Consider the following 112,398-nt stretch of genomic DNA (forward strand, 5'->3'; position numbering starts at 1 on the left):
GGAAAATCAGTTTTTAATGCCAAAACAGAATGGTGAGCTATAAGCACTGCAAGCATTTATAGCTTGCTAGGACCTGGCAGACCTGCCCTTGCTGGTGTTCTTGCTTGAATAACGGCAGGCAGATTTTGTTCTTTTGGCTGATGCTTGAAGCCAGAGTGTCCTTTCCTACGGCACTCCCAGGGCAATAACAGGGAACTGGAGCTGGGTGTTCTTTCTGGCAGAAGCAAGCTCTGATGGAAGCCAGGTTGGTCTCCCTCTTGCCTTGATGTTATTGTCGGGAGTCTGGATAAGTGGTGTGAAGTCCCCTGTTCCAACAGCAGAAACCAGAGTTCGCTTCTTTTCTGCTCCCCAGTTTCAAGGCAGTTTCTTCGGCCTGCTGCGAGTAGTTAAGAGATGCCTGTTTCCTTCAGAGAGCTACACTTCCCAGAGCTCCCCAGTGGAGCCAGTTGGGGATTATAGGAATTTTAGGCTGCTTCCAGACGGTTGGTTTTTTCCATGTAGGATTCAATCACATACAGTGGTACCTCGGGTTACATACGCTTCAGGTTACAGACTCCGCTAACCCAGAAATAGTGCTTCAGGTTAAGAACTTTGCTTCAGGATGAGAACAGAAATTGTGCTCCGGCGGTGCAGCAGCAGCAGGCGGCCCCATTAGCTAAAGTGGTGCTTCAGGTTAAGAACAGTTTCAGGTTAAGAACGGACCTCCAGAACGAATTAAGTACTTAACCCGAGGTACCACTGTACCAGCAAACTCAGGCTGTGCAACGAAAGGGGTTTTTTTTGTGCTCTTGTGCAACAAACCTGCTTCCAGGGCAAACGGGCCTTTTTGCAGCAAGGAAAGTGACAGGGAAATCGGACTCAAAGTTGTGAGGTAGCAATTGCTTGGCTCTCCCTGAAAGCAAATCAGAATGAATGCTCAGTAAACAGGTTGTCTGGAGGTAGCCATCGTTCAAAACGCCTAGAGGGGAACAGGTGTAGGGAGAGCGCCTTAAGAGTGTTGGGCTCACAGAAATAGAGGCTGGAGTTCAAATCCTCACTTAGTGTTTCTCCAAAACAGACTCTGCTCCAGGAATGCAGGATGGAATAACAGAATCCTGGAACTGTAGAGTTGGAAGGGATCCTGAGGATCATCTAGTCCAACCCCCTGCAATGCAGGAATATGAAGTTGTCCCATACGGGGATCAAACCTGCAAACTTAGCATTATCAGAACCATGCTCTAACCAACTGAGGAAAGCCTCCCTGTGGCTGCTACTGCTTTCCTGCTTATATTACACTACGTGCATTCCACTAACATTAATAAAATCATAATTCCCCATGGGAAATAATTCATTAATCCCACGATACACAGCAGTAAGCCTGAGTTTGACATTCAATGTGTGCTCACTGAGCAGGGAGATGAAGTCCATCCTGGCTCTCTGGCACAGGTCACTTGCAGGTCACTGGCACAGGTCAGTGGCGTAGCGTGGGGGGTGCAGGGGGGTCGGCCGCACCGGGCGCAACATCTGGGGGTTAGGGTTAGGGGGCGCAAATCCACGGGTTAGGGGGCACAAATTACTTGCCTTGCCCCGGGTGCTGACAACCCACGCTACGCCACTGTGCAGGATACACACGCCAGTGTGGTGTAGTGGTTAAGAGTGGTAGTCTCGTAATCTGGGGAACCGGGTTCGCATCTCCGCTCCTCCACATGCAGCTGCTGGGTGACTTTGGGCCAATCACACTTCTTTGAAGTCTCTCAGCCCCACTCACCTCACAGAGTGTTTGTTGTGGGGGAGGAAGGGAAAGGAGAATGTTAGCCGCTTTGAGACTCCTTAAAGGGAGTGAAAGGCGGGATATCAAATCCAAACTCCTCTTCTTCTTCTTCTTCTTCTTCTTCTTCTTCTTCTTCTTCTTCTTCTTCTTCTTCTTCAAACACCTGTTTTTCAAAGCCACACTGTTATGTACTGAGTTGAATAGGATCCAAACTGCAGCAGTCTGATTGGTCCTAGAACAATAGGATTCAGAATGCAGCAGTCTGATTGGTCCTAGAACAATGCAGCAGTATGATTGGTTGGCAGGAACCACCCAATCATGCTCCAGATAGAAGTGAATCCACAACTTGATTGGCTTACAGTAGAATTCCGGAATTAGCCAATCATGTGCAGCCCATTGTGTAAATAATGTATATAAAGTAGATACTTTGAGGGGACTTTCATTCATTCATTCCTCCTCACCACTATGAGCTGAATAAAGAGCATGAAATCACTTTGCGACTCTGAGTATATTTCACACACCTACCACTTTTGTGGTATACACTTTAACAATCTAAGGTGTACTCTTAAGGCTGCCAACTTTTTTTATGGGCCCCCTGCTCTTCCTCCTTCTGTGCCTTTGACAGAAGCTTGGTTTGCTTACCTCTGCTTATCTCTGTACAGTATCTTGAAAAGTACTACTGGCTGATTTATGCAGGTCATGTTGCTGTTAAAGAGATAAGAGAAGGCCAGACGGTTGCTGACAACAGCTAACAACTCTATTCACATTACGGATGTGAAAAATACAAAAAAAGCAGCTTTAAATACATTCAGTTCAGGAGAAAGACTGCCGTTCCTGGACCGGGACAGGGCATAGCTTATTGCAAGGCACCTAATGTAGGGCTACCCTCAAGGATAGTTCAGAACCTGCAGTTGGTTCAGAAGTACAGTCATAACTCGGGTTGAAGTAGCTTCAGGATGAATATTTTCGAGTTGTGCTCCACGGCGACCCAGAAGTAACGGAGCGTGTTACTTCCGGGTTTCGCCGCTCGCGCATGCGCAGAGTGTCAAAATGACATCACGCGCATGTGCGGAAGCGACGAATTGCGACCCATGCAAGCGCAGGCGTGGGTTGCGTTCGCTTCAGGATGCAAACGGGGCTCCGGAACAGATCCCGTTCACACCAGAGGTACCACTGTACCCTCTCCAGGGTACAAGCCTGGGCAGTGTGTGTGGAGATCCTGGGCTGCAAAACCCTCCTCTTGGCCTCGCTGATGTGCTCCAAAGGAAAGCACAGCAAGGCATCTGACACCAGCTGGACTGCAGGAGTTTCCAAAAGGAGGCGTATAGGGTGCTGTCTCTTGGGGAATCCGCTCCGGATTTGTGTAGGATTTTCTCCCTGGCCTTTTCTTCTCCCGAAGATAACCCTGCAAGGCAAGAGAGGTTTAGGACCGGTTTTCTTTTTCCTAAATGGGCTGCCTTCCCAGTTTGAGGAGCCCCTTCTGCCCTGCACTTACCTCCGCAGCATGTGCAAGAAACCACCTTTGCCTAAGGCAGCTGCTCTCTCTGCTCCGCACATCATTCGCCACTGCTGCCAGGAAGAGGCAAGAGCTGCAGACTATCCAGCTGCCCTAGAGGACGGGGTTGCTCCAAGGACAAGATCATGTGCATTTGGTGACGGTCACCACTGCATTATAATTTTTCTTTCAGAAAGTTTAGTAAGTGTTCGTTTTCATTTACAGCCAGTCAGCTTAGAAGCCAGTGGAATATAATTGATGTTGCTGACTGCTTGGTGTGTGTATAAAACTTTTTTGGCCTGTTGTTGTTTCCTTTTTCTTTCTTTCTTTTTTGAATAAACATCCACAAATTTATTGGTTGAATATAGGATAGACAAGGCAAGGATATGTACAATTTTATAACGTGCAGAGAACAATATGTGTAGAGAAATCAGAGAGGGGAGCTGAGGGAAGTCCTTGGGGGGGGAGAGGGAGGGATGGAGGGGGGAAGGGAAAAAATAATGTATTTGATTACTTGGATTGATAATTGTTATGTTGAAACTGTTTAATAAAAAATACTTTTTTAAAAAAAAGAGCAGCAAGCCTCTGTCTCGGTGGTGGTGTTGTTTCTTAAGAGGAGCGTGACCTTCAGAAATCAGCAGCCGGAGCGTTTCAGGATATTGTGCGTAACATATCTGTGTTTGTGCTCCATTAAAGTGCACAGCCTAAACAGAAAGGACAGGTGCAGAGGAACAGAAAGGCTGAATAACTGCATCAAACCAGAAGGAAGTTTCCCTCACATTTTAAAACTGTGTGTGTATGTGTGTGTTTAGCTTTTCAGCAAGAGATATGCCAGTGTAAACAACACATGAATTCAAAAACTTATGTCATGTAGTATGGCTTAATTTCTAAATAAGAGGTATGGAGTAAATATTGCCTGAAAATAATACTGGCCTCCCTTTTCCATGAAAGCTCTTCTCCTGTCTGTGGAAGTACAAGGATGCACTGTATGCATGTAGTGAGGAGACAGTGGCACTCTGTATATATATAATGGTGTATTTTCCTAAACTAGTGCTGTACAAGTCCTATTGTGACTAAAACAGCGTGGTTAAAAACTGCAGCCCTACCAAAGTCAACACGTTCCAGTCACCACAAGCAAGAGCTGTGCGATGAGACTCCAGTCCCTGTTTAGATTTTGGAAAGCTGCCTTCCACCAGTGTTATGTACTGAAGTTCTCACCCTGGGCCAGCAGGGGGATACTGTAGATAGTTCAGGTCCACATATGCAAATAAGGGATCGAAAGTGATGTTCAGTGATTGGATAGTTACAGAAAGTTGTTACAGTTACGTTGTACTGGAGCTCTATATAAGCAGGCTGGCTGAACCCTTCAGTTCAGTTCTGTTCTGACCTGTGAATAAACAAGAGCTGCTTGGAGAATCGCTGTGTCGTCTGATATGTTCACCCACAACTTAACAACCAGTAACTTTCTAACTGAAAATTATGTGGCTTCAGCACTTCCTAGATTGCGAAGAACTGTATGGCCATGGCAGGAAGGCAGACCGCCATTCCAAGACTGATAATAAATAGCTTGGAAAACAAAAAGCAACAATTCCTAGCAGCGCTTGATTTAAAACATAGAACGCAACTGATTTATAATACAATCATGGGACATCCAGAAACAGAAAACGTAAGAGCTACATAAGAACATGAATAATTCCCAAAATATAAACAAGCCTCTTACATATGTAATAGTAATAGTAATTTATTATTTGTACCCCACCCATCTGGCTGGGTTTCCCCAGCCACTCTGGGCGGCTTCCAACAAAGATTAAAAATACATTAAAATGTCACACATTAAAAACTTCCCTGAATATATGTACCTTAGGTATGTATACAAGCTCAATGAGAAGTGTGAGTTTGCTTCTGCTGGATAATCTCAGTTATACTCAGCCTAATTTGAGACAAACAGACTCTCCTCATCAACAAAAATAAGCCTTTCTCTTTTCTTGTTTTTCATTTTTGTCGGAGCTGAAAATCCCTGTTCTCAACAATATGTCATGGAAAACCATAGAAGAATAGCCAATGCTCTTGAAGAGAGGCATGGATACTGGTTCTGGTTGTATATCCTAAAAAAATATTTCAATCCTATCCTATACTACGCTAAAATGTTCAAATGTTTCTTTGATTGTCCTTAACAACCACGGAGCATATTTCACCAGAAGGGTCCGTGAAAACCCAATTGAAATGAACAGGAATTACTCTGTCATTCATGTTACTGCTTAATTTCTGTTCATTTTAATAGGGCTGGTGGATAATTCCCCAGTAGACAGAATGTGTTCCACCACATTAATTAGTGTAAACCGGGAACACCGTTTCCATTTCCCACCTCAGGCACTAAAACTTCAGTTTCAGATTTGTTAAGTACGCTGCTGCATTCCTTAAACGCTTATTGCTGCTAACAGTACAGTTCTCCGTATCTTCAAAGCCACAATTAAATCATTAACAATTACTCTTCGAGGCCACAGTTAAATCATTACCTAATTAATTAATCAGCTTTCCGGGATCAGCCTGGTACCAACTAGTGATAATGATCCGGCAAGGCATTGAAAATTCTAGCAGTGCGTCTGTTTGTATTTCAGTTGTTGGGAAGTCTGGCTTATTTCAAACCTGTTTATCTGAGGGTTCCTTGAACTATAAAATGTTAGACTGGTACCTGATTGGGGCTTTTTCCTTCCCAAATACAGAGTTCTGGTTTTCAACTGCAAATCTTGCAGACATTCTGTGAGAGCTTTGGACACTGAGGGCTGTGCCTGAGCTTCCAAAACCTAGCAGACACAATCATAGCTAGAGGAAGCAATAATAATATGGATGTAGATAGAGGTGGAGAAGATTTAAGATAGCCAGATGAGAAGGAAGATGGGGATACTGCACTATTAAACAGTTGTGTAGGTGGCACTCAGAGATCTTGGATGCTTGCCATGCAAACTACATCTGCTGAAATCCCCTCTGCTTCACAACTATGGAATGTGTTATGTACTGAAGTTCTCACCCTGGGCCAGTAGGGGGATACTGTAGATAGTTTTCACTCAGGTCCACATATGCAAATAAGGGAGTGAAAGTGACGTTCAGTGATTGGATAGTTACAGAAAGTTGTTACAGTTGCGTTGTAGTGGAGCTCTATATAAGCAGGCTGGCTGAACCCTCCAGTTCAGTTCTGTCCTGGCCTGTGAATAAACAAGAGCTGTTTGAAGAATCGCTGTGTTGTCTGATATGTTCACCCACAACTTAACAGAATGTGGAGGAGTCCTTTACAAATGAGTGGTGCTGTCTCCCTGCAACTGGAAAAGAAGAAATATGACTCTACAGTCATGAGCAAAAAAGAACCTGCAGTTCCCTCTTGCTCTAAGACAGTCTGAAATCTGAATGCCGTTGCATTCCTTGTATTTCTTAGGTATTTATTACACTGTCGTCCCGCCTTTCCTGCAAGGAACTTGAAGGTGGTGCACATGGTTCACCTCCTCCCCCTCTCACAACAACCCTGTGAGGTAGGTTGTGCTGAAAGGCAGTAATTGGCCCAAGGTCACCCAGTGAACTTCATGGCCAAGAACAAGGATTTGAACCCTGGTCTCCCAGGTCCTAGTCCGACACTCGAACCTCTGACTGCATTGGTTCGCGTGTATTTTTTTCATGTATTTTAATGTACTGAGATGTTTACATGTCAACAGTGCTGTACAAAAACAAACTACAGTGGTACCTCGCAAGACGAATGCCTGGGAAGACGAAAAACTCGCAAGACGAAAGAGTTTTTCGTTTTTTGAGTTGCTTTGCAAGACGATTTTCCCTATGGGCTTGCTTCGCAAGACAAAAACGTCTTGCGAGTTTGTTTCCTTTTTCTTAAAACTGCTTGAAGAGGTGCAGTTGCGACTGACCGTGCCTCGCAAGACGAAAAACATCGCAAGACGAAAAGACTCACGGAACGAATTAATTTCGTCTTGCGAGGCACCACTGTATTAGTGCCGATTAGCTTTCATATCTATGTAGAAGGCTGAATACTTCAGAATGCTAGACGCTGAGAAGGGATCCACTTGGAATCTGCTTGGAAATTTTTCAGAAACATTTGGCTGGCTACTGTCCTAAACAGAACATGGGAGTTTGTGGCTCTTGGGCTGATTCAGCAACACAGTTTTTACATTCTGACTCATCAAACTGAACAAAAAGTATTTTTTTGCTGTAACATGACATTGTTTGTTTTTGCCCGGATGATTGTTTGAAGAGAGGATATGTTCACCCTTTCCAACTTTGATCAGATGGATTAGGAAAACAGGTTTTACATCCCAGAAAATGAGCAGTGAAAACAAACAAGACGCTGCTGTAAGATCAGGTGGCTGCTTTTTGTCTCTGCCCAAAGAATTGCAGAAACGTAAAACTTTTGCTCTGTGTCATTCCCTACAAGCTAGAAATTTTCAATGTACTACAGCTCATTTCTGCATTCTATATATTTAACAGAGCTTTTTGTTCTGGTACCACATCAGGAAAGTTAGTATTCCAACAGGCAAACAGGTGTATTTGGTTTCATCCAACTTAATTGGTCAATTAAATCATGAAGCTGATTAATAGGCTTATTTTAATTGAGTTTCAGTTCCACTTTCAACACCAAAACTGCCTTGGTTGCCTTGATGGCCTGGGCTTAGAGAGGGACAAGGGGAGGGCAACACTATTTATTCTCATGGCTCTTTTGGCAGTTTTCCATGCCATCACCAATGATATTCTCCTGAGCTGTTTATGTGAACTTGGAAACAGGGGCATAGCAATATGATGGTTACTCTGCCATCTGCATAGCTGGGACACAGAGGGTAGTTTGGAGGTTTAATTGTTTAAATCCCTCATACTTGCACACCCTCCAAGATTTCTCTGATAAAAATAGGGATGTCCTATTCCATTACTATTATTATTATTATTATTATTATTATTATTATTATTATTATTATCATCCCTCCTATCTGACTGGGTTGCCCCAGCCATTCTGGGTGGCTTCCAACATATATAAAAACATCATTAAACATTAAAGAACTTCATTATACAGGGCTGCCTTCAGGTGGCTTCTAAAGGTTGCATAGTTACTTATCTCCTTAGCTCAGGGGTTGGATAACTGGCTATAAGTAAAATAAGTAAAATACTTCTTTTTAAAATGGCCTTTAATATATGTTGCTTATATCAATTTCATGCCAGATGGTTAACCACTCCTCTTCCTCCAAACAGGTGTGGATATTTTTCTTGTTTTTATATTACTGTATGGTCTGTGAATTATCTCAAGATTAGGAAGGGACAGACTGGAAGGAAAGAATATCATATTTTATTTATTTAAAAGCATTTATAAGTGGGCTTAATATGTTAATATGCTTTTAAATAAATAAAATGTGATATTCTTTCCTTCCAGTCTGTCCCTTCCTAATCTTGAGATAATTCACACACCAAAAACAACTCCTAGAGGTACAAAGCATAAAAACAAAACCATATCATTCAAACCAAAATACAACCTGAAATCAGTAAAACAACAGTATGTAAGAGCAAATGAAAATGGAAGAGATTCAAGCAGAAAAGAACTAGGTCCAATCTTATGGGTCAGGGAAAGGTAAAGTCTTTACAAGCTGTGCACAAAAACTGATGTTATTCCATAGCATGGGGGAACAGCAGAAAATGCCCATGTTTTGGTGATTGCCTTATGATACTCTCGTTAGAGCGTAGTGCCATTAGTAGAATTTCCCCAGATGATGTGTTAACATGTTCTGAAATACATTCAGAATATGAGTCATGTTAGATACCCAGCGGCATTCCAGTAACAGCAGTACAGGACCTGCTTACTCTGTCTAGTCTGCCGTCTCATTATCTGATTGGAATTTGCTGACAGCTGATACTGCAGTGGCAATAGAATTCCAGTTCCAACCTAACATATATCATATACTGGACTATTATCTTCCAACAGAGCTTGCAGGCACAGTTATATTTTAAGGGCACAGCCAGCCATAAAGTTCTCTTGCGCCTCACTGAAAGGAATGGCGTGTGTGCAAGGAAACTACTGTGCTCTTCCCCAACTCTGTCAGTGGAGAAATCTATGAGACACAACAAAATGTGGGTGGAACTTTGGTCCTATTCACACTATACATTTAAAGCACATGGCTTCCCCCAGAGAATTCTGGGAACTGTAGTTTGTTAAAGGCGCTAAGCATTGTAGCTCTGTGAGGGGTCAACTATAGTTCCTACGATTCTGGGTGTGTGTGGGGGGGGACCGTGTGTTTTAAATGTGCTTCGCATCTATGGTGTGGCTGTGACCTTTCACACATGCTTGATTTTCTGAGAAAGCTGTAGAACAACAAACAGAGAGGTTTATGAGTATTGATGTAGATTTATGGTGAACACGGTGGTTTGTAGAATCATGTATAACTTTACAAGCTGGTCTCTGCCCAAGCCAGAGCACGTCTGTGGCATGTAACCAGGCCCAGAACATTGGTACCAAACGAGTGTCACATTTAGTGCCACATGCACTTCATTCTAATTCAGTAATTTTGGAACTTTCTCAAAGAGGGGAATTACACGCACTAAAATAAATATTGGAAGAGGAAGTGCGAGTCATTAGTGCTCCCATTCCCCAGTACTGTATATATAATATATGTACATTTTGGGGGATGGGAGCACCAGTGACTCACACTTCCTCTTCCAGTTTACTGTACAATGTTTCCCCAGAAAACTACCAGAAATGTGCATGTTTCAGATAAGTGTGGAATTTGACAATCTCACTGCAGGGAAAGGTGTGTCGTTCCCTTCAGCAATATACCGCCCCAAAGTAAGTAAGAAATTTCCACAAGCTAATGTGGAAAATGTTTCACAATGCAGTTCTGGCCCTCCTGAAGATCTGGGCGGATAGTTCTTCTAATGTCTGGGTATCGCCGACTTGCAGTGGCTCTGTAAGGATCTTTCCTAGCAGCCTTATCTGGAAATGCCTGGGACCCCACCTCCTGCATACAACACATGCTATAGCCCTGCCCCAAAGTGCACTTACTAGGGAGTAAGTCTTTGGAAGCACACAGACTTCTTCTATGTAAACTTACTTAGGGTCAAACTGCATTCCTCAGGATCAGGAGAAAGCAAAAGGGCCTGACTGAACATGCAATATCGCATCCCTAGATATTCCCAATTACAGAAATGGGACATGTCTGTGCTTAGAGTAGCCATTGACACTTGGCCAAATGAATGGACACCAATTTGCATACGCTGTGTGTAGATGTGCATTTAAAAATATTAGTAGTTTATATCCTATTAAGTCAGAGTCACTAGACCCATTGATTTCAGTGATTCCGAGTATGACTTAGTTGGGTATATGATATTACCTTAAGTATGACTGATGTGTTATGTCACCCTATAATTCTACATAGGCGTACTATACATCTCACTTTAGTGGGGAATACTGTGGCCTGTGTGTTTGTGCTTAGTCTCCTGCCAATGTTGATGGGCAACTTCAGTGCCCCTACTCTTCCTTGTATATCTTTAGACCAGACCTGGAATGCACGGCCGTTCAAATAGAGGACACCTTCATACAGAGAACTGCCACCTGTCCTCATCACAAGCCTCTGAAAGCCCTGAAAAATGACAACTGTCTTCTGTAAAATAGGACACCTGAGCATCTGATATTTGCTGTTCTTCTTCTTCTAATGAGTAAATGTCATGCCATTTCCTCTTTCATCCCAGCCTTTTCCACATTCTGAATAATCTAAATAGGATGCGTTTGTTTGTATATTTAGGTTACTTCCTAAACAAACAATGCAAAATTAATAGACAGTCTTTTCTATATATATATAAAAGAAGTAAGTATTTTGTTCCCTATGACAAGGAGTGCTGGGATGGGAAGCATCCATGTAATCCACCTTGTCTTAGACACACACCAGTGATGCATCAGAGGAGCACTTTGCTTCATTTAGTTCTTAAGGGGGAGAGATAGATAGATAGATAGATAGAGAGAGAGAGAGAGAGAGAGATTGCATTGGAAGTAAGCAGGGACACCGCAGGGATTTGAACCCCGTCCTGGAAATCAGGAGCGCCGACCACCAGCGTCTTTTGCTTTTTTTTTGGCAATGCAACAAGGTGAAAAGCAAAACCTGAGAGAACACTCTGAATACAGAATGTTCTCTCAGGAAAAAAGAAAACCCTTAAGAGCTATGAAGTTGCAGACAGAACACAATCGAGGTTTTATCCCTTGCCAAGCAAGGGATATTCACCTAGATGTGTTTAAGTCACAGAGTGCCATTTTCACTGGCATTAATTTGCAGTGCAGAGCAGAAAGACTGGTTCCAGTCTTAAAACTCTGCCTTTATGCTCACCTTTTTGTTCATCCCTCTGAAGTGTGAATTCATGGGCCTGGAAGTTCCTTCTGCTGGTCTGTGAAAAGCAATCTGGACTCATTAGTTTGTCCCCGGCTCTTTCCCACCAATTCCAGAGAAATGTTTTTTGAACACCACTGTTCTTACTAACCTGACTTCTGCAGGAAGAGCTGGCTTCACCTGAGTGAGTGTGGTGGGCTCTTCGACAGAACTGTGAAGAGATCAAGCGGGGGGGGGGGGAATGGAGAGGCCAGCACAAAAGGATTCTACTAAAAAAGATCACTGAATTATAGAGTGTGAAGTTCACTTGCCGTTAAGTTTCCTGAAGGCTTGCAAAATTCTATTTCTTGTGTCCCTGAGATGCACCTGGAAGAGACTAGGGTTTTCAGCAGCCCTCCCCTCCAGACACAGGAGCTAAAGCAGCAGTCAAGATGCAGGTGTCTCTCAATCCTACACTGCACATGTTCACTTGATGTATCAAGAGCTCTGACATTGCCTTTTGTCAATGGAGCAGATCTGCTTCCGGCACAGGTAGCTCTGTGAGGTCTGTAAAAAAAAGAGCTGGAACAAAACAAGGATGGCTGTCCCACCAAAAGATGTACCTTATTGTGTGGTGGTGGCACAGGAAAGGGCCTCCCCTGCAGTGGTGTCCCGACAAGAGAAGTCCCTCCAGGTAGAAGCACGGAGAGCGACTGCATTCGGCTTTCGAGTTCGCAGCTCTTCTGAAAAAGGGATTGAATAACCAACATTGCTTAATACATGCTCTTTGGAATATTTAGTTTGCATATTTGACGTATTATTCCATTTAGAGCCTACCTTTTCTCCAACAGGCTCAGGGTGCTTGAATGGTCCCCCTCACTGCGACCTGAAAGAATCTTTGTACAAAGAGTTGCAGGCAGAACACAACAGAGATTTTCTCCTCAGCCAAGCACAAGATACTCACCTAGTTGACCTTCAGCCAGAAGACACACAACTGTATTGCTGCTATAATTACGGTAGAGCATTTAGAGATTACTTGTTAGTTATTAGTCCCTATCGCCACCTCTGATAATTCAATTGCAGTTGAAGGTAACCAAGTGAAAGGTTACAGGCAAAGGAAGCAGTTTGCTACACCAGGTTTTTAAAGATATTACCTTAGGAACAGAAGTACTGGCGAGGATCCAAATTTTAGTATTTGTCGTAAACCCAGCAACTATCAACCCTATCATGCAAGTTTTCACCAAAAAGCCAGCAATACAATTTGGGTCAAATTAAATTTCTACGAAAGTCTCAGCATTTATGGATCATGTTTCCTGCACTAAACATATATACCTGTACCCCAGGCAAAGAAAATTGGGAGCTACATGCCTCCTTTATCTACAGGATTTAAGGGTACAGACCTCTATTCCAAAATGTTTCACAAATGTGGGTTATTATTATTTTGTGTGGCCCTGCTCTGGTCATTAGTGGAACAATCAGCCACCCCCTTATGTATGAGTAAAAATGGCCAGAGAGTCAGGATTCATAAGGTTTCAAACATTTTCTCAGTCATTTCAGCCTTACCATTAGCAGACAAAATTTTCTGTCCTTTATGTACAGGAAAAAATGGTCAAGGCTCATCCTCCCTAACTATGAATATGTATGTGCTTAAACGTTTGCTGGACTTTTTTTGCTTAAAAATGGCTGGCAAAATGGTGAAAACCTCTACTCGCTCCAGTGCCTCTACCAGGCTGCCTCTACCATTGCCATCAGTAGATTCGCCTTCAAAATGCCTTACCGTATTTTTCGCTCCATAAGACACACTTTTTTCCTCCTAAAAAGTAAGGGGAAATGTGAGTGCGTCTTATGGAGCGAATGGCGCTGCCCAGAGAGGGAGAGCTGTGCAGCGCCCCTTCAGCAAAGCGGGAGGAGGAACGGAGCCCTTCTGTTCCTCCTCCCGCTTTGCTGAAGGGGTGCTGCGTTGCTCTCCCTCTCTGCGCAGTGCCTTCCCTGCGAAGAGAGGGAGAACTGCACAGCGCCCCTTAAGCGACGTGCCTGTCCTGTGAAGCCAGAGGAGGAACAGAAGGGGCTTCTTCTGTTCCTCCTCCCACAGGGCTGAAGGGGCACTGCACAGTTCTGTCTCTCTGCGCAGCACCCCTTCAGCTAAGCGCCTCTCTTGGCTTCTGCCTTAGCCGCACGCAGCCTCTTCGGGCAAGGGGAGCCTTCATCCCGCTGCCCTGGAGAGGCTGTGCACGGCTATCCCATAAGCCAGGACAGCAAGCGGGATCACTGTGCAGCGATCCCGCTTGCTGTTCTGGCTTCTGGGATTCAGAATATTTTTGTTGTTGTTTTCCTCCTCCCAAAATTAGGTGTGCCTTATGGTCTGGTGCGTCTTATGGAGCGAAAAATACGGCATTTGCTTTTTCACACTGAAATCAGCAAGGCAACTGTTACAGACAAAGGAAGCAGTTTGATGCATCAGCTTTGTAAAATGGGTATTCTAAATGTATTACCTTAGGCGAGGATCCAAAATGCTGGCATGTTTGGAACCTTCTAGATTTATACACATCTGAATGAACGAAAACTCAACAATATTTTGGTGACCCTCTTCTGCAGTTGCCCAGTAACTACAATTAGGTATAATACTCTCACCCTTGGTTGGTTGCTTTTTGCTGCTGCTCCTTGTGGCTTTCTCAGTTATTTCCCCCTTTTTTGCTTACCCCAGAAACAATTCTTGATCCTAGTTGCTTCCAAACCTTTTCTGGTTCAATATTTATGTCTCTTTTCGTGCCTTCATTCTTTTCTAACTTCACCAATCTGAAGTGGCTCCCGGAATGCTTGTCGGTTGCCTTGATTCCCATCAGGAAAAAGGGTGGGGTATTATTAAAATATAATAATAATAATGATAATGATAATGATAATAATGCCTCTTCCTAGCTTTATATGCCAAATGCCACCAGTTTTAAGCCTGCTGCTCAAGAGGGTTTGTTATTCTACTCCTTGGAAGCAACATTATAAATAAAATGAAGTTCTGCCCATTAGCAAAGGAGCTTATCTATAGTCCCAAAGAAGCTATCACAAAATGGCTGCAAACCATTTTTGTCAACAAGGCAACCCGTGCTAACATGAAATTAAATGGAACTATGTTGTCTTCTCCCCCTCTGCTTTGCTCTTTATCACATGCACAGCTTTCTTTCCCCCTGGATCCCCCTACCCTTCTCACTTCTAAGTCTTACCTGTGTTAAAATCTTCCCAATCTTGGTTTTTCTAACTTCTGGAGCGAGGTTCTGCAGAGAGTGGTTCTGGAGCGAGTGGTCGCAGACTAGATCCAGGTGCTTTTGGAAGAGGCTGGTTTTCTGGATCCATTTCAATAGGGGTTTGACCTGGTTTTGGCACAGAAACTGGTTTTGGCATTGGTCACCCTGTACGATGACCTCTGTCGAGAGAGACAAGGGAAACATGTCCCTGTTAATTCTTCTCGACCTCTCAGCGGCTTTCGATACCATCGACAGTGGTATCCTTCTGGAGTGACTCTCCGAATTAGGAGTGGGTGGCACCGCTTTGCGGTGGTTCCAGTCCTACTTGGATGGTCGCTCCCAGAGGGTGTTACTTTTCAGCCCCGTGGAACCTCCAATGTGGGGTTCCGCAGGGCTCAATTCCTTCCCCCATGTTGTTTAACCCTGGGAGGTCGCCTGTTCTGGATGGGCTTACACTGCCCCTGAAGGAGCAGGTTCGTAGCTTGGGGAAACTCCTGGATCCTTTGCTGTCTCTTGAGACTCAGGTCGCCTCAGTGGCCCAGAGTGCCTTCCATCAGCTTCGGCTGGTGGCCCAGCTATGCCCCTATCTGGACCGGGATAGCCTAACTACTATTGTCTATGCTCTGATAACCTCAAGGTTAGATTACTGCAATGCGTTATACGTAGGGCTGCCTTTAAAGATGGTTCGGAAACTTCAACCGGTGCAAAATTCAGCAGCCAGGTTGCTCACTGGAGCAAGACGGTTTGAGCATATTACACCAATCCTGGCCCAACTGCACTGGCTACCAGTTATTTTCCAGGCCCAATTCAAAGTGCTGGTTTTGACCTATAAAGCCTTAAATGTCTCAGGACTGCAATACCTCAAGGGCCGCCTCTTTCCATATGAACCTACCCGGATCCTGAGTTCATCTTCGGAGGCCCTTTCATGTGCCTTCTCCTCGAGAGATCCAGAGGGTGGCAACACAAAAAGGGGCCTTCTCTGCAGTGGCTCCCCGCCTGTGGAATGCTTTCCCCAGGGAAGTTCGCCTGACGCCTTCATTATACACCTTTAGGCAGCAGGCAAAAATGTTCCTTTTTAACCAGGCCTTTGCTTGACATGATCTACATCCTATACCCTTTTTAAAATGCTGAATCTTTTTTTGGGGAGGGGGGTGTTATTGGGTTGTTATTGTTTTCATTTTGTGTATTTGATATGTTATGTGAACTGCCCTGAGACCTTCGGGTATAGGGCGGTATATAAATTAAATAAATAATGACAACAACAACAACTTTGGTAACAGAAACCCCAAGCCTTCTTTTTATGAAATGGCTTCTCCAGTTGCCTTTTTAAAAGAAAAGCCTTCTATTTTCTGTATTTATTCTTCACTCTGCTTGAAGCAGACTTCCTATCCACCTACCCTTTCCTCTGCTCCTTTTCACATCCAAAGACTTGATGGCTGAAAGGCAAATAAACTTGATTTCGCCCTTCAGGTTCTTTCATTTGTCTTCATTTCCCCTTGTATCTCTTTTTAAAGTTGTAAATAATATTTCCGTGCTGTACAATTCCTTTGTTTACTTCCCCCCCCGCCCATTAGCTCCTCCAGCTCTGGCCAGTGAGAGGGCTAAAACCAGTAATATAGCCAGGGACAGTCTCACTCACTAGAATCTGGGTCGCTCCTTCCACTGCCTGCTGGTCATAAGGACACATAAAAAAGTCCCTCAGCCCATTAATACAGTGGATGCAAATGTGTTCGTTTTCAACATGCGATCATTGCGCCTGGGTGAAATATTAGTGCCCGCCCCACTTCCTAATAACAAGGTTGCTGGGGGGCAGAGGCAGTGGCGTAGCGTGGGTTGTCAGCATCCGGGGCAAGGCAAGTAATTTGCGCCCCCTAACCCGTGGATTTGCGCCCCCTAACCCGTGGATTTGCCCTAACCCCAGATGTTGCGCCCGGTGCGGCCGGCCCCCCCTGCACCCCCCACGCTACGCCACTGGGCAGAGGTGCCAACTTAAATAAAATATGGGTGGGCCAGTATTATCAATCACATGACCCAGCACACACAAAATTTGAATGGCAATACCCATCAACTTTTTTGGGGGGGGGAGGCCCAGCCCCTTCAAATATTTTATTGGGGAGCGGGCTTAAGAGGAGTGTGATAGGAATTTTATGGTCTTAGATATATGGTAATGTTCATAAGCATACCAATCAAGCACGTACATAGATCAGCACAGGAAGACCAACCGGAACCGTTTTGATTCCTAAACAGAGCAAATGTTTTCTCTGCAAGGTCAAAGTGGGAAAGCCTCCCATTGTCTCTTTCCTCACAAATCCTGTCTTAAGGGCACATTTAAGATATGAATAGGATGTGAGCCTGTGACCTGGCCCAGGAACCAAGTATTTATCATTACAAAAGACTGGCCAGGCTCCCCAGGCAATCCAGTCAAGTAACCTGCCAGACAGGAGATAAACAACGACAGGAGAAAAACAACATTCAAATTTCTGTTTTAGACCGCCTTTTTTGTGATGTAGGTATGATATATCTGAGGGGTGGTCTTAGGTTACACCCCTTCTGTGATGTATGTATGATGTTTCTGGAGGTGGTCTTGATCTACAGGGTGGCAATTTCAAAAGTCTTTATAAGGCCTTGCGCACCATTTTTCTGGGTTCCTCCTCCTTTCCTGCAGGTGAGAGGAGCACCCTGTTGCAACAGATCAATAAAGATCAAGCTTACTAGCTGCTTTGCTTCTCAATATTCTCTAGTCGGCCTCTGTTATTCTCTGCTACCAATAGGGAACCTATGTAAGGACTCTATATGGGCTCTTGGATACCCCATAAGGGAAAAGGGCAATTTTTGTTTACAACAGCTCCTAAACTGGGGTATGTGTTGTTCCTGGATCAATGTCTTTGCTTGCTTGGCTATGTGTTGCACCTGCTGTGCCTTTGAATGGCATTTTGCCCATGTATCACACTGATCTGGGCATTAAAGATTTTGGTAGATGCTGCATCCTCTAGTTCAAATTCTTCACTGAGTGGGAGGAGATGGGAAACTCTCCTCCCCAGTGTGCTTTTCTAGAGATTCTCCTGACCCTCCCAGAGCCAATTTTTTTTGGGGGGGGCATGTGGGTGTCTATGCTCCTCCCTTTCCCTATAACAAGATGTTCTTGTTCCTCCAATAATTTCTATCCAGTTGTAATTGAAAGTGGCACCATGGACAAACATCTCCTAAGGCAGGGGTCAGCAACCTTTTTCAGCCGTAGGCCGGTCCACCGTCCTTCAGACCTTGTGGGGGGCCGGACTATATTTTTTTGGGGGGGGGGATGAACAAATTCCTATGCCCCACAAATAACCCAGAGATGCATTTTAAATAAAAGGACACATTTTGACGTTTTCATCCCCCAAAAGTTTTTGATTTGAGTTTCTACTGAAATGAGGCTGCATTTTTAAAGTTGTATTTTAATCTTGTTTTTAAGTTGTATTTTAATCAATTGTTTTTATACCCAGTGTTAGCCACCCTGAGCCTGGTCTTGGCTGGGGAGGGCGGGGTATAAATAAAATTTATTATTATTATTATTACTCATGTAAAAACACGCTGATTCCCAGACCGTCCACAGACCAGATTGAGAAGGCGAATGGGCCGCATCCAGCCCATGGGCCTTTGGTTGCCTACCCCTGTCCTAAGGGATCGCAGGTAGAAAATGGTCTTTCTAGCTTTTATTTAATAAAAAAAAACCAAAAACTTTTCAATTCTGAAATTGGAAATATTATTTAACACAATATGAAGAGGTGTTGATGTGCCAGGTACAGAGAAACATTTTTGTATTGGATTAATTCCCAAACCCAGATAAAAAAATAATGATATTAATTCCTTTTGCGTTCTTAATCTTCTGAATCAAGATCAAAAAATATTCACAGCAGTCTGGTCAATAGTTTGAGTAGTAGTGCTCCAGCTGTAGGAACATCTGCCCACTTCCAGTCTTGTGGTTCTTTTAGAATTTCCGAAAAGTGTAATTAACCACTGACATAATATCTGCAAGTTCCTTTAGTACCCCAGGGTGCAATTCACCAGGCCCTGAAGACTTGAATTAGTTTCAATGGGCTAAGGGCTCCTGTATCATCTCTTCACCTATCTGGGGATGCAACTCTGTCCATTTATCTCTTAATCTGTTTTTATGAGGTCAAGCACATTTTCCATTGTGTGAGAAGACTGAAGCAATCCTGTCTGCTCCCTGTCACCTGCTAATACTTTTCCGTCCTTCACACCGTGAACCTACCATTTCCTGAACACAGCAAAACACCCACCCACCCTCCTTTTGGTTATTTTGAACACCTCTAATAAGCCTTACACGCATTGTGAGCTTTAGCCCTGCTGATAATCTGTACAAGCTTTGGCTATTTATCTGAAATTGCCCTCAGTGATTTTCCCTTTCAGAACTCTTTGTTTTCAGAGCTCAAGAGAATACCGTATTTTTTGCTCTATAAGACTCACTTTTTCCCTCCTAAAAAGTAAGGGGAAATGTGTGTCCGTCTTATAGAGCGAATGCAGGCTGCACAGCTATCCCAGAAGCCAGAACAGCAAGAGGGATTGCTGCTTTCACTGCGTAGCAATCCCTCTTGCTGTTCTGGCTTCTGAGATTCAAAATATTTTTTTTTCTTGTTTTCCTCCTCCAAAAACTAGGTGCGTCTTGTGGTCTGGTACGTCTTATAGAGTGAAAAATACAGTACATATGTTTGGACTGAACATACTTGGGGTGTTTCTAAAGTGGTCTCCCAGCTCTAAAAATGTCCTAGAAAAATATAATTGTCCCTCACTAGGTTATCATACTTGACAGTTCAGAATGAATCCCAGACTGTTTATGTGGTTGTATTTACATAGATCCTCAACTTTAGCCAAGATGCGTCTGTTCCACTCTAGAGATTAAACCTCTTGAGATCTTCCTCTGCTTCTAGATGTTAATCTGAAGGTTTAACAAAATTTATTAAGACTCCTTCAAAGGGGAAATAGGGGCATATCAATTATTGCTCAGGTTGTGCTCTGGGACAGGGAGAGGCAGTTCTGCAAGTTTGCAGCCCAACTGGTTGTGAATGTGGGTACCAATTATCCAGTCTATGATTCCCACCCACAGACCATCCTCAGGGCACTTTTGCTTCTATTCTAAACACTTCCTTTAAAATAAAAAAGGCAAAGCATGAATGCTTAAATTAATCTATCTATACTTTTAAAAGGAGGATTCAATGTGCCAAAATAATGTACAGTGGTACCTCGGGTTAAGAACTCAATTCGTTCCAGAGGTCCGTTCTTAACCCGAAACCGTTCTTAACCTGAGGTACCACTTTAGCTAATGGGGCCTCCTGCTGCCGCCTCGCCGCTGAAGCACGATTTCTGTTCTCATCCTGAAGCAAAGTTCTTAACCCGAGGTACTATTTCTGGGTTAGCGGAGTCTGTAACCTGAAGCGTCTGTAACCCGAGGTACCACTGTACTTCTATCCGATGAATTGCAAAGCCAGAAGCTGTATTTCGAACACGAGTGAAGAACCTGCCATGACTAGTCTTTAAATATTGGGTTGATTTAGATGTAATCTCAGGCGCACACAGTCCCCATCCCACTGCCGTGGCTGTGAGAAAGAAGTTAGAAGCTTTTGCCTCTGTTTCAGATTAAGCACAGCTTGCCATGTTGTTCAAACCAGACAACCTAGGCTATCTGAAACAGGCCAACGTCAAGCCAGAGTTCACCAAATTAGCTAGTTTCAACTAACCACAGGGTTGATTATGTTGTGTTCACACGACAGACGAAACTGGAGGTAATCTGAAATGGGTGTTTCTGATCTCTTATTTGTGGCTGCCCTGGAGAGGGGCATGGAAGAGGCCAAGGCTCAATGGGGCTTATTCTTGTTCTGTTAAGTCGTCTGTAGCCCATGAAGTGGGTGGAGTGGTCGTGGCATCCTTTTGTTATTGGTGATGCACTCACTGGGGCAGGGATGAAGTGCAGCAAGGTGATGGCAAGGCTCTGGGTGGGTGGCATGTATGCTTTCAGGAGACCAAGACTCCCAAGCTGCAGCTCCCAAATCTCTCTGCCTCTGTCCCAGTAATCTCAGGGTTGCCACCAGGAGAGCCCCCACCCTGTTCACATGCCACTGCTTTGCTAAACCATGGTTAATGCTTTATCTGAACACACTTGTGGAAATCTACTCGGAGTCCTGTAGTGATTTCATGCTCTTTATTGCAGCCTGTAAAACAGTGATCTAATGGACCCCCAAACCTCAGGCTTTTATATACATTATTTACACAATGAGTCCCGTCTGATTGGCTGATTCTGCTTCCCTCCTGGAGCCTGATTGGTCTTTTCCTGCGGGCCAATCAGTTGCTGCATTCTACAATCCTACTAGCCTAATAGGTTGATTAACTTCCTCCTGGAGCCTGATTGGTCTTTTCCTGCAAGCCAATCAGTTGTTGCATTCTAGGATCTGTTAAGTTGTGGGTTGACATAGCAGACGAGCTCAGACTGAGGAGCTCAGTCAGCCTGCTTATATAGAGCTCCAGAACAATGTAACTGTTGCCATTTTCTAAAACTATCCAATCACTGAACGTCACTTTTTGATCCTTCATTTGCATACAAAACTATCCAATCACTGAACGTCACTTTTCGATCCTTCATTTGCATAACTATCTACAGTATCCCCCTGCTGGCCCAGGGTGAGAACTTCAGTACATAACAGGATCCTACTTGCCTATTGTTCTAGGATCCAAGCTTAGTACATAACACTTGTTATGCCTATCTTTGCCCTATATCTAAAATCTACTAAGTGCTGAGGGACGTATGTGCAGCAAATAAACATGAATCCATGTCTGGATTCTGTCCTGGAACCAATATGATTGGCAATAAATAGCATGTCTTTTATGGAGAGCTGAAAGCAGTTTGAAAGAGGATCACTGCTTATGTTGTACACTATCATAAGAATATACCCTCCAACATTTCTCTGATGAAAATAGGGATATCCTATTCAATAACAATAATAATACTTTTATTATTTATATGCACACTCCATGGGAAATGTTATCTCTCTCAAGCTACTTTCAGTACTCATTAAAATGATTGTCTGTCTCCAAGTAGCTGAAAAACAAAGTCCATTTCCATCAGCATGACTCAGCACACCATTTAAGAAAAGAAACAACCTGTGAAAGGGAAAAAGAAGAATTTGTGTTTTTAGACCACAGAACCAAGAGAATTAAAATCAGATGTGAGGTGGTAAGTCTGGAGCTGCTTGGCTGTATAAATTCAGGCTACAGGTGGGACTCCATTGCTGAGTTTTCCTACAGATTAAAAAAAAAACACACCTTAACTTTAATTTCACTATATGTAGAAAACTGGTGTGCCGTGGAGGAGGTGAGGCTTCTATGTGTAAATGATTTTGTTTGAATAGAATAAAATGCAACTATGCAAGCCCTTTGTGTTCTGAAATAGTACGAGTCAGACACAATTTGACCACCTGAACAGGTCCACACAGGCAACTTAAAACACAGTGAAGTAATTTCCCCACACACATTTGCACTAGCTGCACACACTAAACAGGGGTCAGGGGTCATTACCTGATTTGTTGCCATGTGAACTGGCTGCTTAAACTGTGCACACTTCAGCCACGGCATGTGTTTTCAAATCGGATGGAAGCTGGTTTGAGGGAAAACACATCAAATGGGAGCATTTTTAGAGGAACTACAGGATGCATATGGATTGTAGCTAATATGCTATGTGCTTGGTTTCCAACACTTGTGAAATATACTCGGAGTCCTGTAATGATTTCATGCTCTTTATTGCAGCTTGTAAAACAGTGATTAAACTGCCCCCCCAAACCTCAGGCTTTTATATACATTATTTACACAATGAGCGCCATCTGATTGGCTGATTCTGCTTCCCCCTCCTGGAGCCTGATTGGTCTTTTCCTGCAGGCCAATCAATTGTTGCATTTTAATAATAGTAGTAGTAATAATAATAATAATAATAATAATAATAATAATTCTTTATACCCCACCCTCCCCAGCCAGAGCCGGGCTCAGGGCTGCTAACATCAGTAAAAATTACAGTAAAAACATAATAGGGGAAAGGAAAAAAAATTAAAATACAGGTTAAAATGCAATTTAAAATGCAGCCTCGTTTTAAAAGTGGCCTATAGGATCCTACTTGCCTATTGTTCTAGAATCCAAGTTTAGTACATAACAACCTGTGTTTGTAGCGCCCTGGCTCTGGAGTAAATAAATCGCAGTGTGTACAAATGCCTAGGGCAGAAAGAACAAATGCAGGCATTCCTGCATGTGGTGCCTGTTTCTTAAGAACGGAAACAGCAGCCTTGAAATTGGTCACTGACTAAAAACGTAATGGAATTTATGGGCTGGGCTAAGGACCCTCCCATTGAGAGCCAGGTAAATGCCTCAGGATACCCAAATGATAAGATAAGGCAAATCAATGGCAGCCTAGGAAAGTGGTGATCTGGAGAATTAATGGGTGACTGGAAAGAGAGGGAAAGTTAGGGGCTGCTTAGGGGCAGAGCAGTGTGCAGCTGACCTACTTCACAGATAGTACGGCACACTTGTATATTTTGTATGTTTTTAAAAGCTGACGCAGCCTACGTACTTGTATTACAAGACAGTAGGCCTGGTATAATAATATTTATCATTGATACAGTGTGGTTTATGTCTGCTTTATATACATGGTCAACAACCCTTCAAGATAAGCCAGAATTATTATCCCCACAAGGAAGGAAAGGGGGGCTGAGACAAAAAACAGTCTTTCCCAAGCCTCACAGTTCTAGTGAGTTCTTGGCTAAAGTCAGAATTGAACAATGGGCTCCCCAGCTGACATCCTTACTTATGACACTAAGACAACTCTATTCCATGTGCCATAAAGGTAAAGGTAAAGGATCCCTGGTCGGTTAAGTCCAGTCAAAGGCAACGGTGGGGTTGTGCTGCTCATCTCGCTTTCAGGCCAAGGGAGCCGGCGTTTGTCCATAGACAGCTTTCCGGGTCATGTGGCCAGCATGACTAAACCACTTCTGGTGCAACGGGACACTGTGATGGAAACCAGAGCACACGGAAATGCCGATTACCTTCCCGCTACTTGCACTGGTGTACTTTTGAACTGCTAGGTTGGCAGGAGCTGGGACACAGCAACGGGAGCTCACCCCGTCACGGGGATTCGAACCGCCAACCTTCCGAGTGGAAAGCCCAAGAGGCTCAGTGGTTCAGACCACAGCGCCACCCGTGTCCCTCCCTTCATGTGTCATATAGTGAATATGAATTGTAAAGTGGGCAGTCATTCATGGGAGTGTTTTCAACACATTCACATGATGAAAAACCATAATAATATTAGCTTTGGTCACCCACATACAGAGCCTCAACTGGCATATGAATGGCCTTGCCTCTTCTTTTACCTGGGTGGCATTCGGTTTTCATTCAGTTGCCCTTGTAATCCACACTTGTCAGGAAATGGTGCACAGCCATGATAGCTAAAAAGAACTCCTCAGCTGAACTTTTTGTCCTAGGAGCGAATGAGTATGATCTCATTTCCCCTGTTGTGTGTATCATTTGAAGAGTTTTTAACAAAATCGCCATTAGATTTGTCTCTTTTTGGAGGTGTTCCCTGCGGGTGTACATCTAGTTTAAGCTAAGAACACATAATGGCTGTGTATCATTCCCACATTCTGTTGGGTAAGTTTTGCTTTCGTGTCCATGCTTTCCATCCAAAAGGTGTTTTTGAAGAACAACAGGCTCACTTGTCCTGTTAATGTAACATCAGGTTGCACACAAATCCATTTGGTGCCTTTGAGACAGGATACAGCCAGGCAGAATTGCCACTGAAGTTATCCCAAAGGGAAACATTGAGGTGAACTTCAGTGGCACAGCCTCTCTTCAAATATTAGATAAGCCACCTTGAATCAGAATTGTAGAATTGGAAGGGACCGCAAAAGTAATCTAATCCAACCCCTCAATGCAGGAATCTTCACACCAATGTGGGGCTCATAAACCTGAGATTAAGTCTCATTCTCTACCTACGGAGCTATCCCTCAGGGCTTGCTATTGTTTGGACTTTCCACAGCAACAGCAATACCTTTGCATGCATAGTATTGTGGCCATGTGATGTTTTGACGCCTGAAGCAAACCACCAAATGGTGCCTCCCCCACCAGGAATGAAGGGGTAAGTGAATATCTAAATCAGGAACAAGGGAGAAATAAAAGATCTACATTGGGATCTGCTGCCCCTGTGGACTCTGCCACCTGAGGCAGTCAGCTCATCAGTGGGCCGAGAGATAACAGGAAGGACTGAGGGATTAAGAAAAACAGAAACAATTTCGAAAGAGGGATTAGATTTAAATCGAAAATTATGTCAGCCAGTTGCCAGCTGATGCCAAACTCCACTCTTGAGTCAGCTGCTGTTTGGTGACTGGTTCTTCCATTGCATCATTAACTTGTGACTGATGGGCCTCCATAATTTTCTACTTTCTCAAGTGGGCCCTGTGGTTTGAGAACCCCCTGCTCTGGATTGTAGTGCTCGTCTGCTAGCAGGGACCAGGATAGCAGGCTGTGAAGTGTGCACGGCTTCGTGGAAATGTGTGCATGATTGCTCCACAAGGAAGAGTGTCTGGCTTTTTCCTGGTACTCATCTCATAGTGTTCCTGATGTGCAGATATAGTACCAGGCAGGGAATGTGGGGCTTTCCCATTAGCTGGGTCAAAACATAATAATCTACACTGGCCTTCCTCAACTGGTGCCTTCAGATGGTTTGAAATACAATTCCCAGGCCAGAAAGGCTAACCATCTCAGATAATAGTTTTCAAACTGTTCTGGGGAACTCCAAGCTCAGGAATTGAGCATGTGCCATGTAGCTCAGTTCTGTGAAGAGAAAAGGCTTGTTTGCTGGCCAGTAAGAAGCCAAAAAGTTTCAAAGCCACTGATCTACAGTGTTGAATCACTTCCCTAATGCCTAGTTCTTTTTGCAAGTTTAGATCCTGGGTTGGGGTAATATTTCAGTGATCCTTCACCCAGTTGTCAAGATTTCAACAACACAGCTGTAATTTCACAAGAACTTTCTCTGCTTTTATTCTGTGCTCCTAATCCCCAGGTGTTTTCCTTAAATCACACAGAGACACTCTGCCTCGGCTGTCATCTGGGAAGGTGACTGACCTGACGGCAGCTCCCTTCCCTCTTTGTCCATATAGCACAGAAGTCAAGGGTGTAAACTAAAACCAGTACCTGCCAGGCAACCTGAGTAGTAGGAAGAACACATAGTTTATATCTTTACAGAGCTCATAAATAGTTATGTACATGCCATGTGATTTAGGGATGGGCCTAACGCCCCACCCTGCTGAGGGAGGTGTCACTGAAGGCTTTCTACAAGATAAAAGAGAGAGACAGAGAGATCTTCGCCCCAGTAAGAAAAAGAAGCTGGAGAAGCAGATTGACACACACCCCTTACTCACTCTTTGCAATACGCCACCCATTTCCTCAGCTGCCTTCCTGCTCTTTTAAAGAGGCCCAGCTGGGAGGGCAAAAGAGGAAAGAAAAACGTTCTCACGTGAAGAAAGGAGACAATACTATTTGGGGGAAAAGATTGTGGAATCTAAGAAGGGGTAGCTCTCTGTTTCTACACTCGCAACTTCCTCCTTGGATGTTTGGATGTGCCCTTAAAGGGTGAAGACGAGAAGCTGCTGGCGTTTCTTCTCTTGCTGGGAGCCCTGGCAAAGGAGCTTGCAATCAGTTACCTGGGGATGACCACAGGAGGGAAGACCTCATGGCTGAGGCTGGTCCAAAGCATCCAAGTTTGGTGAGTGACCAGGGCTGGTGAGGGGCTGCTGCTGTCAGAGACTTGTGTGAGTGTTGCTTGCGAAAGTAGCCGAGGTGCGTACATGCATGCGACAAAGTAAAATGAAAAATACTGAGAGCATCGGTCACATGTGTGTTTCTGTTTAGCAGCAGAATCCTTTTACAAAGCTTTCAATGACCTGAGTGTAGTTCCTTCTGTCCTGTGCAAGAAGTCAGCTGGTGCTCAGACATTGCAATCACATTTATATTTACTCAGGAGTAAGCTGTGCTTAGTGTGGTTTACTCTCTACTAAGCCTGTTTAGGTTTGCAGCCTGAATTATGAACAAGCTTGATTGGTAGATAGGGAGGAAAAAAAGCACAAACCCACTAAACTAACTACTCCTGTAAAGTTGAGTCAGCATTTCCAAACTACTGTTGCCACTTTTTTCTTCCGTCATCATTATTACAATACTTCTTAAGCTTCTTTTTTTTAATATACAGATTTAGCAGCATCTCAAAGCACGAGGCTGTGAGCTGTCATTGATAATATATGCATGTTTCATCGTTACATTGCAGCAATAACCATGAATCATAAATGCAATGTATCTTAAAGGTTAATCAAGAAATTGGTGTTAAGTTTTGAATAAGATTTAAAACAGTTTTCCGTGATTTAAGAGTAAAGACGAGCTATATTTTTAATTAGTGAAGATTTGGCTCTCTGTGTGTAAATAGATTCATTTATAATATATACATATTTACAATTTAATGTGCCTTTCTTTAAGGCACACGGGTGGCACTGTGGTCTAAACCACAGAGCTTAGGGCTTGCTGATCAGAAGGTTGGCGGTTCGAATCCCCACGACGGGGTGAGCGCCCGTTGCTCGGTCCCTACTCCTGCTAACCTAGCAGTTCGAAAGCACGTCAAAGTGCAAGTAGATAAATAGGTACCGCTCTGGCGGGAAGGTAAACAGCATTTCCGTGCGCTGCTCTGGTTCGCCAGAAGCGGCTTAGTCATGCTGGCCACATGACCCGGAAGCTGCACGCCGGCTCCCTCGGCCAATAAAGCGAGATGAGCGCCGCAACCCTAGAGTCGTCCGCGACTAGACGTAATGGTCAGGGGTCCTTTTACCTTTACCTTCTTTAAGGAACGTGGTGTTTAGCAACCTCCCCTCCCCATTTTATCTTCACAATAGTTTAGGCTGAGCGATGGTGACTGGTCTAAGGTAACCTGGTGACTTTCATGGCTGAGAAGAGTTCCCTCCCTCCCTGGTCTTCGTTGGAAGCTAACCACTACACCACATTAATTATCATAATTATGTTAATTATAGGTATGCTTGGATTCACTTGGGTTTTCTTTTGCTCAAGTGTTTGTTTCATACCATGTATGATGCTTACATGACCATTTCTAGGCCATCTTGGATAGCCTAAACGCAATTGGAAGATACACAGTTAGAGACACTCTGAAAGTGGGGTTTTTTGTGTTTTTTTAAAAAAACAGAACTATAGCTGTTAATCCTACTGAGCATGTGAGCTAGTTTAACGTCAAAAAGCTGCTTGTCTGTTCAATCAGATGATTGACTATAGTAAAAATCTCCAGAAGTTCCAGCTGTATGTACATATGGGTCAATGTTTCTGGCTGTTGGTGGTTCGAGCCTACCCTGGGACGGCATTACAGGGGGCTGGACAAGGTGACCCTCCCCTGGGATACCTTCCAACTCTGCAATTCTATGATTCTATCTCCCCTCCATCCTTCATAATCTAGGGTTGTATCCATGTTCATTGTCTATGGAAGTGTGTTGTTGGAACACATGTGATTATATATATATATAAATATATATATATATATGCTAGATAAATGTATCTAGTAAATGGCACCTGTGCTGTGGAACGCCCTCCCACCAGATGTCAAAGAGAAAAACAACTCTTTAGGGAAGCTTTTAATGTTTAATAGGTTATTGTATTTTAATATTCTGTTGGAAGCCGCCCAGAGTGGCTGGGGAAACCCAGGCATATGGGCAGGATATAAATAATAAATTATATTATTATTATTATTATTATTATTATTATTATTATTATTATTATTATCATTATTATCATTATTTTATATTATTATTATTATTATATTATAGTATTATTATCATTATTATTATTACGCTGGTTCGTGAAGGTGAGATACCAGGAAAGGTGCTGCAGCTGAGAGACAAATAATTTTTTCAGACAACTCCTGCCACCCCTCCCCACCCTTTCTTCCTTTTTCTTATTCACTTCCTTTTCTTCCTCTGTCCTTTGTTTGGGTTTTTGCAAGCACCTTCCGTCTCTGACTCTGCAGAGTGGAATTTTCCTGCACTGCTGCTAGGCTCAGGCACACACAGAACTTCGTTGGTTGTTGTTTTTAAAGGCATGGGAAACGAGAGTCCAGTAAGAAAGCTATTATTAGTGCAAAACACAGGCCAATAGCAGAACTTCGTCCATCTGGGATTTCCCTGTAGCCTGAAAGGAGCAATGTCCATGAGTGGCACAGCCTGCCTCATGATGACCATGCATGCTTGCACGAAAGCAGCTGTTTAAAAGGGCTTGTGTTGCTGTCAGACATCAAAGGGAACAACATGACTGTGCTGTGAACATGCAAGTGAAGCCAAAGTTAGAGAGCCATTTATTTCACCTGGGGAGCAAAGGATGCAGTTAAATCAGACTGGGTGAGCCTCTCTGCTTTTTTATCAGCAGTGGGTATAAGTAAACTATTATGATTATTATTTAAAAGGTAAAGGGACCCCCGACCATTAGGTCCAGTCGTGACTGAGTCTGGGGTTGTGGCGCTCATCTCGCTTTATTGGCCAAGGGAGCCGGCTCCGGGTCATGTGGCCAGTATGACTAAACTGCATCTGGCGAACCAGAGCAGCGCACGGAAATGCCGTTTACCTTCCCGCCGGAGCAGTACCTATTTATCTACTTGCACTTTGACGTGCTTTCGAACTGCTAGGTTGGCAGGAGCAGGGACCGAGCAACGGGAGCTCACCCCGTCGCAGGGATTCGAACCGCCGATCTTCTGATTGGCAAGTCCTAGGCTCTGTGGTTTAACTCACAGTGCCACCTCTATGATTATTATTTATTGCACTGGAATTTTTTCCACCTGTTTACCTTTTTTTTTTGCCTGGTTCACAGACCCCCTGAAGCCCATTCACGGACCCCTTAGGGTCTCCTGGTTTCATTTCTCTTGGGTAAAGCAGCATAGGAGACTTACAACGTCTCCTTCATGTCTTTTATTTACAATTTAAATGTACAGACAGAACATATGGGAAGCAAGGGGATTCCTGCGGTGTGCAGCAGAACCACTGATCTTGTGCCAGATTCCCAGAGCGAAAACTGCACCCCACTGTGATTTCATCTTTAGTCAACCCACAGCTGTGTCAGCTTTCTACCTGGCTCTGCCTGCATTGGCTTTCAAACTTGCCCATCCCGCTAGCCCGAACGTGCTGCTTTTCAAAGGAGCAGAGAGATTCCAGGCTGTGAAGAAAGAGCTTCCCCAGCCATTGAGAAAACATAAACTTATCTTCCCCATTGGCAAGTCCAATTAGCTATTTTGGATGGATGGATAGAAAAGAGGGACAAATGATGTTGGGAAGTCTCACACAATGTGATCGTTGTGTGGGATTTGTTCTGAAATGTGTGGGTGGAATTCAACTAAGAGCCATTGAAATTAATGAACATACTGAGATAGGTCCATTAATTTCAATGATTCTACTCCAAGTAAAGCTTAGTTGAATACCACCCTATGTTTTTCTGTGTAGTTGCTTGATTCCCTTGGAATTTGTCCTGGCAGCACATTCCTTTTGTGCGATGCATATTGCATATTGGGTATGTTTTCGTGGCTACGTCTGATATTATACCTTTTGAGAGACTATGTTGAGATGCTATTGTTGCCCATTGCTTATTTCTTGTGTCTGCCTAGGGTCAGTTTAGCGTGCCTTTGTTGCACTTCAGGTTCCACAAGGAAAGCTGGAATTAGTTCTCTAAAGTGCTGCATTTGGTCTTTTGTCTGCATCTTAGCATGACTATCACGGATATGTACTAGGATCAGTAGTTTTCAGCCTTATCAGACCACTTTTAACTCAATCATGCATGCAGGGGCTAATTTCTTAATTTAAAAAAAATTGCTTAAACAATAAAAAAATTGCCCCAACAATCTATTTGTGTGGTGGTAGTGCTGTTTTTGCAACCCACCTTAGATTAGGCCAGGGGTTGGCAAGGTTTACCTCGCCTGGGCCGGTTCAGTCCAGCGGAGATCCCTCTGTGGGCCAGATTGTGTGCACGCATGAGCGTGCGCATGAGCACGCACGCCCACGATTTCCGGCATCTGTGTCTGTGCAGATGTGATTTCCACCGCCATGGAAGCGAGTCCCTGTGCACCGGTTTAGCGCAGCACAGGGGGACTTGCGGCTCGGTTCAGGGGCGGCTTGTGGGCCGGTTAAACGACCCCCGTGGGCCACTTGTGGCCCATGGGCCTTAGGTTGCCTACCCCTGGATTAGGCCATGCCCTGGCTTGGGTTGCCAACCTACCAGTTGAAGTCCAGATGGCACTTCCAATTCCTAGTGTTCGCAGCAATTTTGGACCAGTTTTTAACTTTAAAATTATATATTAGAATATATTTGCTTATCTAGATATCTGCAGGAGCATTCATGTAGCCCTTTAAAGGAACAGCACAATTTTATTCAAGGGTATCTATTTTCACTCAACTGTGACCTAACATTTTTCATCTTATCTGTCTGTCTGTCTGTCTATCTATCTATCATCTATCTATCTATCTATCTATCTATCTCTATCTCCATGTTTTCCTTTGAGAATCCACTAGGGCAGGAGGGGCGGGGGGAACCTTTGGCCCTTCAGATGTTGCTAAACTACAACTCCCATCAGCCCTAGCAAGTATGGCCAATGGCCAAGGATTATGGTAGTTGGAGTTTGGCATCATCTGGCAAGCCAAAGCTTCTCCACAATTGCTCAAGAGCGAAGTCTAAGGAAGAGCAAGCTCTCCGCTCATACTCCTTATTCCAGGAATGAGGGATGTCTTTCAGCTCAAGGGCGGAAGCCACATACTAGTGGCAGGTGGAGCAACAGAGACCACATTCCAGCCATGAAAAAGTCTGCTGTTTCCACAACCAGAGGCCCACACACATTTCTCCATCCATCCAGCAAGAGGAATTATCTCAGTCCCAGTAGGCAAAAGCAGGCGAGGAGGATTGGTATGGCTTGGGGTGGGAAGGTATAGCTTGGGGAGTCCCAGGGGCCAGATACAGAGGGCCACATTTGAGCCCCAGGCCAAAGGTTCCCTACCCCTGCCCTAATCCTTCATTATGTTGTATATTTACCCTGGATGAGGGCTAGTGCTTCAATAGCTCTAAGTGGTTACTTCATTGGAATGATTGCCTGTATATATTTGCACTCATGTCATCAGGTACTTGGCTTGCACATGGCGTGTCATTTGAGACCCTTGCTTGCCGTGTGCTTGAGTCGCATGTGCCCGTGTCTCTTCATCAGCATCACTGCCTTTCATCTCTTTGACAGATGCCCATTCTTGCCGCTGCCCAGCTTTCTCGCATTGACTGCCACGCTTACCATTCCCTCTGCCATGTTATCCGCGTCACACTGGAAGAGCCTCCGTCAAACGTTAATGGTGCTGTTCACCGCCACGCTTCTCATTGGAATAACCATGCTGGCCCTCTCCACTGACATCAACCCTGTTGGGTTTTTCTTCATTGCAGTGGGGGGTCTGTGTTTGCTTGGCTACCTCATTAGTTTGGCAGCGGAGTTCTACCTGAAGCAACGCAATCCAGCGGAAGAAAATAATCCAGGCTCGCGGAGACAAAGTCAGGCTGGGTAAGCAGCTGTGCCTACTTTCCTCTCGTTTGCATATGCTGACCCTTTAGAGGTAGTCTATACAAAGAGCAGGTTGTGCTAGATCAGGCTTTGTCACCCTCGGCCCTCCAGATGTTTTGAGACTACAATTCCCATCTTCCCTGACCACTGGTCCTGCTAGCTAGGGATCATGGGAGTTGTAGGGCCAAGGTTGAAGAAGCCTGTGGTAGATCATGAAAAGAGCATGGCCAGATAAGTCCATGGATCTGTTTGTCCTGCATGGTGATGATAATATCGTTTATACCCCACCCATCTGGCTGGGTTTCACCAGCCACTCTGGGCAGCTTCCAGCAAAATATAAAAACACAATAAAACGTCAAACATTAAAAACTTCCTGATACAGGGCTGCCTTCAGATGTCTTCTAAAAGTTGTGTAGTTCTTTATATCCTTGACATCTGATGGGAGGACATTCCACAGGGAGGGTGCCACGGCTGAGAAGGCCCTCTGCCTGGTTCCCTGTAACTTCACTACTCGCTGTGAGGTAAACGGCAGAAGATCCTTGGAGCTGGACCTCTGTGTCTGGGCTGAACAATGGGGGTTTAGGGCTTTAAAAGTCAGAACCAACACTCCAAGTGGCCAACCAATAATTCTGGGAAGCTTACAAAGCTGATCATGAAGGCTGTCAGCTCTCAGCTGTTTAGCTACAATGGCTCGAGATTCTACTTAACTGTAATGACAAATAGCTTGTAACTGATATATTCTCCATTGACTTAGGCCTAAAGTCTTAAAAACTCCCCTGAGCTACCAGTTACCACCTCCTCTTGGGTCAGTGAAACAAATAATGCATTGTATGAAATATTCCCAGTGGAGGACTGCAGGATCATATTAACAAAACTGCTTGTGGCTGGTTGTTAAAAGCAATGAAAACCATGAGTTGGCATTGCATCTGAACCAGCCTCAAGAAAGCCAGGGGCAAGAGTGAAAGGATTTGTTATTTGGGGGTGGGATTCTACCTGGAAGCACCCTAAAAGTCTATCAAATTCTACAGTAGGTTTAATAGTCACTCCTTCTCTGCAGCAAACTTTGGGAACTATAGCGCCAGTGAAAGGGGTAGGAGTCCCCTAACAATTCTCAGCTCTCTTGGCAAGCTACAGTTCCCAGAATTCTTTTGGGGGAAGCCCTCACTGTTTAATAATGATACTAATTTTATTATTTATACCACACACATCTGGTATCATAGTGTTTTAAATGCACGGTGTAGGTGAGGCCTGTGATTGTGGGGGCCAGAATGCACTTGATGATCCCATTGCTTGAATATGGTAGATATTATTGTTTGTTGAGAGCACAGAGAACCCTCCTTTGTGGAAAGTATGGAGCTATTATAATGATTTGTGTTTTTAACTACTTCCCCTCTCTTTTACCAGCATAGACAATGAGGCCTATGAGGCCCCGGCATATGAGGAGGTGGTGACTACTGGCTACTTATCGGGACCAACCATCTGGACCATCACCTCCAGTCCAGGGGCAACCCCAGTGGAGCCCCCTCCGTACAGCGTGGTCATAGAGCCTCCTGCCCACGGAGAGACTGTGGTCGAAGCGTTCAGTGTTTCGGTGGCACCAGGCACACGGCGTGCCTCGGAGGCAGACCTACAGTCCCGGTTCCGCCTCAGGTTGCTCATGCCGCCAAAACTGCAGCGATTTGTCTCGGATACCCATGAACTCAAAGGTGTTGAAGAGCGGGCAGAACGTCCGGAGCCCCTCACACCCCCTCCTGCTTATGAGAACGCGACTGTGGAGGAGGTCCTTGAAGAAGAATTTCAGCCCTCCAGGCTATGAGAACGGTGCACTGTGGACATTTTTCGTCAGACTTTCTTCGGTGGTCGTCCTGTTGCAATCCATGCGATATGAGAAACATGGCCTGTATGCAAGATGTTAGCTGCTGTACCCGCTTTTTAAGAACTCTCCTGAGAAATGTGCACATACAGGTCTGAATTTCTCATGGGAAATACAAATATACAGTATATAAAAAAACGAACTTGTGTTTTCTGACGTTTCCAGAATGTTCTTGGACTTACAGTGTAGACTGCTTGGAAGCTGGCTTTAAAGAAGGCTGCACTGATTCGTGTAATGATTGCTGCTCCTTTTTTTTTTTAAATAACCACATCTGAAACCAAATAAACTGAGAGGGCAAATCTGGGATCAAAATTACAAACCACATCTTAATGATTTCCAAAACCTGTTTAAAAGCTTTGAGTCTGAGGGTTAGCAAACTGAGATTAATAAGGAATTCAGCTTCTGAAAATAGCATTTACTCAATCCATATTTCTTTATTGTGGAACAAACTGCATATTATGTGCAAAACAGTGAATTTGTAAATATGTAAAATCATAAACATTGATTGTGTACAATTGGATAATGTTACGGAGAAATGCAATTGCTTCCTGCCCTTTTAAGAAACATACTAGCTGATTATCAAGGAATGCTGTAATGAAAGAATTTATGAAATAATGTGATCACAGAAAATCTGTCTGTAAATCTATTGCAGCCAGGATACCAACTGATGGAAGTGATCTGTTGACCAAGTCTTTTCCTCAACATTGCAAGCAGTATAACTTTAAGAAACTTGAAAAGAGGACAATCTGTTTAACAACTGTGTTTATTGTCCAACATATCATGTACGCTACTGGGTGTCAAAAACAGATGACAGGCCAAGGGACAGGAGAGTATGGAAGCCTGGAGATGGAATGGAAAATGGGTAAAGATGAGTGTGTTGCTGTATTTAGTCATCTGAAACTGGGTCCAGAATGGACAGACATAGGGCTGACCCAGTCCAAAGGCAAACTGAGACTATTCTCCCAGGTTACAGGGTGTGGGTGAATCCACTTCCAGATGTGGAAGCAAATTCCATTGATATCCAAGGGATTTACTGTTGATTTTAATCATCTTTTAAATGTTTTTAACTATCTGTTTTTATCAATAATTTCAATATTTTATATTATATTTTTGTACACTGCTTAGAGATTTTCTTACGATAAGTGGTATGTAAATTTTATTAAATAAAGGATATTTTGTTCTACCAGCTTCACTCTGGCACCTTTAACAGCTGATTGACATGCAGAAATTAAACAGATGATGTTTCGCCCAGTAACAGATGGTAGCACCTATCTTTAGAATTAGGCAGCAATCCTCTGCACAATTTCACACATTAAAATCAGTTGACTGCAGCCCTCTGTCTACTTAATCTGAGAGCAAGCCTCGCTGAACTCAAATCAGATTTACTGCTGAACAGGCAAGTATGGGTTTGCACTGCAAATTTATCTATGGCTATAAGAAGAAAGAGGAGAATTGCTGGTAACTGAGAAACAGACAGGCAAGTCTCTTTAAACTAAAGAGAAATCTCCAAATGTGTGAAATCTAATGAATATGCACATGTGAAACATGAGGAGACACTGGGTGCACTGGGCTTTGGTTATTCTTTGAAGGGTTCTACCACCCTATTTGCCCAATCTGATCTCCATCCCACTCCACCATTGCATCAGGCAACCATAGAATGAGCACCATATAGGAGTTCCATCCCAATTGCAATATCCAGCTTTGTTGAAAGGTGCCCCTTCAGTTAAAGGGTCTCACGCTGCTCTAGGAGTCTTTTACTGCAACAAAGCAAGGGAAATTCTGGTTGTATTGGAGCTTCCACAGTGGAGTCCCATCTCTTCTCAGTCTCCTCTATTCCAGACTAAACACATCCAGCTCCCTCACCTTTTCCTCGTAAGGCTTGGTTTCCAGACCCTTGATCATCTTGGTTGCCCTCCTCTGTACACATTTCAGCTTGTCAATATCCTTCTTAAATTGAGGCACCCAGAACTGCACACAGTTTTCTAGGTGTGGTATGACCAAGGCAGAATAGAGTACAGTGGTACCTCTGGTTGCGAACAGGATCCGTTCCGGAGGCCCATTCGCAACCTGAAAAGAGCGCAACCAGAAGCGCTGTATCTGCGCAGGTGTGCGGCATGATTTGGCGCTTCTGCGCTTCGTGAGTTAGCACTTCTGCGCAAGCGGCAAAACCTGGAAGTAACCCTTTCCGGTACTTCCCAGTCCCCGCAGGACGCAAACTGAAAAGACGTAACCTGAAGCGTCCGTAACATGAGGTATGACTGTAGTACTATGGCTTCGCTTGATCTGGACACTATACTTCTGTTGATGCAGCCTAGATTAGCATTCACTTTCTTTTGCTGCTGCATCGCACATCATCACACTGTTGACTCATGTTAAGCAGAAGTCTTATGCTAGCAGGATCTTATCAGAGGAAGTCAAATAAGTGTAGGGAGGGGAGGAAGCAAATCCTTGAAAGATTCTCCTGTTCCCCCCAAGGCTTGCTCATCCCTCCTAATTGGTCTGGGGTCCCAATGATTCTGCTAAGGCTATAGGTTTGGCTATAGTGCTCCTATACCTAAGGCTATGCATAGATGCCCAGTTTAGCAGCTTCAGCTACTGTGCCAGTTTATTGTTTATTTCTTTCTTTAAAAATATGCTTTGCCTTTTTAAAAAAGAAAAAAAGCATACTCAAGGAAGCTTGCCATCAACTGTCTCGACAACATTTGTTGATGCAGCCTAGAATAGCATTCGCCTTTTTTGCTGCTGCAACACACTGTTGACGCATATTAAGCTTGCAGTCGACTAAGACCCCTAGCTCCTTTTCACATGTACTACTGGCAGTCCAGGTGTGCCCCATCTTATATTTGTGCAGCTGGTTCTTCCTGACTAAGTGTAGAACCTTGCATTTGTCCCTATTGAAATTCATTTTCTTAGTTTTGGGCCAGTTTTCCAAGGCAGTCATCTCGCATCTCAAGGCAGCTCTCACTTGTTGCTTAAAGGTAAAAGTAAAGGGACAGGTTCTGTACTTAGGGGTCTTAGTTGATCACAAGCTTAATATGCATCAACAGTGTGTTGCAGCAGCAAAAAAGGCTAATGCAAACATCCCCTATATAGCCGTAGGAATCATAGAATCATAGCTCTGAAGGGTTGGAAGGGACCACGAGTCACCTAATCCAAGCCCCTGCAATGCAGGAAGCTTTTGCCCAAAGCGGGACTCGAACTCACAACTCTGAGATTAACAGTTTCATGTTCTCTGGACTGAGCTGCCCCAGCTGTAAAGGGGCGAAAGAACCAGCAAAGGGGGAACGCACCTGTCCAAACACCGAGGAGGCGGGTCTTATAGCGTCAGGCTTAAGAGAGTCTCTCAATGAGGGTTTTTACCCCAGACGTTCGGTTCCCAATTATCAGAACTTAACGTCCTCCATATGCGGGGCAGGAGGTCTGGAAGCACCTTTAACCTAGTGAATAAACAATGGGGTCCTTTAGCTGCCCATTGTGTCGCGAGGTTTTTAAATGCACAAGGCTAGCTTTCCCTGCCCTTTGTTTGCATGTGTGAGTGGAAATTTGTCATGACCCTCACGGTTCCCTTCCACCTCCGCAATACTATGAATCAGCATAATTTCAAAGCCCAAAAGGGAACTTCATTCCGCAGGAGCTTCTTCTCCTTTCCCCTCATGCAATGGTGTCCAGGAGCAAAAAGAAGGCAGGGCTCCTGAGCGTGAATTCCTGTCACCCTCATTCCCGGGTGTGGAAAATGCTTGTCGCTATTCTATTCAATATGTTGTTGTTGTTTAGTCGTTTAGTCGTGTCCGACTCTTCGTGACCCCCTAGACCAGAGCACTCCTGGCACTCCTGTCTTCCACTGCCTCCCGCAGTTTGGTCAAACTCATGTTTGTAGCTTCGAGAACACTATCCAACCATCTCGTCCTCTGTCGTCCCCTTCTCCTTGTGCCCTCAGTCTTTCCCAACATCAAGGTCTTTTCCAGGAAGTCTTCTCTTCTCATGAGGTGGCCAAAGTCTTGGAGCCTCAGCTTCAGGATCTGTCCTTCCAGTGAGCACTCAGGGCTGATTTTCTTCAGCATGGATAGGTTTGATCTTCTTGCAGTCCATGGGACTCTCCAGAGTCTCCTCCAGCACCATAATTCAAAAGCATCAATTCTTCGGCAGTCAGCCTTCTTTATGGTCCAGCTCTCACTTCCATACATCACTACTGGGAAAACCAGAGCTTTTACTATACGGACCTTTGTTGGCAAGGTGATGTCTCTACTTTTTAAGATGCTGTCTAGGTTTGTCATTGCTTTTCTCCCAAGAAGCAGGCGTCTTTTAATTGCATGACTGCTGTCACCATCTGCAGTGATCATGGAGCCCAAGAAAGTAAAATCTCTCACTGCCTCCATTTCCTCCCCTTCTATTTGCCAGGAGGCGATGGGACCAGTGGCCATGATCTTCGTTTTTTTGATGTTGAACTTCAATATACAGTACTGTAAAACACTTGGAAACAACAACGACTGGACCTGGGGAGCCGGAATTCTGTAGCGCACATGACTGGTTTCTGCCTGTACCTCTACGTCGGCTTTCCGTTTCCTCATAGGAGCGCGTGAGAGAGAATCTCTGTCTCCGAAGGGTCGGCCGGCGCGCACGCGCAGTGGCCGCCCTCCCTCCCATGCTCTGTGTTTACATTCGAGGGCTGCCCGGGCGGGCGAGAGGGCGATACTTCCGGCCTTCAGGTGGCCGCGTGCCTTTCCGTTGACGTCTGAGGGTGAGTGGGTCCGTTTCACCTGTGGGTGCGGTGGGGTTGCGGGTGGGTGGGTCTCCTCCCAGTCCCGCGGCGGCGGCGGCGGCGGGTTCTTCAGGCTGCTGTGCCGAAATAGTACCGCCGGTGCGCAGGGTTGGATCCTGCTCGCGGGGGTTCCCATGGCTACCTGGCTGGATGCTGAGAGGGCAGGATGGTGCGCTTGTTCAGTCTCCTTGCGCTCGTTTCCAAGAGCAGGGAAGATTTCCAGGTGCACCGAACATGGGTGTAGGCAAGGGGGGCAGGGAGGGGAGCTGCCCCCCTAAAAATAAATGAAAATCAATAAAAATACTTAACTAACCGAGGTTCTGCCCCCCTCCCCAACAATAATCCTGGCTACGCCCATGGCACCGAAGGCTACTGGATTGGAGGTTGGAAATTTTGGGGGCTTACCAGACACCCCCAAACTCGGCCCTCCAGCTATTTTAGGACTGCAGTTCCCATCATCCCTGACCACTGGTGCTGTTAGCTAGGGGTGATGGGCGTTGTAGTCCCCAAACAGCTGGAGGGCCAAGTTTGGGGATGCCTGGCTTAGCCATCATAGCTCGTCTTGCTCAAAAGAAGGCTTTGCAGCTTAATTCCTATGCTTTTGATTCTGCGGCGAGGTGCTGTTGCTGCAGGGCACGATCCATCTACGAGCAGCCATCAAGTTATGAACATGATGGAACGCAATCCAAAAGAGAGCAATCTCCCAGAAACAAGAGCTTCACAGACACTGCGCCTCAGTGTCTGCAGCTTTCAGATACTGCTTGCCCAACGCTGCGCCTAAATCGGACACAGCCTCTCCCGCCTCAGATGTTTTGCTCCTGATTGCATAATAACCAGTTCTGTGTGGGTCAGGGGTTCAAATCTATAACTCTGCCCGAATGTACATGGCAATTTAGATTTAGATTTTCCCATCGTAACATTATTGAAAATTGATCACGCGTCTGAAAGTGCAAAGTTGAAATAATTTTGATCGTCACAATTGATAATGAAAACTTGTTAAGCAGAATTGAAATAATTATTTCTCGGCAGCCTTGACAAAAATCCCATTGTGTGCAGCATTTGAAATCCGTCAGGTACCAGGCGCATTTTGCGCCTGGCAATTGGCCGCTTGCGACCAAGTGAAGATGACTGGCTGCCAGGATGGCATCTGATGTCTCCACCATCTGGAGGTGCATGCCTAGGGATCCTTGGATCTGTACCCTTTTTCACACACTAGTAACACATCCTGTAGAATTCTATCCACTATATTTTATCAGCACAATCAGAATTAAGTTCAGGAACCAAAAAGTCGTATTGAAAAATACGACTTTCAAGTCCTCTGGCCCCAAAATGGCAACTGGGCATTCCATTTGGTGCCTAGCTTATCTATCTGAGTTTGTAACACTGCTGTGTGTAATGCATATGCTATATTATCCTACATATGTCATTTATTTTTATTAACCTCTTAGCTGAAATTATTTTTTTCCTTTTTTGTGTTCAGATCAGTTGTGTATACAGATACCGAGACTCCTGTTTCAAGTTTTCCAGTATGTTTATATTATGGCTGTAGTCAGATCAGTCTTGTTTCTGAGAAGTAAATTCAGCTGACATTAGTTGAAGTTGCTCTCAGGTTGACTAAATGTGTTGAGACAGTCATATGCTGTTGTTTATAGTCATGTGATTGCTTGCAGTGTAGGTCAAAATCAATGCGAAATATGTTGAAAACATGGAACTTGCATTTCATTACGGAACTTCCTCACTATTGCATGACTTCCTTCTTGGCTTTCAACACAAAGTCCACTGGAACTGCTTTGCTTGCGTGAGAATATGACTTTGAAAAGCACTGACATTGATTTCCTTCTGCTTCCCTCAATGCTTCATGCATTTGTTGGTGTTATAATGTGGAAACATTATTTAAAGTAGCATTTTCTTTTTCTGTTATGCTTTTTATTTATTGGCTGATGTTGCTATTATAAATTGATGATTCTCATCCTACCACCAATTTCATGTACAGTCATACCTCATGTTACGGCTGCTTCAGGTTTCGGGTTGCCGACCACGGAAAACCCGGAAGTACCAGAACGGGTTACTTCCGGGTTTCGCCGCATGCGCAGAAGTGCTGAATCATGCTTAGCGCTAACGCAGAAGCGCCAAATCGCACCAGCGCAGATGCGGCGCTTCAGGATGCGAACGCTGCGGGTTGCGGACGTGCCTCCATCACGGATTATGTCCGCAACCCGAGGTTCCATTGTATGAGCAGAAGCATTGCATGGTTTGTCTCAGAGTTATTCTGCTAGCTGTGCAATCATCTCTCTGACTTCAATGAGGCTTACTCCAAGTAAGTGAGTAAGTGTGGATTCTTGGCCCTTATAAAAATGTTGAAATGTTACTTACTACATAAGGAGTTATAGTGGAGAGCAACTCTTCTTTTGTATTACCACAATCCTAAGCATGTTTACTTGGATGCACTTCCTACTGTTTCTGAAGTTCCTTAATTACTAAAAGTACAATCAAAACATATTTAATCTCCTATTCTGATACTGGTATGTGATGATATAGCATCAGTTTCACTAGTGCTAAATATGGGATGCGGGTGGCGCTGTGGGTTAAACCACAGAGCCTAGGACTTGCCGATCAGAAGGTCGGCGGTTCGAACCCCAGCAACGGGGTGAGCTCCCGTTGCTCAGTCCCTGCTCCTGCCAACCTAGCAGTTCAAAAGCACGTCAAAGTGCAAGTAGATAAATAGGTACTGCTCCGGCGGGAAGGTAAACAGCATTTCCTTGCGCTGCTCTGGTTCGCCAGAAGCGGCTTAGTCATGCTGGCCACATGACCCGGAAGCTGCACACCGGTTCCCTCGGCCAATAAAGCAAGATGAGCACCGCAACCCCAAAGTCGGCCACGACTGGACCTAATGGTCAGGGGTCCCTTTACCTTTAAATATGGTACCTCTGTTGTATATATTACTGACGGATGTTTTATATGAATCCTGCTATGCTCACTCTCTGCTTTGTTCAAACTCTAGGTTTTCGGTATCGGTCATGTGACAGTCGGGGTCGCCATGTCTGCTTTGTGCCCTCCTCCTTCTCCTGCTGTTGCCAAGACGGAGATTGCCTTGAGTGGAGAGTCCCCATTGCTGGCTGCTACTTTTGCCTACTGGGACAATATTCTTGGTCCCAGGGTCAGGCACATCTGGGCCCCCAAAACAGACCAGCGGCTTCTCAGTGATGGAGAAATAACATTTCTTGCAAACCATACTCTGAATGGGGAAATACTTCGTAATGCAGAAAGTGGCGCAATAGATGTGAAGTTTTTTGTTTTGGCTGAGAAAGGAGTCATTATCGTGTCCTTAATTTTTGATGGGAATTGGAACGGGGACAGAAGTACGTATGGATTATCGATAATCCTTCCGCAAAGTGAGCTTGGCTTCTACCTTCCCCTTCACAGAGTATGTGTCGACAGGCTGACACATATTATAAGAAAAGGACGGATATGGATGCATAAGGTAGGATACTTCTTCATGGTAACCACTTTTAAGTCTGGAGCCTTGTGATTGGCTAAGCATAATACTTGCCAGCAGATGGTGATCTAGCCAAATAAATTCAAAATCTTCCTTCTCCTGCTCTTGACTTTGGGAGCCCTGACACTCTCATCCATGCCTACACAAGAATAAACCTTTTCCTTGCACACACAAAGCCACTTTGCTCTATCTGCGAGGTGCAAGTCCCACAGAACTTTAACATGACCTACAGCAACACAAGAACAATCTTCGTTCTTTGTAGTGTGTGTTATTTTTACTTAGTAAAATACACATACGGCTTTTTCATACGCTGCTCAAGACTTTGATGGCCATGTGTATTTATTTCAGTTATTTAAATAGTTATCAACCACACTTTCATGGAAAAATAACAAGGCAGTCTACTCTCATGCACCCTGTCTTGATCATTGCCTGCAAAAGAAATACACAGTGCACAAGGCTTTACTTTGAAAAATATCCAGGGCATTGGTCTTTCCAAGAAGTATAATCTTTCCAGTTCATTTTAGAATGGGACACTTGGGCTTCTTATTGGAAGAATCTTATGATCTGAAGTGCAGCTGTGTGGAAGTAAGTCACTCAAATCAGACGTTTTTCTCTTTTTTGTTTGTTGGACCCTACTCAACTACAGAGCTGCTCAAGGCAGCATACATATATGGTGGTATTATCCCATTTTACCTCACAAGAACTCAATGGACTAGGTTAGGCTGAAATCACATAGGGAGACTGAGGCTGCTCACTGAGATCATGGCTGAACACAGATCTTCTTTTAGCCTGTTTAGAATTGAATGTGATTTTGTTTTGACTAAGATACTGCAGCTTAGTTGTGTCGTTGTGAATCTGATGTCTTGTTATAGATCGCTGGCTGTACGGTGTATGGGTTAAAACATGTACACATATGTACTAGAACCTTTCTTTTAAAAATAACAATTTCCCCCATGCCTAGGAAAGGCAAGAACACATTCAGAAGGCTGTCCTGGAGGGCACAGAGAGAATGGAAGACCAGGTAAGAATGGTGAAAGCAGAGAGACTCTGCACACATTTCAATATTGACACTTCATATCCCATCAGTTTCAAGTGGAAGGATTACAAGTGTTCTTGGTTCCTTTCCAATTCAGCCACATCCATCTGTAGAAGCTGCTACTGCGGGTTCCTCTGGGTATCGGGAATGTTTTCTATCTGTAAGAGAATGATTTCCATGAAGATGGAATAGAAACACTGAGCAAACTGGGGGGAAAAAACATATGCCAACTCCATGCCATTGTGGAGCGAAGTAGAATTCTGAGTGGTATTTTATTCTCTTTGTACACAGGCCATCTAAATGAAGAGTGGTGTTTTTTTTAAAAGTGGTGGCTTCGGTTTATTTTTACCATCAACCTCCTGTCAAAACAGAAGATCTTACTAGATCATTGGTTTATCAGGCAGAAGAACTGGCAGTGCATGTGTTTTGGGCTGCAGCCGGCTGGGAGAGGGTTTATTATAGAGCAGGGTTGGGGAACATCAAGCCCAGAGACCAAATGTGCTCCTCCAGGCATCTTTGTCTAGCCCTTGGGACTTTCTCCAAACCACCCCCCAACTCACACTTCTCATTGGCTGTGCTTCACACCCTCCTAAAATGCTTTTGCCCGGCTGGAATATTTCCTTGAATTCTGATGGCACCTTACCATTGCCTGCATGGAGGATAGAAGGGTATGTGTGAATGTGTACAGAAACAAGCTTGTGCAAAGGTTACATTTACTGTCACTGTTCCACCCACTTTTGCCTCTGGCCGCACCCACCCCTGGGAAATGGCCCCCAAAAAGTTGCCCAGTAGGCAATGTGGCCCTTGGGTCGAAAAAGGTTCCCCATCCCTGTTGTAGATGACCTTAGGGAAACGGTACTTAACAAGGAATGAAACCACAAGTATTTTGTCTTTATCAACTGTAAACTCTAGCAATACATTAACTTATTCATTTTTCTCTGTTTGTCTTATATATGCCCAGGCTCTTGAATTTTATTTAACCTAGCAGTCTAACACAACAGCTTAGAAACTCAGTTTTAAGATTGCATTCAGTTCAAAAATTATATTCATGGTTTACTAAGTAATTTTTCTGTTAGGTTGGAACAAATCTGGAAAATAAAGCATTGAATCAAACTTAAGTTATATTCTAAGCAGACTCATTAAAATCAATGGGTTCAACTAACTGACTTGACCCACTGGAGCAGATTTTGGGGACGTGGGAAGATATTGGGTTGGGTGGAAGGTGAAGTCCTGTCACATAAGTCCTGTCATGGAAGTTACATAACATTGGATTGTTTTACTAGTTTATTGTTATTCTTTCCTCTCCAAAAAATGTTCACCCTATTCAAGTTCTGTTCTTTAAGTACACACTCTGCTTTTTATTTCACAAAACATTATTTATTGCACAGGGCCAGAGCATCATTCCAATGCTGACAGGGGAAGTTATTCCTGTAATGGAGCTCCTTTCATCTATGAAATCACACAGCGTGCCAGAAGAAATAGATGTAAGTCTTACTGTTAGCTGCTTCATGAAAGGAAGCAGCTCTTCCATCTTTCTTTGAAGTGCCTTTAATAAAAAGAATTTCAGCTCATTAGTCAATGGATTTCTAGCTGTGGGGGCTTTTTTGGCCAGTACAGTACAGAATTTATACCAGGGTACATTTATTTGTATGCCAACCTTTCAAGAGTTAAAACCTTGCTTAAGGCTACTTACAACATGAAAAAATACATAATTAACAAAAGTAGTCTTAAACAAAAACATTGAGAAGCGCACAACCAAATTGAGCAATATAAATCATAGTAAGATCTATAATAAAGATACCAAAAATTAAAATCATAACAGCAACCCCCCGCCCCCGCAAACCTCTAAACAACACCCCAGCCCAAGAATCTGTTCAGCATTCTCAGCTTCTGTAACTGGAGTCAGTCCAGGCCCTGCAAGGCAAACAGCAGATCTTCCAGGACCTGCAGCCAAGGGCACATCTCACAGACATCACAGCACTTTTTAAACTCTACTGGACTAAATTTCATGTGGTCTGGTCTGTACGTAGCTCTTTAAAGTGCAAAAAATTATCAAAATTGTGATTCATTCCACAGGTGTTTTTTAAAAAATCTAGGGAGAGTTCAAAGGTAGGATCTTTTTAGATCCTAGGCATTCTTTTACTGGATCATTAATGCATCAGCAAAACAAATATACTGATACAGCGGTGGGTGTGGAGCTTGTAAAGCTGGCGGTGGGGGATTGTACAGGCAAAACAATGAACATTTAGTTCCCTTGCTTGAATTGTGAGAAAGAATTGGCGCTTGTGTCCACGCAGGACCCTGGATGATAAAGGTCCTTTGGAATAAGATGTAGGATAGAAAATAAATGAATAAATGAAATGTATTAAAATTCTGACTTCGTCTACGTCCTTATTTTGTATAAATCTCAGTATTTTTTTTGCATTAAAATAGGATCGGTTCCTGGGCTGTTTGTGATTTGTAGCGTATACACCATGACTAATCTTCCTCCTTGTGCTTTTATCACATTCCAGATAAGTGACACGGTGCTTAGCGATGATGACATTGGAGACAGCTGTCACGAAGGTTTCCTTCTTAAGTATGATCATTTGCTTTTGGGAAAGTACTTACTTCTAAAGCAGAGATTTTGGGAAAGAGGGAGGCGATTGGTGACTGGATGAGTGGGGAAGAAAAAATCATTTTTATTTTTTGGTAGGTTTTTTGCCTATAAGTAAGCCTCTTTTCAGGGACGCATGTGGCACTGTGGTCTAAACCACGGAGCCTAAGGCTTGCCGATCAGAAGGTCGGCGGTTCGAATCCCCGCGATGGGGTCAGCTCCCGTTGTTCGGTCCCTGCTCCTGCCAACCTAGCAGTTCGAAAGCATGTCAAAGTGCAAGTAGATAAATAGGTACCGCTCCGGCGGGAAGGTAAACGGCATTTCCGTGCGCTGCTCTGGTTCACCAGAAGTGGCTTAGTCATGCTGGCCACATGACCTGGAAGCTGTCTGCGGACAAACGCCGGCTCCCTCGGCCTATAGAGCGAGATGAGCACACAACCCCAGAGTCAGTCACGACTCCTGTCCTATACTGATTACTGCAGAGTAAAACAAGATGTTCACATAGGAGTTTAAGGCAATTCATACACTTACACAAAAATGTGAGTAGCTATTAAATGGTATCCTTTAATTTTGTTTCGTTTTGCAAATTTTGTCTGAAGTCTAGATTTGTAGTAATTTAATTTCAGGTGGCTGAAATAGTTCTGGCCCTTGGTGTTTGATTTTAGTACAGTGGTACCTCGCAAGACGAATGCCTCGCAAGACGAAAAAACCGCAAGACGAAGAGACTCGCGGAACGGATTAATTTAGTCTTGCGAGGCAATACTGTACAGAATACACACCACATTTGGAAACGTTAGTATTGTTGACAAGAAAACCCTTCGCAAAGTCTTTTTAGCTGCTGCATGTAAACTTCTTGTGAAGTATTTCATATTATTTTGTATGCCTCTCTTTTCAATTTGCAGAGCCATCAGTTCACACTTGCAGACCTGTGGCTGCTCGGTAGTTATAGGAAGCAGTGCAGAAAAAGTTAATAAAGTAAGCATCTCCTATCTTATAAAGATTAGATTACCAAGCAAAACAATATGCTGCCAGAAATCATAGGTGTTAGTCCTTTGATTTCATATACAGTATTACCTGTAAAGGGCAGGGGGAGGGTTTATTCTAGCAACAAAATATGAAGATTGTGTATTTAGAAAATGACAATATAACTGGCAAAAAGTCATTTGGGTTCCTGTAATTGGCAAGTAGCAACTACCCAGTTACTATATCATATAACAGCTTTAATTTGCAAGTTTTCTCTTTGCTAAATTTCCCTGCCTATAAGTATTTTTACAGTATTTTTGTATTACAGATTGTACGGACGCTGTGCCTCTTTCTTACTTCAGCAGAGCGAAAGTGTTCTAGGCTGTGTAGAAATGAAACTTCCTTTAAGTATGAATCGGGGCTTTTTGTGCAAGGATTACTGAAGGTGAGGTCTTTGATTTGCTCAACTACATTTTGTCAGGAGCCAGTAACTTTAGTCATTAGTTTTCTAAACAAATGAAGTATTGTTGTGCTTAGATTAATCAATTATTTATTTTGTTAGCATCTTTATTAATGTCCTTTAAAATTAAAATACAGTTTTCTGGTAGGTTTTTCCTTGAAGTGAGGAAGTTGGAAACATTTATCCAGCAGGACAAAGGAAGCATAGATTAAACTGCTAATTTGCATTAACACAACTACTTTATTTTAGGAAAATGTTTTCTCTTTCCTGTCTGTTCTTCTCTTGCTATGAAGTATAAAGATAAATCAACATCTTTCCTTTTCTTCTCACACTTAAATGTTTCGTATAGTGGAAACTGGAGAAATCTTTTCCTGAAAGTGATACTGGTAATTGACTAGAAATGTTTAATGTAAAAAATAGGTTGGTTATATATATATATATATATATATATATATAAAAATGACAGTCCAAACTGGACCTTTAAAACTTTAAAAACCTTTAAAAGCAATAATTGCCCAAAAAACCCATCCCCAGGGTGGCGGGAAGAAAACTGGTAACAATAGTGAATAAAACTACAAACTGCAGTTGCGTTTCCCTCTCTAACACAGTCATAAATTTCATTTATGAATCACTTCTCATTAGGCATCATGAAGTGAATTACAGTATAACATATATAAAAACCAGCTAAAGTATTTGCAGACACAAAAATTTCAGTGATTTCAGTGGAATACTTCCTTCTGAGTTTTCTATAAGGGCACTCGCTATCCACAATCTGGAGTCTCCTGTGCATTTGTGGAGTTTCTATGCATGTTTACTCATAAGTAAGCCCAAATGTAAGGCTGTAACAGAGTCTACTTTCTGTATGGAGAACATTCAAACTCTTATAATTCAAACCGTAGCAAGTTTACTCGTGTGTTAGCCCCACTAAGTTCAATTAAGCTTATGTCCACAGACATCAAGGCAGAAATCCTAAACCTGCACCCAAGGGATGAAGTAGCTCACTTGGTTAGAGCATGGCGCTGATAATGCCAAGGTTGCAGGTTCGATCCCTGTATGGGACAGCTGCGTATTCCTGGATTGCAGGGGGTTGGACTAGATGATCCTCAGGGTCCCTTCCAAATCTACAATTCCAGGATTCCTACTCAGTTTGTTGGGACTGTGCATGTGCTAAGAATTGAATTGTAAGATGCTGAGTGCTGTCCATACAGAACACATCCTCAGTGTGTATATATCTGTATATATGTGTGTGTATGTGTGTGTGTGTGTGTGTGTGAGAGAGAGAGAGAGAGAGAGAATTGTCTAATTTATTGCCACATTAAGACAATAAATCAAAATGTTTCAAATTGTAATCTGATAGTGCCTTATAGTTTTTAATTCCGCTGACCTTTTTTTTAGTAACTGGACTAATTGTTTTCACTGTGACAGGATGGCACTGGAAGTTTTACGCTGCCTTTCCGTCAAGTGATGTATGCTCCGTATCCTACCACACACATTGATGTAGATATCAACACCGTGAAGCAGATGCCTCCTTGCCACGAACATATCTATAACCAGCGGCGGTACATGAGATCCGAGCTAACAGCTTTCTGGAGAGCCACTTCAGATGAAGAGATGGCTCAGGATACCATTATCCATACGGACGAGAGCTTCACCCCTGATCTGTATGTGTTCCTGTAGAGTCGCAGAATTTCAGATGTTGACGCCTATCATGGTTTAAATGCGGTGTCTAGATAACGTTTCGGTTCCATTTTGCCATCCAGGCAAAATTTCTGCCCTGAAATTAGGACCAAATTAGCCAAGCAATATTGAAAGCCGGCAGTCATTTTTTCCCATTTTGCACTGGTGAGATTCTACCTTTTGAATGGGGAGTCTTTTGTTCTCCCCCAAGAATTGTAAAGCAGCTGAGCACTTGTTCCCTATGAGTTTCTTAGGATGCTTCCGCAGCTATGAGAATTTGATTTCTGTCTCCACCCAACACTCTTCTGAGATGCCATACTTTGGGAGGCTAACGGCATGAGAAGTAGGATCACCAAAGTGGTTATCCTCTACAAGATTTGGAAGCTTCTTAGCTTTTTTCATAAACTAGCAGCAAGAAGTGATCAGGTAGACTTGCTGCACAATTCATTCAACACTCGGGTCCAGTTTATCCATGCATGTATATGGGATGGCTCCACTGAAAAACACAGGGCCAGATTCAACTAACCAGGTACACTAGCGAAAGCCTGTGCAAGGTCTTCTGCTAGCACACTGGGGCTTTCTCCCGTCTCTGCCCCCCTGTGCCTCTCCCAGATCTGCTCAGGAGGATCTGGAGAACCCCCAGTGGCAGAGGAGAGGGTTCCATGTAGCAAGCAGAAATGCTTGCACTGATGGAATGATTGCCTTAGCGTGACACTGAGTTCCACCCATGGTGTTTGAGATGATGAGAGAAGACGTTCTCTGGTATTTGGTCTGTGATAGCTCATTCATAAACACAAATTAGCACTTGAGGCTGTAGTAATCAAGTCATGAGCCAGCCTTCGTCATGGGTTATCCTTTAATTACAATTGGCACAGTTTAGTCTCATTTTGTATACAAAGTATTGTGCGCTTCTATAAAAGTATTTATATAGAAGAGTTTGCCTGCTATTTTTGCGTGATTTTTTTTTTTTACTAGCCCCACTTTATATTTTAGATCACATATAAGAACAGTGGGACTTCTGTGTTTTCAAATGCTGTAAGGAATTATCGATTACAGATACCGAATGGTACTTCAACTTTGCATTGTGAATGAAACTCAGTGTATTACTGCATGCTTCCTCTGTATTTTTACAGGAACGTTTTCCAAGATGTCCTTCACCAAGACACTTTAGTAAAAGCCTTTCTGGATCAGGTAACTGTTCATGCTAATGAGTTAAAACTGATGAGCGATATATCACCTATTTTAATTTTTTTAATGAGTTCCTTTTGTGTAGCTGTAGCCTTAAAAAACACCACTCCAGTCGTTCCCTTCTGTAGTATTTTAAAGCGTGATTTCAAAGAAGATGCTCTAATCTAATACTAAAGAGATTAATTACCTGCTGCCTGTCTTTTCTCTGTATTTGCACTCTAAAGTCAAGTCATGTGGCAATACTGGGAAAGTGCAGGAAAGCTTCAAATATAGTTAAGGGATGTAGGAGTAAAACGTCTTTGTTCAGTATGCATTTAGCGTTTAGCAGATTAATTGTAGTTGTAATTGTAGTAGCATCAGCAGTTAACAAACCACTGACTTCAGTGAAATTTCTGAAGTTAATTATGGGACTTCAGGGCCAAAAATTCACTCAAATATTTTATGTTTATTGTTGATACATAAATATGTGCATCTGCATAATCTCTTTCTTTGCAAAAGCTGGTTCCCAGCATTGCCAAACACAAACACAGCAGAACTACGAACCTGAGCAGATTTGGTTCTCAATGGCTGAAATTACCAGGGAAGGAAGCAGGTTTAATCCTCGCCCAAATGTGTTTCTGTGCGCATCCTTTTACATTTGCTATAAGCTGCTGCTGCCATTTACCTCCTACAGGTAAAAGTGAAACACTGCACTTGAGAGTGGCTGTTGCAGCAAGAACGAACCACCTCTCCACTCTTTTATTTTTATTTACAGAAATCCTATCACACTTAGCATATAAATATCAGGAATATAAGAAAACCAGTATGAATTTCTAATACTTGGCCGTCCACAAAACGAAACACTAAAATAGAAAATTTCAGTATGAAACGTAATAAAATAGAAAATTTCAGCAAGGCACATGGCTGGGTCACAGTGCAGGGAAAGCCTACTTAAGTAAATAAAACACTACTTGAGCAAGAGCCAAAAACAGTACAGTGGTACCTCGGGTTAAGTACTTAATTCATTCCAGAGGTCCGTTCTTAACCTGAAACTGTTCTTAACCTGTGGTACCACTTTAGCTAATGGGGCCTCCTGCTGCTGCTGCGCCGCCGGAGCACGATTTCTGCTCTCATCCTGAAGCAAAGTTCTTAACCCGAGGTACTATTTCTGGGTTAACCTGTAAGCTGAAGCGTATGTAACCCGAGATACCACTGTACTGTGTGTGCCTGCTTGATATCCAAAGGGAGTAAGGAAATTCCATAAACTAGCTGCAGCAGTGCTTAAAGCCCTGCTCCAGATGGCTAGGAAGTGAACCTAAGGAGTATATGGAGTAGCCAAAAGTGCATCTCCTGAAGACAGTAGTAGCCAGGTAAGTGCATAAGAGAACAGGCAGTCCCTCACGTAAGCTGGTCCCAAACTGTTTAGAGCTTTGTATACCATCAGCAAAACCTTAAATGTGGCCCAGCAGCATACTGGCAGACAGTGCTGTTTCTTCAGAAACTGGGGGTAGCCTGCCCTTACCTATGGTTCCTATAGAAGTGCATAATGTGTGCATGCAGAGCATTGAGATGCACTGCCCCCTGCCCCGCCCCCCCACCGAGGCCCTGCAAGATCCACGCTTGTCCTCTGTGTATCCAACTCCTATCATAATGTATACTTTACTAGTCTATAACAGAAGGCAGTGTACGGGAGAATGCCACTGAACAGAACCCTTTCCCCTCTTTCCCCATTTAATGTAATGTGTACTGATCTTTTATGTGGCAATTCTTAACAGGTCTTTCATTTGAAACCTGGATTGTCCCTGAGGCGTGTGTTCCTCGCACAGTTCTTGTTAATCCTTCACCGAAAAGCCTTAACCCTAATCAAATATATAGAAGACGATACGTAAGTATAAAGGGAGCAGTGTGTTTTCTCGGCACGGTTTTCACTGAAATCATTCCGTTTAACCACACTTTCCCCTCCCCTCCCACAGGCAAAAAGGCAAGAAGCCTTTTAAATCGCTCCGTAGCTTGAAGATAGACCTGGACTTGAGGGCAGAGGGTGACCTTAACATAATAATGGCCTTAGCTGAGAAGATCAAGCCGGGATTGCATTCATTTCTGTTTGGCCGCTCATTCTACACTAGCGTGCAAGAGCACGACGTTCTAATGACGTTTTAAAGGTTTATTTATTTTTATGTGGGTTGGTATCTCTTCACAATGCTTCTCAAAGGTACTGTTTAAAGGGAATATAGCATTTCTCTTCACAAACACTTGTTGTGGTCCGGTGCAACAGAAGGTGTGGTTTACACTACAACAGTCTTCTTCCCCAGCCCAGTGCCGTCCAGCTGTTGTTGCTGGACTCAAACTACCAGCAGTCCCACCCAACATGGCCTGTGGCCAGGGATGATGGGAGTTGTAGTCTGCCAATGTTTGGAGGGTATCATTGCGGGGAAGGCTGCAGGAGAAGTCAGAGAGGGTGCTGTTTAGACCTGCGCAGCCCAGGTAGGGTGAGGTTTCTCACTTGCCTTCTGAGCACCAAGTGCCACTGTTGATTCCTGAGAGGGGAAGGAAGAAGGCGCAGGAAGCTCAGTGTGGTTTGGGTTTGGTAGTCGGAGTGTTGGGTTGGCTCTTCCACCATGCCACTTTGCTCCCTGTGCCTCTCCCTCTCGGGAGCTGGCAACAACATTCTGTGTTTGGAAAGCAGGAAAACAGCCCTTTGCCACCCTACCAGTTGCTACTGGAATCGAGTCAGTTCAACTTAGGCATGCACCAGATGTTCCATTTTGATTACAGGGAGAGTAGACATTGGTGTGGTTTGTTTAAAGGTTATCTTAATGGCATTTTCGAAACCACAAAGTTGAGGACAACTTTTAATGGGTTTTTTAAGAGGATATTGGTTTATAATTTTTCTTTGTGTGTGTGGTATTGGGAGACATGTTCCATTTCCTCCTTTCCGTTCAGGGACTGTTGATTGCAAAACAAATGGTCAAACGTAATTTTAGGACTATCACTTTCAGTGTGTTTGGTAATAGGAACGGTGCCACCTGCTTTTTCTCCCTGCCCCCCCCTTACATATCCTTCAAAAGCCAGCAGAAACTTGCGGTGACATTTTAAGCACTTCAACACAGGCACGGAACAGGCAATGAGGCAGTACTTTTAGATGGTGTCATCAAAAGTGCCAAGCAAGTGCCAAGCAAGACTATTCTGTTGCTAATTATGTCACCCATCATGCATGTTGCACTGTGTTTTGTCAGACATAGGTGCAAGTCAAACAAGAGTGCAAATCAGGAAAGGTATGTTTTATGCTGATAGGAGCAATTGCCAAGCTCTTTCTGATGAGCTACTGAGTGAAAGCCATATAAAAATCTCCTGGATCTCCAATGCTTCTGAGCAGTTTGGGGTGAGGGGACTGGTTAGAGACAAACTTAGTTGGTACCACAACTGAAATAAGGGTAGTAGTGGCAAACTTCTACTTTTCCTCTTCAACTCTAGCATATTTACCTCTCACCTCTCAGCTTCTTCTAAACCGAAAAAAGATAAACATGTATTTGCCTGTTTTCCACTGCCTTTCATACCTGTATAATATGGAATATTTATAATGGCTTTAATGTACATGTTTTGCAAAATGCAAAGAGTTGCCATAAAAGTGCATGTCATGTACTTCAAAATGTTTTAAATGCATGCTGCTGTTTTTTAATTTCATTTTTTAATTGTTTGCCAGGTTGGGGTTGTTCCAATACGCTAATACGTTTCTTTAAGTGCAATATTTTGTGTTCATGATTAGGGAAAATTTACTGTCAGAAAGACATCTCTAAGCTGTTGTTGAGCATTCCTTATTATGAATTCTTATTTTCTTGGAAACCTGTTTTCCCTTCTCATCTGATGGCTGTTGCCCACATGTGATGGTGATGGCTCAGATGAAGGGTATCCAATTTAACTTTTGCATCTTGGGAAGTTGTGATTGCCAAACTTTCCCCTGTAGTAAAATGAGCTAATTGCATGCAACAGACACTCGCCAAGCATTGGCTTATTACAGCTAGTAATTTAATTTGTAAAGATGTGAAGTTGCCATGTCAAAAGACTAAATATTATTGTGGAGGTATGGGGCCTAACAAAGCAGCTTCTACTCTTTGGGACGACTGGGATGATGGCAGTAGAAGCTAGGCAGGAATGAGAAATGCCTCTTAGCTTAGCTCAGGTAGGTAGCGTCCCAGTGAATGGCCTGAGCACAACTCTGGTAGCCTGTCAATAGCTCTACTGTTGAGATTAAAAGTCCTGTGCAGCCATAACAAGAAGACAGACAACTGACGTTTTTCTGTCTTAGGGTTAGTGATAAATTTACAGGGCATACTGTCAGACCATGAAGAGAATTGTGTTCTTTTCCATAACTTATTTTACAGAGTAATAGTCCTAGGTGTTGGTTTAAAAGCAGCTTAAAGATTTGAAACTAATATAGTATCCATTTACCTGGGATTTTCTGTATTTTCATGCTGCTAGGTCTGTGGATTGCAAGGTGCTTGAAAAATATCAATAGGAGAATTATTGCTGATAATGAGACAAATTCCATTTGCCATTTTAAAAAATGCATAGTAGGGATAGCAAGCTATATTTTAATGTTGTTGTTGAAGTGGCTTTAGAGTTCTGATGAATAAATACAGGAGATATTGCCACACAGAGAACACATTATTGAACCATATGCCTAATTGTAGATCAATGCATTTTTGGCAAATAAAACTGGCACTACCAAAAAGACATCTCTGTTGCCTGAAATATATCCTATTGTCATATTTTCACTATGAAATGTCTAAATGCTAGTAATTTGCTCTGATTTTTTGGTGCACTTTCCCCATGCATGTACTGTACATTATAATAAAACGGATAAATACCTCCATATTTTGTGTTGCACATCTTATTGCTCAGGGTAAGATTAGGCTGTTGAAAGCAATATTGCAAGAAGATTCATTTACCAAAAGGTCTTGGCTGCAATACGCATCGTCTCAGACAGCATCACTACACTTTCTCCAGCACCTGTGTCACAGCACCATCCATAGGGACGTAACTGCCATGCAAAACAGCACCAGTTCCTCCCTTTAGCTAATTTACCAGTCCAAGTATTTGTTTCTTGTAACATTAGTGCAGCTTGTTTTCTCTAGGCTGCAAGTTGGTGCTGTATCCAAACTACTGTATCGGTACTGGGATTTGACCAGAAAACAGCAACCCTGTCACATATACAGCTTCTTGAACATTGAGGGCAGCCAGGGACAGTGTGGAATAAATAAAATATGCATGGATTATTATTTTTTTAATGGATTGATATTATTTCTAATTGTTTCTTATATGCATTTTTAAAAAAACCGTTGTACTTTAAGTGATCGCACGTGATGTGAATCACTTTGGGCACAATTTTGTGGAAAAGTGGCATACAAATAAGCAGATGATGATGATATTGCAAGTCCTCTTTTTTAAAACTAAGAACTACTTTTGAAACTGCTCTGTTCTTTTAAATAAAAAACCATCACCGCCATCCTCATGGGAGTGAAGACGGAATGTAAGGTCGGGCAGAATGCTGCAAAAAAAAAGGGAGACCCCTGCGGGTTAAAACACGCCTGCGCATTAGGGGCCAGCGGAGGGACCCAGCGGAATCCCCAAGGAATAAAGAGAAAGGCACGCATGCGCCCCACAATAGGCGGGTTCTGGGTAGTTTTGTTGAGGTATCGAGGCGTGCGGGGGAAGAGACTGGCCAAGCGAGTGGGTTGGAATGCGCGCGCATTCGCTCTCATAGTCCCGCCCGTTCTGCGCAGGCGCCCCAACCTAGTTGCAGCCACGTGATCGGGAATAGTTGTTCCTCCTCCTCTCTGTCCCCCCCCCTCCTCCTCCCCACCCCCCGTTCTATTACTTGCCCGCCGTTGGAGGAAGGAGAAATTTTAGGCGGGAAAAGCTGCGCCTCCTGCCTCGCGCCCCCGCGGCCTACCGCGCGCCGGGAAGCGCCAGGCGACGGCGGAGGCGAGTGAGTGGCTTTTGCTCTTTTTCGCGGTTCGCTGAGGCAGCAGGGGCCGGGCGGGGAAGCGGGGCGAGAGGGAGCTGGACGGGGGCGAAGCCCCTCAAGGGAGGAGTGGAGGCCGGGGGATGGGAGAGGCCTCTGGCGGCAGAGCCCCAGGCGGGAAGCCGCTTTTGCTGAGGGGAAAGAGGGTTGACAGAGCCGCGCATCCTGCCAGGGCCCCTTCAGCGTTTCCCCCCTGGCACTTGCCTCCCTCCACCGACATCCCCGCCTCTCTTTTCATCGCTCCGAATATATAATGCAGTGACTCCGCAGAGCCACGAATAAATAATGATCGGCGTTTATATAACGCGGGTTTTTTAATTGTTCAAAGCGTTTCAGGCGTAATTAATCCGTCTCACAGCAGTTTAATGGGTGAGCTGTGAACTGATGGTAGTTTTGGTGTGGCTTGCAAGTATAAAATTCAGGTGGAGAAACACAAGGCAGGGGTGCGAACTTAAAATATTGGGGATGGGGGGCTAGGTAAGCCTTGCCCAGCATAATCGATGATGAGATGTGGCACATGCACACCATTTGAATGGCATTGCCCATCAACTCTGGAGGGACCTGGCCCCCTCTAATGTTTTATTGCAGCCCCCAGTAGTTGGCTCCTACCATCACAGGGATGTGGGTGGTGCTGTGGTCTAAACCACAGAGCCTAGGACTTGCCGATCAGAAGGTCGGCAGTTCGAATCCCGTTGCTCGGTCCCTGCTCCTGCCCACCTAGCAGTTTGAAAGCACGTCAAGTGCAAGTAGATAAATAGGTACCACTCCGGCGGGAAGGTAAACGGCGTTTCCATGCGCTGCTCTGGTTCGCCAGAAGCGGCTTAGTCATGCTGGCCACATGACCCGGAAGCTGTACGCCAGCTCCCTCGGCCAGTAAAGTGAGATGAGCTTTTAGAAGGGACACAGCTATAGGGGTTATTGTGAATGTCTGCAGTTCAGAATTTACCAGTACACTGGAGGTTTAAACTGTTCTTAAATCTAAGAATCTAATGCACACCTCAATTTTCAGAACCGTGAAACCAAAAAAAGTATTTGCTGGCGCATGTAAATGTGCCATTGAATCTAACGCACACCTTGATTTTTGCAACGTAATTTGGCCCAAAAAGGTGAGCATTAGATTCGAGTACAGTGGTACCTCGCAAGACGAAATTAATTCGTTCTGCGAGTTTCTTCGTCTTGCGAAGCACGGATGCACCCTGGTATTAACGGTTTTAAGAAAAAGGAAACAAACTCGCAAGACGTTTCGTCTTGCGAGTTTTTCGTCTTCCGAGGCATTCGTCTTGCGAGGTACCACTGTAAATATGATAGATTTATATTGAATAAAAGTCAAAAGAGCTGCTATGTTGCAGTAACTATGTATGAACAAAGTATCTCTGTTCAGCATGCAATGTATATAATACAGTATTTTGTTATGGCCATTCTAGTGTTTATAAAACCGATGGTTTTGTTTATTGCAGAATTGAACTGAGGAAATAATATAGCAATCTTTCCCAGTTTGCATCTGTATTAGACTTGGTTTTAGTTGTTTCCATTTTATTGGTTGTGTGTTTGCCTCCTTGTGCTTCTTTGGGAGGAAGAGCACGCTATAAATTTAATAAGTAAATAAATTACTTTTCCACAAACTTTGAAATTGTTACCTTTCAGCATAGACATTTTCAAATTCTTTCTGAATTCCATAATTTGTGAGCCACTACTAAGGTGTGACTGTTTTCAGTGTAAGGCTGATGTTTAGGAAACATTGGTCTAGAAAGTAATTGAATGTTTTTGGAAGATGAGAAAGTCAGAGCTGGTGGCCTATAATTTTGGTCAATAAACAGGGCAGCTCTTTTTTCTAACTGGTGTTATTTCTAACTCCTACACACTCCCATCAGGTTATTGGCGTGATCACAAAAGTTCTTGTTTTCCTTCTTCCAGCCAGCAGATCCTTCACCAATCTTTGTTGGATATTGCTGATGCAAAACTGTAATTAGGGAGAGAGGAAAGAATGTTCAGGAATCACTAAAAAAAGGTGTGTGATCTCTACTAAAAGATCTGTGTAATAGAATAAACAAGTCTTTCAAAGTTAGATTTCTTTTCATTCAGAATTCCCCATGATACCCCTCTTCCATTTACCAGACAAAATTCTATGTTCCTAAGAATTCATAATGGAAACACACAAGTTTCACTCCTCATTTGGTGTATGATTAATGTGAAAACTTGTTCCAGTAGATTGTTAGAAGACAAAGGATTTTTATCTCTTCTAGGATGCTGGGCGCATGTGGCATGCAGAAATGTCACCAAGAGGCTCTGAAAAAGAATCGTGTTTCCCTAGCAAAGCAGCTAGTTTTGAAGGAACTGATGGAACACCTCATAGAAAAGGATGTGATCACTGAAGCAATGATGGAGATGATACAGGTACAATTACTCTTGTCAGCAACTGGAATTAAAAGTTTAATTATCCAAAATTATCGTTGCTGTTTATGCTTCTAAGTGCCGCAATTATTCCTGCGTGTCAAATGAGATCAGTAGTATTCGGCAGCAAATAACTATATAAAACAAATGTCATACTTGTAATTAGGGATGGGCAGATCTGTCTTATTTCCAATCCATTTCCCATGTGTACATTTAGAAGTCCATTCTGTCTGCAATTTTCTTTTCAATTCAGTTTTTGGTACGCATCTTAAATATGCATACTTTATATGCCTTGTGCTATGTTTTTGAAACGGAAAACCATACCACAAAATTGGAGAAGTGCAAAAACCAACCCCCGTATTATTCCAAGTGAAATCAGGGTAGTTTGCTTAACAATATGGACTCAGCTTCTTATGTGGTAAGAACTGCCTGAAAGTGACCTTTTTAAGATGGAAAAGGGTTAGTACCCTCTGTTTTCAGACTCAGTGTGCTCCAGAAGACTAAGGTAGGCCTTCTAAGAAAAATATATAGGATAGGCTAATAACTTTCAAGGACATTTGTGAGGCTGGGCTAAAGAGCAAGAGAATGAACAGAAATGAGGCACTTGGCTAAGTTCTAAAAGCCCATGCTGGCATAAATAATCAAACAGCTATTGATCCAAGCACCCCTTTTGTCACTTATGTCTCAGTAGCTCCTAAAAGTTAACTTTTTTAAAAACAAGTGTTTGCATTACAGAGCATCATGCCTCTTAAAACACTGGGTGCTATTGAAGTATTCCCATTCTATCATCATCTCTGTTTGCAGGAGTCCAGCTGTGTTGTTGGATGATGCAGACTTAACCAATAAATTGAAATAATGTAGAATGCTGGAAAGGGAAATAATTTTTCCAGTTCGCAAGCTGTGAGGCAGACTTTTCCAGTAATAAATCACAAACATTTTTATTTCTATGTATTTCTAAAGAACCAATATTTTAATATAAATGTATGTTAAACTATCAAGGGGATGCCAACTTCTTTGTGTGTGAATCTGTGTTAGAAACTGAGATATGAAAGCTAGGAGCTAAATGGCACCTTAAACCTAGGTTATGGGCACAATTTATTTAGACACACTTTTTTATAACAAGAATACAAAGCTGACTGAATGAACCACAGCTAAAATCTTATGTTCATTTTTCACATGGTCTAGTCCTCATCCGAAGACTGCAAAAAATAAAGCCATGCTTCCCCTGTCCACCCCCATAATATTCTTAAGAGGATCTCTTCTCCAGCCAGGCGTTATGTCTTGGGTATGGCGGATATATTCAAAGAGACATATAACCAAACCAGCCCTCTTGTGAGAACCTCCCAAAGCCCAGTAAGCAAGGCAGACAGCTTAAGAACTCTTTCTGTGCTGGTGCAAAAGGAGCTTTTAAACTCCTTGCCTTATGTGCAAGTTGTGGGATTTCAGCTGGCCATCTTAAAACCATGTAGGCTTGAAATCACACAAGTTAATTGCGTGCAAGATGTGATTGTTCCTTGATGTAAAATATTTAATCCTCCCTGTGCAAGTTCCTTGGAAGTTTCCGTACAGGGTTGCTATATGGGAGACAAAAGGAGGAAAGAATAGTGAAATTGAATATATTTATTAAATGTATGTTAACATTTGCATGATTCCATTCTTTCAAATTAGGCAGCAATCCTAGTATACACACTAAGGAGTTCTAGATATAGGTAGGTAGCCGTGTTGGTCTGCTGTAGTCAAAGCAAAATTAAAAATCCTTCCAGTAGCACCTTAAAGACAACTAAGTTTGTTATTGGTATGAGCTTTCATGTACATGCACACTTCTTCAGATACGCTGAAAAAGAAGTCACCAGACCTTTATATAATAGTAAGAGAGTGGGAAGGGGTATTACTCAGAAGGGTGGTGGGAATGGGTGATTGGCTGAAAGGTGTGGTAAACCACTTCAAAGCTCCATAGGAACGATGTTGGTTCACCTATCCAATTCAGTGATCTTTTAACATGTTTGGTTTTTTTCTGAATTCAGGGCAAGTCTGGAAGTTTTAGCCAAAACATAGAATTCTTGAACCTGCTCCCAAAGAGGGGTCCCAAAGCCTTCTCAGCTTTCTGTGAAGCTTTACAAGAAACCAAACAGCAGCACTTAGTGGAAATGCTCCTGAGCACCATTCCCAGCCATAGCAACGGGAATGCAAGGGTAAGGAAGGATCAAATAAAAATGGGGTGGGGGGACCCCATATTAGTTTAGTGATTTCCTGTTGTCCTCTCCATGCTCCTGAATACCCTCACTTCTATTTTTGTTGTTATGCTGGAGTGGCACATGATTCCTGTGGTGTTTTATATGATAATTATTTTTTGGGTATGTGTGTCGGGAGGGGGAGTAAATACATTTACACACCTGGCTTGAAATGAATATTCCCCAAAAGAGGACCAGGAATCCTAACTTCAATAGATATACACTTACATGTGTCTTATCTTTTCTGTGCTTTGTGTAAAGACTACCTAGGATGATTGGTGTGTGCATTGATACCCAGTAGACAGAAGGTGGTTCTTTTCCTTTACATCTCTGTATTTCTGTTTAATAATGCTGTGTGGACTCTTTCAGCTGAATTCTGGCTATGAGGAAAAGCTGCCATTTCCTATATCTGAATCTGAAATCTCTCAAAAAAGGCCACGGTGGCAACTTGGTAAGTTTATTTTTGTGAAATGTGACTATTGCAATTGTAATGGCTAAAAACTTCCTTTTGTTGTTTACTAGCATTCTATTTAATCTGACACACAAAGAACAAAAGAAAGAAGATTTCTGTTGTGTGGGTAGGAAAATGCATGTGGATTTTCCAGTATTGCCTTTGGTTAAGAAAAGATCAAGCATTTTTGTTAGGTAAGAGCAAGCCTGAAAACATTTAGCCCCAGGGAGCTATTTTTTAAATATATTAATAACAAAAGTCAGAGATCAGTGTGCAAGGCTTTTGTAATCCAAAATAGATTTCCACCACCTTTGCTTTTGTTATGGCAGCCACATGGTGGTGGTGCTGCTTTATTTGTTTGGAATATTTATATATTCCTCCCTCATAAAGGCTATTTTTAGTAGTTGGATACTATAGGATACTTTGAAAATTGCCAGAATGTGTCCACTGATGAAATGCTATTTTTGCTTGAAATATCTATTTGAGCCAAGAATAATGTGTAGAAAAGATAGTATATATGAAATCACATATAAGATAGGCAACTTGTGGCCTATTTTTTCAGACTCAGCCCATGAAACAATATTATCTGACCAAATGCAGCCTTCAAAATTGTAATGAAAGGTTGCCTGCAATTCCATTTATAAGGAGAAATTCCCACTTTAATATTACACTTGTTTCTTTGTTTTGGATGTTATGCTCCAAACTGTAGTTGCTTTCTTTTGTGGTGTAGTTGCTTTTGGGACCTGGGGGCACATTCAGAAATGTAATAAACTGTTGTGAGCACCACAAAATGCCCAATTGGTGTTGCTCAGAAATGAGCCAAACACACATAAAAAAGACAAATAAACAGACAAAAAAGTTGGCTCTTCACCTACCACTCCAACAACAAAGCTAAAAAAGCACAATTTTTAAAATTAAAAATTGTCCAAAACTGGGAGAGGCAAGAGGCTTTGGGGTGCCATGAGCGCACCATTTTGGGGACGCAGGTTGCTTGGAAAATAAATGCTGCAAAGGGCTCTTGTATTTTCCTCTTGTTTTACTTGTATCTCATGCATATCGTTCATGGCCAGACTTTGAGGGAAATTGTTTTCTCCCTATATATTTTGAAGGGACAGAGATATATTTTAAATAAATTAGATATAAATAAAATTAAAGAGAAGAATGTGCCTGAGATTCACATCTCCATAACAGAAATACTTAAAACTAGGTGACATGTGTTTTTAATAAAATGTGGCTGGGATGTGTGGCAAATTGTATTTCAGTCCCCAGACTATTGTTTTCAGAACGGTGGCTCTTAAGAATACAATATATTGACTATAACGTTCTTATATTTTCCATGCAAAAAGCTGACCTACTTTTTACATCCAAATTTTATGGCCAGGTCTCTTGGTTTCGGTTGCATCCTGCTGATCTTCTAAATTGCAAACTGTTTTATTATTAACTAGCAGCCAAATAAATTATTCAGTATATGCGTTTTTTATCCATGACTATTAACAATAGCTGTAACACAGAAATAATCACAAAACTATAATTGGTTGCCATTAGTCATTATATTTGGCAGGTTGCACAGGGCAAGGTGCCTAGACTTGAGCAAGTCATAGGAGTTTAACTTATGTATTAACCAGCTATGGCGAACCAGTGGCCCTCCAGATGTTATTAGGGTCCAACTCCCATCAACCCCAGCCAACATGGGTTATGGTCACAGAGGATGGGTGCTGTAATCCAAGAACATTTGGTGGGTTTTTCTAAAACGTGGCTCTGTCTGTGTTTCACTGGTAGCCTCAACCCTTTCTCTCCTTGATATAGTCCCAACAAATGCCTATTTGAAGTTGCTACTTCCACTTCAAAGAAATGCTCCATTGGTGTTAGTGGGGGCTTCCCTTGAAATGTAGAAAGCAGCATCAGAGAGGCTATTTTTGTTAGCACCATAGTAGGGAGAGAGTTAGAGAATTGTAGAGATGGAAGGGAACACCAGGACCACCTAGTCTAACCCCTTCAGTATTGGAATATTTTGCCCAACATGGGGCTTGAACCCACAACCCTGAGATTAAAGGGCCGCATGCTCTACCAACTGAACTATCCCTCAGAGCTAGAAAGTAAATTTGCCTACTCCATCTCCACAGCCATGAGGCTTCTGCAGCTCCCCTGCAAATGCTGCCTTCATAACAAAAAATGCACACTAATTACATTCATACACTTTATATCAAGTCTGATTTAACCCTGAGATTTTCCCCACTTAATTAATTAATCTACACATATGTTCTAAATATCACAAAAAGTGGTGTTTTAAAAAGCTACATAAACATGCATTTGATTTGCAACCATTTTGATCTCTTTACTGTAACTGGGAAGTCCATTCTGGACTTACTCCTCCAGCGCTTAAAAAATTGGCGGGTTATATTATTAATCTGGTATCCTTAAATAGTTGTAAATGGCAAGTTTACACCTGCACAGAAGTTATTTTGTTGCTGAGCCACTTACATTTTGGTTGTTGGCCTGTGTCTCAGCAGAACCAGTGGAGCATTCTTTGGATGATGGAGATGGTCCTCACTATCCTCAGGTGAAGCTGTGCACCCCAGAATTCTATCATGAGCATGAGCACATGGTGAGTATCCGGAAGGGTGGAACTTGAGGGTCCGTCCCCCCCAACAAGCATTGGATGCTTTTATTGGTAATCTGCAGAAAGCCAGCTTCAAAATGTGAAATAAATGCCTGTTCAGGGGATGACATGTTTTTTACTTTCACATGCGATTCTAAAAACATGAGCCATCTCAAACTGAAAAATAGAGGCAGGTGGTTTAATAAGTTTTATTTTGATGTGTGCTTCTCTTTTAGATACCTGTATTTTCTTCCCAAAGCCACTTACATATTTTCCTAGGAGCTTATGCCATTTCTGAGTCCAGTTCTTAAAGTGTGATAGCATGAGTTCCATTGCAGTCATTTGATTTAAGTCTCCTTCCCTTACAGTCTCTGCCAGGCATTCTCTTCTCACTGGTGCTTCTACCAGACTGGGACATTTTTTTCTAATTCTTTAGGCAAAAGAATAAAGTTCTTTTAAAATCATCATTAAATTTCTAAATGGAAATCCTGTACACTGATAGAAACAAATATGAACTTGTTTGAGCGTTAGCATGAAACCTTACATTGCTGGGATTTTTCTGGCCATTAGCCTATAAATCCTTTTAAACTACAGTGTTTTTTCTGCTATAAATGTAAGGTGTCCTCTCCCTTTTGTGTTTATTTATGTAGGTATGCAACAGGATTCTGACTGTCATGAATAAGTATCTTGTGATTTTGCTGTTTTACATAATATACCAGGAATCTGGATCCATCAGGTTACCTGTTTTTCACAGGCATACAGGATGAAATCACACCCACGGGGCTTGGCACTGATACTTAGCAACGTGCATTTTAGCAGTGAGACGGACCTAGAGTTCCGTTCTGGTGGCAATGTTGACCAAGCTGCCCTAGAAATGCTCTTCAGACATCTTGGGTACCAAGTGATGGTACGGCATGATCAGACTGCACAGGTGAGCCCTGAGAATGGAACAAGCATGATGAATGTCTGCATCCTGGAAGTCATTTTTTATAATTGGCTCCTCACAATAAATTGGGTAACTGACATCATTTCTAATGTGAATCTGGGTATACTGGAGCAAGCATCTTATGTATACTAAGGATTGTATTTTCATGTAGAATTTTTATCTCTACTGCTATCTAGATAGCATAATTTACTGTATTTTTATTAAGTACTTTATTTAGTTTGTTCAGTCTCACAATTTTATTAGCAAATTCATTTATTTTAACGCATTTCACTTACGTTACTCTTACACATGTTCAATAAAAATCTACAGAAGATTGCTTAGTGTAGTAACTTTGTGATAGTGATTAAATAACTTTGGTCCCCCAGAATTGTAGAGGCTGGGCACAGCAACCAGAAGTTTGTCTCATCCTTTGCCTAGACAGCCAGTGCCACTTGGGCTGTTTCTGCCATCAGGAATCTTTTACTTCCGACTCTGGAGTCAGTGGATGTGGTTAATGGAGGCCCCAGGAAGACTGGCTGGCTGGTTACAGAATTTTAGAAATTACTATCTCTGAATACTTGGATTAAACAGAACATAAAATCTTAAAATTCTCTGGAAATTGGATCCATGTTCAACCATTTTTGATAATTAATTAGCCCTCTTTGGCTCCCCATTAAGCTTGTTATTGGTACATGGCTTTGCTCTGTTAATTGTGCCTTTCCCACTTCTCTGGTATTTGCAGTTTCAGGGATTGCTGATTTTAGTTATCTCTTTTCTCAGGAAATGCATAAGGAGTTGGAAAACTTTTCAAAGCTTCCAGTTCACCGAGATGTAGATTCCTGCATAGTATCACTTCTCTCACATGGCATAGAGGGTGGGGTCTATGGAGTGGATGGCAAACTGCTTCAGGTAATTTACCTTTGTGGATTCCTCCTTTGTGTAGGGCGTGGTCATCTAAGGATGATGAAATTGGCAACCAGCTACTGGCAAATAAAGTTATAATAAATTCTGGCCTGAAGCAGAAATGAAGGTATTTTTGGAAGTTGGAAAGCAATTAATGGAAACATATAGGAGCAGAATGTATATTTGAATGATATTTAGAATATTGCCTATTTCATTGCCACCCTTCAATATAAATATTCTCATGATGTTTTACAGAATAGAATATATAACAATTAAAAAGCATGATTCAGATAAAACTGGTTTAGCAGTTTTTTCTAACAAATGTTTACCGTGGGTTTTTTTTTTCCCAGCTGCAGGAGATTTTCAGGCTCTTTGATAACGCAAACTGCCCTAGGCTTCAGAATAAGCCCAAAATGTTCTTCATTCAAGCATGCCGGGGAGGTACGTAACCCAAGGAGAAGGGTGTGGGGGTATGGGGGTGGGGCTACCTGTGCTTCACAAACATTCTCCATTCTACACAGCTTGCGCTCAACTCTCCTCTTTGCTTCTCTCAGGTATAAGCGGAACCCACATTCACCTCCCTGCCTTGCTGTTGCCACTACCTCTCTCTGTAAGTGCTTCTCACTCTGCATGGCATGTGGTCAGCAGATTGCAGACCCTGCAGCACCGTGAAAAAGGGGAGCTTTGTAATAATTCCCATATCTTGCATGTGTGGTGCGGGGCGGTTAGCCACACTAATCCTGGAACTTTATCACAGTTGCTCTTTGGTCTGGACTATAGATTTCCGTGTCTTTTCTGGATCTGGGGGAAATGAAAAAAGCAGCAGTCTGAGGGCCAGTCACCCACCTACCATAACATAAAACAATCACTATGAATTCCTTTGAAGAGAGATTCCATTGAAAAACTCTTTTATGAAGTTCCTTAAAATCAGATGGGGAACAGAGTCTTCAGCTGCATTTACAGCATCTACAAGAAAATTTAGACATTCAAAGCTTAATGTCACCGTCTTCAGTGACATGATCCTTCATGGAATAAACTCTTAAGTCCATTGAAAGGAATTTTCGAAGAAAAGTACCAAGAAACACAAGAGGGGCATAAGCTTCTTGGCATAAACTTTCTAGCGCATCTTCCAATTATACTGTGTTTTAAGAGACCGTAACTTGTATGGGAGATTCACAAAACAGGTCACTTTCCTTAGCCATTTGAGGCCATGCTGGAACATAAGCCTACAAGAAATGTAGCATTACTTCCCAGTAACCTTGCTAATTCAAGCACAGAACCTTAATGAATCCTCCCCTGCAGCGAAGAAAAGGCTCCTAGAGTGGCTTCCAGTTCTTAAATGTAATAAAACTAACATGTACACGCACCACGTCTTTTCTACCTTGCTCCAAGCTTGTGCTCTTCTTTCTTAATTGCCTCCCTCACATTTTATTTCCCTCACCGCCTGCCCTGCCAGCAAATGTCACTACAAGTGCCTCTGGGGCTAATGTTTTCCCAGTTGTTTTTCTGGTCTGAGAGAGAAGGAAGGGGGGTCAGTTTGCTCTTGATTCTCCTTTTAAAACACCACTCTGCTCGACTTTGACCTGCTCAAATTAATGCAAGAAGCAATCCCAAAATGGTATATTCAATGGGACTGAGGCATCCAGAAGTGGGATTTAGGCCTTCCAAGTTAACAGTCACATTTCCAACTGTGGATTATCCGTCTTTAAGAAATTCTTAACATAGAAGCCTAAGTTCTTCCAAAACTCAGTTCTTATGCCTCTGCTTGGTGGCTTCAGCAAGCATTTCAAAACTGAATAAGCCTGTCTGGATGGGCTAAACCAAATGAAGCTTTTGCAACATATTTGTGCTTGATGCAGGCCTAGTTTTTTTTAAAAAAAATCTATAGACACTATAAAACCATTATGACCTGGAGATCCTTTGCACAGTATGCTTGGAGTGCATATATAGACTATATAGTCCAACTCCAACTTCTGAATAGAAAATGGTTTGAAGAAGGGAACAGTTCAGCTGATAAGAGAAGTAATGAAAAACAGAAGCCATTCCTTTTCATCAACAGTTGAAAGTTATAGTCCTCCTTTCATGCTTTTATATTTTCCTTTTCAGTCTTACCTTGATAGTGAAAAAACAACACACAGGTTTTATTCTAAGAAACAAATGGAAAATTTATAGTATCCTGTGCTCATGAAGCTACCTTGAAGGTTCTGTCTGACAGCCTCATACCTACCAAATTAAATTTCTTCTAAGCAGAAACACTGTGGTCACTTATAGAAAATTCAAGGTGCAGTTTTGCTAAATTTTGCTTAAACCTGAGTAGAGATCACTTTGATAAAGGAGACTTGGTGCTATTCAGATGAGCTTTAAAGCAGCAAAATTGAAAGAAATTAGTGTCTTGAAAATAAAGCAAAATTTCTGATCTTGAAGCAGGTTTTGGGCAGCAGTTTACCGTTTGGCAGTTTAATCCAATTTTGCAAGCTCACTGCTGGTGGAATAAATTGGGAAAATACTTTGCAAGCATTATTTGATCAAACTTCATTTTACTGGAGACCATTAGAAACTAGCTTGAGGGTGTCACTTGAAATAGTTTGTCCTGAGTCAGATCTTCCCTTCTCGCCATGCTTTTGATAATGATGATGATTTGAAATTTTAAATATCAAAAGTCACAGTGGCTAATGCCTGTATATGTATAGATCTTACTAGACATGTTGGTGATGCTGCTCGAGAGCAAAAATATCTGTTCTCAGTATTTCTTAAAATGGTTTTGTGTGTCCGATTTATTAGTTCGTGGATGCTTGATGTTTTCAAAAGTTGTAATGCAATCCAAGAAGATTGTGCTGTTTGAAACCAGGCAGTTTTCATTCAAGTCTATCTAAAAAATGATCAAGGGCTCTGTCCTACATTTTTCTCATTCCTTTTATTACCTCTAACCTATGTATACACATCTTTTGTACTGTTTAAGATGTATGGTGATTACAGAGGGAAAGCAGCTGGAACAACCTTTCCAAGATGTATAAATACTTTCTCTTCAGATTTTATTCCCAGATTTGCTTCGCCTTGGGTTTATACCCTTACTTAAATATGCTTAATATTACTTAATGACCTTAGTGTTTCTTTTCTTTTTTCTTGCTCTTCCTGTACATGTTGCTTTTTCCTATTTGCTCTGGCAAGATGTAGAAAGAACAAAGAGTCTGTAGCACTTTAAAGACTTAATAAATTAATTGTGACATAAACTTCCTTAGGCTGGAGTCCACTGCATCAGGTGCATGAAGTATTCTCAGTTGGTTAGTCTATGCCAATGGGGGTATAATCAATGGGATTTTCCTCTTCTATGGCAGGTGATTCTCCAGGGGCTGATGGGGAAGGGGAAAGCTAAGGTGAAAATAGTTGGGATTCTTAAATCAGTGCCTGGCTTACACACAACTACTTTGGACATGAGTTCCCAGACTTAACCCCATGTGTACCAGGGGAGTGGTACCAGTGCTTTTTGATCATTTAATTACTGCAAGTAGATAAGTGGCTAATAAGACTATTGTAGGCAAATTTGGTTATTGATGCCAAAAGTAAGGAGGTCAGGGAATGTAGATGATGCTCAATAGTAAACCCTACTAATTGAACATACAATCAGAAATGTACCTTTATAAAAGATGATTGACGGAGGTGAGTGAAATTCCTGCCTTCTTGTTTTCTCTTTATTAGATGAGACAGACCGTGGAGTGGACCAGATAGATGGGAATGAGCGTGCTGACTCCCCAGGTTGCGAAGAAAGCGATGCCAACAAGAAAGAGAACCCCAAGCTGCGTCTTCCCACTTGCTCTGATATGATATGTGGCTATGCCTGTCTGAGAGGTATCTGGAATAGTACCATAAAGGTCTTTTTGTTACGTTATTTTAATGAACTGCTCAAAGGTGGTTTTACACCTTTGAACCCTCTTTTTCTACTTTGCATTGACTTTACTTACTTACTTACTTACTTACTTACTTACTTACAGGCACAGCTGCTATGAGAAACACCAAACGTGGGTCCTGGTATGTAGAGGCTCTGACCTCTGTGTTTGCTGAAGATTCCAGAAATACGCATGTGGCTGACATGCTTGTAAAGGTGAGCTGGGATGCTGTGCTTCACTCTTGCTTCTCAACTAATTTCTAGAAGGTGCTGCACTCTTGAGATACTGGAGATACATTCTTGTTTAACTTTTGTTGGACCTCCTGTAGCATTACTGTTCCCTTTTGGGGCCTCTGGGAAGCAAAGTGCAACTTCTGCAAACAGACATTTGATATAATTTAGGGGTGTGCTGTCAAGAGAACAAGCTGGTCATCACACTCTTTTCCAACAACACAAGAGATGACTCTGCACATGGACATCACCAGATGGGCAGCATCGAAATCAGATTGATTATATTCTCTGCAGCCAAAGATGGAGAAGCTCTATACAGTCAGCAAAAACAAGACCTGGAGCTGACTGTGGCTCAGATTATCAGCTTCTTAGCAAAATTCAAGCTTAAACTGAAGAAAGTAGGAAAAACCACTGGGCCAGTAAGACACACTCTAAATCAAATCCCTTATGAATACACAGTGGAAGTGAGGAACAGGTTTAAGGATTTAGATTTGGTGGACAGAGTGCCTGAAGAACTATGGATGGAGGCTCGTAACATTATACAGGAGGCAGCAACGAAAACCATCCCAATGAAAAGGAAATGCAAGAACGCAAAGTGGCTGTCCAATGAGGCCTTACAAATGGGGGGGGGGGAGGCAAGCAAAATGCGAGGGAGATAGTGAAGGATACAGGAAATTGAATGCAGATTTCCAAAAAATAGCAAGGAGAGACAAGAGGGCCTTCTTAAACAAGCAATGCAAAGAAATAGAGGAAAACAACAGAATGGGAACCAGAGATCTGTTCAAGAAAACGAGATATGAAAGGAGCATTTCATACAAAGATTACCATAATAAAGGACAAAAGTGGAAAGGACCTAACAGAAGACATCAAGAAGAGGTGGCAAGAATACACAGAGGAATTATACCAGAAAGATATGGAGGTCTCGTATACCCCATGTAGTGTGGTTGCTGACCTTGAGCCAGACATCCTGGAGAGTGAAGTCAAATGGGCCTTAGAAAGCACTGCTAATAACAAGGCCAGTGGAAGTGATGATACTCCAGCTGAACTATTAAAAATTTTAAAACATGATGCTGTTAAAGTGCTACACTCAATATGCCAGCAAGTTTGGAAAACTCAGCAGAAGATCAGTCTACATTGGAGAAGATCAGTCTACATCCCAATCCCAAAGAAGGGCAGTGCCAAAGAATGCTCCAACTACCTCACAGTTGCGCTCATTTCACACGCTAGCAAGGTTATGCCTAAAATTCTACAAGGCAGGCTTAAGCAGTATGTGGACTGAGAACTCCCAGAACTGCAAGCTGGATTTTGAAGGGGCAGTAGACCGGAAGTCTCGAGTAAACAAATATCCTGTCTGGTTTGAATTTCAGTAGAGCATCTGAACCAAGATAAATTTAAAAAAAATTATTCAAAAATGAATATTGTTTTAAATTTCTAAACCTTTCTTTTGCCTGTTGTTACCTTTTCATTTAGGTGAATGGAATGATCAAGCATCGAGAAGGTCATGCCCCAGGCACCGAGTTCCACCGCTGCAAGGAGATGTCAGAGTATTGTAGCACTCTTTGCCAGGACCTTTACTTGTTCCCAGGAATTAACTCTGTCATCTAAGGGGGCCACTGCCTCTAAGGCCAAAGTCCATGTAATACTCTGTGCCATAGGATGACCTCCTGTAGAGGTCTAGGGCTACTCTTCCCTTACAGCATTTCATATTGAAGGTAGGGGGCATTAAGCTGTCCTGTTTAGGAAGCGGTTGACTGATGAACATATGATACTTGTTCTGTTGTTTCTAACAGTTTTTTCTGATTTTATTGGGAATTTCATATGTTATCAGATATTGTGACCTATGGAAATTAGCATATAAATGTCTTTAAGTTGATCATGCCTGGCTAAGCCAGCTTTCTTACTCACTGTGCAGCTTTCTTACTCACTGTGCAAATTTCTCTAATATCACTTTTTCAGACAGACTTTGGCAACTTGTTGATGCTTGACACCCAGTTTAGGTTTTATAAGTGTAGTGTGTTTATGTGCCAGCATTGAGGTTGATGGGGAACACCTAGGTAGCAAGTATTTATCACAACAGGAGTGTGAGAAATAGCATTCATAAAGCTTTTATAAAACAAAAACAAAAAGCATGCTTTATAAATTGAATTTTGCTTTAAGACAAAATTGTGGCCAGCCAAGCAAATTGGGCAAAACCACTAGCTAAACTGAAAAGGAACCTTCTAAATAAATGAAGGACATGAAGACTAATAAAGACAGTTTGGAATAGTTAGGTTAATGCTAAAGTCATTTTATATCTTTCATCACCCCCTCCCCCCCAAAATAATAATAATAATGAATACACGTGCAATTTCTATTTTGCTAAAAAGATATCCTCCCCAAATCTGTTCTGCTTATTTTCTCAAAGAAGTTGATAATTATTAGCACAAACTCACACCAGGACTTGGAAACAATTGAAACAGGTTTCCATTCCACAAGGTGTTTCTAATGATATAACAAGTTTGTCTTTTTGACTTCTGTTGTTGCTATTTCCATTATTCTCAATGGTAGCATACCCTGTGATGACTATTGTAGACTTGTCATTTTATTAGGAGATGTTTGCCTACACTGTATATGCCTATATTTTCTTGCCATCCATCCCATGATTCCCTATTCATTGTGGGTGAAATTGATCCTCATGAGCAGAGGCATGGCTATAAGCCCCCCACCCCCCAGCTGCTCAGATGCCACACATGGCTTTTTAAGGGCAAATCTACACATTGGCAGAGTTAGGGAAATCTCTGCATGCCCATTTGCAAACCTGCTTTGCTCCTCCCATTGTGTGAGCAAACAATTCAGGAAGTCTTCAGTTAATTATGCATTCTTTTCTCCAGTACTGTAACGGCCCCCTTTTGCGGGACCTGCCATTTTAAGAAACTCACTTGCAAAATGAGGACAATCCTCAAGAGCCAGTCTTATTTATATGTGCAAATGTATACTCCCAGTGGTGCAACAGTCCTGGCACCCTGTAGCCACAGGTGGTTAAAAGCCTGGACTTTTAACTGGTGCATATGTTTGCTGCAGAGGACAGGAAATGTGCTCTATTCCCTCTCTCCCCCCCTTTTCTTTTTTTTTAAGTTGCACGCCATACCTAAGTTTTGCTGTTACATTCTTGTATATTGTTGCCTTCGGCATCCTAATAAACCTGCCGCCAAGGACTGTATGCTTAAACAAGCTGCCCTTGATCAGCCTTTATCATTCTCTTTTGCCTAAGATTTTGAAAAAATATTTTTATAGGATTTTGATATATATTTTTAAAAACAAACATAATGGTTAGGAAAATAACATGAGGCAGAATAATCTAACAAGAGGCCAGAAGCTTAGAAGGTCCTCTTGTCCTGCCCTAGTGCAGTTGAACTGCATACCACACCTGTTGAGCAGTAGCCTTTTCAGGGCCAGTGAACAGCTCAGGGTGACAACTCAAAGGTTCTTTCCTCTGAGTAAAAATAGAAAAAAAACATGGGAGTCCTCTCTGGAAATTGGTGCTTGATAACTGTACTGTGTTAGTACAGATGTCTCCTCCTAGTTTGAGAAAGGAGAGGGCAGGTCTTTGTCACTGCCACTTTTTATAAACTTTGTATATAAACTATATCTCCATGTGCCAAAATAAAAAGTGATCTTGTTTTCTAACTGGCGTACTTTTTTTTTTTTTAATCCACTAAGGAGGCATGGTCTCTTTCTCTATATCTGCAGTGCAACTAGGTTACAGAACAGGCCTTTTACCAAAGAGCACGGGTACAAAACATGATTGATTCTAACCCTGGAGTCATGAATGTGGGTAAAGTTTTCAATTCTGTGTAGTTGTGAGTATGAGCCCTTTGTCTGGAGCATGGGTAGGCAAACTAAGGCCCGGGGGCTGGATCCAACCCAATCGCTTTCTCAATCCGGCCCATGGATGGTCCGGGAATCTGCGTGTTTTTACATGAGTAGAATGTGTCCTTTTATTTAAAATGCATCTCTGGGTTATTTGTGGGGCATAGGAATTTGTTCTCCCCCCAAAAAAAATATAGTCCACCCTCCCACAAGGTCTGAGGGACAGTGGACTGGCCCCCTGCTGAAAAAGTTTGCTGACCCCTGAGCATTCAAAACAGGGATCCTCCTTAGTGACACCTGTGTAATCTTACGTTGCACTTGGTTGATTTTACAGGAGAGGAGTCTGGTTTATGATAGCTGTATAGATAGGGTTCTGACCTCATGTGACCACACTTAATCTTTATTAAAACCACCATGCTCGCATGAATTTACCCCCAATAATTATAGTACTTGTTCACATGGTTGCATTGGATATGATGTCCTTTCCTCCATATCATTATCTGGCCCACAGCATACTTTGAATTTGGAGGTTGCTTATTAAGAACATCTAATGTCTTAATTTGTAAATACCCAAATTAAAGGATTTAAAAACCAAAGGAAAAGCCATTTAGGTTTTTCAGAAGAAAACAGCCAAAGAAAAAGGAAAACTGTAGCCTCAGGGAAAGTGGAAAGGAAACACTTTCACAAATCTATTAAGCAGACACTGGGATTCTTATGAAAACATCGATTGCATTAATAAGTAAAAATGAAAAAGGTCACTAAAATTGCCGGGCTAAGGAGCTATTATTTTGCATGCTTTTGCTCATAATTATAGTTGGCTTGACTGAGTTGAAGGATTCACTTTAGTAACTGAAGACGAGTTATGCAGAAACCATTTTTAGTATGTATGTAGTGTTGTGTGTGCATATTTTATTCAAGGTACTCCACCATTAAATAAACCTTTAGGAATATGATTGTCCTGGGCTACCTCTTAAGAGAAGAACTGTTGCCATCAAAGGAAAAGTGGTTTGGTAATATCCATGTTTTGCAGTCTGTACTCTTCTGCTAAATAGGTATTTCAGAATCCTTCTAAATCAGTGCAAGTGGGTGGGGGGTGGGTGGGCTTGATAGTTCCACCACCTTCAGACGTTCCAGGGTGGCAGTGGCCTGGAAGAGGGCATTCTCCATGTGATTCTCCCTATGCTGTAGAATTCCATCCCCACAGGTGCACTGGGCTTCATTACATAGATTTTGTCATAAGCTGAAGATGCACCGGGTAGGCAGCTGGACTGGTCCAGATAATTAGATGTGCATGACAGAAATCTGAAACAGCCCCTAGAAAAAGGTAGCCTTAAGTAAAACAGAAAAGGAATTGTTTAGAATGGGCATTGTGGAATAGAACAAGAACTAGTGGGACAAAATTATGGAAGCACCACATCTCAGCCCTAAGCATGTTTACAGTTACATCCTGCTGACTTCATTGGTGCTTATTTGCAGTAAGGACTGTGGCTGTTGCCTGCTTATGAGAACAATCTCTGAAGCCTGTGGGATTTGAACTTAGCTTCCCAGGGGATGCTGTTGAGAGTCTGTCAACAAGGGCATTTGAAATATACAAAGCTTTGGATTATGGACTGTAATGGTAATAGCTGGGCATTGGCACCTTTGCCACTAGGATATCCTTCTCAGTCTAATAATTTTGGTCATTCTTCGTTCTTTTTTCCAATGCTTTTTCCATGAGTCAAACAAATGTCAACCTCCGGTCCACCTCCACCAAAACCCTACCGATCACCCTTCCAGTTCTGGAATCATTGGCCTTGGACAGAAACAACCCCACTGGAGCCAGGAGAAAGAAATCTTATCACCTTTTAATTTACTGGGCTGACTCAGTGCCAGAGCAGCAGTTAGAGGCATTAGAGCAGAGACACGACTGCTGTGTCAGAGCATGAGCAGAACCAGGGCATCTGGTTACACATCCCCCCCACAGTGAGCCTTTAGCTGGAGCCCTCACAACTTCAGTTTTGTCCCATTCCATGATCCTGCAACCGGGAAGCAGAAGGGAAGGCACCTCCCTCGGGATGCCCAGTTTCCCCATTTGCAAACACTGGATATGACTGGGGACAACCGTCCAAAAAGGACATTACAGTATCAGCAGACACTGGTGAGTACACTGGTGTTGCATACTTCTCATTTACCTGGGCACCAGCCAGGGAGCCTTCAATTGTTGTCTCGTACCCTGTAATCTGCCGCTTGAGAACCACTGTTTGGGATGCCTTTAGTTGTCCAAGCATCGCGGAAAACCAGTGTAAAACGTGAAAAGTCATTCCTACACTTCCTGGGTGGAGTGAAAATCCTTTGATAGTTTGAGAGGCAAAAACAAAACAAAAGAAAAACAGAGTTTCTCCCTCCCCAAACAGGTGTCCAAGCAGTTAAGTTCACTTAAGAGATAATTTGCAGTTTGGTTTTTGCCTGTGCTGGATTGGGAGGTAAGGTTGTTTGAGGTTCGAAGTTAGAAATACTGCCATTTAGCTTCCAGCTGAGGTGAAGAGTTGCCCCAGGATAAGGAAAAGGCAATAAAACCAATGCTTGAGTGCTTCAATCTTTGTAACGCCCGCTGCAGTAAAATTACTCTTCTGTCTTCCATCTATTGTGCCGGCAGCTATAATGTTTGGGTGGTTTGAGGTTACATTAGTCTTCTGTTCTGTGTTGCTAAGCAGGAAAACGTTCAGCTCTTAGATTCTGTATTCTGTTTTGATTTGTATAATTTTGGAAGATTCCTTTCTCCAGGGAATGCATGGGGAATTACTGATGAATATTATAGAAAAGCTACTTCTTTGAATGATCACTGCCAGTGACCTGTATACTGTGTTGCAAAATAATGAGTGCTCTGTGCTGTTGTGCAGAAATGATTAAGCAGTTTGCTCAGACGGGCAGTGGTTATCCAAGGTTTGGGGCAGAGGTCTTTCCCAGCTTGTTACTGGACAGTCTTTTAACTGGCAATACCTGAATGATGATTCTGTTCGCTGCCTTAAGCATGTCAGTGGAAAGGCATTACTGTCTTATCAATCTAACAAATTAAATTCTCAAGACTCCAGAAAAATTTTAATGATGGAATCACAAGAGATGGACAGATAATGTGGGGAAAGTGGTTGCATGACACATTCGTTGTAATCACATGTTTTCAGATATCTTATATGCTGAGAAAATCTTTGGTATACACCTTAGAAACTGTGTAAGAAACTCATATATAGAATCTAGGTGCCAAATGACTCCTTAAACCAAGTTTGCAGTCACCAAAATGGAATGTCTAGTTGCCATTTTGGGGCAAGATGGCTGTAAATTCTTATTTTTTAAATGATGGACTGACTGATTGATTCTCAGTTGAACATCTGGATAGTTCAGATGACAATCTTGAAATAAGCTAAGAGCTCTGAGAAGAAAAGTTAACTTGATCCAGGGACAGTCCATACCGACTTCTTTTTCTTAATGGTGACTGGTTCTGCTCGAGCTGCACAGAAAAAGCATTTGGGTCTTGAAATTCATTTTGATGGTGCAGGTAAAATATAACTGATAAAATTCTACAGGTTGTGGTATTAGTGTGTGAAAACAGTCAAGATCTAATGATCCCCAGGCATGCACCTCCAGATGGTGGAGATGTCAGGCACCCTCCTGGTGTCCAGGTATCTTCACTTGGTTGCAAGTGGCTGATAGCCAGGTGCAAAATGCACCTGGCTCCTGGTTAATTTCAAACACTGGTTAGAAACATAACTTACTACTTAAATGTTTTAGTCGTAATGGAACAAACTGATAAAAACGTTGGAATTGTATTGGTTTGTAAATTTCAATTAAAAACAAGCCAGTTATTGGCAAGGGATATCCTTTCTTGGGGCAGGATTTTGGACTAAATAGCCCACTGCAGACCTCCCTACACCACACCAAACAAGAACCCTTCATGCATTCTCAATGGTGTACATTCATTTCAGTGGATGCGGTAGATTTGTGGAAATGCTGTTGGTGTGTTTGGGCAGTGGCGTTTTGTGGACACAATAAAGGTCCCATGCCCATTAAGAGTTCAGTGGGATAGTGTTCATTATGGAAAGGATCGTAGAGTGGACCTACAGTTAAAATAAATTAGCTGTACGTCTGCAAGACTGCGTTATTACAGGTTACCTGAACAAGCGATATTTAACAGGTCCTGAGAGAGACTGACAGGCCATAATTCATAACATAGCAATAACTCAAGGCAGCTTTATTGCATTACAGTTAATGCCAAATACCCAGAAAAGCTTCAGCTTGAAGGCAGGGATACTTTGTGCCAGCTGTCATCTACTAGGCTCATTTTTTAAAAAAGCGAAAATAAAATAGTATAATCATCACCCAAAGAATTTAATCACATTGATTTATTCACACAAAGTGAAGCATTTTGGCATAGCTGTGATGTGGGTTGGGCTATGAATGGGTGTAAGATTCTTCTTCAGCTGAGATATTTGGCCTGTAAGTAGGGGCTGGCTCAAACCAACAAGCAGTACTCGTGGCTATGAGGGTTGCCAGGCTAATTGGTATAATTTCTTTGGGGGAAGAACAATTGTGCTGATATTAGCCAATAGTCCTTGCTGTGTTATTAGATGCCTGCTGAATACTCTCCACCCAGAGACTTGAGTTGGCATCCGTCTGTCTTGAGCAAGTGTTCCTCCAGGGGTGAAGTCAAACCGCTGTTATAATTTAACTAATAATTTTTATTATTATTATCTATTACCATATGTAACTAACTATACATGCTTTTAAAATTTTGCTGATTTTATCTATTTACTGATAATTATATTATTTTTGTATACTGCTTAGAGATTCTTAATGATGTTTACTGTTTTTTCTAAATAAATAAAAGCCTTCCTGTGTCTGCAAACAGGAAAACTCAAGATGGTGAAAACATGCCCCTTTCGCCCACAGGATGGAGGGAGTAATTGTCTGCTGTTGTCATGCATTTTTACTTTTATTTTATTAATTTGTTGTTAGTTGCCTTGAGTGCTTTTTTTAAAAAAGCAGAAGAGAGGGATTTAAATAGTTTTTAATAATAATAATAATTGTCTTGTAGGGCAGCAAAAATAGCTTGAGCTGGCTCTGCTGTATATGAAATATACCACTGACTCATTTGTGTTTTGGAAATGCATTTTGAGAACGGCGACTTTCTCTGTGACTCTGGTGAGTGTAACATTCAGTAGACCAGACACCAGTCTGAACTCAACCACTTTCATGCAAGCATCTCAAATGCAAAAGAGAAACATTGGCACCACTTTGTGACACATTCCACTCGAGGCCACATACCCTACTTTATAGAGGTATGTCCCCTGTTTGGAGAGTAGGGAGGGTTTTGAAGTTTCCCCGTTTAACACCAGGGTAGCAGGCTGAGGAGGCACATAAGTCACCTCGTCATGAACTTCTTCGCTATTGGAAGAGTCATTGCATTTCTGCTTAAATTTCTGTAATTTATAAATCTGCATCTATCCTTGTAAACTAGTATATGTACATATTCAAATCCATGCCCTCTTTTGTCTCTTTTTGGGAGATTCATTTCTTCAATGTTGGCATTGTGCTAGTGACCAAACTAAGCTAGAGGCTCCAAGTTAATTGAGACTATTTCGGAATTTCAGTTTCCGGTGTTCATTACAGACAGATCACTTCCTTGTGAGGTTTAGACATGTGATATTTTTTACTTTCCACACAAGTGGTGGACAGGTTATAACAGCCACCTCCAGAGGTTCATGGATTCCTGAAGGGCACTGAAGAGTTTCCAGTTAGCATAGGCAGTACCCTTGTTGAGCCCTGGTCACTGTGTGGAAGTTGGAGATGACCTGGTAGAAAGGGAAATGCCATGTGAGAAGCAAAGAGATAGAAGGAAGAAGAGATTTTTGATGGGCTGTACAGGCAATCCCAGTGCATCTTCTTCTGATGCCCAGCTGTTGCTGGGCACCCTTTTAAAAAGTGATAGATGAGATCTTGTTAAAGCTCCATTTAGATAGTCCACCACTTTCCCCTCTTGCTTAAGACCTCACTGTGGTGGCCACTCCCTTTGCTATTTCAAAGTTGCAGGAACTATTTGCCATCTTAGGGCTGTTTGGAAGCTTTATGCGGCGCCAAATGCAGCTGTCCATGTGTCAAGCTATATTTCTTTTGGGTGTTGGGTGTGTCCCAGTTTCTGTGCCATAAAGGAATGGCAGCAGAGAGTTCTCTCAACGGGTGGTGTAACAAATCTACTCCACTTGCTGAAAACAGCTGATGCCATTTTTACATAAACTGTTTTCATTTGTACATCTATATAGGATGAGAGAGGATCTACCTCATTCAACCCTAAAGGTAATATTGGAATTTCAGCCTTGTTAAAAAGTGCAATAGTCACATGTAATATCATGGAGGTCTTTTTATTTCCGAACACCTTAGAGTTGATGCAGACCATCTCCAATCTAGAAATGTATGTCAGGGCTCTATTGATCCATTTGTATGGTATTCTGGATATATGTGGTCCTTCATTCTCGCATTTAAAGCCCGAAGTGGGCATTTGTTTAGCTAAGAACTATCTCCAGCACTGAGAGATGTTTAGGGAACCAAGATGGCTGAGCTTGGCTGTTGCAAAATATGCTGGCAGACAAACATGAAAGCACTCTGGTAACTTTCAAAATGGATTATTGCTATAGACACCCCCCATTAGTCAAATGTTTAGTCATTAGATGCACTGAAATAAATGAATATGACTAACTTAGGTTGATTCTGAATAGAACTGGGCTGAATACAGCTCAGTGTTTCTTGTTTGTTATGTTCCTATTTATTATTGGATCTAATATTACCCAGCTGATATTTTGACCACATGGAATGCTCATTGTCTTTCAGGTCTGAGCACAGGCAATAGAGAGTTAAGGTGTGCTATAAAGCAATGAAGTAGCAGCAGCAGCACTGAACATTTTAAGAATCCTAAGTTGCTCCTGCAGGAACAAGGGCAGCAGCAAAGTCTCCATTTGGTTGCCGGGATAATTTCAAGTTGTTAACAGTGTCTCAGGTTGCTTACTGTCAACCTGTTTGTTGAGCATTCATCCTGATTTGCTTGCACAAGATGTGCAGGGAGGTTAGATGAGGCCGGCAACTTAATGAGCAGTCTTTCTGATTTGTTGTACAAGATCACCAAATCAACTTTTAATTGTGTGAAGGTGAATTTGCTGGAATGTGATTGAATCCCACTCCAAAAACAGTGACCGTCTTGTTAGTGCCGTCTGAGTCAGGTTTGACTAATTTGCACTAAAAAAAGGCAAATTTACTGAATGTGCCGCTCCCATGTGACACTTCTCACTTGATTAGGCACTTCACCTGAGTGTTTCCAACCATTATATACCAGCTTCTTAAGGTGTAGGGTGGCTTTAGAGTCCCTACCTCCCTACAGCTACTTTGTTCCACACTGGGCGGCTTGAAAAAGTACCACTGAAATTTAGGTAAAGGTAAAGGACCCCTGGACGGTTAAGTCCAGTCAAAGGCAACTGGGGTGCGGCGCTCATCTCATTTCAGGCTGAGGGAGCGGGCATTTGTCTGCAGACAGCTTTCCGGGTCATGTGGCCAGCATGACTAAACTGCTTCTGGCACAACGGGACAGCATGAGGAGTGTCAGAGCGCATGGAAATGCCATTTACCTGAAATTTAGGTACACTGAAATTTAGGTCACCTTCATAGAGAATATCAAGCTGCTGTTGAGCAGTTGTGCATGCAGGAGAAGGAGCTGCGGTTGAGCAGCTTCTCAAAGAAGTCACTTGGGCTTATGTCGGGGTGGACAGAGACAGAGAGACTATTGCAAATGCATAAACCTAAAGTGGCTATTTGGCTCCCACACTTTATCCAAAATCACTCTGAATATTCAACTTTGATTCCTCCTTCCTTCTTGGAGTTGCCCTTTGTATGGCTTTATTATTTAATGCTAAAAGGTGTATTCTACCAGCTGGCCCGGATATGGCATCTAACCAACAACAGGAATAGATGTGCAATAAAAAGTGATTCAAACAATAAAATATTAAACAAATGAATTATTCAAGCAACCTTACAAAGTATTAAAAACAGCCAGCCAGCACTGAAAAAACCTTTCCAAACAGCCAAACTAAACGTGTGGCAGATTCTCATGATCGGGAGCCCTGATTCATGCTGAAAATAGAAGTAAGCAGTGGGAGTGAACACTTAATCTGGAGGGGAGAAGCAGAAGGCAGGGGGTGGGTTACTTAACCCTTACCCTCCTGCTGCTGTTCCCCTGCACTTCCTTCCCCCATCTTTCCTCCCCAACAAGCACATCTATGCAGCCCTGCTTTGATAGCCATTCTCCTCCTAGCTTGGTCCTAAACAGGAATATATTTACTAGCTGCCTGTCAGTCCTCAGTGAACTGTCCAAATTGGCCTCGCTCATCAGGGAGCAAACTGAGGAGGAAATTGTTTCTTGTTGCTGCTTGTCTTGTCTCTGACAGTGAAGCCACCTGAGGCAGGGCCTCATCTGAAATTCTTAGCATCCAGGGAGCCACATTGGACATTCACACAAGCTTCAAAGGTTGACACCAAAGGGTGAATTGAAACTAACTGGGTTTCACCGAAACTCTCTTGAGGACAGGTGAAGCGTGCTCACTTTTAAATACCTGGCTGCTGCGTTCTAGATAGCCAGCCAGCTAAACAACAAATTGAATAATTATTTGTGGGTGATGGCTGGCGGGATGGCTGCTTTCATTGAGGAGGCTTCCCCAAAAGAGCAAAACGAGAATCTGATTTCAAATGATAGATAACATAACTTGTCCACGCAATTTTTTTAAGTATCTAGGTCTGCACTGTGCTGTTATGTGCAAACAGTGGAAATAAAGCCCCAAAGCCCACAAGTTGTATCCAGATATGTTGGTCATGCCCAGTGGATCCCCTCTGAATAGAGCTAACATTGGATTCAGCTACATATCTTAATTAATTGCAATGTGTAATTCATTGCAATGCGTATGACAGTCATGAAAACATGTTTGCTAATTTCCTTGGCCTCAAAAATATGAGATTCAGTGTCATGTTCACTCTGTCAATGGCCATATTTCATGATCCCCCTGCAACTCCAGTGCATTGTGGGAAATTTTTGGAGAAGCTTGTTCAGTGTGGAACACTGACCTGACAAAGCCCATCTATCAATGGCAATTGCTTCATGAAGTCATTACTTGTTATATTTATAGTACATGGCTGGCCGACTAGGACCAGTTGAAGATTTTGACACACTTTTCATAAGCAGCTTCATGTTGAGTGCATTGCAGGAAGTCATCCAAGAAGTTACCACAACAGTCCTCATCTTGTTTTTATGCTGCGATTTGTTTTTGTTTGTTTGTGCTTTGAGCTCTTTGGTTAACACAGGATAATTGATTAAAACTGCACGCTTCCTTCTGTAACGTATTGCATTGAGAGTCAAAACTATAATTCCCAAATGGGAGCCCTGTCCTGATCGCCATCCTGAGTGCACCAAGATACACCTCACTGCTGTTGGTACAATTTGATACCCCAGACATGTGGTTTCCTTGTCAATATTCCTTCACCTTGTTTGCCCGGGAGACTAATTTTGCATGACACTTTTTTCACAGTTCCTGCCACCGATCATCACAGAGGCTCGCATCCAGGTTAGTCAGGTGAAATTGTTCCTGCAAGCTGTCAGTGGCTTGACGTGCCTGGCTCCTTGAAGTTTCTTTACAGCTGCTCCACAGGAGAGCACTAGGCTCCCAGCGGAGTTTTAAGTCACATTTTAAATTTAAACCCCTCGCATCCTTAAATGTGGCAACGCTCGTAGCTTTGGACCAACTCATTTTGCAAACCACATTTCAGCTCCAGTGATGTATAAATAATCATTCCTGTAGTGTTACAGAACGTTTTGTTAACAGGATTTACTTACTAATTTCAGAAACCCTGTTATTAAAGATTGTCAGTGTGGCACAAGTATACCTGTGTTTATTCTACAGTAAATCCAAATGAGTTCAAAGGGGCCAACTGAGAAGGGGGCAACTCCAGAATGAAGTGAAGACCAGTATTAGGAATTGTTACAAAGGAACTGGGCATAATATACTATAACAGAAAACAGAAAGAGCAAACTGGGATGAGATATTTCTCCTCTTCACTATCTTCCAGAGTCATTCATGCAAGTTAAGTGTGAATGTACATTAAAAACCCCCAGTGCATTTGACCTTCATTGTGCAAATAAATACTTTGCAAAACTGCTTCAACTTTGTGGGGTGGGCATGTCTCCTCTTGGTTTTTGCTGTCAGATAGTGGGGTTGTGTTACATCTGTGAAAGTTGGGAGATGCTTTGGATATGACTTGTTTTTCCCCTGTTTATGGCATGGAGGGTTTGAGGGTAAAGAGAGGTTATTTTATAGGATGGATGGATGGATGGGTTTTTGCTGCACCAAGAGACTCTGGCCAGGAAGCTGAAGGGCCTTGGGTGGCTTTTTCATCACTCTTGTTGAAGGTTACAACCTAGGTTACAGCCTAGGAAGAGAGCAGAAAATACTGGAAATAAACCACTGGCTGCATAGGTGGTATCATCAGGAAAGGTTTGGCTTCTTGGATCATGGTGTCTGCTTCCTTGAGGAAGGACTTCTGGCAAGAGATGGGTTGAACTTCATAACGGTTGGCAAGAATTTGTTAAGATTCTCACAAACCTGATCAGGAGAGCTTTAAACTAAATCCTGAAGGGGAGGGAGACAATATTACAGACAACAGGGGAACACCTAGTACTGGGGATAATTGTGCCATTGATGCACAGAAAACTACCAGAAGGAAGCAGCTAGAAGGAATAACTCATGGTTTTAATTGTCTCTATGCTAATGCACAGAGTATGGGTAACAAACAAGATGAATTTGAGCTCTTAATGCAGGATGGCAAATAAGACCTAATAGGCATTACTGAAGCCTGGTAGGATGAGACTCATCACTGGAATGTAGGAATTGAGGGGTATAACCTGTTCAAAAGGAATAGACCAAACAGGAAAGGAAGAGGAGTAGCATTATGTGTAAAGGATGTGTACACTTGTGTAGAGATCCATGGCCTGGAGCATGGAAGGAAGATTGAGAATATATGGGTAAAAATTGTAGGAGAGGAAAACAACAGTGACCTTACTGTGGGTGTCTGCTATTGACCTCCAAGCTAGACTGCAGATTTAGGTTATGCCTTCCTAGAGCAGATTATCAAACATTCAAAAAGTAGAGATACAGTAGTCATGGGAGACATCAACTACCCCAATATCTGTTGGAACTCAAACTCGGGTGCAAATAATGTACGGTCAAACAAAGTCCTCGATTGCCTCACTGACTATTTCATTTCCCAGAAGGTGGAAGAAGCAACATGGGGGTCATCTGTTTTGGAACTGGTCCTCACCAACAAGGAGGAACTGATCAACAAAGTGGAAGTACTGGATACCTTGGGAGGAAATGATCATGTCCTCTTGGGTTTCATGATGCAGAGGCAAGAGGGAGAGTTGAGTACCGTTGGACATGCACTTTGGGCTTTAAGAAGGCTGATTTCAAAAAGCTCAAGGAACTACTAGGTGAGATACCCTGGTTAGAAATACTCAAAAAGAAGGGCATCCCATTTTATGATTCTTTTCTAATTTACTCAGCATGAACAGCCAGGTCTGGTCAGATGGTTCACCACCTCCCCTTCCCAATATGTTTAATTCTTTCTTTCTGAGGAGATGCTCTATATTCCTCCTTCGTTTATGTCTCTCTCTCCCTCTCCCACTTTCCCCTGAGGAATATTCTAAATTTGCACACACAGTCACTCTCCATTAGTATATATGTGTGTGTGAGAGAGACAGAGAGAGAGAGAATTACATTTCACTGCTGTATGCCTCCCTGGCTGCGTCACTGCTGCAAGACTTAGTTCTAAAAATATTCCACCATGCTCTGCTTCTAAGGGGTAGGGTGGGGATCCTCTGGCACATTGTTCTCTCCCTGTGTGCTCCAGAAATGAATATTGGAGGGTGGAAAAGGAAGGGAGGGCAAGGGGCAGAACTGACAGGGGATCCCATTGCTAATTCTAGCCTTGGAGAGAGAAAGGCCAACCAGCCGGATGAAGACTGAGCCAAACTATGCAAACTAGGATACAAACAAATGCCAGGTGTTTGCTCCAAGCAAAGTGGAGAAGGGATTGAGCCTTCTCCTCTTGCTGTGGTTCGGTGGGATCAGACATTACATGGGAGTTATTAGAAAGTGCTGTGAACTGCTCTCAAGGAAATATGGCCAAGTTCTTGCACTGCAGGGATGGGGCAACAAGGGATGGTGCCCATTTGGTGGAGGCAGGCAAGGGTGGAGAGGGGAAATGGTTTATGTTTTCAATTGTCTGCAAGAGGAACTGGACTTGCCCACTTTGCTCCTTGGCCTCCCTTGTCACCTTTCTGTTCACCAAGGCCAGATTTATAATGGTGCAAGTGGTCCAATTGCAGAGGGACCCAAGTAAGCCTCTAGCCCTGATGGAAGGAAAGTTATTAAGCAAAATGTGCAGGCAAGCTTCTACATGATTTCTGCAAGATAAGCCAGCCTGATTGCTCCCGTATTTCAGTGTTTTTAGCCAATGAATGAGGTGATAGATGAATTAGTTATTTGAGCAATAGGCTATAGGAATTCCTGGTGCCCTAAAAAGCTACTGTTTTGCATTTTATTTCCTGCTGCTTTTTAGTGCACTTTTCTTTCCAATCCTTGGGGCTTCAGTAGTTCTTAAAGATGTCATGGAATCACCCTTTGTCCTTTCTTTACTCCAATGTGATTTTGGCTGAGAGAACTTACTCCCTGCAAGTGAATTTCCACAAATGCATAATTTCCCAAAATCCAGTCATTGAGAATTCACGGTAAAGGTAACTTATAATACAACAGTCTATATATTTACCCACCTTTTGCAGCTGTTTTATGCCTCTTTCTGCATCTTCACAATAGCCATGTGAGGGAGGTTAGGCTGAGCGTTGGTGAATGACTCAAGTTTGGAAGGGAGCAAAATGACAAGAATTAAGTTTAAAACAAGAAACTGCACGTGCTCAGAGTATTTCCTTTCTGTTTGTTAAGGGTGCTAAAATGTTTTTGCATTCTGTTGAGGATTGTGAAACTTCACGTGCTCAGGCTATTTTTGGTAACCCACAGAAGCGTATGTAATAAGAAGTTTCTCTCAAAATATATTTTCTGTTACCTTATTTCATGCATTCCTTTGGGGGGGAAGGGTCCCCCTATTATGAGGCCTGCACCAGGGCCCCTAACCGCTTTAACCTGGACTTGTTGACAATACTGTCATAGTTGCCTTTGGGGTGTGCAGGGCTAAGAAAGAGATATCATAATGAAAAGGAAGAGCAGGGAGCCAGCAGGGGCTGTTTAGCTTCTGGGTGAGTTGAACTGATGCATTTAAGAAGCGATTGCTTTGAAGACGGATGCCCTCAATTTCTCTCCCACCCCCCAAAGGCTGCAGGCTCTTCTCAGTGTTCTAGAGGAAAATCAGTATTAAACAAAGGGTTTATTTTTAAAAAATAACTGGATTCTTCCAAATGTATTGAAAGGCATATGGGAAAGAGGACGGGAAAACAGTGTTCTGTTAATTGCACTACTATAAACTTCACAGCGCCTTTTCCATTTCATCCCCCCACCCCCAAATCTGCCGGGTTAACTACTTGAGATGAACAATACATCAGGGTTATCATACATGACCTCCACCCTTCCTTCAGTAATATGGGTATAACAAGACTGGGTTACTTTGCATCCCTCTTGTAATATGAGCAGAATAACGCTGGACTTCTTGCACACCTGCATTAATTGGTTTTTTTTAATGGAAACTGGAAATCACTTGGTTTTGTATGGAATAAACCTGAGCTGGAATGATCATGAGCTCCTGTCTTTGCTAATACGTTTTGCTTTTGAGTTGACATATTACATACATCTCAACAGTGTTTTTTTCTTCTTCTAAAATGTTTTGGGGTAATCTCATTTTGACTCAAGAAAATCGCCGTTTTGTAGTTCAGACCAGGAAAAATAAATACAGTAAATGGGCAAAAGTACAAAGATTCACAAGATGTTTAGGGGTCTGTGCCCCCCCCCCAAAGAAGCACTGCATCTCAGTCACTGCTATGCTACAATCTGGGATACCTTCATTGTTTTCTTTGGGGAAGCAATCAACTTTTCCACCAGGGAAGATCAGCAGTAAAGACAAAAACAAACCAAGGGTCCATAAAGGGTGTTTAGCCTTTTCTTTGTCTAATGGCATAGATCCGCATTCCTAAATGTCAGTCCTTGCTACGTTCCTCGATTAAAATACTGAAGCTGAGGTGGGAGGCTAGCTTTCCATCAAACAAATGAGTTCGATGAAGCCTGCTCATTTTTGTTTCATACGTCAGGTTCTACAAATATTAGAAGCTTTCTGCTAAAAAAAGGGGGGGGGGGAGAGAAAATGGAATTGAAGGAATCAGGCACAGCAGAGAGGACACAACTGAACACCCATGCCTGAGATGACTTAAGTGGCTACTGTTAATCAGTGCTTTTTTCTGGGGGGACGCAGGGGTACGCACACCCCTAAACATTTTGTGAATCTAAGTTTGGCCTCATTGAGGGGCAGTATTTCAATATGAGTAGGAAAATGAGAGTACCCCTAAACACTTTTTTTAGAAAAAAAAGCACTGCTGTTAATTCAGACATACAGTGGTACCTCAGGTTAAGAACTTAATTCATTCCGGAGGTCCATTATTAACCTGAAACTTCTTAACCTGAAGCACCACTTTAGCTAATGGGGCCTTCTGCTGCCGCCGCGCCAGCACTGCTCGATTTCTGTTCTCATCCTGAAGCAAAGTTCTTAACCCGAGGTACTATTTCTGGGTTAGCGGAGTCTGTAACCTGAAGCGTATGTAACCCGAGGTACCACTGTAATAATCATGTCAATGGCTCCACAGTTCACCGCAGGAAAGCGGCAATGAAATAAATATGGCAAGGTCTCATTCTTACACTCATACCAAGCAGGAAAGAGGGGGAAAAGATTCCCCCCCCCATTAATGTGTTAGTCTGCAACAGACTAACCAGGCTTCCACTCTGGCAATCAAGCTGAAACTCTGCAGGACTGTTTTGCAAGAGAATACATGTCGTTGTCACAGGAAAAGAAGATTAAACCTTCAAGAGAGTGTCGTTTGAACCTCCAGTGTATTGACCCTGAGACATGGATAAAAATATAGGTAGTCTCTAGGAAAAGTCAGATGTTATCTGAAACGTGGAGAAGGATGACCTTCTCTGAAGGAGGCACTCAAGACACATCATCATCCCATAGTATCAAATGTATATTGTCAAATGCATTTGGTGCACCTAGGGAAAGGGCAATAAGTCTGTCCGTACGCGAGAGACCAACTTTTCATTTCTCTCCCTATCCCCATAAGCTTCTGTTCTGATTAAGTTTAGGTGAAGTCAGGAAGTGTCTGACCTCTCCAGGAGCCAAATCGGGCTCCAGTAGGAAGGCTATCGGATTACAGCCCTGAGCAACTTTGGACCAGGGAAGCAATATGTTTGAGGTTGCTATGACACTGGCTGCCAAGCAACCCACAGCGTTTTCACAAGTGGTGCTAAGACACTTGTGAATGTTGCTAATGCAGGGCAGAAAAAGCAGGAAGGAGTCAACTTGAAACGGAACGTGCATTGCAGCCAGTTACAACCAAATGATAGATTCGAGGAAGATAGTGCCACAACAAATACAATGGCATGCAGACATGAAGAAAAACTATTCCCCCCCCTCAATTAATGGTCAGTTTCAGCTAAATGCGGTTCATATTGCTGGTAGGGAAACCGCTGTCATTTCATACAGAAGGGTATATTATCCACTAGTCCGGGATACAAACCTGTAAACTGCAGTCCTCACTCTGGGAATAAGCACCATTGAATTCATAATTTCTGGATTGACATGGTTAGGATTGCAGCCTTAAGCTCCTTTTAATAAAGGTTAATTGAGAGAGGGAGAGGATGCCCCCTCTATCTCCTTTCTCCACAAATTGCCTAATTTTATACACCTCTATTATGCTTCCCCTGATGTGTCTTTCTGAAAAAACTAAAAAGCCCCAAATGTTGTAACCTTTCCCCCCAAGGAGAATTCCTTTAGCCCTTGATCATTTTGGTTGCTGTTCCCACCTCTGCTATATCCTTTCTGAGGTGCAGTGTTCACAATTGTACCCAGTAGTCATGACAGGGGTTTTCTTGCAGAAGGAGACAGCCAGGTTGCAGATCTTAGCACAACTTTTAGAATGATGTTGTTGTTTAGTCGTGAACGACTCTTCGTGACCCCATGGACCAGAGCATGCCAGGCACTCCTGTCTTCCACTGCCTCCCGCAGTTTGGTCAAACTCATGCTGGTAGCTTCGAGAATGCTATCCAACCATCTCGTCCTCTGTCTTCCCCTTCTCATTGTGCCCTCCATCTTTCCCAACCTCAGGGTCTTTTCCAGGGAGTCTTCTCTTCTCATGAGGTGGCCAAAGTATTGGAGCCTCAGCTTCACAATCTGTCCTTCCAGTGAGCACTCAGGGCTAATTTCCTTAAGAATGGATGCATTTGATCTTCTTGCAGTCCATGAGACTCTCAAGAGTCTCCTCCAGCACCATAATTCAAAAGCATCTATTCTTCGGTGATCAGCTTTCTTTATGGTCCAGCTCTCACTTCCATACATCACTACTGGGAAAACCATAGCTTTAACTATACAGACTTTTAGAATATCCTTGCCATTTCTGGCATGACCAAGGGCCCAACCTTCAGGGCTCAAGTGTGTCATCAAGGCTCCTTTCTCAGCCTTGATTCTTTCTACTCGAAGGCGTTGAGGACTGAACCTGGAGCCTTCTGCCATCCAACTCTGTGCTCTGCTAATGTGGCCCCTTTCTAAATGTACAGCTACCAAGGGATGCTCCCTGACAGCCCACATGGCCAGCAAGAGACAGCGTGCTTTGTGCATTCTGTATGCCTGGCTTCCCGGACGAAGCATGGGAGTGCCCCAGGACAAAAGCTGCCTGGTTTTTTTTTCTCTGGGGAACTTCTGACATTCCTGATGCCACCTAAACGACAAGCCCATCCTAGATGAACAATGCAACAAGGGGACAAAGTTCAGCCATTATCAATTATACATCCTCTTCCAAATCTGCTCTCTGCGTAAGTTACAGCCTTGAATGTGTCGCAGATAAGAAGATAAACAAGCGCCGTGACGAAAGACTGATTTAGAGAATGTAAGATCTGCTAGTATATTCACACTGGGTTTTGAAACTGGGGAGGCTTCCCTCGCCTGCTGCCATCCAGATGTTTTGGACCACAGCTGCCATCACTCATGGCTACCACAAGTTTAAGAAGGCTGATCCACACCAGTCATTGTGTTTAACACTTTCCTGCGTTGCTATGTTTTTCTCAAACTACTCCTTACGAGATGTGGATGGTAAAATGTGGTTTTTATGTGGTTAGTTACAGAAGCACAGCACCCCTATTTCTTAACTGTATCTTTTATTACATTTATAAACTCCCATATCCTGTAGGATCACAAGTTGGTGAACACACACCACAACAAACTAATTCAACCATCGTTTTTTAAAATCACACTAGTCCAATAAAAACAGTTCAGTAGCAGCAGCAGAAATAACTACAGCCACTCGCAGACGTCTCCCAAAGGACTGTCTGGAAAGATGTGCTTTAAAAGCCACACATAATCTATATAGGAGGTAGTTGCACAAACTGGGAGGCGGGGAAGGTACCAGAGGGAAGACCCTCTCCCACATCACCACATAGTGAGCCATGCTTACCAATGGGAACAAGAGACACGCCTCCTCTGCACATCGCAGGGACTGACATGGCTGACATGGAGGGAGACACTCCATCAAATCCCTGGGTGGATTTTGACATTGCGCTACCACAAATTTCCCATCTGTGCTAAGCGTGTCAGCTTGCCTTACTGAACATTCACTTCTTTCCTTACCCTCTGGGGGGTGGTTCTCACCCCTGAGCCACTTTTGAAGGGTGCTGGGAGAAAGCCCCATGGTGCATGTGGAAGTCCTTGCGCTGGGGGGGGGGGTCCTACTGCTTGCAGGACTTCTTAGATGAATAGCCACTCTGGGTGGCTTCCAACTGAATATTAAAAACAATACAGCGTCAGACATTAAAAACTTCCCTAAACAAGGAAGACAGTTGTCTTTTAAAAGTAAAATAGTTGTTTATTGCCTTGACATCTGCTGGGAGGCCGTTCCACAGGCAGGCGCCACTACCGAGAAGGCCCTCTGCCTGGTTCCCTGTAACCTCACTTCTCACAATGAGGGAACCGCCAGAAGGCCCTCGGCGCTGGATCTCAGTGTCCAGGCTGAACGATGGGGGTGGAGACGCTCCTTCAGGTATACAGGACCGAGGCCGTTTAGGGCTTTAAAGGTCAGCACCAACACTTTGAATTGTGCTTGGAAACATACTGGGAACTAATGAAGATCTTTCAAGACCAGTGTTATATGGTCTCGGCGGCCACTCCCAGCCACCAGTCTAGCTGCCACATTCTGGATTAATTGCAGTTTCTGAGTCACATTCAAAGGTAGCCCCATGTAGAGCACGTTGCAGTAGTCCAAGCGGGAGATAACCAGAGCATGCACCACTCTAGCGAGACAGTCTGCGGGCAGGTAGGGTCTCAGCCTGTGTACCAGATGGAGCTGGTAAACAGCTGCCCTGGATACAGAATTGACCTGCGCCTCCATGGACAGCTGTGAGTCCAAAATGACTCCCAGGTTGCGCACCTGGTCCTTCAGGGGCACAGTTACCCCATTCAGGAATCCTACCCAGTGTCTCCTAAGTTGTTTAGGACTTTGTACAGCTGAAGTCAGCACCTTGACTTCGGTCCAGTAGCAAATGGGCAGCCCGTGCCCCGTTTGTGCTGGGTCAGTGTTATGTGATCCCTTCTTGCCGTACCACTTAAAACATGTGCGGCTGCCTTCTGCACCAGCTGCAGTCTCTGGACTGCCCTCAAGGGTAGCCCCATGGAGAATGCTGTGGCTGTTACTCCCCAGTCCTTTAGTTCCTTTTCTTGACGTATAAAGAGAACGTGAGAGCTCCATTCTCTATTAAACAGAGGCATTACACACACACACCTGCTTTTTTACTATAGCCAACATTACATCTGAAGTAGAAATGATATGCGGCAACATGGGAAACCTGAAAACGTAAGGATATGTGTGAGAGAGAAAATATATTGCTTTGGGTTAAGACCCTTCTGTTCCTTCCTTGCCTTTATGAATTCCCTGTTTCACCAAATCCTTGGTTAGGACGATTTTGCCTCAGTGTCTTGTTTATTTAGTTATATTACAGTTGTTTACACCCTGTATTTCAGGCTCCGGATACTTCTGAGGCAGCGTGCAAGAAACGTCAAACCACACTTATTAAAATAAACAATACCGGCCTATGAAAAGTAATTGGGATCCTTTTCACGAAGCAGTTAGTGGTGGTCTTGGCGGGGGGGCACAGTCCAGAAGCAACAGACTCGAAGGTGGGTTTCACTTGCCACCCCCTCTTTGAGAATGATGCAGGCCTTTTGCAAGGCACTTGTTTTCCCCAAAGGTAACAGTAGCAGAACTTCCCACTAGAGGGAGCTCGGCAAGAATAGTAACTGCAGTGACTGGTGAGAGACAGACGTTGTTTAAATCTCAAGCGGGAAAGCATTGGGCAAAGAAAACTCACGCATAATGATAAGCCAACTTTTGTCGGTTTAGGGTGATTTATCAGAAACTCCTTCCCTGGTGCAAGTGCGGGGGGAAACAAATTAGGAAGCCTTGGCTTCTCCTTATATCCAAATTAGGGTTTGCTTTTCCCTAGCAAACCATAGGTAAAGGTAAAGGGACCCCTGACCATTAGGTCCAGTCACGGATGACTCTAGGGTTGCGGCGCTCATCTCGCTTTACTGGCCGAGGGAGCCAGCGTACAGCTTCCGGGTCATGTGGCCAGCATGACTAAGCCGCTTCTGGCGAACCAGAGCAGCTCACGGAAACGCCGTTTACCTTCCCACCGGAGCGGTACCTATTTATCTACTTGCACTTTGACGTGCTTTCGAATTGCTAGGTTGGCAGGAGCAGGGACCGAGCAACGGGAGCTCACCCTGGCGCGGGGATTCGAACCGCCAACCTTCTCATAGGCAAGTCCTAGGCTCTGTGGTTTAGACCACAGTGCCACTCGCTACCTAATCTGAAGCCATGGCTTGCTAATTGTGACTTCTTGGGCAGCCACAAACCATGATCCTTAGTTCGAACATAAAAAGAAGACAAGGGTTTCTGGTTTGTTTATTCCAATTGCACCAGCGGTGGAAAAAAGGCGCAACACCAGCATATGGCTTAATCCCAATAAACAAAAAAAAATCTGGTTTATTGTTACAGGGGCACTTGGCCAGAGATGACTGCTAACTAAATCCAAACGTTATTCATTACCCTGCCTTTTTTCTTTTTTTTAACACGGTGCTCAGAAATGTTACTTGGAGAAAAAATTCAATTCTTCTGGGGAAACTGTTAAGGTGTTTGTCTGAGACAGCACTCTTTTTAAAAAAATAAATAAAAATCAGCTGATTTCCAGTAGTACTGGATGTTTGTGTCTGCTTTGCTTCCTTTGGCATTGTGGACAAAGACCAATGCAAAGTTAGTTGCACCTAAGCCTGTTGATTTCAATTCTGTATGGTGTTAAGCTCATAGCTGTCAAGTGTCCCTTATTTGAAGGGACAGTCCCTTATTCCAGGGCCATGTCCCGCTGCTGTCCCTTATTGATGGATGTCCCTTAAATGTCCATTAAATGATGTCCCTTAAATTTCAAAGGAAGCAGCTCCTCTCCCTCCCTCCCTGCTGGCCAGGGAGGAGGGAGGCTCCAACTGTGTTGCTTGGCTGTGTTGCTCACCCAATAAGAAGTCTAAGAACGACTGGGGGGTGGAGCTTGCATGCCTTGTGTGTGGCTAGTTAATGCAAGCTAAGGGGTTTTTTGGATGCTGGACGCCATTTTGTTGCACGTGCTGCTGCAAACTTTGCAGTGCAAAGCCGGGCCGGGGAGCCATCTTAAGTTGAGGCTGCATAGGCCTTGTGGTGCATGTGATTCAGATTCTATTCAATTGAACCTCTGGTTACAAAGTTGGTTGGACAGTGTTCTCGAAGCTACCAGCATGAGTTTGACCAGACTGCAGGAGGACAGGAAGACTGGAGTGCCTGGAACAGGTGAGGCTGCAGGTCCCTTATTTTGGCTGCTGGTCCCTTATTTTCAAGGCTGCTGGTCCCTTATTTTCAAATCTGTAAGTTGACAGCTATGGTTAAGCTATCAAACACAGTGGTACCTTGGTTTTCAAACGTCTCTGTTGACGAACATTTCGGTTTTCGAACACTGTAAACCCGGAAGGAAATGCTTCGGTTTTTGAACATACCTCAGAAGTCGAACATGCCACATTGCGTTTTCCGTATTGAGGCTTCCGTACGGAGTTTTCGGTTTTCAAACGTTTCAGAACTCAAAGGGTCTTCCGGAACTGATTACGTTTGAAAATCGAGGTACGACTGTATTTATTCATGCACTTATTGCAATTATTTACACCCTACCTTTCAGGATACAAATCCTTCTAAGGCAGCTTACCAATAACATGAAATGATATCTGAATACCACTTGCTAGGAATTAAGGTAAAGGTAAAGGACCCCTGGATGGTTAAGTCCAGTCAAAGGTGACTATGGGGTTCTGGCGCTCATCTCATTTTCAGGCCGAGGGAGCCAGCGTTTGTCCACAGACAGCTTTCCAGGTCATGTGGCCAGCATAACTAATCCGCTTCTGGCACAACAGAACACCGTGACGGAAACCAGAGCGCACGGAAACGCCGCTTACCTTCCCGCCACAGTGGTACCTGTTTATCTACTTGCGCTGGCATGCTTTCAAATTGCTAAGTTGGCAGGACCTGGGATGGAGCAACGGGAGCCCACACCGTCACGTGGATTCGAACCGCCAACCTTCCAATCGGCCAGCCCAAGAGGCTCAGTGGTTTAGACCACAGCACCACCCTCTCTCTGGCGCTAGGAATTATAAGCAGGGAATGTGATGCTGCACTCAGGTCTTCCTTACTTCCCATAGGCGTCTGGTTGGCTACTGTGAGAAAACAGGGTGCTGGCCTGAAAACGGGGTCTTTGGCCTGATGTAGCAGGGCTTTTCTTATGTTCTTAATTTATAAATAAATAAATAAATAAATAATTTAAAGCACAACTATACTATTAACATAAACATTTTTAAAAAATCAGCTGCTTCTCACAGAGCAGTTGGGGGCAGAAAGGCCCTGTGAAGTACAAGAAGCAATCTAGACAGTGCAGGCTCTGAGGTGGTCTTTGCCTGCACCCTGCCGTCTCCTGATAGTGGACGGGGAAAGTGGATTAGTTTTGTGCAAAGTGTTGAGCAATCGCCACAGGGGTGACACGGCAACAGCCTTTTCTCTCACCCACTTGAACTTCACAACAGGTAATCCAGCCATGAAGCCAGACATTCCTGTAATTAAGCACATTAGTCAAACAGCACACATCGCACAGGATGAAAGATGGGGAAAGATCTGGGAGGCGTTTGCTCCCACACACAAAGGGGAATTGTGTGTCCTCTTGTGCGTGCGCACGCGTACACACACACACACAACTGAGCAAGGAGGTTGTTCTCAGATGAGATTTTTAGGCCACACACAGAGACATGGAGTTGAGCAATTTAACTGACCTAACTTAAAATATACAGTACAGCTAATTCGCACTGTAACTTCCCACCAGAGGGGCCTCTTCATCACAGTGGCCTTGATCTATCATAAACATGTTTAAATGCCTGAAATATACTCAGAGTCGCAAAGTGATTTCATGCTCTTTATTGAGCTCATAGTGGTGAGAAGGAATGAATGAAAGTCCCCTCAAAGTATCTGCTTTATATACATTATTTACACAATGGGCTGCACATAATTGGCTAATTCCGGAATTCTACTGTAAGCCAATCAGGTTGTGGATTCACTTCTATCTGGAGCATGATTGGGTGGTTCCTGCCAACCAATCATACTGCTGCATTGTTCTAGGACCAATCAGACTGCTGCATTCTGAATCCTATTGTTCTAGGACCAATCAGACTGCTGCATTCTGAATCCTATTGTTCTAGGACCAATCAGACTGCTGCAGTTTGAATCCTATTCAACTCAGTACATAACAATGCCTCTTTATATCACCTTCCTGTTTGTACTAGAGTATCATTTCCCCCTGCAAGGTCAGACATTATCCAGAGCCAGAGGGTTTGGCAGGCTATTGCCCAGAATGCTCATCTGCATGATAAATTAGTCTATTCTGCCTTTTCTTCTGTTTGCATAGTGCTCAGGCATTTTATTTGTGAGGTATATATGCGTTTATGCCTCATGAATGAAGAAAGAAAAGTCTCAGGTTTTGTTGTGGTTGAGAATTAAGGCTGGGCTGAAATTCCCCCCGCCCACATTTCTCAAAAGCATCGTCATCATCACCCACTCCTGAAAATGGGGGCTGATTTTCTACTGCTTTCTTTGGAGTGGGGTATTTTAAGGGGGTGATGTTGCTGCTTGCTTAACCTTACAAGTTAACTGTCAGTCGGGGGGAAGGGGTGTGGGTGTGTGAATTTAAGCCCCACACTGCCTGCAACAGCATGGGTTGTGTCTTTGCGATAGTCTGCTGGCTATACTTCCCATAATGCTTTAGGAGTGATGTCATGTCACATTGCATTGCGCTGCACAAGCTTCCAGGGCATTTCAGGAAGTGCAACTGGTAGGAAGATGTCGAGTGAGCAGGCTCCTGATGCAAGTCTAGCATAACATAGTCTAAAAACAGAAGACCATGAAGCATCCTGGCCACAATGTTTTGCATAACCTGCAGTTTCCAAACTGGGTAGATGCAAGGTAGAGCATGTTGCAGTAATATAATCTATTATAATAGAAATAATAATAATAATTCTCACAGTGCATTGCAGCCTGTCAGAGGGCGGTGGTGTAGTTGTTAATGGACTCCCCCTCTGCCTGGTTCCGGTGGTAGAACGCATGGCGGGCAGCAATCTTGGACGGCTTTGGCGCGTAGTGGTTGCGGAGCTTCTCTTGAATTGTGTCCCACCGTGCTGCCTGGATTGCTACAGGCGCAACCAATGCTCGGGCCGTCTCAAACACCTCAGGCCCACAGAGGCTGAGGAATAGGCCCCACTTACGCTCCTGTGATACTTCCGTCAGCTCGTTGGCTTGGAGGTAGCAGTCGAACCGAGCGAGGTAGGAGTCCCAAGATTCAGAGGCTGGGGCAAACGGCGGTAGAGGCACAAGTGAAGCCATGGTTCTGATGCCGATGTGGAGGTGATGGATGGAACACAGTGCTCTAGACAGAACGGTCAGCTCTGAATTGCTTCTGTTCAGTGATTTCACTCAGTGTTTCAGCTCAGTGATTCAGCTCAGCTCAGAGGCTGGCCACATCTGGCTGTGCTCTGATGTCCATCGATCCCACCTTTGTCGCCATTGTTAAGTTGTGGGTGAACATATCAGACAACACAGCGATTCTTCAAACAGCTCTTGTTTATTCACAGGCCAGAACAGAACTGAACTGGAGGGTTCAGCCAGCCTGCTTATATAGAGCTCCACTACAACGCAACAGTAACCATTTTCTGTAACTATCCAATCACTGAACGTCACTTTCAATCCCTTATTTGCATATGTGGACCTGAGTGAAAACTACCTACAGTATCCCCCTGCTGGCTCAGAGTGAGAACTTCAGTAAATCATCATCATCATCATCATCATCATCATCATCATCATCATCTGCCCATCTGACTAGGTTGCCCCAGCCACTCTGGGTGGCTTCCAACAAAATATTAAAAACACAATAAAACATCAAACATTTAAAACTTCCCTATACAGGGCTGCCTTCATATACCAGACAGATACCAGTATATCAGACAGACTGACATCTGATGGGAGGGTGTTCCATAAATGTCATTGTGACCATCTTCTCCAGGAGGGGCTCAGTTGGCACACCAGTTGAAGCTAAGCAAAGGCACTTCTGGCCACAGCAGTGGCCTGCACGTCCAAAATCAATGTCGTATTCAAAAGCATCCCAAAATTGCAAACCTGATCCCTTCGAGGTGTGCCACCACATTTAGAGAACATTGTACTCCCAGTTTTGGATCACTTTGTCTCCTGCCCATCAGGACCTCCGCCCTGTCTAGACTGGCGATACCTAACTTTAAAACCGCAGATGCCGTTTCGCAGCAACTGCATGCTTGGAAGCATGTGGGACAAAATAAGGACCTGAGGAACCTCACAGACCAGTGTCCAGGGGGCCGAGAATAAGTCCCTCAGCACCACCTGGGAATATTCATTTAAGGATGACGAGAACCACCGCAATACAATGCTCCACAGCCCATGTCAACCAAAGGACTCAGGAAGATATTATGGTCATTGGTATTGAATGCAGAACTTCCAAGTGTCCCTATTTTCCATGGATAGTCCCAAATTTACAAATGCTGCCCCAGCTTCTGATTTGATCCCAGAATGACCTGCTTTTCCTTAGAACATCCCTATTTTCATTGGAGAAAGGTTGGAGAGTATGGATTTATGTGACCCCCAAGCTGGGGTGAGCTGCCGTTGCTCGGTCCCAGCTCCTGCCAACCTAGCAGTTCGGAAGCATGTCAGAGTGTGAGTAAATAAATAGGTACCGCTCCAAGGGGAAGGTAAATGGCTTTTCCGTGCGCTGCTCTGGTTCACCGGAAGCGGCTTTGTCATGCTGGCCACATGACCTGGAAACTGTCTGTGGACAAACGCCGGCTCCCTCGGCCAGTAAAGCGAGATGAGCGCCACAACCCCAGAGTCATCTGCGACTGGACTTAATGGTCAGGGGTCCCTTTACCTTTACCCTTTATGGACTTATGTGACCCCCAAGCCAAGGAGATAAGTAACTATACAACCTTTGAAAGCAGTATAGGGAAGTTTTAAAATGTTTGATGTTTTATTATGTTTTTATATATGTTATATATATTGGAAGCCGCCCAGAGTGGCTGAGGCAAACCAATCAGAAAGAGTGGGGTATAATAATAATAATAATAATAATAATAATAATAATAATAATAGAATAGGACATCCCTAATTTCTTTGAAGTAATGTCTTTGAAGGGCATGTGACTGCCATTGTTCCAGCAAAACCAGCAGGTACACACTCCCCAAACCTGGCCAAAACTCAAAAGAATTCAAAAATCTGCCCCAACCACATAAAAAGAGGGAGTGGGGCCAGTTTTTAATAGCAAAGCGAATAGGAAGGTAAGGAAGGCAAAATCCCAAACAACAGCATATCTCTTCTGCAGTCTGCCCTCCAAAGTGCCATTCTCCTCACTTAAGCTCTTATCCCTCACAGGTATTCAGGTGAGAGAAAAGAATTTGGAAGGAACAGCTGTGGGGAATTCCGTAAGCAGTGGATTGGGGAAGTTTATGCACCCCTCACCAACAACGCTTCTTTGCTGTTAAAATGGTCACACACACACACACACACACACACACACACACTTTTGATGTGTTTGGGGCATCCCCATATTTAAACAGATTTTCCGCCACCAAGCCTAGTTCGGCCTTCTTTAAGGACCAGACAGGCCCTGCAGCTCACTTGCCCAAATTGCACGCCCTCCAACATTTCTCCGATGAAAACAGGGGCATCCTAAGGAAAAGTGGGACATTCCGGGATCAAATCAGAAACAGGGACGGCTTCTGTAAATCTGGAAAATAGGAACACGTGAAAGGTCAGAAACTGGTTAGCCTCCAGTGGGCTAAAATTAAAAAAAAAGAAAGGTTTGTGCTGCTTCCCACGTTGGAATTACCAACAATCATGTCACAGCAAGTGAGAAATGAGGGAGGGGGGAAGCAACTTCCAAGACTGCCAAATGTAATAAATCCCTCACAGGCAAGGCCAAAGCAATCTACTTGTCTTGTAAAACAACTGTCACCGGCCTCTGATAAGGGGATGACAGCAAAACACACTGTGACACTTGTGGAGCCTGGGAGCGTGTGTGTGTGTGTGTGTGTGTGAGAGAGAGAGAGAGAGAGAGAGATTTCAGTTTCAGGGGGGGCAGCGGCAATGAAGTTGTTAGGACGTGTGTTGCGAGGCTGTGCTGAAACTGTGGTAGCGCTGGGAGCTCCGGCTGGCTCTGAATTTATTGCTTGGCGCATCAGGCACTTTCCCTGCAAAGCTCGTAAAACCAAAAGCTGGCGAAGATTACGCAGCTGAGAAACTGTGGCTGCTGCAGTGAGCCCAGAGGGTGAGGGACAGCCAGCAAGGGCCGAGGGAAGCCACCTGCTGGGCACCGAAGCTGGCACGCTCTTTCCTCTGCAGAGTCAAGGGGCAGCTGGGAAGGACAGAGAGACACTTGATAGGGCCTGAATGGGTGTCCTGGGCCAGAATATGGAGGGTAAGGGTGGGGGGATATTGCATTAAAAGCGGGGCAGAATCTCTATATTAAAAAGTATAAGTTTTCCTTTCCAGAATCAGACTTTTCTGCAAATCACATTGGCCACCCTGACAGTAGGCACATGAGGGTATAATGTCTCAAGAGGGCTGGTGTGAACCAGAGCTTTTCCTCTCATCTTACAACCCCCTTGTCTTCCTTAGTTATAAGCGCATCAGAGATTAAGGCTACGTACAGTGGTACCTCGGGTTAAGAAACTAATTCCTTCTGGAGGTCCGTTCTTAACCTGAAACTGTTATTAACCTGAGGTACCACTTTAGCTAATGGGGCCTCCTGCTGCTGCCACGCGATTTCTGTTCTCATCCTGAGGTAAAGTTCTTAACCTGAAGTACTACTTCCGGGTTAGCGGAGTCTGTAACCCGAAGTGTTTGTAACCTGTGGTTTTTGTAACCCGAGGTACATTCAGTGCAAGACCAGGCATGGCATTTCAGGTGCAGGGGGTCAAAATTGATTTTAAGATTTGGGGCAGTTTTGTTTAGATGCTCATGCTTGGATAAATAGTTAAACAACAACAAGTGTCTGTAACCCAAGGTACCACTGTTTTGTACATTTTAGCAGCTTAAAATGCAGCAATGTCCTTTCCTCCCCCCATTTTGAGTCTCATTTGCACATTGCTGTGCACATTAGAGAGCCGGGTGGTGATTATCTTCACCTGACATGCATGATCTCTTTGGTTTCCCCACCCCCATGAAGCTCTCACCTGCGTATGTGCAAACGCTGCATCAAATGTACACACCCGACTTAAGTAAGAAGTCAACGAGGTTTAATTTTTCTTGTTGGGCTGAAGCTGGTTGATACGGGGGGAAATGCATCAAGCAACAGTATTTCTCAAGAAACTACATGATCAATATGGATAGTAGCTACTGCTATGTGTAAAGGTAAAGATAAAGGGACCCCTGACCATTAGGTCCAGTTGCGGACAACTCTGGGGTTGTGGCGCTCATCTTGCTCTATAGGCGTTTGTCCGCAGACAGCTTCTGGGTCATGTGGCCAGAATGACTAAGCCGCTTCTGGCGAACCAGAGCAGCACACGGAAACACCGTTTACCTTTCCGCCAGAGCGGTACCTATTTATCTACTTGCATTTTGACATGCTTTCGAATTGCTAGGTTGGCAGGAGCAGGAATCGAGCAATGGGAGCTCACCCCGTTTCGGGGATTCGAACCAGCAACCTTCTGATTGGCAAGTCCTAGGCTCTGTGGTTTAACCCACAGCACCACCCGCGTCCCATACTGCTATGTGTGCTTAGCTTCAAAAACTAGCAGGAGGACTGCGCCAAACGCAAAGTAAGCTGTAAGGTGCCCACAGACAAACTCTCTGTGTCACTGTGTCTGCCGACACAGCCAAATGCTCTCGATTGAGGAAGGACAGCTTGGAGCAGTTTAGAGACTCCTTTCACAGTGGCAGGATACAGCCAAATTCAAACGGATTGTGTTTGTGATTTGCTGTGCAGATAGCAAGATACTGTTCATGAATTGCCTCTTCTTTTCATTAGAGAGCTGTTGAAACTGATCCCTCTTCCAGGAGGCAGCTGTTATTTTAAGGCTGTAGCAACCTCAGAGTCCTGGCACCGTTTTTTAAAAGGTACCCTTACGGAGATTCCTGAGACTGAGCACTAGGAGGGGATCTGTCTTCAGGGTATATGCTTTTCTGGAGTGGCTTCTTCCGTTTACAAAACAGACAGAACACCTGCTACCTTCAGATGACTCAAAACTCAAAACCTTGATTAATTACTCCGGGAAACATTTATGGTTTAATTCCATATGCTTTATTTACAAGAGGCAGAGCACCTCCAGACGGTTACTATTTTGCAGGATTCAAGCACAGAGCAGAACTTTAGGTTTGCACACTTAAAATGGATTAACGGAGCTCTTTCATCCTAGCACAGCAAATCTATTTCAAAATGACAACACAGAGACTGTTTGCAGTTTGGAAAGTGACAGTAATGCATTGAAAAGTATGGGAAGAACGAAGAGCTGATGGGAAGACATGTAAGCACCCCACAAACAAATCAGGATGAACGCTCATTGTCACAACAGATTAGACATGATCTAACCTCCATGTAAGTTTTGTGCATGCAAATTAGGATGACTGTTCAATCGATTAGTCATCTTGAGGGGCCCTAAATGATACTTCGCATGTAGCATTGCTGCATGGGCATAGCCATGATTTTTGTTGGGGAGGGGGCAGAACCTCCGTTAGCTATGTGTTTTTATTGATTTAAGGGGGGGCAGCTGCCCCTCCCTGCCCCCCCCCTTGGCTACACCCATGCATTGCTGCCTGTATTAAGTTAACATCCCTTAGGAAGAAATCTCGTTGGAATTGCCAAAACGAAACGACGAAAAAAAATCAAACTGGATTTTTCTATGTATTTTAATATGGCACATGAATTCTGGAAGCTGCTACATGTTCCCAAGGTTAACATAAAATATTAATAAAATTCTATGCCATGGAAAGTTGGACTCTGTGTTCTCCATAGGCTATTCAGAACCGAGCAACTATGCATATATGGTCAGCCCAGTTCTCTTAAGGGTAAGGTACTTCTAAGCCCATAGATTTCAGTGGGCTAAGGCAACCTTATTTAACCTGATGCCCTCCCAATGTTGGGTAAGGTTGGGTAAGGTTCAGTTAAGGCATGGCTTGCTCTATAGAGGACTGGAGTGCCATTTATGTTTATAGGTCAATGGGTCTGGGCAAAAAGCTGAGAGGCACTGGAGCGTTGCCCTATTGGGAAAACACCACCCAGATTCCCTTTCACCTGTCAATGCCCACACACTTTAAACATGCCTTGACAGGCATAAGGACTAGAAAAATAAATATATGATATTCTAAATATACTGAATTTTGCAACTGGTATGGAATATTTCCAGTATCAAAGTCATATAACATAAAGACCAAATGGGTGTTTAATAAATTATTTTGTATGAATTGTTTTAAGTTGGGGTTGTTTTTTTTTACCCTTTATATCATTTGTGTCTGGAAATAATCCCATTTTTGTCTCCATTATGAGAACCATTCATATTCACAAAATGTAGTAATCGTGACTCATAAACAGACAAGGCTTTTTGCCGGCTTTTGTATTAATACCAGTGTTCTGGTATTCGTCGCACGGACCTCTTTTTCTAACATGCCTCTGGCATTTCCACCTTTTTTGCTTTTTCATTTCCACCTGATTCCTTTGTCTGCAAACCTCCCCAATCCGTCTTTTCTCACCCCCTCCCAATCCCATCCCTTCTTCCCTGTGGATATCCCAGTATATGCTCTTCCTCATACTTTCCCTCAGTCTTTTTTTCCTTCTCACACTGACCTCATCCAGTCCACCATTCCAACCCTCCCTTACAAAAAGAACATTTTGCAAATATGCAGCCTCCCACACAGCCCAGCCCCAGATTATTGCTTCTCAAATAATCTCTCACATATCTTTCTGGCATCCCAGGCAGGCTGTCACATCAAAATATCGAGCCACATTAACTCTCCCCCTCCTCCTCCTCTTTCTCCCTTAATTAACAATCCTGCAATCTTTTCTCTCTCCTCCACATCCAGGATCTCTCTCTCTCTCTCTCTCCTTTTGCTCTGTCTTCCCTCTAACATTATCAGCAGAACACACATTATTACATCTGCTATTCTGGGCACTGGAAACATATTGCATATAAATTTAGATGTAGCTAGGGTTGACAGGTGTTGGAGTTTGAGCCAAAATCTCAGAATCTTATGGCAAAATCCTATGCATGCCTACTCAGAAGGAAGACCCACTTAGTTCCAGGTAAATAGATAGGATTACAGAGGTAAACGGCCTCAAAGGAAGGTAATGCATCTTATGGGAAGGGTCCAGAAGAAAGACAGCAGTTTATTTTTCCATAGGGCTCATTCCTACCTTGGCTCCCATTCCAGAGCATAACCCAGCCAATATTCAGGGCATGTTCTTCCACTTCAGAGACTGTGAGGTAGACATCAATACAGGCTTAATCTGTGCTATTTTTCTAGAAAAATAGCATCCAGAATGCGGCAGCTAGACTGGTGACTGGGAGTGGCCGCCTGGACCACATGACACCGGTCCTGAGAGATCTGCATTGGCTCCCAGTACGTTTCCAAGCACAATTCAAAGTGTTGGTGCTGACCTTTAAAGCCCTAAATGGCCTTGGTATACCTGTATACCTGAAGGAGCGTCTCCACCTCCATCATTCAGCCCGGACACTGAGATCCAGTGCCGAGGGCCTTCTGTCGGTTCCCTCATTGCGAGAAGTGAAGTTACAGGGAACCAGGCAGAGGGCCTTCTCGGTAGTGGCGCCCACCCTGTGGAACACCCTCCCACCAGATGTGAAGGAAATAAGCAGCTATTCTATCTTCAAAAGACATCTGAAGGCAGCCCTGTTCAGGGAAGTTTTTAACATTTAATGTATTGTTTTTAACACTTGATTGGGAGCCGCCCAGAGTGGCTGGGGAAATAATAATAATAATAATAATAATAATAATTATTATTATTATTATAAAAAGAGGTGCCAGAGCTCACTATGAACCTCTCCCTTGTTCTCTTAGAATGGCAATGGCGCCCACCTGGAAAAAAAGATAAATCTATTTTGAAAATACATGGGAAAGTGCCCTGGATGTCAGTTTTAATAAAGCTGACAGGACTGAAACCTTCATAGCTGGAACTAGGATCTGGGCAACATGGTCAGAGATTCAGCCCTGTCGATTTAGGGAGGTCCAATTCAACCTCCCATGATGGGCTGTGCCTCTCCAGACCTGTGGTGGCTGTGCAATGTATGCATTACCAACTAAATATCTGGCATATAGCTCTTTTGAGACTGTTTGTGACCCAGGAGGGCGTCTCTCATGCAGAGTTGACTCAGGGCTCTTCCGAAACTACACTGGTCCCCATGCCTAGAAAGGTTGAGTCCAATAAGTTTTCCCCTTGCTTCTGTTTTCTATACAGTGGTACCTCGGGTTACAGACGCTTCAGGTTAGAGATGCTTCAGGTTACAGACTCCGCTAACCCAGAAGTAGTACCTCGGGTTAAGAACTTTGCTTCAGGATGAGAACAGAAATCATGCTCCAGCGGCGCGGCGGCAGCGGGAGGCCCCATTAGCTAAAGTGGTACCTCAGGTTAAGAACAATTTCAGGTTAAGAACGGACCTCCAGAACGAATTAAGTTCTTAACCCATGTACCACTGTACATGGATTGGGTGATCTTTTGTTTGCCACACCACTTTCCCAGTGAAAGGTGTTTGCTGCTGATTCAGAACAAATGTCAACCCATAGGGGAAAAAAAAACGATTGATGTTTGTTCCGATTCAGCAGCAAAGTGACCTGGCAAACGAAAAACCTCCTCAGAGAAAATGCAGGACAAGCTTAAGTGTGGACAAGCCCTCCAAGAGGTGGCCTGGCTGGAGGCTTTTAGTTACTATTCTGTGCAGGCTCCCAGGCCTCCTCAAGAAGGAAGCTGGATTTATCATTTGACTCACATTGCAGCCAGTTCATGTAGAAACAGCAGAAGACAATACAGTGGCCTCCCTGTTCAAGGTGGTGTCAGGACTTCAGGCTGTGTCCCACCATCCAAATCTGAGCAAAAGCAGCCACACCAGCAGCAAAACAAGCAACCAATAAAGTGAAAAAGGTTTTAAAATAAAATGGTCGATGAGGGGAAAATGTGAGCTGTCAAAGCAAAACATATAACTGCGTTGGTCTATTCATAATAATCAGGAAGTAACAAGTCTGGGGCCTTCTTATACAAAAATACCTCAGTTTTGTGGAAGTTGTAAAGTTTGGACCTCCACTGAGAAGGTCTTGTTCTGTGCACTACTTGATGTATAACAACAACAACAACAACATCAGTGCTTTTTTTCTTAAAAAATGTTTAGGGGTACTCTCATTTTCCTACTCATATTGAAATAAAAAGGTAAAGGACCCCTGACAGTTAAGTCCAGTTGCGAATGACTCTGGGATTGCGGCGCTCATCTCGCTTTACTGGCTGAGGGAGCCAGCATTTGTCTGCAGACAGTTTTTCCGGGTCATGTAGCCAGCATGACTAAGCCACTTCTGGCAAACCAGAGCAGCTCACGGAAACGCCGTTTACCTTCCCGCCGGAGCGGTACCTATTTATCTACTTGCACTTTGACGTGCTTTCGAACTGCTAGGTTGGCAGGAGCAGGGACTGAGCAACGGGAGCTCACCCTGGCGCAGGGATTCGAACTGCCGACCTTTTGATCGGCAAGCCCAAGAGGCTCAGTGGTTTAGACCACAGTGCCACCTGCGTCCCATCATATTGAAATACTGCCCCTCAATGAGGCCAAACTTAGATTCACAAAATGTTTAGGGATATGCGTCCCCCTGCGTCCCCCCAGAAAAAAAGCACTGATAATAATAATGTCTGTTTTCTGCGCCTCAGCCAGATTTCACTGCCATCATCCTCACCGTGCTAAACCTCTGCTGCAATGCAATAAAACTTCCATCTTTCCACCCCAAGCAAACACCTTCGTATCCTTCAGGGAGAGGAATACCTGGGAAATCACAGACCTTTTAATTCTGCAGCTTCTAGATGGGAACAAGAGGCACTTACTAACCCAAATGAGCAGGAAAACAAATAGGTGTAAGTGAGGGCGGGGGGACATAAAATTAATTCTTCCCCCAGTGATAGATAGTGGTAGCATATGAGGTGATAAATCTCCCCTTTGGCAGAACTATGAGAGAGGCATTGGCACCCAAGGTCAATCTGTATATTTTCCTCTTCCTCACTGAGCCAGGGGTTGCCAGGGGAAGTCTCAGGGTTTTCACCATAATGCTGAAACCGATGACCTGAAGGTGGGGAGGAGTAAGAGGCTGGGCACTATATTAGAGCAGCCTGAATTTCAGCCTGCGAAACAGGCGAAAGAAAGGAGAATTGGGCTGCAGTGGTAGGTACAGGTATGGCTGCCCAGAAGAAACGTCCACCTCAGGTGAGCTCCACCTCCCACCCCCCCTTTCCTTTCCTTTCCAGGCTCTCCCATTCTTTAGTCACATGCAGACATGTGTTATTTGAGGACCAATCTCATGTTTCTTGGTCATATGGAAGGACTTTTAACAGTCATGTTGAGTGAGGTGGCCAGTCATGAAGAGGATTTGCAATTCCCCCCCCCCCCAAAAAAGGGAGCGGGAGGACAAAAATATGCATAACATATGCATATGGAAATGTATATGTATAGACGCATGTTTTTGAAATAATTACTACCATTTGAATAGAAACATAATACATCTGATCACAGTGGGGAAAACACCAGGCGTCTTGTATGCTTGCTCTGATGACTAGAATCTGCCAACTGTCAATGAGTTAACGTTAAATAAGTTGGAGTTCTTGTTATTAAATATACCAAGAGAAAAGTTTGCAATCTCTATTTGAGTTTGTAATCCTTGTCAGAATACATACCTTTAAATGGATCATTTTTGTTAAAATTGACTATTGATTTGCGAGTAGGGACCACTCCCACTATTGAAACTTACATTGGCCTGAGTTCTTGGTGTGCTTTTCTCTTGGTATATTTAACTGTCAATGAGCAACATCAAGTCTCCTGTTTCATGGTTCCTTATCTTCAAACCAGACTTGGATTGGAGAGCCCTCAGACTAAGGACACTTTCAGATAGATGGCTGTCCTCTGAGAGCCCTCTGTAGAGTAAGACACAGGACCATCCTAAATCTGAGGGAGACATCCGCAAGCATACCACGTTATTTCCATGTGAATGGTTGTTGTTAGTATTGTTTAGATTTCTTTCCCGTCCTTCGCCATGAAGTCCTGGAGTGGGTTACAACAATTTTAAAAATACAGTATTAAAAACAGTTAAAAACAAGCTGCAGTCAAGAGAATAGGTTGGGTCCTAAGATATGCATTTCAGGTGTCAAAGGCAAGGGTGAATTAGACTGATATTGTGAGATCAGTGCTGCTCATGCATAGAAGTTTTTTTTCTTCCAACATCCACATGACATTAGTGGCACCAATATGCCAGTCAATCCATGTCCCCCATTCATATTCTGTTTCTGTTTATCAAGAAAACGTTATAAATTCAAATATCCTGATATCTCAATGGCCAGTTTGTGATATTCCAACAATGTGGTATTAGGCCCCTGTCTGCAATCACTCCCATTTTCAGATTTTACCAGTAATCGGAGCACTTTGGGCCACATGCATAAAATATTTCAGCTTTCTAGGTTATATGGAAGTGTCTTAACTGCTTTAATATAACTGATACTGAGTTTCATTTCCTAAAAAAATCGCAACAACTTTGAGTTTCATTATCCAAAAAAAGCTTCTAAAAATATGGCATATTTCTGCATTGCAGAGGGTTGGACTAGATGATCCTCAGGTTCCCTTCGAATTCTACAATTCTTTGATATGCAAATTTTCTCTCTCTCTCTCTTTTTTTGTGTGTGTGTTAGTGGTGTGCCAAAAGGAGAAGTGAGTGATGTCTGGTGAACATTTTTGTCCCCTGTGAAAGATAACCTCCCTATTTGGTGATTCCCAGCCCCACCCCAGTCCTTTGTGAAAAGGTGCAAAACTGGTTGCAAATGTAGCACTTTCTCCAATCATGTGCAGCTCACTAGTTGGAACTGAATGTGGATAAGGATTCAGGTTCACATCAGAGTGCACATACAAGTGCATAATGTGATGTAGAGAGATGCATGTTCAAATATGGTTATTATAATCCATTCACACTGCATTAATTTCAATGGGATGAGCAATCAGCAACTCATCCAGATGTAGATCTCTACCCACATTTCAGCCTAGCTAGTCATGCATGACTTACTACATGTAATGAGAGCCGGTTTAGCGTGAAAGTGATGCCACAAAGCAGGCAATGGAACTGCTGGACCCTGAGCATCACCCCAGTTGTCTGGGCTATAGGGATATGATCCCTCACCACACACAAGCACACTGTAAACGATAGCGTTGAGAAGACTTTATTTGCCATCAGTGTTGCGTGGCAAGTTCCCGCCTCCCACCAGTAGAAATAAAGACACAAGACACCGATATTTAGGTTAATGGGCTAAAATTGGCCACAACTTTATTGGTTACAGGTGATGAGCGGTATTGGCTTAGGCACTGGTCCCTAATCGACTATCTGGCTTCAGTCTGTTTGCCTGAAGGCCGGGAAGGGTTAACACCAGCAGGGGGAGCCCTGCTGATGCACGCCAACTAGGCACTCCCCCGGGGTCACTGCTTGGGGGCGTGCCTTGGGCCCTGGCCTCCATAGGCTTCGGATGGGGCCACGCCCCCGGAATCCTTTACCGGACTACTCTTCACTAACCGGGGGAGGTGATGGCACTCCTCCCCCCCATTCATTTACATAACAATGCCCCTACCAATGCCTAATTGCCAAACCGAGGAAGTTTTGACAATTTGCTACGAGGTAGGCGGAAAACCAAGTGGCTGCTGCCAATTTGCCAAGTGGAAAAATTCCTACCAGGCCCCTTAACGGCGACCAACCGAAGTCCATAGCAAGGTCAAAGGAGAAACCTTGAAGGTCGGGTGGGTGGGAAATTCACCCAGCTGAGCGGTGGCCAAAGAGGAAGATCCTCTGCCACACCTGCCCTAAATGCGGCTGATTGGCTGGCCAGGGGGATGACGCGGCAGAGGATTCCCCAGATTGCGTGGGGCAGTGTTGGGGGCATGAAGCCTGCAACATCACCTCCTCCCGAGGTCAGAAGTGGCTTTGTCAACACATAGTCAGATCTATCTGGCTACAGTCATACCTCATGTTACGTCCACTTCATGTTGCATTCTTTCAGGTTATGTCTCACGGCGACCCAGAAGTACTGGAAAGGGTTACTTCTGGGTTTTGCCGCTCGCGCATGCACAGAAGCGCAAAATGACATCATGCATATGCACAGAAGCGGTGAATCGCAACTCACACATGCGCAGACGCGCCGCTGCGGGTTGCGTTCTTTTCATGTTGCGAACAGGCCTCCGGAACGGATCCTGTTCGCAACCAGAGGTACCACTGTATATGGTTCGCTACTGTCATTATATTCCAGATGTGGTTGGCTGGGATCATATAGTCAAGAAACACTTTCAAGTAAAAAAAAAAAAAAGTGGCATTGAAGAAGCTACAAACAAGTGTGAAAAATATGTGGAGTGAAAGGCAGGTTTTTTTGTTTTTTTGCCAATCTCAGAAATAGCAACATTCATGTCAAAAATTTAGTATTTGGCACAGTATGTGTTAATATTTGAACTGCAGTGCGAATGTTTTTCCGCTGAGAGTATATGGATGGATAGTGTTTGAATCAGATGTATATGCAAAGCAAACCTTAGCAGATTACCAACACCTTGAGTATTTAACATATTTTAATTAGTTGGTTCTGTAATTTTAAGCCTCATTAGTGTGCAGCTGAAAAGCTGCCTTACTGTATTTTAAAACAGGGATGGGCAGACTTAAAAATCTTCTGATCCCAGGAATTTGTTTTGAATACAATGGTACCTTGGTTCTCAAACTTAATCCATTCCGGAAGTTTTTTGGTTTCTTTTGGTTTCTAAAACCAAAGCGTTCCAAAACCAAGGTGTGCTTTCCTATAGAAAGTAATGCAAAATGGATTAATCCATTCCAGACTTTTAAAAACAACCCTTAAAACAGCAATTTAACATGAATTTTACTATCTAACGATATCATTAATCCTTAAAATGAAAGCAATAAACAATGTACTGCAGTCACTCAATCAATCAATCAATCAATCAGTAGCTGAACTGGGTTCCATACAGTCACACACGCACAAAAAAGTGCTGCAAAAACAAAAATGCAAAATAAATAGCAAAAAACTCAGCTTTTCTCTTGATCCCAAAATGCAAAGGGGAGATGTGCGGGGCATAGGGGGAGAAAAATCTTTTTGCCAGTGAATTTGGTCCACATGTTCAGTGGAAGGATAAAGATTTTGGGGCATTTTTCTGCAGGAATACTTGTCTCCTGTTCATCCTCCCCCACTTGCCCCTCTGATGC

At 43.3% G+C, this 112,398-nt stretch overlaps 4 protein-coding genes and 1 long non-coding RNA gene across 12 annotated transcripts in view; 4 read left to right on the forward strand and 1 right to left on the reverse strand.

The window, feature by feature from the left end:
- Positions 1 to 240: 240 nt before the first annotated feature.
- On the reverse strand, positions 241 to 16,393 carry LOC310753027. 2 transcript variants are annotated; one of them, XR_014543081.1, is made up of 8 exons: positions 16,209 to 16,393; positions 14,791 to 14,990; positions 13,966 to 14,403; positions 11,748 to 13,347; positions 11,597 to 11,654; positions 2,393 to 3,155; positions 802 to 892; positions 241 to 376 (listed from the first exon to the last, which is right to left on the reverse strand). It is a non-coding gene; the product is annotated as an uncharacterized lncRNA (long non-coding RNA). The 2 variants fall into 2 exon arrangements; XR_014543082.1 differs by having other exon boundaries at positions 342 to 892.
- Positions 16,394 to 25,828: 9,435 nt separating this feature from the next.
- On the forward strand, positions 25,829 to 35,511 carry TMEM139 (transmembrane protein 139). Of its 2 annotated transcripts, none has more exons than XM_083594053.1 (3): positions 25,829 to 26,602; positions 32,141 to 32,452; positions 33,857 to 35,511. In XM_083594053.1, exons 2-3 carry the CDS (start codon positions 32,205 to 32,207, stop codon positions 34,266 to 34,268), a joined length of 660 nt encoding a protein of 219 aa, XP_083450179.1. In that variant the 5' UTR covers positions 25,829 to 26,602; positions 32,141 to 32,204; the 3' UTR covers positions 34,269 to 35,511. The 2 variants fall into 2 exon arrangements, with proteins under 2 accessions (XP_083450179.1, XP_083450178.1); XM_083594052.1 differs by lacking the exon at positions 25,829 to 26,602 and adding an exon at positions 28,998 to 29,276.
- Positions 35,512 to 38,880: 3,369 nt separating this feature from the next.
- Positions 38,881 to 55,352, forward strand: C9orf72 (C9orf72-SMCR8 complex subunit). 2 transcript variants are annotated; one of them, XM_083593564.1, is made up of 11 exons: positions 38,881 to 39,063; positions 42,086 to 42,565; positions 43,542 to 43,601; positions 45,005 to 45,100; positions 46,130 to 46,194; positions 47,115 to 47,187; positions 47,504 to 47,620; positions 49,061 to 49,296; positions 50,446 to 50,503; positions 52,255 to 52,364; positions 52,453 to 55,352. In XM_083593564.1, exons 2-11 carry the CDS (start codon positions 42,122 to 42,124, stop codon positions 52,637 to 52,639), a joined length of 1,446 nt encoding a protein of 481 aa, XP_083449690.1. In that variant the 5' UTR covers positions 38,881 to 39,063; positions 42,086 to 42,121; the 3' UTR covers positions 52,640 to 55,352. The 2 variants fall into 2 exon arrangements, with proteins under 2 accessions (XP_083449690.1, XP_083449689.1); XM_083593563.1 differs by lacking the exon at positions 38,881 to 39,063 and adding an exon at positions 39,081 to 39,307.
- An 831-nt stretch (positions 55,353 to 56,183) lies between these two features.
- Positions 56,184 to 73,784, forward strand: CASP2 (caspase 2). 5 transcript variants are annotated; one of them, XM_083593677.1, is made up of 11 exons: positions 56,184 to 56,468; positions 58,748 to 58,898; positions 60,920 to 61,087; positions 61,496 to 61,577; positions 64,088 to 64,182; positions 64,931 to 65,107; positions 65,882 to 66,010; positions 66,355 to 66,445; positions 69,701 to 69,850; positions 69,994 to 70,103; positions 71,589 to 73,784. In XM_083593677.1, exons 2-11 carry the CDS (start codon positions 58,749 to 58,751, stop codon positions 71,721 to 71,723), a joined length of 1,287 nt encoding a protein of 428 aa, XP_083449803.1. In that variant the 5' UTR covers positions 56,184 to 56,468; position 58,748; the 3' UTR covers positions 71,724 to 73,784. The 5 variants fall into 5 exon arrangements, with proteins under 5 accessions (XP_083449803.1, XP_083449805.1, XP_083449806.1 ...); XM_083593679.1 differs by having other exon boundaries at positions 56,275 to 56,468; positions 64,085 to 64,182; XM_083593680.1 differs by having other exon boundaries at positions 56,324 to 56,464; positions 64,085 to 64,182.
- A 1,304-nt stretch (positions 73,785 to 75,088) lies between these two features.
- The window catches only part of CLCN1 (chloride voltage-gated channel 1), a 100,114-nt gene continuing 62,804 nt past the window's right edge, over positions 75,089 to 112,398 (forward strand). Inside the window, exon 1 of the mRNA XM_083593034.1 lies at positions 75,089 to 76,104. Coding sequence (XP_083449160.1) covers positions 76,054 to 76,104 — 51 coding nt within the window. The 5' untranslated portion in view covers positions 75,089 to 76,053. The remainder of the gene's footprint in view (positions 76,105 to 112,398) is intronic.

Source organism: Podarcis filfolensis (assembly GCF_964270895.1).
Source record: "Podarcis filfolensis genome assembly, chromosome: 17".
NCBI lineage: Eukaryota > Metazoa > Chordata > Lepidosauria > Squamata > Lacertidae > Podarcis > Podarcis filfolensis.

Bases quoted from the DNA above. Each gene is read 5' to 3' on its own strand.
- TMEM139 (XM_083594052.1), top strand. From the start codon at position 29,257: ATGCAGTTAAATCAGACTGG. The intron at 29,277-32,140 runs GTGAGCCTCTCT...TCTCTTTGACAG, and splicing joins ATGCAGTTAAATCAGACTGG to ATGCCCATTCTTGCCGCTGC. The intron at 32,453-33,856 runs GTAAGCAGCTGT...CTCTTTTACCAG, and splicing joins CGGAGACAAAGTCAGGCTGG to CATAGACAATGAGGCCTATG.
- CASP2 (XM_083593679.1), top strand. From the start codon at position 58,749: ATGCTGGGCGCATGTGGCATGCAGAAATGTCACCAAGAGGCTCTGAAA. The intron at 65,108-65,881 runs GTGAGCCCTGAG...CTCTTTTCTCAG, and splicing joins GGCATGATCAGACTGCACAG to GAAATGCATAAGGAGTTGGA. The intron at 70,104-71,588 runs GTGAGCTGGGAT...CTTTTCATTTAG, and splicing joins TGGCTGACATGCTTGTAAAG to GTGAATGGAATGATCAAGCA.
- C9orf72 (XM_083593563.1), top strand. From the start codon at position 39,251: ATGGTGCGCTTGTTCAGTCTCCTTGCGCTCGTTTCCAAGAGCAGGGAA. The intron at 49,297-50,445 runs GTATGTGTTCCT...GTATTTTTACAG, and splicing joins GAGAGCTTCACCCCTGATCT to GAACGTTTTCCAAGATGTCC. The intron at 52,365-52,452 runs GTAAGTATAAAG...CCCCTCCCACAG, and splicing joins AAATATATAGAAGACGATAC to GCAAAAAGGCAAGAAGCCTT.